At 36.7% G+C, this 109427-nt stretch overlaps 11 protein-coding genes and 3 pseudogenes across 14 annotated transcripts; 10 read left to right on the top strand and 4 right to left on the bottom strand.

Moving 5' to 3' along the window:
* Window positions 1-3301: 3301 nt before the first annotated feature.
* LOC141821628 (uncharacterized) lies at window positions 3302-6195 on the bottom strand. Its single transcript, XM_074708998.1, has 4 exons — window positions 6171-6195; window positions 5216-5529; window positions 3972-4400; window positions 3302-3877 (listed from the first exon to the last, which is right to left on the bottom strand). Exons 1-4 carry the CDS (start codon window positions 6193-6195, stop codon window positions 3302-3304), a joined length of 1344 nt encoding a protein of 447 aa, XP_074565099.1.
* Window positions 6196-11603: 5408 nt separating this feature from the next.
* On the top strand, window positions 11604-13332 carry LOC141821807 (7-deoxyloganetin glucosyltransferase-like). The gene is made up of 2 exons (XM_074709177.1): window positions 11604-12171; window positions 12252-13332. The coding sequence occupies exons 1-2, from the start codon at window positions 11622-11624 to the stop codon at window positions 13181-13183; spliced, it is 1482 nt and encodes a 493-aa protein (XP_074565278.1). The 5' UTR covers window positions 11604-11621; the 3' UTR covers window positions 13184-13332.
* A 9485-nt stretch (window positions 13333-22817) lies between these two features.
* Window positions 22818-24463, top strand: LOC141821883 (7-deoxyloganetin glucosyltransferase-like; annotated as a pseudogene).
* A 9223-nt stretch (window positions 24464-33686) lies between these two features.
* Window positions 33687-35441, top strand: LOC141821942 (7-deoxyloganetin glucosyltransferase-like; annotated as a pseudogene).
* A 9896-nt stretch (window positions 35442-45337) lies between these two features.
* Window positions 45338-47131, top strand: LOC141820548 (7-deoxyloganetin glucosyltransferase-like; annotated as a pseudogene).
* A 2705-nt stretch (window positions 47132-49836) lies between these two features.
* On the top strand, window positions 49837-51591 carry LOC141821898 (7-deoxyloganetin glucosyltransferase-like). Its single transcript, XM_074709277.1, has 2 exons — window positions 49837-50393; window positions 50474-51591. The coding sequence occupies exons 1-2, from the start codon at window positions 49871-49873 to the stop codon at window positions 51403-51405; spliced, it is 1455 nt and encodes a 484-aa protein (XP_074565378.1). The 5' UTR covers window positions 49837-49870; the 3' UTR covers window positions 51406-51591.
* A 358-nt stretch (window positions 51592-51949) lies between these two features.
* On the bottom strand, window positions 51950-55380 carry LOC141821743 (annexin Gh1-like). Its single transcript, XM_074709095.1, has 5 exons — window positions 55276-55380; window positions 55035-55180; window positions 54715-54933; window positions 53599-53811; window positions 51950-52444 (listed from the first exon to the last, which is right to left on the bottom strand). The coding sequence occupies exons 1-5, from the start codon at window positions 55349-55351 to the stop codon at window positions 52148-52150; spliced, it is 951 nt and encodes a 316-aa protein (XP_074565196.1). The 5' UTR covers window positions 55352-55380; the 3' UTR covers window positions 51950-52147.
* Window positions 55381-55808: 428 nt separating this feature from the next.
* Window positions 55809-58901, top strand: LOC141822094 (cytochrome b-c1 complex subunit 7-2, mitochondrial-like). Its single transcript, XM_074709519.1, has 4 exons — window positions 55809-56001; window positions 56078-56235; window positions 57483-57530; window positions 58604-58901. The coding sequence occupies exons 1-4, from the start codon at window positions 55905-55907 to the stop codon at window positions 58670-58672; spliced, it is 372 nt and encodes a 123-aa protein (XP_074565620.1). The 5' UTR covers window positions 55809-55904; the 3' UTR covers window positions 58673-58901.
* Window positions 58902-59567: 666 nt separating this feature from the next.
* On the top strand, window positions 59568-63269 carry LOC141821249 (uncharacterized). Its single transcript, XM_074708655.1, has 3 exons — window positions 59568-60349; window positions 62304-62943; window positions 63059-63269. The coding sequence occupies exons 1-2, from the start codon at window positions 59568-59570 to the stop codon at window positions 62911-62913; spliced, it is 1392 nt and encodes a 463-aa protein (XP_074564756.1). The 3' UTR covers window positions 62914-62943; window positions 63059-63269.
* On the bottom strand, window positions 63055-64071 carry LOC141821251 (putative esterase D14L). Its single transcript, XM_074708656.1, has 2 exons — window positions 63686-64071; window positions 63055-63613 (listed from the first exon to the last, which is right to left on the bottom strand). The coding sequence occupies exons 1-2, from the start codon at window positions 64054-64056 to the stop codon at window positions 63148-63150; spliced, it is 837 nt and encodes a 278-aa protein (XP_074564757.1). The 5' UTR covers window positions 64057-64071; the 3' UTR covers window positions 63055-63147.
* Window positions 64072-65617: 1546 nt separating this feature from the next.
* On the top strand, window positions 65618-88597 carry LOC141821242 (putative ABC1 protein At2g40090). Of its 2 annotated transcripts, none has more exons than XM_074708645.1 (12): window positions 65618-65800; window positions 69946-70100; window positions 72620-72745; window positions 72870-72965; window positions 73072-73172; window positions 77695-77731; window positions 79996-80214; window positions 80309-80420; window positions 85149-85240; window positions 85321-85500; window positions 87666-87779; window positions 88178-88597. In XM_074708645.1, exons 1-12 carry the CDS (start codon window positions 65632-65634, stop codon window positions 88382-88384), a joined length of 1608 nt encoding a protein of 535 aa, XP_074564746.1. In that variant the 5' UTR covers window positions 65618-65631; the 3' UTR covers window positions 88385-88597. The 2 variants fall into 2 exon arrangements, with proteins under 2 accessions (XP_074564746.1, XP_074564745.1); XM_074708644.1 differs by having other exon boundaries at window positions 85131-85240.
* Window positions 88598-90341: 1744 nt separating this feature from the next.
* Window positions 90342-93333, top strand: LOC141821627 (serine carboxypeptidase 1-like). The gene is made up of 14 exons (XM_074708997.1): window positions 90342-90475; window positions 90645-90793; window positions 90963-91042; window positions 91398-91520; window positions 91612-91762; window positions 91844-91881; window positions 91992-92093; window positions 92173-92253; window positions 92348-92491; window positions 92568-92636; window positions 92713-92834; window positions 92919-93032; window positions 93120-93165; window positions 93247-93333. Exons 1-14 carry the CDS (start codon window positions 90342-90344, stop codon window positions 93331-93333), a joined length of 1440 nt encoding a protein of 479 aa, XP_074565098.1.
* A 1671-nt stretch (window positions 93334-95004) lies between these two features.
* Window positions 95005-99335, top strand: LOC141821049 (ribosomal RNA-processing protein 8). Of its 2 annotated transcripts, none has more exons than XM_074708407.1 (8): window positions 95005-95316; window positions 95557-95670; window positions 96031-96145; window positions 96247-96341; window positions 97779-97885; window positions 97976-98090; window positions 98219-98263; window positions 98996-99335. In XM_074708407.1, the coding sequence occupies exons 1-8, from the start codon at window positions 95125-95127 to the stop codon at window positions 99062-99064; spliced, it is 852 nt and encodes a 283-aa protein (XP_074564508.1). In that variant the 5' UTR covers window positions 95005-95124; the 3' UTR covers window positions 99065-99335. The 2 variants fall into 2 exon arrangements, with proteins under 2 accessions (XP_074564508.1, XP_074564509.1); XM_074708408.1 differs by lacking the exon at window positions 98996-99335 and adding an exon at window positions 98358-98660.
* Window positions 98558-106850, bottom strand: LOC141821050 (exosome complex component RRP41 homolog). 2 transcript variants are annotated; one of them, XM_074708410.1, is made up of 12 exons: window positions 106717-106850; window positions 106580-106626; window positions 105109-105169; window positions 104915-104953; window positions 104755-104822; window positions 104348-104426; window positions 104238-104274; window positions 104017-104133; window positions 103840-103925; window positions 102364-102453; window positions 100109-100157; window positions 98558-98870 (listed from the first exon to the last, which is right to left on the bottom strand). In XM_074708410.1, the coding sequence occupies exons 1-11, from the start codon at window positions 106771-106773 to the stop codon at window positions 100110-100112; spliced, it is 729 nt and encodes a 242-aa protein (XP_074564511.1). In that variant the 5' UTR covers window positions 106774-106850; the 3' UTR covers window positions 98558-98870; window position 100109. The 2 variants fall into 2 exon arrangements, with proteins under 2 accessions (XP_074564511.1, XP_074564510.1); XM_074708409.1 differs by lacking the exon at window positions 98558-98870 and adding an exon at window positions 99253-99509.
* Window positions 106851-109427: the final 2577 nt, after the last annotated feature.

The following is a 109427-nucleotide window of genomic DNA, read 5'->3' as shown; positions in this document are numbered from 1 at the left end:
CAATAAATGATAGAGTTGGCCAAGAATAACACTTAAAATCTTGATAATAATAATTTGAGACTTAAAACAATGGGAAAGGGAGGAGTTAGTTTGCATGGGCTTTAGCTTGCAGGTTATTTTAATTATTTTTATACGTAATTATTCACTCAATCAGTCCTAAATCATTAAATAAAATTTCGCAATCAGTTCGGAGATTTTTTTTATATTCAATTCCTATCATCAATCAATCAATTCTAACTCTTTATATCAAATTCGATGATAACCAAACAAGAAGTTAACAGAACTTGTAGTATTTGAAAATAGATTAAATATAAATGATGAGATTAAAAGGAATTAGATAATAAAATTTATGTAATAAATAATAAGCTTTAGTGATGGTTGGTGCAATCGATTTTTAGTTTAGAGTTTTAATATTTAATTAATATGTTTGATTGTGTAAGTATTAGAGAGAGGTTGTAGGTACCATCGATCTATGGTTTAGATTGATCAAGAGTTGATCTAAACAGGTCAAAAGTGATAGGATATTCGACAATTAATGGAAGTTATAACAGGTTACAAGAAATCAGATGTTAGACAAAAGTAAAAAAATACTAGAAGAGTGAACTTTAAACAAATGTAAAGTCCAAACAAATCAAAGGGTAGAGGGGACTTGATGAATTAGAGGTGTCGACCGCCACAGTAGACCAAGACGAGAGACGACAACCCGATTGGGGTCACCCGAGCAACATCATATGTTCCCCCTCTAAGTCGAACTGAGAAGTGAAGTCGAATGAAATCTGATTGAATATGTACGGGGCTGCCAACAATGATAAGGTGGAAAGACCTCCCCGCCCGAGGATATCATTGAATGAATAAGCCGATTACATCATAAGGATTGAGAAGGCCAATCCCACCATGACCAAGGAGAGGAGTTTGATCCTACGATCATGAGAATAATTATAAGAATACTAAGAATGCTAAAAGATCAATTCCATCCTAACCAGGGAGAGGAGTTCGATTCTACGATTATGAAAATAATAACAAGCATACCAAGAATGATAGAAAATTAATCCTTCCTCGATTGAGGAAAGTAGCTCGATCTTGTGTCGTGAGGATAATAAGTTGGTTATCTCTCTGTCTCTATCGTCTGATTCCAAATTCTTCGTAAGATGCACAAGATAATATCCATGATGCATCTTTTATGCATAAAGTATGTCTGAATTTCAATCACTTATAATTGATAAAGATCTATTCCGTACCATATGATTTCAAAGTTTTGTTAGGAACCATTTCCAAGTAAAGCTGTTTTCAATTCCTATAATTGCAAATGCATTTGAAAGTAATTTATTTGCTTTATAAACACCAGTTGTCATCATTAAAATCCTTGAATATTTTCCTGTTAGGTGGCAAACATCTATTCCAATTATAACTGGACAAAGAAATCCAATAAATGCTTTATTTTGTAACAGTCGTATGAAGACAATGCCACCATTGTTATTTGCCCCATCAACAATGACCATCATATGAAGACATAACGTGAACCACTGTATAGTTATCTCCTATCTTCTCTAGTAAGTATGTCAACATCATTGTAAGAGTCAGCATAATTCCCATATACATTAACCATTGCTTGGGCTTTGGCTCATAATACTTTCTAGTATGAAATTGTCATTCTAAATATTTTTTAAATGTCTTTTATAGTCATCCTCGGTGTGTATTTTTTCTAGCAACTATTCTCCAAGAACAAGGTTGAACCTCACAACTAGACTTCATTTTATAACTTTTGATCTCCATGTGTCTAATCTTAAAGTCTTTATATATCGTATAATCCTCTAATACTTTTCAAAAGCTTTTACCATCCAAAAACACTTGACCAATTTTTGATGAATTGCCCTTATTATCCTCTTCTTCAACTAGCATGTGCAATGAGTCCTCAACTATATTAGATGGATCAGAAGCTACCTGCCAACTTCTACATAGTCGATCATGATCAAAATATTCTTCCACCAACATAAAATTTGACATGCAAGTTTAATTTCTACAAATATCTTATGTATCGAATATCAAAGATGCAACAAAATATTTAATTCTCGTGCAAGTACCAAAAAAGTTTATATGTTCTCAAACTAATTTCATGTCACTCATCGTATGATCCTTTTGAATGATGCATGCTATTCTTTGATGATGATCACCAATGAACCTCTTAGTCATCGAATCAAGCAAATTTCATTGTGCCAAGTCAACTAATACAACTCAATTTCATTGAGTTATATAAAATTCTAAAGTTTCATCACATTAGCTTTATCTTCCTTGTCTCAGTACCTTTAAATGCCTCGTATCATTCTTTGTTTAGTCATCCTAGCCAAATTAACTTAGCTCAACTAACAAGACACGACCTCATTAAATTACAAACTCTATAAGCATAAGGAAGATACGTGAACCTAATTTTGACCTTTTCCTAATGTACTAAAACATTTAGGGTGCGTTTGGTTGGGGGTCATCCGTGATTACCTTGGTTATGTGATTACCAAGTAATCACATAACCAAGGTTATAAGGAATAAAACATAACCTAATGTTGTTTGGTTTAATCCTAGGTAATGAGACAAAACCTTGTTTGTTTGAAGGTTTTAATACATTACTTACTTAAACATTTACTATATTACCCCCTAGTTCAATTATAATCATTTTTTTCAACTAAATTAATTTAATATTTATTTTTTAAAAAAATTAAATTATTAATTATAATATTAATAATATAATATATTATTATATATTAATATATATATATATAATATTAATATTTATAAATTAATTTGATCTTTTTGGCACAATTAATATTTATAAATTAATTTGTTCAATGCAAAAGTTAAAAAGGTTTCCAAACTGAAATTCACACCATTAAATTTGCACAAACACTACGTTTTGCAGCGAGTTGAATTTCAGTAAGAAAACACAAATTAAATGATCCAGAATTTCAACAAGGTGCATCCACTGGAATGCAGAATAAACCATCCGCACAAAGGAGCGTTGGAAATGTGTCAAAGCCCTCAGACAATAACACCAATGCAAATAGAATTCAGAGAACGTAATGCAGATTTAAAATTGATTCAGAGAACGTAATGCAAGAAACAACATTGACTAATTGGATTCATAGAACTAAAGCAGTGTATATTGTTCAAAATTGACATTCATGAATATCCATAGTAGTCAAATAGTTATCCCAAAATGACATTCATCCAAGAATGTATCCAGCACTGCAGTATCTAAAATATAAGTAGTAACAATGTATACCAAAATAACAATCTAATTCAAATAGTTATTTCATTTGGAATGAATCTCAGAGAGCAACTTCAGCACGTAACCTCTCCTTAATATCTTTGGCAATGCGAAGAAATTGTCAAGCTTGTGTCCATCCTTGAGAATATACTCCCCAACATCCATAATTTCTTGCTCAGAAAATTCAGAAAAGTCTATTAACTCTTCGTATAGCTTTTGTTTTTTTTTTTGACTATTCTCTGTTTGTTGTTTGAAGTAGTTGGAGATCTCCTCATCAGATTTAGAAATAGCAGTAATAAAATTGTCAATTTTTCCCACCAAGGCACCTAGAGCATCATCAGACTTCCCTTTTTCCTTTCTGGTTGACCTTTTGTTTGTTGGATAAGCAGATGAACTTGGAGTCTCAGGTATCTTCTGGTTGTCATTTTCAAATCCTTCAACATATTCTTCTTTTTCTAGATCAACCGTGTCAAACTCTTCATCACATAGATTTATCTCTTCGACTGCATCAGCTGGGGTTTCTGCATTAGCTCCTGTGGCATGATCTTTCCCCCACACAGACATCAAGTCATCAAGGTGGGGGAATTCTTTATTCCTTAAACCAATAGCAGCTGGATGACTCTAAATTAAAAAATTAGTAAACAAAATTATCAGACCAAAGTTGCATTTAAAGGAAAGTTAGTGATCTATTAAACACAAAAATAGAAATAGTTACCTTTACCCAATCGTCGAAGACATCCTTTGTTGTAATGATGCACTTATCAACATCGTTCCATCCAAATCCACTACTATGAGTCAGCATCTCATTGATAGCATGAAATTGCCTCTTCAACAGCTTGTACCTTGACTCAATATGAGGGGTAGCTTTCAGATTGCTGTCTGGTAATTTAACAGCCATGACTTTCTCCAAATGTAGCAAGTAACCAGTTCGAAAGCCATTTTCACTCTTCCAAGCAGAATTTTTACTTAACTCAACAAGGCAATCTACTAAAACTGCATCCTCTTGTTTTGTCCACACGTGTTTAGTGCTCGGTGTTTTTCTTTTCAACTTCGTTGGCATTGAACTTTCTACTTGTTCAATTGGTGCATCCTTGTTTGTTGCTACTCCTTTTATCCTCTTCTGGCTATGTCCTTCCATTGAAAACTGAAATTAAACCATCCAAATAACACATTATTCTTGCATAAAACATAATCAAATTATTTAATCAAATAATATACAAATCCAGATACAATCAAATTGTTCAAATGTAATAAATCTAAGATACAACCAAATTGTTTAAACTTGATCAAACCTAGATACAATCAAATTGTTCAAACTTAATCAAATCCAGATACAACCAAATTGTTTAAACTATTGAAATGGGTAGTAAACCCAAATACAATATTATCAAAGAGTTCAAATACATAGAAACCTAAATTTCAAGACAGAACATTATATTTAATTAACCGATGACTGCCAGCTCGTGAACATTTCATCTGCAAGCTTGTCTCTCCATTCAGTCCAAGCAGGGCTGTAACATCCGGATTATTTTCATTTGACTCCTCTATTTTTAGGATTTTTAATTAGATTTAAAATTTCAATAAAGGTCCTTTAGTTAAATGATAGAAGGGAGTTTGGTAAAATAAAATAGGTGAAAAGATTCGTCCTTGCAAGACGAATCCAACGAAATTTGTTTGGGTCAATTTGGAAGTCGTTTGATGGCCGAACCAAGTGAACCAAAATTTAATCTGGTTCGATTTGGGAAATTAGACCCGGTTTGATCGGGATTTCTTAAACCCGAAGTTAGGAGTACTGTGCACTCCTCTTTATAAAAGAATTTTTCTTTTCTCTCGGCCGCCTCTCCTCTCCGCGCGACTCGCGCCCAAGCGAGCCACGTCCGCCGCCCGCCGCCCGATTCCGCCGGCGGAAAACTCGGAACAGATCGAGGAGGAGCCTATAAGAGGAGGCCGCGACCCAACCCTAGCCACCAGCCGCCTCTTCCTTTCCCTCTGCTCGCGTCCAGACGCCTTCGCCGCCGCCGCGTGGGGAAGTAGAGCAGCCGTCGCACAGCGTCGCCGCGCCTGCCTGTTCGCGTGAAGACGCCTGATCGCTGCCGCGTGAGAAGAGGAGCAGCCGACGCCGACCCACTGTTCGGCGCCCTGCATAGCCGCCGCCGCTTCTGCTCCGTCGTCGACGCCGCCTCTGTCACCGTCGCTTTCCACTGCGCAGACGCCGCCGGTCTGCCTTTCCTCAGCCTCCGTCCGCCGAGCAGCCGACGCTGCCCTGTTCGGCCCTGTTCACGCGAAGAAGACGAAGACCAGTGATCTTAATTAACGGGATTAATTAGATAAGGTAAGGGATTAATTACAAGATTTTAATTAGGTTGATTAATCGAGTAGGATTAATTAATTAAGAGCATTAGGTAATGAATTAAGGTTCATTTGATTAAGCTGGTTAATTAGAATTATTAATCTGGGTTAATTAAGTTTAATGATGCATTGAATTAATCAGGTTATAAATTAGTATTCGATTAATGATTATAGTTTAATCAGTAATTAATTAGTTAATCCGTAAATGGGTTTTAATTAGTAATTAATTGATAGTTAATCGAAAGATTAGTTAAGTTAATTGGAGTAGTTCGATTATGATAGATTGGATTAATTAACTAGTTAACTAATTAAGGTTTCATTAATCCTAGTGAATTGGTTAGGTTAGGTTTATTAGTAGTGGATTAATGAAGTAATCAAATTAAATAGATTAATTGGAAATAGTAAGTTGATTTGGGGTACGATTAACTCTTGACCCAATTGAGTAATTAGATTAGGTTAATAATTTCGATTAAGTTATAGTTATGATTTTTGCTAGGTCGCGCGAAGAAGGTGCTAGAGCACATCGGAGAAGATCTCCGATTTCATAAACCTTAGCATTTAAAACCTAGTGAGCAGACAGGTAAGTGCATCTCTCACCTGCAGTATGAGTAGTTCCGTTGTTTTCTGTGTTTTTCCATAAACATGATTTTGTTAAAGCATATGCATGATTTTGTTAAAGCATATGGTAGAATTGCATGGTATAAGAAGTAAGATATTGTAAGTACATCTCTCACCTGCAGTATGAGTAGTTCCGTTGTTTTCCGTATTTTTCCATAAACATGATTTTGTTAAAGCATATGCATGATTTTGTTAAAGCATATGTAAATAGTAGAATTGCATGATATAAGAAGTAAGATATTGTAATATGAAAGAAAGTACTTTATTTTGATGTTGACAAGTACCGGACCGTGAGGTGTCCAAGGGATGGGCTCCATAAGTTGCCCCTAGGCCGCGAGGTGCCTAGTACGCTCTAATCGGCTTCGGTGGCTAGCTACCCCGGACCGGTTAGGGATGCGCGCATTGGTACTTTGTCAGGGCCCAAATGATGGATGTTTAATATGTTTAATTATTATGAAATAGTATGTTTTGAAAATCCCCTCACATGTTTAGATATGAACATTCATGTTGCATAAATCAGTTATTACGAAGTTTTCTATGGTTTTTGTGAGTTAGATGATGTACTTACTAAGCGTTGCTTATAGTTTGCATTCCTCATATTGCAGATAAATGAAAGGAAAAGTTATAGGAAAGAGGAGGCAGCTGGAGAAGTGTTTGATGTGTGGTGTCGGCGGAACCGCGGAATAAGATCAAGAATTATATAAATGTTTATTTTATGTCCAAGAATTTATATTTATTTCTTTTGCTTCCGCATGCTAAACAGAAAAAGAAAAGTTTATTTGAGTTATTTTATTTAATGAGTAAAAGTTAAGGAAAGTTTAAGTACGTAACGTCTCCCTATTAGTATAAGAAAGAGGGGGGATTGGATCATCTTGAGCATGTTGTAGATTTTCCACGCTTAGTCTTGCTACGATACAAATTCACCCAACGTCGTACAGAGACCGCCACTTTGAAAAGAATTTGGTCCTATGTACGTAATTCTATTACAATTTTAGTAAATTTCTTAATGTAATGAATTGTGAATTGAATTGTAATAGGCGATTTCAAATCTTAAATTATATAACAATCGATTATTGGACTCGACTGTCCATATTAGTTGATTGCTGAAAATAATAATCGATTGATAGACTTTAAAAAATTAAATAAAATATTTTGTAATTGATCGTTAGATTTGATTATCCATCATCAATTGATTACTGAAAAACAGTAATTGATTGCTAATTTAAAATACAAATAGAATGTTTCATAATCAAATGTTGGACTCAATTGTCCATTATCAATATATATAATCAATTGATAAAAAGTAGCAATTGATTGATAAAATTTAAAAACTGAATAAAATGTTTCGTAATTAATCATTGGACTTGACTGTTCATCATCAATTATTAGTTGATTGATAGAAAATAGCAATCAACTACTAGAACTTAAAAATCAAAATAGAATGTTTCATAATCGATCGTTGGACTCGACTATCCATTATCAATCGATTGCTAAAAAGTAACAATCGATTGATAAACTTAAAAAATCGAGTAGAATGTTCCGTAATCGATCATTAGACTCGACTTTCCTTCATTAATCAATTGTTGAAAATCATCAGTCAATTGAGAATGAAAAAATTAGTTATTTTAATTTTCGATCAAATTAACTGATGTTTTATCGATTTAGTTTGTGTTGGGTTGCAAGGGTGCAAACATAGTCCCACATCTAAAGTACATGGAAGAGATCATGGGGTTAAAAGAATGAAAAGTATCTCCATTGGTATGAGACCTTTTGGGTAGAGCCCAAGAACAAAGTCATGAGGATTTAGGCCCAAAGTGGACAATATCATACTAGTCTTAACCTGGAGGTCTAGAGTTCGAATCCTGGGGAAGACAAAAATCTACTGGGCAGGGGTGGAAAGACCTGGTGAGTAACGGCACGGCCGAGGGTCGTCGGTTGACGACATAAGGGGTCGCCAGTTGGGCCGCCCAAGGGACCGCCAAGGAGCTGCCAGTTGGGCCGCCCAAGGGACCGCCAAGGAACTGCCAGTTGGGCCGCAGTTGGGCTGCCCAAGGGGCCGAGGGGCCGGGGCCGGGTCATTACAATAAAAAGGCGCAAATCCTGGTGGGTCGAGGATTCAGACATCAAAAATGACGTTGGGGGAGCCTGTGGTTCTTTGTTTGAGGGGGGATTGTTGGGTTGCAAGGGTGCAAACATAGTCCCACATTTAAAGTATATGGAAGAGATCATGGGGTTAAAAGGATGGAAAGTATCTCCATGAGGGTTTCGACTCAAAGTGGACAATATTATACCATTGTGGAGATATTTTGATTCAATCGGTTATTATACTATTGTAGAGATATTTTGATTTCATGTTTTAACAGTTTGAGTCACTTTTTGTTGGAAAGTTCGATCGATTTGGGATAAATTCAATTTGTTCAATTTTTGTCGAGAAATTTATCCGGTTCTGTTAATTAAATTTTTTTATTTATTTGATTTCAATTGAAAATATTCAGTCGAATTCGATTATTAACCGATTGCTCACCTTAATAGTAATGAGTTAATTTATATTGAACTATATAATTAATATCACTAAAATATTATTAAATATTTTTAAAAATCTAAACAAAAAAAATTTAAATAAATATTAATAAATAGATGTAGCTAATCGTTTAAATATTCATCGATTTACTTGAGACGTCGACCCAACTGTAATGTAGATTCGACCAAGGCTTAGAATCATCGATTTGACGGTTTTTAGTGTTGGGTTGCAATGATGCAAACATAGTCTCACATCTAAAATACATTATGGGGTTAAAAGGATGGAAAATATCTCCATTGGTATGAGGTCTTTTGGGGAGAGTCCATGAACAAAGTCATTATAAGGGTTTAGGCCTAAAGTGGACAATATCATGTCATTGTGGAGATATTTTGATTCCATCGGTACTAATAAGTGGTATCAGAGCGAGACCACTCTTCACCGGACTAACCGCCGGATGAGTCAGGATCCAGATCTAACCATGTGGTTTGAACCTTAAACAAAGGAAGTGGGTGCTCCCGTGTCTGAATCAAGAAGACCAGACACCAGGTGAGAAGTCCTAGTAGGTCGGGTAGACCGAGGGGCAAAAAGTCCTAGTTGCGACTAGGTGGGAAGTTCTAGTAGGTCGGATGGACCGAGAGACAAAAAGTCCTAACTGCGGCTAGGTGGGAAGTCCTAGTAGGTCGGGTGGATTGAGAGGTAAAAAGTCCTGGTGGGTCGAGGATTCAGACATCAAAAACGATGTTGGGGGCCTGTGGTCCTTTGTTTGAGGGGGGATTGTTGGGTTGCAAGGGTGCAAACATAGTCTCACATCTAAAGTACATGGAAGAGATCATGGGGTTAAAAGGATGGAAAGTATCTCCATTGGTATGAGGCCTTTTGGGAAGAGCATAAGAACAAAGCCATGAGAGCTTAGGCCCAAAGTGAATAATATCATACTATTGTGGAGATATTTTGATTCCATCGATTTTAACAATTTGTTCAGTTTTTATTGAAAAGTTCCATCGATTTGGGATAAATTCAATATGTTCAATTTTTATTGAGAAGTTTATCCGGTTCTGTTAATTAAATTTTTTTATTTATTTGATTTCAATTGAAAATATTCAGTCGAATTCGATTATTAACCGATTGCTTACCTTAAGTAATGAGTTAATTTATATTGAACTATATAATTAATATCACTAAAATATTATTAAAATTTTTTAAAAATCTAAAACAAAAAAAATTTAAATAAATATTAATAAATAGACTTAGCTAATCGTTTAAATATTCATCGATTTACTTGAGACCCAACTCTAATGTAGATTCGACCCAGGCTTAGAATTGTCGATTTGACGGTTCTTAGTATTGTGTTGTAAGGGTGTAAACATAGTCCCACATCTAAAGTATATGGAAAAGATCATGGGCTCAAAAGGATGGAAAGTATCTCCATTGGTATGAGGCCTTTTGGGGAGAGCTCAAGAACAAAGTCATGAGGGTTTAGGCCTAAAGTGGACAATATCATGCCATTGTGGAGAAATTTTGATTCCATCGGTACTAACAAGTGCTATCAGAGCCATGATCCAGATCTAACCATATGGTTTGAATATTAAACAAAGGAAGTGGGTGGACCGAGGGACAAAAAGTTCTGGTAGGTCGAGGATTCAGACATCAAAAACGACATTGAGGGGGGCGCAAGGGTGCAAACATAGTCTCACATCTAAAGTACATGGAAAAGAGATTCAGACATAAAAAACGACATTGAGAGGGGCCTGTGATCCTTTGTTTGAGGGGGGATTAATGTTGGGTTGCAAGGGTGCAAACATAGTCCCACATCTAAAGTACATGAAAAAGATCATAGGGTTAAAAAGATGGAAAGTATCTCCATTTGTATAAGGCCTTTTGGGGAGAGTCTAAGAACAAAACCATGAGAGTTGAGGCCCAAAGTGGACAATATCATATCATTGTGTAGATATTTTGATTCTATCGGTTTTAACACTTAGAAAGTCAACTCAGATTATTATGATTCATGATTCAGAATTGCCAATTCATGGTATGATTCACGGTTCAAGATTATTATTATTATTTAAAAGTTATAAATTTATAAAAATATATATAAAGAAGGACTTTCCTATATATCCCCTAAAATTTTGAAGGAGTATTTCAAACCTTGGAATTATCATCATCAGTATTTTATGTCTGAGGTATCAAAACTTTTTCGAATTTATTATCAATAAATTTTATGTCTTTATTTAGATTGGATATTTTCGATAAACATTCTCCTTGTATTATAATTGAAGAATTGTAACCGAAAATGATTGAGATTTCAAAATTAATAATAATAAAATAGATATGAAAATGATGAAAATAGAATTTGAAGAATAAAGAATGCTAAATCGTTTCTATTAATTAAATAATAATTAAATAAACTCAATCGTTAAAAATAAAATAAAAATCACATAGAATAACTTTCACTCCTCCTCTTCCACTTTTAAATCACACTCATATAAACAAACTGGTACATAATACAAAGTTGAAAAAATTATTTACTTTCCTACTCTTTTTCTAACTATGAAAAATAATAATATGAAAAAAAGAAATATATTGATTAGTTATTAAATAATTAATATTATATAAGAATATTGATTTAGTTGGTTAGGATATTTAATTTTAATTTGGGGGGTTTTAGGTTCCAGTGTTGGCAATGATTTTTTTAAAACAATTTTATAAAATTTGCATCTATTAAAAAAAATACCCTCGTCGAACCAACGATTAACTATAACCTTGACCTGGTTTTCGTTAGGATCGAATACGAACTCAGCTCATGGGAGGTTTATTAATTCTTAGCTATATATAGTGGTGCGGCCAGAGCGGATGAGGAGAGAAGGAAGAAGCGTGGCCATGGGAGACGCTTCGAGAAGTGTGGCCATGCGAGACGCTTCGAGTCAGCCGGAGAAGAAGCCTCACGCGGTGTGTATCCCGTGCCCTGCTCAGGGACACGTCACGCCGATGATGAAGCTGGCGAAGATCCTCCGGATCTACGGCTTCCACATCACCTTCGTCAACACCCACTTCAATCACAAACGCCTACTCCGCTCCGGCGCCGTCGTCCCTTCGGGTGTTGCCGACCCGGGCTTCCGCTTCGAGTCCATCCCCGACGGCCTCCCGCCCTCCGACACAGACGCCACGCAGGATCCCCCCTCCCTCTTAGACTCCATCTCCAAGCACGCGCTCCTGCCGTTTCTCGACCTTCTGCGCCGCCTTAACTCCGGTGACGGCGACGCGCCGCCCGTTTCCTGCATCGTCTCCGACGGCGTCATGTGCTTCACCCTGGACGCCGCCAGGGAGCTCCGCATCCCTGAGGTCATCTTCTGGACTACCAGCGCCTGCGGCTTCATGGGCTACCTCCAGTACCAACGCCTCATCGACCGCGGCCTCACGCCCCTCAAACGTAATCGAATCTTGTTGTGTCTCTCTAAATTTCTCAACAATTAACTAGCAATCAACAATTTTTTGTGTGTGTGTTTATAGACGAAAGCGACATCACGAACGGATTCTTGGATACTCCGATCGATTGGGTGCCGGGAATGAAGAATATTAGGCTGAGGGACTTCCCGTCCTTCATCCGGACCACCGACCGGGACGACATCATGCTCAACTATACCAACCGCGAGGCACAGCGCGCCTCCATCGCCGCAGCGGTAATCTTGAATACTTTCGACGAGCTGGAGGGACCTGTCCTGGAGGCGATGGCGGAGATCCTCCCCCCGATCTACACCGTCGGTCCGCTCTCCTTGCTGCTCCAGCACCACCAGATTCCTGACGCCCTCGCCTCTATCCGCTCCAACCTTTGGAAGGAGGAGAGCGGGTGCTTGGAGTGGCTGGACTGTCGCGCGCCGCGCTCGGTGGTGTTCGCCAACTTCGGGAGCATAACGGTGATGAGCAACGAGCAGCTGGTGGAGTTCGCGTGGGGGCTGGCGAACTCAGAGCACGAGTTCCTGTGGGTGATCCGGCCGGATCTGGTGCGGGGGCACGCGGCGGTGCTGCCGGCGGAGTTCGTGGAGAAGACTCGGGAGCGTGGTATGCTGGCCAGCTGGTGCCCGCAGGAGGAGGTGCTGAGCCACGCCTCCGTGGGAGGGTTTCTGACACACAGCGGCTGGAACTCGACGCTGGAGAGCATCGTCGGCGGGGTGGCGATGCTGTCGTGGCCCTTCTTCGCGGAGCAGCAGACCAACTGCAGGTACGCGTGCACGGAGTGGGGGAACGGGATGGAGATCGACAACAACGTGAGGAGGGAGGAAGTGGAGGGGCTGATAAGGGAGCTGATGGGGAACGGGGAGAAGGGGAGGGAGATGAGGAGGAGGGCGGCTGGGTGGAAGGAGGCGGCGGAAAGGGCTGCGCGGCCAGGGGGCTCGTCGTTCCTCAACCTGGCGAGATTGGTCGACCTGCTGCGCAACTTCTGAGATTGGCGGGATTGGTCAACCTTTCATGGCAGAAAATCAAAATAAAATAGTTAATATAAATCAATTATATATCTTGCTCATTTACTTTGAATTTGAGTTATTTCGATAAACTCTCATTTAAATAACACATTTTAATTATTTTGAGAGTTGATGATAGTCCTCTGATCAATTATAATTTTATAATTTTTTTCTTTATAAATGATCATAAAATTTATTGTGTAGAATTAATGGATGATATATTTCACTTTTTATTATAAAAAATTAATGATGAAAATTATAACAATATTCTAATATGATAGTTCTGTTAGAGCAAGGGGGGCTCAAGCCTTTTTTGGAGGTTCTAGGTAAATTTTTTTTTAAAATGATTGTTATTATTTAAAAAAAAATTCTCTCAAATGAAATAAAGATGAAATATTCAGAACAAAGATAAAATATTCAGAATAAATATGAAATATAAAGATAAATCACAGGCGACATAACAAGTCTGAAATTTTTATTTTCATTTCTAATGTGAATTGTCAAGATTACAAGTTTACAATCAGAATCATTCATAAAAAAAAATAAGAAATTAACAGAAGCATAAAAAAAAATTTGATAGGAAAATGAGTAAGTCAATACCTTTAGGTCTTAAGATCATCGAAAAATTTATAACAAAAGATCTTAATTTTGATCGTTCCTCTCCTTGCACCCCTTGTGATGATCTCGAAAATGTCTTGAGAAGTAAAAATAAGTTATCAAACGAGTAAACTGTTTGAAGTTGGGCAATAGGTTATTAGGTTAACAAGGAAGGAAGAAGAGGAATATAAAGAAACTACTAAATTAGAATTTTGAGAATTATGAAATATTAAATATATTAGAATCAAGCCAAAATTTTTACAAAATCCAATGACCATGCTAAATTTCTATAAAATCCAATAAAAATATTTTAATAATTTTTTATTCTCTCAAAAAAAATATATATATATATAAATATAATAATTGATATATTAAAAAATTGAGCTCAAATAAAATTGGGACCCTAGGCATAGGTCTTAATGATCTATGCCTAAAGCTGACCCTGTGTTAGAGCATTATGGGAGATTCTTTTTTTAATTTTATTGTTGGAGAGAGTGGCTCTCTACTTCTGGAGCAATTCTTATTTATTAAAAATAAATAAATAAGATTATTGATAGTGAAGAAATATAAAATATATTATGTATATATATAATTATTTGTAGATTTTTTTGTATAGTAGAGAAATGAATAAGATTTTTTTAAATTTTTATGTGATATTATAGAAATTATAAAATAAAATCTCTATAACAACTCCTATTACCAAATAATCCAATATGCGAATGCCACGACTCGTAAATAGTGTTCGGCCTTTCTCCTGTGTAATTTAATGGCTGTCTTTTATCTAAAACTTTCTTATCTTTAATCCTTAATAGCCTTTAAATGTATGACAGAAAATCAAAATAAAAGAGTTAATATAAATCAATTCTCTTGCTCCTTTACTTTGAATTTGAGGTTCATTAAATTATTAGATAGAACAAAAATAAGTACTTGTTTGAGAGTTACGGTCACAATTGCAGCAAGATGTGAATGTTATAAATTTGCTTCCGAAACATAGTTGAGTTTGTTACGTCAAAGCAAAATTATAGAAAAGGACAAGAATTCGAATCTCGATTTCACAATACTCTCCTCCGTTGTGGTATATCTTTTGTTGCAAAAAAACAAAAAAAAGAATGCTATAGATTTGTTATTATTCTTCACGTTTGTCGTCCCCATGAGTGGATATTCCTCGAATGATTTTTGTATTTGGCTCCATCCACGTAGAGCCAAAATGTGAATGCTGACTACTCGTAGTACACGTCAATTTATATCATAAAATAACTTCTTGGGATATCCATCTACTTAGAGCCAAAATGTGAGTGCGACTACTCCCGTAGTAAGCGTCAATTATTATATCATAAAATAAGTTCTTGGAATATCTGAAAAATAAAAAAAGATGCTCAACGTTATAGCATTAGAACATAGAACAGCGAAATTGAATTTCATTAGATGAAGTTTAAATTAATTGATTAAATAGATTACATAGAAAAGGTGAGATTAAAAGTAAGAAGGTAATAAAATTTATGTAAGAAATAACAAACTTTAATGATCGTTGATGCAATTCAATTTTAATTTAAAATTTAATATATTTAATTAAGTACAAGAAGAAAATTATAAGTACAATCAACCTCTAATTAATATCAATCAAGAATTGATTTAAACAGTTTAAAAGAATCAACATGCTCAATAAGTGATGAAAGTCCTACCAGACAATCCAATGTTAGAACAAAAGTGAAAATAGTAGAGGAGTGAACTCTAGATAGGTGTGGATTAGATATTTGGTAAGGAGAAAGTTCTAAAAGAATAAACTTTAAATCAATATGAATATCAGTAAAGTTTAGGTAAAAGAGAAATTTTAGAACAGTGAATTCCAAATAAATAAGAAGTCTTGATTAATAAGTAGAATAAATATCAAATAAGCCTAGTATACACCATATACTAAGTATATTTCTATATTCTATGATGTATTCAGATTAATCCTTGTGTTGCAAAAAAAAATGATTTCAAACGATCGAAAAAAGTTTCTGTCGACCGAATTATTATTTCGAATGTATGAATTATCAAACAAATAATTTTGTAATCGAATAAAATAAATTTGTTACAGTAGAGTCTTTAGATCCTTAAGTTGAGTTTTTTGTTTACTATCGGAAGGGCGATTACGAATACGAACGAACAACTCTCGCTATTCATAAATCAAATCATTTCAAATTGATGTTCTTTGTTGATGTCAAGAAGCCCTCTCAAATTCTCCCTTTCTCACAATTGGATGCTATGATGCAGTGGAGCCTTTTATAGGCAAAAAAAGGAGAAAATTTGAGTGAGCTAGACTCCATGACATGACATATAATATTTAGGTCCAAGTGATGAGAAGAGGCTCCAGATGTCTAAAAAATTAAGTCATCAAGGATATTTGAGAAGTTATCTAACGAAAGCTGACATATGGGCTTCGGGAGGACCGAAAGTACCTCCAAAAGAATGGAGCCTAGATAAACAATATCGACTGAGCCGTTGGACCAGGTGACAAAATCATTCTCCTATTATATTTTTTTTCCTTCAGAATCCCCTATAATTCAATGATTAGATTTTAATGAAGGTATTTTGTGTTGGGGGTAATTCATCTCCATGTAGCTAAATTAAATTATGATATTTTAATATGTTTGACAAAGAGTTTCATCTGGGTGTGTACGCTTATGTATTAAATTTGTAAAATACTTGTTAAATTACTTATGAAGTTTGTGACTAGACTAAAGGTGGCCGGCGACCCCCCTCTCATGAGGTCGCCTAGCGTGGCCGACGACCCCCCTCTCATGAGGTCACCTGACGCGATCGGCAGCCCCGGGCTACCACGGCCAACGCGCATGAGGTCGCCCTGTGTGCGTGAGGTAGCCTTGTGTGGTTTTTTTTTTGCCCTCGAAACATAGCTGAGTTGGTTATAATGAAGTAGACTTACAGAAGAGGACAAAGATTCGAATCTCAACGAAGCCGAACAATACTATTCTCCGTCGTGGTCAACTGCAACTTTTCGATTTACCTCATCATAGATGGTCGTGAGACCGACTGTGTGGGACCGCTAGGGTGGCGGATTCCACCTTTTTGCAGAAAAGTGATTATATATTTTTTTCTTTCCTTGTTCCTTTCTTGTTTCCTTCTCGATTTTTTTTAGTTTCTAGTTTTTCCCTAACTCTTACAATGATAAATCTTGGAGGTGACTAATCAAATCCTACAGTAATTTTTCATCGATCATTAAAATAAAATCAGATACTTGCAATGACCCATCCAAGCGGCCATCATTCTTAGGCATGCCACTGGAGGAAAAATTCTTTATAATACGCTCGACTTGGACTCGAACCTTAGATACTTGATTAATCCCTAGAAGACTTGACCGCTACACCATAGCCCTGGAGGACCTGACCAGTGCACGGTAATCCTAGGGCAAATTTTTTTCCTTTCCGTTCCCTCTTTCAAAATAAATAGAGGGTAAAAGAATCTTAATAACCAAACAAGCCTCAGATTAGTAACAAACACAAAACTCAAATTAGTAATAACTTACGTGACTTTAAGGAGGCGTTTGGTTGATGATTATCATTGATAATCTTGATTATCTGTCTAAGGTTTTCCAAATAGTGCAACATCACCGTCACATCAGCAAATGAGTTATAATTAACCAAGGAATATGATTACCTTGGCAGCCTAAGATTTTCTACGATTCTGAATGTTAATAAATTTTTTTTTATGATTATCCTCTGATTTTAAAAATTATGTTAATGGAAATGTAGAAATCTAATTAAAATTGAGTTAATTAATTCAATAAATTTTAATTTAAATAATTATAAATTAAAAAAATACTTTATTTTATATTTTAAAATATAAAAGTAATAAATTATATTTATTAAATTAATAAATTATTTTATTAAAATAATTATTTGAATAAATTAATTTACTAAAATACATATAAATTTATTTTAAATTTAAAAAATTAATGAATTATATTTATTGATTTAATGAATCATTTTATTAAAATAATTATTTTAAGGAATTATTTTATTAAAATAAAATTAACTAATTATATTTATTAATATAATGAATTATTTTATTATAATAATTATTTTTATGAATTATTTTATTAAAATATATATTATTTCGACAAATACACCGTAGATGATAAGCCATCGGTTCACGAATTTCTGACATGCACGCTCTTGGAAGATAGCTGTTGAGAAAGTGAAGGAACTTGAAAAGCACTCAAAAAGAGAATTAGAATGGCACCGAGAGTGGGTCCCGACAAGCCACTTCGACGTTCAAGTTATGATTTTGTGTGAGGAAGAAGTTTAATGATTGGAAAAATAGAGTTGATGTATACATACCTGTGTTCATAGGTATATATATGCAACCTTTTATAGAGTTGATCTTTGAAACATTAGCATCTGTTTAGAAAGTATTCTGAAATACCCGTTTCAGATTTAGAAAGATTCTGATCATCAATTTTGTTTGGGGACATTTTTCTATCTTTTAGAAGAAATAGTCTTAGGATCCCCTGATTGCGCAGGCCGATCGACTTTTGAGATTAAGAAGACTCTAAGGTTGAGACTCGAGGTCGAGATGGAGTCGGCGCGTGATGCCAAGTGAGTACCGAGATTGGAACTCGAGGTCGAGATGGGGTCGATGTGTGATGCCGAGTGAGTGCCGAGATCAGAACTCAAGGTTAAGATGGGGTCAACGTGTGATACCGAGTGAGTGTTAAGATTGAAACTCAAGATCGAGACTCGAGGCCGAGATAAGGTCGGCGGGTGATGCTGATTGAGTGAGTGCCGAGATCGGAACTTGAGGTCGTAACTCACTTGGCATCCTGTGTCTAGCGATAGTCGTAACTCCGTAAGTTCAAAAAATGTGTAGAGATTAAAAAAATTGAAAGTAAGAACTTATTATGTTTAGATGTACCGATCAGATGCAACTTAACTTTCTTGATGTTGAATGCAACTCAAAAATTTGAAAGAGCTTTTACTAGGCTTGATAAGCAAGATACATGGTTTAAAATAGATCTTCAGATATAGATTGACATATTATTTTGATTGATAAAGGAGAGGTGATATTTGGATCAAATGATAAACCTAAAAGATAATTGAAGACTCTTGATGAAAAGTCAACAAGTGCAAATTGAAATAATGTAAGACTTTTGCTTCTCTATTGTAAGTTTTTTATAAGCTAATATTAAAAGTTTTAGGATCTTTGCATGTCAATTACAATACTTTTACACATAAGATTAATTTTATTTATATCATTTTGAAGGATTGGCAAGAAAGTGATGATCTTGATGTGTATTCGATGTGGATTAGAATGAAAAATAAATTTGAAAAGTATTGGGGAAATCCTGAGAAGATAAATAACTTGCTTTTCATTATGGCAGTGCTTGATCCAAGACATAAATTGAGTTTCATAAAATTTATGTTAATTGAATTATATGAAGATGAGAAAGGTATAAGAGTAGGAAAGATAATAAAGGATACTTTATTTATTTTGTACAAAAATTATAAGGAAAAAATGGAGCCTCAAGATAGTACCTAAAGAGTTCATCTATTTCAGAATTAGCTGACAATGATAATGACAATATTGAAAAAAATATAAGTCAAATGAATTTTAAAAGACAATCAATCCTTTGTAGTATAAGAAACAAAAGACATAAGTTTTTTCTACTTTTAATATTTAGGATAATGGAAGCAAAATTGTAATAGATTTTCTATACTTGCTCAAATTGCTCATGATATATTAGTCATTCTAATATCAATAGTTGTTTAGAATCCCTTTTCTTCAGCAAAAGGTAGAATCCGCCATCTTAGCGACTCCACATGATCGACTCCATAACCATTTGTAAAGAAGTAAATCGGGAAGCCGCAGTTGGCCACGACGGGGGAGAACATTGCCTCAACTTCGCCAAAATTCAATCCTTGTCCATTTCAACAAGTCTACTCCATCATAATCAATTCAACTATACCTCAGGGGCATTAGAATTCCCTTTCAATACTAGTAGTAGGATACTTATTATTTTAGAGTTTATTGACTCTTAAAGTGGTAGAAAGCCTTATTTGTACTCAGGATTGACTTCGATTAAGTTTGAAGTCAATTAACATTTAAGAAATTTTATAAGTTATGGAAATAAATTCTCTTTAAAAAAAATATAATTAGATTTCTATTTTTAATTATGAACTTAAAAGTATTTCTTTATTTGACTTATATTTTTTATTAGAATTCTCAAAATTATAATGAACTCCTCTTCTTTGACAATACCGATGTATGGATCAATAAATAATATAATAATCTATGATATATTTTAAATATTTTATTTTATTTAGAAGTGCATTTACTTAATGATTATCTTGTTCAGATGGTGAATAACAAATCTTTACTTCTTGGTCCCATTAGGGACAAGTACAACTGCACAAGGAGTCAAGGACAAAATAAAATCTCCACGTTGCCATGTCATGCATGATTTCAATCTAATTTTTATTCTTTAGTCGAAGTATAATTATATTATCATCTCTTAATTGGCATTTGACAAAATTTATAATTCTTAATTTTAAACTTATAGTAGTAGACTAGTGGTTGACTCATGACCGATTGTATAACTGATTGACGAACTAAAATATGATATGTATTTACTTCAGTTAACGTTGAGTTTAGATCGATCGTTGATGGTGAAATGTAAGAATATGATTAATTTTAGATAATTGATTTTGTGATAGGTAAGAATATAAATAATTTTGAGGTATTTTATTAGTTAATTTTGTAAATACATAGAGAAAATAATTTTATGAATACAAGGGAGATATTTTGATTTTTTTTGATAATTTATTGAACCATGTTATCTAATATTCTAACTATCTATTTATATACTCTTGGATAAAAAAAATTGATCAATCGACTACTCAACTTGATTGCTCAATTGAAAAGTCGAACAAAAAGATGAGTTGTCGATTGATCAACTCGAGTTACTCGACTGCTAGACTAAAAAATTTAAGAGAAAGTGTTTCACGTGACTAGTGCTCAACTTGACTGCTCGACTTAAAATTTTATAGAAAATATATCAATCGATTGCTATAAATCATTGACTGATACACTTAAAAAATTGAACAGAATATTTAACAATCGACCATTGGACTCGATTGTCCATTAGTTGATTGTTGAAAATAGTAATCGATTGATACTTAAAAAAATCAAATAAAATATTTCGTAATTGATTGTTAGATTTGACTGCCCATCATCAATTGATTGCTAATTTAAAATCTAAATAGAATGTTTCATAATCGATTGTTGGACTCGATTGTCCATTATCAATCGATTGATGAAAAATAGTAATTGTTTGATAGACTTAAAAAACTGAATAAAATATTTTATAATCAATCATTGAACTCGACTATTCATCATCAGTTGATTGCTAGAAAGAAGCAATCGACTACTAGACTTAAAATTCCAAATAGAATATTTCATAATCGATCATTGGACTTGACTGTTCATTATCAATCGATTGTTGAAAAGAACAATCGACTGATAGACTTAAAAATCGAGTACAATATTCCATAATCCATCGTTAGACTCAATTATCCATCAATCAATCGATTGTTGAAAAGCAACTGATGTTTTATCAGTTCAATTTGTTCGCTTTTTGTTGGAAAGTTCGATCGGTTCGAGATAAATTCGATTTGTTCAATTTTTTTTGAGAAGTCTTTTTGGTTCAATTAATTAAATTTTTTTTATTTATTTGATGTTGATTAAAAATATTCGATCGAATTAATGGTAATGAGTTAATTTATATTGAACTATATAATTAATACCACTAAAATATTATTAAAAATTTTTAAAAATCTAAAATAAAATAAAAAATATTTTTTAAATAAATATTAATAAATAGACCTAACTAACCATTTAAATATTTGTCTATTTACTTGAGGCTCAACTCTAATGTAGATTTGATTCAGTCAATTTGACAATTCTTGGAAGATTGACCTTTAACTTTAACCATCCAAGATGGTTATGGTTCATGATTCAGCATTGCTGATTCATGATTTGATTCACGATTCATTACGGTTCTAGATGATTATTATTATTTTAAAATTATAAATTTATATAAATATATATAAAGATGGACTTGTATTTTTTAAGTTTTCTACCTATCTCCTAAAATTTTAAAAGAGTATCTCAAATTTTAGAAGTAACGCCGTCATCAGTACCTTTTTATGTCTCAGGCGTCAAAATTTTTTTAGATTTATTATCGATAAATTGAATATTGGTTATTTCCTTGCCATCGAGATGATAAATATTCTCCTTTCATTATAATTAGAGAATTGAAGCATAAAATGAATAAGATTTTGAAATTAAGAGTAGAAAAGATGATATGAAAAATGATGAAATTAGTTCTTTATTTATAGAATTTAAAGAATAACGAATATTAAATCATAACTATTAATTAAAAAATAATTAAATAATCATATTTATTAAAAATAAAATAAAAATCCCTCTCTTCTCAACAATCAGAATGACTTTCATTCCTTCTCTCTAACTTTTAAATCACACTAACATAAATAATCTATTACATAATGAAAAAATTATATTTACTCTCTTTTTTCAACTATTAAAAATAATAATATGATAAAAAATTTGATTAATTATTAAATAATTAATTAATATATAAGAATATTAGTTTGGTTGGTTAAGATATTTAATTTTCATTTGGGAGTTGAAGGTTCGAGTCTTGGCAATAATTTTTTTTTTTTAACAATTTTATAAAATTTGCATCTATAAAACAAACCAACGATTAACTGTCGATTTGATCCGACCGTTAATATGTACATGGATAACCAGTCAACGGGTAACCAATCCGCGGACTCTGTTATGGGTTCGGTTAGGATCCTGCCTGTGGCAAGGCTACTCTACTCTAATGGGTCACGGCATGTTGACACGGTTTTGGTTAGGATCGATTACAAACTCAGCCCGTGGCAGGTCTATTAATTCTTGGCTGTGGTGCGGCTAGAGCGGATGAGGAGAGAAGGGAACAAGTGTGACCATGGGAGATGCCATGCGAGACGCTCCGAGTCAGCCGGAGAAGAAGCCTCACGCAGTGTGTATCCCGTGCCCCGGTCAGGGTCACGTCACGCCGATGATGAAGCTGGCGAAGCTCCTCCGGTTCTACGGATTCCACATCACCTTCGTCAACACCCACTTCAACCACAAACGCCTGCTCCGCTCCGGCGCCGTCGTCCCTTCGGGTGCTGCCGACCCGGGCTTCCGCTTCGAGTCCATCCCCGACGGCCTACCGCCCTCCGACACCGACGCCACGCAGGATATCCCCTCCCTCTGCGACTCCATTTCCAAGTACGCGCTCCTGCCGTTTCTCGACCTCCTGCGCCGCCTTAATGCCGACGGCGGCGACGCGCCGCCGGTCTCCTGCATCATCTCCGACGGCGGAATGAGCTTCACCTTGGACGCCGCCAGGGAGCTCCGCATCCCTGAGGTCGTCTTTTGGACTTGCAGCGCCTGCGGCTTCATGGGCTATCTCCACTACCAACACCTCATCGACCGCGGCCTCACGCCCTTCAAACGTAATCGAATCTTGTTGTGTCTCTCTAAATTTCTGAACAATTAACTAGCTTAATCAACAATTTGTGTGTGTGTATGTTTATAGACGAAAGCGACATCACGAACGGATTCTTGGATACTCCGATCGATTGGGTGCCGGGAATGAAGAACATGAGGCTGAGGGACATCCCGTCCTTCATCCGGACCACCGATCGGGACGACATCATGCTCAACTATGGCAACCGCGAGGCACAGCGCGCCGCCATCGCCGCAGCGGTAATCTTGAATACTTTCGATGAGCTGGAGGGATCGGTCCTGGAGGCGATGGCGGCGATCCTCCCCCCCCCCCCCCCCCTCCCCCCCGATCTACACCGTTGGCCCACTCTCCTTGCTGCTCCAGCACCACCAGATCCCTGATGCCCTCGCCTCGCTCCGCTCCAACCTTTGGAAGGAGGAGAGCGGGTGCTTGGAGTGGCTGGACGGCCGCGCGCCGGCTCGGTGGTGTTCGTCAACTTCGGGAGCATAACGGTGATGAGCAACGAGCAGCTGGTGGAGTTCGCGTGGGGGCTGGCGGACTGATCAGAGTACGAGTTCCTGTGGGTGATCCGTCCGGATCTGGTGCAGGGGACACGAGGCGGTGTTGCCGGCGGAGTTCGTGGAGAAGACTCGGGAGCGCGGGATGCTGGCCAGCTGGTGCCCTCAGGAGGAGGTGCTGGGCCACCCCTCCGTGGGAGGGTTTCTGACGCACAGCGGCTGGAACTCGACGCTGGAGAGCATCGTCGGCGGGGTGGCGATGCTGTCGTGGCCCTTCTTCGCGGAGCAGCAGACCAACTGCAGGTACGCATGCACGGAGTGGGGGAACGGGATGGAGATCGACAACAACGTGAGGAGGGAGGAAGTGGAGGGGCTGATAAGGGAGCTGATGGGGAACGGAGAGAAGGGGAGGGAGATGAGGAGGAGAGCGGCGGGGTGGAAGGAGGCGGCGGAGAGGGCGGCGCGGCCTGAGGGCTCGTCGTTCCTCAACCTGGCGAGGTTGGTCGACCTGTTACGCAACTTCTGAATGCAGCTCAAACTTTGTCGTTTCCCTCAACAATAAATAAGAGGTTTTTGCTTTATTTTATAGAGGGAAACCAATGAAGTGACCAAAGACTGAGACGACTGTTCAGCCTGTTCTCCTGTATAACAACTTTCTACTGTGTAATCATTAAAATAGTCCCCGGGGTAATGGTGCAACGGTAGGACATCCGGGTTGTAACCTAGGGACCCGTGGTTCGATCCCCAGTTACGGCGTATTTGCAGGAATTTTTCCTCCAAATGGGGAACGCAATCAAAGGATGCTGGGCATCTGGATTGACCGCCGTATGCGCTTCCCGATTTACCCTGGTGATCGGTGGGAAACTTTCGTGGGACCGGGCCGATCACCCCCAGAGATGTTGGCTACTGGGATTATCATTTTTGTTGAAGTGTCTTATCCCAAGTGGTAAGCATGGAGACACCTGTTGCTTGAGGTTTCAAGTTCGAATCCTCTTAGCAACATATATTTGTTGACTGAGGTGCTGTGCGATTCATGTGTTAGTTCGGCTAAAGTGCTGTTTCGGCAGTATGCTCTTATCAACCTAGTGGTACCGTGCCTCCAAAAAATCCCTTAGGGGGTTTTCTGATATGGGGCCGTTTCGGTGGTGGTTGTCTTTATAAAAAGTTTACCCACTACAGTTTTATCAATGCTCGCTTGCCCGAGGGTATAGAGCAGCGGTATCCGTAACTGAGGTGCCAAGTTCGAGCCCTCTTATTGCCTAAGTGGTACCAGACCCCCAAAAATCCCGAAAGGGGTTTCTGATGTGGGGCCGGTTCGCCGGTGGGGCTGGTTACGATAAAAAGTTTACCCATCACAGTTTTATTAATTTGTTGCCCCCACGGGCGGGAGCAGCTGGTCAGGGCATGGGAGCTTGCAGCATGAGATAGGCGGTTCGAAGGCTCATGGCGCACATGCGATAACATCAAAATGTGTCATGTTTCCAAATCCTTCAACCACTATGCCCTGGCCAGTCCCGCATTCACCGTGATTTACCTCCTCACAGATGGTCGGGGGGCCGATCGTGTAGGGCCGCTAGGTTGGCGGATTCCAACCTTTTGCAGCATTAAAATAGCCTTTAAATTTATGGCAGAAAATCAAAATAAAAGAGTTAATATAAATCAATTCTCTTGCTCATTTACTTTGAATGTGAGCTATTCTGTTAAACCATCTTTCATTAAATTATTAGATAGAACAAAATTCACTGATTGTTCGAGAGTTGACAGTTAGCAAGATGCTGACGTTATAGATTTGTATTATTTTCGTCGTTTGTGGTCCCCAATGAGTCGATAGATCCTGAAATGATTTATCTACTTTACTCGGAGCCACCAAAAAAAAAAGGAGAAAAAAAAATGACGAATTCCTTACAGAAGAGCCAAAATGGGAATGCGATGGCATGACACCCTCCACGTCCATCTGAAGCAAAAATGAGAATGTGATGGCTTCTAAGTCGATCAATATCTTATACCTTCTCGATATATCTTTTTATAAATGGTTATGGGACCGATTGTATAAGATCACTGAGATAACAAATTTCACTTTTTGCTGAAGGGAATGCGATGACTTGTAGTACTTGTCAATTTATATCATACAGCAAATTCTTAGAGCTATAAATAAATTATGACGATTCTCATTGTTCCGGCTAAATACCGGAGATGATTAAGCCACCAGTCAAAAATTATGCCACTCAGACCACGACAAACCTTGCTGATCAAGTGAACCTAAAAAAGAAAGACACTAAACCAAGAGGGTTAGCTGGCCGTCGGAGATTTCCGGGGTCACTCCGACGCTCAAGTCAGTACTGGGATCAAGAGGAAGAAGGAACAGTAAAGCTTGAAGATGCAGAAGATTCCAGAGAGTCTTCTCATACTTGTGTCGAAGTCTATATACTCACGGGGATAGATGGCGGTGAGGCGAGGCATCTGGGGAGACAGATTCTGTACATTCCTGACAAGTGCGCAGACATGCCAGCATCTAGGAGACAGAACCTGCAGGCCTAGTAATCGGCGGGTAACTTGAGTGTGCGAATCATCCTTGTCCTTTAGCGGAGAATAGCAACTTGAGCAGGTATAAGCCTGACAGCTTAGTAACTGCCCTCCTTTTATAGCGAGGCTTGCATGTGTGCGTGTCTTGTAGCAGGGCGTCATGTTGCTGCCCTCAGATAGGGAAAGTATAAGGACAATGGTGAGATGGGAGGAGTGGCACAGTGAGTTCGGATCTGTCGAGGCAGGGTCAAGCAAGGTAAGCCAATACAAAGTACCAGCCGAGCCCACCTTTGTGAGGCTAAAATAATCGAGTGCAGGGAGGCCGAAATGGCCAAGTAACATGGAGACCGATGTGGCCGAGCAGCAGGGAGTTGAAATGGTCAAGTAACATGGAGACCGATGTGGCCGAGCAGCAGGGAGCCTGAAATGGTCAAGTAACATGGAGACCGATGTGGCCGAGCAGCAGGGAGAAATGGCCAAGTAACATGGAGACCGATATGGCCGAGCAGCAGGGAGGCCGGGATGACCAAGCAGCAGGGAGACCGAGATGGTCAAATGGCATGGAGGCCGATGTGGCTCTCGGCCAAGCAGCAGGGAGGCCGAGATGGTCGAGCACCAGAGAGGTCGATGGCCAAGCGGCAGGGAGACCGAGATGGTCAAATGACATGGAGGCCGATGTGCCCGAGCAGTAGGGAGTTGAGCAGCAGGGAGGCCGAGATGACCAAGTAACATGGAGGCCAATGTGGCCGAGCAGCAGGGAAGTCGGGTTGTCCAAGCCACATGAAATCCGAGACAAGACCAGTCATATAGGGTCCAATCGTTGACCATTGACCGTTGACTATTGACCCTTGACTTGCCAAGTCGGATGGATTATTAAACATGAAGGTTGATGTGGCCGAGCAACAGGGAGGCCAGATTGACCAAGCAGCAGGGAGACCGAGATGGGCGGGCACCAGGGATGTCGGGTTGTCCAAGCCACATGAAATCCGAGACATGACCAGTCATATAGGATCCAACCGTTGACCATTGACTGCTGACTATTGATCCTTGACTTGCCAGATCGGATGGATTATTGACTTTCCTATTACCACATCAACCCTAAGAGACACGTCGTATCACTCATGGTAGAAAATTTTTATTAAATGGTAAATCAAATAAAAAATTAATATTAATGTAACTTTATCTAATGCGGTAAGAATCTACCAATGCACTACCGAGTGATAATATCGATTTTTTTTTTCTCATGACATAGTTGACTATGTGATGAATAATACATATGAAAGAGTTCGCCAAGAATAACATCGAAAATCTTGATAATAATAATTTGAGACTTAAAACAAAGGCAAAGGGAGGAATTAGTTTACATGGGCTTTAGCTCGGAGGTCATTTTAAATTTTTTATTTGAAAATGGATTAAATAGAAATGATGAGATTAAAAGGAATAAGATAATAAAATTTACATTAGAAATAATAAGCTTTAGTGATGGTTGGTGCAATCGATTTTTAGTTTAGAGTTTTAATATTTGATCAATATGTTTGATTGTATAAGTATGAGAGAGAGGTTGTAGATACCATCGATCTTTGATTAAGATTGATCAAGAGTTGATCTAAACAAGTCAAAGGTGATAGGATGTTTGATAATTAATAGAAGTTATAGCAGGTTACAAGAAATCAAATGTTAGACAAGAGTAAAAATACTAGAAGAGTGAAATTTAAGCAGATGTAAAGTCCAAGCAGATCAAAGGATTGAGGGGACAGGATGTTTGGTAAGCTGAAACTCCTAATGGAGTAAACTTTAGATTGATGTTAATATCCAAGAGAAGTAACTTCAAGGTAAAGCGGAAGTTGTGAAGGAATTGAACTCCATGCATACAATTAAGAAGCCTCAGTAAGTCATGTATATTAAATATTAGATAAGCCTAATATATTAGGTGGACTAGGTATTAGTATTCTATGATGTATTCAGACTAATCTTTGTATTGCAGGAAAAATAAGTTTTCTGATCACCAAAAAAGGTTTCTGGTCAACTGGATGTTTGACCACGGTTTAGCTCGAATTGGGTCCGATGATAGCTCTAAAATCAATAAAAATCAAATTAATGCCAAAATTCACCATTAATTCACAAAAATTATAACAATCCTTAAATAATGCAATATAGGACAATTAAAGTCAAATTTATTCAATAAATAATTATTTTCAATGTACCCAAAATTGAATCAATTTAATTCGTACAAACCCTAAGTCATCAATGTTCTAAGCGACTAGAAGGAAATCCGAGCGATCTAGACTCTAGGATAACTCTTCGATCAAGATAACTAATGATATGATAAATAATATTTAGGTCTAGGAGATCAAAGGAGTCTCCAGGCACTTAGAGGATTAAGTCATCAAGGATATTCAAAAAGTTATTTAGACGACGATTGACATGTAAACTTCAGGACAACTGTAAGTGCTTTAAGGCGACCAAAGCATAGATAAAAATGAGATGAAGACGTTGGATAATGGTGAGTTCCGAGCGACCAAAAAGCACTCTAGTCACTCAGAATATCAGTATGTAAATAACTTCAAGTAAATAGTGAACACAACACAACATTCAGTACAACTCTCAAATTTCTCAAAATTAGTATTGTTCTAGTGATCTAAGAGATTTTAGGATGAGTGTTGTATGCATTCAGGACTTTCAGAAGCAATCTTTTTGTGTAATTCTTATTCATTATTTTATTCTTAGTCTTATATGTTTTGTATTTATGTATTGTTAAAAAGATCAGGGCTTATAACAGATTTTTTCACTTTTGAAAAATTTCTGATCAGGAGAAAAATAATGACTTGCATTCAAGATATATATAAAAGCCGTGGAGAAGGAATCCTGAAGAGTTACTAGATCACTTAAATTTTAGTTTGCCTTTGTGATTTTATTGTTATTACTTTTATTTCATATTTTCGACTGCATTCTAATAATTCAAGATGATTAAGTTAAATAAGTAAAGTATTATTTATTTCCTCTAGTGCATTCTGAATCCTACACATAATAATTCACGGCAAGATTGAAAGAAAATCATAACAAAAATGCAAAGGAAATAGTTGCAAAATCTAAAATTAATTGCTCGTGAAAAAAAACTTGTGAATTAATAATAGTATATAGATATATAAAGCATTTTAATTAAAGGGTATTATAATCTTTCAAATTTATTCCTTCACTAAAATTCATAGTTTTTTTTTCCATGGGATGAAAGATGTATATTTAAGTTGAAAATTTCTTGCATGCAACATGTGAGATAAAAAAAATAGTCGTCATAATTATGTTTAATGATTTTATGATTTTCACTCAAAAACTTTCTACATTCACTCTTTGAACAAGGCAATGCATAATTTTTTTTAAAAGGAGTTAAATATTAAGAATGATACAATACCAATAATGCTAATTAATAAATATTTCAATTAGATAAAATAAAATTATGATAAATATGTATATCAAAAAAGAAAAATCAAATAAAAATAATTAATAATATTAAAATAAAATAAAAATATATTTAAGTATAAATATTAATATAATAAAAAGTAGAACCTAATAAGAGGAATTATATTTTCCTATTAGAGATTTCTTAAATCATGCCTCATGTATTTACGATTATTATTTTGACAAAATCATTCTCCTATTATTTATATATTTTCTTTCAAATTACCTACAATTTTTAACTTTTCCTTCCTAATACGAATCATAAGCTCATTTACATGGACAATGATTAAATTTTTATGAAGGTATATATTTTGTGTTAATTAGGACAATTGGCCTCCAAGTAGTTAGTTAAATTAAATTAAGATATTTTGATGGGTTTGACAAAGAATTTCATCTGGGTATTCTTATCTATTAAATTTGTAAAAGACTTGTTAGATTACTTACGAAGTTTGTGACTCGATTAAGAAAATTCTATTAAGGTGAATTTTAAAAGGAGGAACATAAAACAAGTTAATGGTTCGGCTTAGAATAAGGAGAGCTTTATAGGATCATATTCAACCTTTATATTTGTCTATGCTATTAATATATGCATTCAATTTACAATGTGGTCTCATCCATCTCGGCGGTCTTTAATATCGGTCCCCTAGTATTTAAAGAGAGAAAATCATGATGATCAAAGAAGATTTTATTTCCCGAATGATTGGTCCCCTCTATTCAATTTATAAGGACTTTGACAGGTTGTATAAAAGATATTGTTAACCTACCGTTGTTCACCTAGCTCGCCGGTCTTTAATATCGGTCTCTTAGTATTTGAAGAGAGTAAATCATGACGATTAAAGAATATTTTATTTCCCGAAAGATTGATCCCTTATTCAATTTAGAACGACTTTGACAGGTTGTGTTAAGGAATATTGTTAACCTACCGTTGATGTCCTTATGGTGCTGAAGAATTGACACGCGACCTCACCTTTGAGCATGCCAAAATTTAAATAGTGTGTCATGCTGTTTATTTGAGAGGACGAAAATAAAATTTTTTTCTATTTGCTTTTTTTTAATTATATATTTTTTACCTAATGGATAGATAGATTTATGTATCCGTGTGGATCATTTTTTGATATACAATTAAAAAGTAAAATTATAAAATTTATTGCATAATTCAATACATTATTTTTTTTACCACTAATACATCGATTCAAAAAATTAATTATATATGTCTAACAATTTTGATACAAATTGAAAGTTGCAAAAAAAAAAATTCTTAATTTTTATCCAATTATAACTCATAAAGGCGAGATAATTAATGTAGCCATTGAAAATTACTTAAGAGGTTAGGAAATTAATTGAATTTTCATTATTACAGTTGATAATACAAGTTCAAATGGCATTGTCATCAATAGTTTAAGAGAAAAAATGACTAATTGGATTCTACTATTTTGAAGGGAGAATATGTTCATATGAGATGTGACTTATATAATCAATTTGATTATTATTGATAACTTAAAAGATATAAATTAATGTGTGATGATGATTAGAAATGCGCAATTCTTCTTTAGATTAAGCAATTTCAAAAAATGTGTAAAGATTTAAAAAATTGAAACTAAGAACTCATTATGTTTAGATATACTAATCAGATGAAACTTAACTTTCTTAATGTTAAATGTAGTTCACAAATTTAAAAGAGCTTTTGATTGGTTTGATGAACAAGATTAATTCATGTTTTAAATTAAATTTTCAATATACATATTGACATATTATTTTGAACAATAAAAGATAGGTGATACTTGGATCAAATGGTAAACCTAAAAGAGAATTGAAAACTTTTGATGGAAAGCCAACAAAAGCATATTGGAATAATTAATGTTAGATTTTTTGCATCTCTATTATAAATTTTTTATGAACTAAAATTAAAAGTTTCAGGATCTTTGTATGTCTCTTCCAATACGTTTGCACACGAGATTAGTTCTATTCATACCATCTTGAAGGAGTAGCAAGAAAGTGATTGTTGGTGCAATTGACCTCTGGCCAAGGTTGATCAGGTTGACGAAGTTTAAGTTGACTTGAGTTGACTTTTTGATTTTTGATCAATATGTTACTTAGATGTTAAGTCGATCAAAGTTGACCAGATATTTGATAGTGAAGAAGAATTAAGTAGGTCAAGGTTGACTGAATACTTGACAACGAAGACGACCAAATGAGTCACCGTTGATTGGACACTTAGCATATAAGAGGAAGTCCATGTGGGTCATAGAGAACCGAACACCTGACCTGAGATGAAAAGTCCAAGTGAGTAATGAAAAACCAAATACTTAGCACAAAACGGAGAATCCAAGTGGATCATAGTTGACCGAACACTTGATGATCGAAAGTCTAATAAGATGTTGACACAAGTAAAGTTCAAGTGAATCATGAATGATTGAACACTTGACATATGGATGAAGTCTTGACAGGTCAAAGGTGACCAGATGTTAGACAATGATAAAATTTTAATAGGTTAAGATTAATCGAATGTTAAGTGATAAAAAATCTTATAAATTGATGAGGTCAACCAAATACTAGACAAGGATGAAATTCCAACAAGTGGAGGTTTGACAAACTATTTTAATGTGTTTGACGGTTCAAAATATTAAATACTTAGATTATAAAAAAAAAATACTTATATCAAATAGAGTCGGATGAGGCAGGATCTATGCATGTTTTATTATTATTTCTCTAGCTATTAATGTGATTGAGTTGTTTCACCTAAAACTCTATAATAGTATTTTTAATGATAAAATAATAAGAAAAAAAATGGAGAGTTTCCTTATTTTTTGAAGTCCATTTATACTAATTAATTATGATGTTATGCGGTCCATTCACGTCCCCACAAATGACATGATGGTAAAGCGAAAGATAACTTCTCAGACAGCGATCAGGGTATCGGATCAATTCCCATTTAATATATTTTATGTATATGGCTATTTTTTAAATTACTTTTAAGATTAATTAAATGGTAAATATTAATTTTTTGATCTGAATTATTTAAAAAATTTATTAAATTAATATTTATCATTTTTTAGTTCACATCAAATTTGTAAAAAATTTTAGAGGATAACTCTAAAGAATTTTAATAATCAAGATTAATTAAATAGTAAGGGTTGAATATTCTGAATTATTTAAAAAATTATTAAATTAATATTTGTCAATTTTTTAACTCACATCAAATTTGTAAAAAATTTTAGAGGATAACTCTGAAGAATTTTTTTATAATTTAAGATTTTCATAATTTCTAATTCTTCGAATTGAATTATTCCTTGATCCAACTCCATATAAATTTTACATTGATCACTGGATAAATTTGAAAAATTCTTATATTGAAACCACTAATAATCGATTTTTACAATTGATCCATCGTTATAGAGTGTTATGTTCTATTTGAGTATTCGAACTATTTTAATAAAAGATAGAATTCGTCACTACTAGCGGTCACACACGATCGGTCTCATTATCAATTATAAAGAAATAAATCAAAAAACTTACAGTTGACCATGATAAAAGAAAATATTATCTCAGCTTCATCAAAATTTGATTCTTATATATTTTAGGATATTCAAACCATCTTCTGTAAAAAAGACCAAAAAGTAAATCTATTCGAACCATAGACTATAATATAGTCGTTCTTATTAGGTGACCATCTGATTTATATAGATAATCATATTTCATATTATTTGTTATAATTTTTTTATTATATAGAAATATATACGTTCGAGTCGAATCTGCCATGAAAAATTCATATAGTGCTGGCTTGGTGTGATGCTGGTCAATTAAAGCTGCATCATTTGAAATTTTCGTTTTGGTCTTTCATTTTGTTTGCTAATGGCGAAAATGCCTCTTTCGTGGCTTTATATTGAGGTGCAGGCCAGAACAGAGGAGCAAGGACAGAAGGGAGAAGCGTGGCCATGGGTGACGCTCCGAGTCAGCCGGAGAAGAAGCCTCATGCGGTGTGCATCCCCTACCCTGCTCAGGGCCACGTCACGCCGATGATGAAGCTGGCGAAGCTCCTCCGGTTGTACGGCTTCCGCATCACCTTCGTCAACACCCACTTCAACCACATGCGCCTGCTCCGCTCCGGCGCCGTCGTCCCTTCGGATGCTGCCGACCCGGGCTTCCGCTTCGAGTCCATACCCGACGGCCTCCCACCCTCCGAAACCGACGCCACGCAGGATGTCCTCTCCCTCTGCGACTCAATCTCCAAGCACGCGCTCCTGCCATTTCTCGACCTCCTGCGCCGCCTGAACACCGACGGCGGCGACGCGCCGCCGGTCTCCTGCATCGTCTCCGACGGCGTCATGAGCTTCACCTTGGACGCCGCCAGGGAACTCCGCATCCCTGAGGTCGTCTTCTGGACTACCAGCGCCTGCGGCTTCATGGGCTACCTCCAGTACCAACGCCTCATCGACCGCGGCCTCACGCCCCTCAAACGTAATCGAATCTTGTCGTGTCTCTCTCTAAATTTCACAAAAATTAACTAGCAATCAACAATTTTGTTTGTGTGTATGTTTATAGACGAAAGCGACATCACGAACGGATTCTTGGATACTCCGATCGAATGGGTGCCGGGAATGAAGAACATGCGGCTGAGGGACTTCCCGTCCTTCATCCGGACCACCAACCGGGACGACATCTTGCTCAACTACGGCAACCGCGAGGCACAGCGCGCCGCCATCGCCGCAGCGGTAATCTTGAATACTTTCGACGAGCTGGAGGGATCGGTCCTGGAGGCGATGGCGGCGATCCTCCCCCCGATCTATACCGTCGGCCCGCTCTCCTTGCTGCTTCAGCACCACCAGATCCCTGACTCCCTGGCCTCGCTCCGCTCCAACCTTTGGAAGGAGGAGAGCGGTTGCTTGGAGTGGCTGGACGGCCGCGCGCCGGGCTCGGTGGTGTACGTCAGCTTCGGGAGCAGAACGGTGATGAGCCACGAGCAGCTGGTGGAGTTCGCGTGGGGGCTGGCGGACTCAGAGTACGAGTTCTTGTGGGTGATCCGACCGGACCTGGTGCGGGGGCACGAGGCGGTGCTGCCGGCGGAGTTCGTGGAGAAGACTCGGGAGCGCGGGATGCTGGCCAGCTGGTGCCCGCAGGAGGAGGTGCTGGGCCACGCCGCCGTGGGAGGGTTTCTGACGCACAGCGGCTGGAACTCGACGCTGGAAAGCATCGTCGGCGGGGTGGCGATGCTGTCGTGGCCCTTCTTCGCGGAGCAGCAGACCAACTGCAGGTACGCGTGCACGGAGTGGGGGAACGGGATGGAGATCGACAACAACGTGAGGAGGGAGGAAGTGGAGGGGCTGATAAGGGAGGTGATGGGGAACGGGGAGAAGGGGAGGGAGATGAGGAGGAGGGCGGCTGGGTGGAAGGAGGCGGCGGACAGGGCGGCGCGGCCGGGGGGCACGTCTTTCCTCAACCTGGCGAGATTGGTTGACCTGCTACGCAACTTCTGAATGAACTCAAACTTTGTCGTTTCCCTCAACAGAAAATAAAGGATTTATTTTATAAAAGGAAACCAACGAAGTGACTAAAATCCGAAATGTTTAGGCGACTGTTCGGCCTTTCCTCTGTGTAATTTGATGGCTGTCTTTACTAAAACTCTTTTCCTCTTTAATCATGTCTTTATCTAAAACTTTTTCCTCTTTAATCATTAATAACCTTGAAATTGTCACTCGTACGGTGCTCTACGGATCGAATCGATACAATACGAGATTATGCTCTTTTAATAAGAAAAATATGAAAAAAAATATAGATCGGTATCCAATGAAACATGATTAATTTCAGTATGAATAAATTATGAAGATTTGATCGTCGATATTTAACAGCGCGAATATTATTTGAATTCAAATCAATCATTCCAAAATTAATATTAATTTGAAGAATTAAAATTTTAAATTATAAAGAAATTTAATAGCCTTGACATTTTTGTCAGAAAATCATTAATAGACTTTCTTTTTATTGTAAGAGTTGTTAGCTAGTAGAGATCATGGGCTTTTAGGGAGAGCCCGCAAACATAGTCCCACATCCAATGTACATGGAAAAAATCATAGGGTTAAAAGGATGAAAAGTATCTCCATTGGTATGAGGCTTTTTAGGGAGAGTCCAAGAACAAAGTCATGAGGACTTAGGCTTAAAGTGGACAATATCATACCATTGTGGAGATATTTAATTCCATCGGTACTAACAGGTGGTATCAGAGCGAGATCGCTCTTCATCGGACTAACCGCCGGATGAGCCATGATCCAGATCTAATCATGTGGTTTGAACCTTAAATAAAGGAAGTGAGCGCTCCCGTGTTTGAATCAAGAGAACCAGACACCAGGTGAGAAATCCTAGTAGGTCGGGTGGACCAAAAAGAGGGGCAAAAAGTAGCTGCGGCTAGGTGGGAAGTCCTAGTAGGTCGGGTGGACCGAGGGGCAAAAAGTCCTGGTGGATCAAACATCAAAACGATGTTGGGGGGCCTGTGTTCCTTTGTTTGAGGGGGGGATTGTTGGGTTGCAAGGGTGCAAACATAGTCCCACATCTAAAGTACATGGAAAAGATTATGGGGTTAAAAGGATGGAAAATATCTTCATTAGTATGAGACCTTTTGGGGAGAGCCCAAGAACAAAGTCATGAGGGCTTAGGCCCAAAGTGGATAATATCATACCATTGTGGAGATATTTTGATTCCATCGGTACTAACACACATGAAATCCGAGACATGACCAGTCATACAGGATCCAACCGTTGACCATCGATTGCTAACTATTGACCCATGACTTGCCAGGTCAGATGGATTATTGACTCTCCTATTACCACGTCAAACCCTAAGAGACCCGCCGTATCACTCATGGTAGAAAATTTTTATTAAATGGTAAATCAAAAAATTAATATTAATGTAACTTTATCTAATGCGGTAAGAATCTACCAATGCACTACCGAGTGATAATATCGAAATTTTTTTTCTCATGACATAGTTGACTATGTGATGAATAATACATATGAAAGAGTTCGCCAAGAATAACATCGAAAATCTTGATAATAATAATTTGATGTTGAGTTGCAAGGGTGTAAACATAGTCCCACATCTAAAACACATGGAAAAGATCATGAGTTTAAAAGGATGAAAGATATCTTCATTGGTTTGAGGTCTTTTGGGGAGAGCCCAAAAACAAAGTCATGAGGGCTTAGGCCCAAAGTGGACAATATCATACTATTGTGGATATATTTTAATTCCATTGGTTCTTACATTTGAGACTTAAAATAAAGGCAAAGAGAGGAATTAGTTTACATGGGCTTTAGCTCGAAGGTCATTTTAATTTTTTTATTTGAAAATAGATTAAATAGAAATTAAGAGATTAAAAGGAATAAGATAATAAAATTTACGTAAGAAATAATAAGCTTTAGTGATAGTTGGTGCAATCAATTTTTAATTTAGAGTTTTAATATTTGATCAATAATATGTTTGATTGTATAAGTATGAGAGAGAGGTTGTAGGTACCATCGATCTTTGATTAAAATTGATCAAGCGTTGATCTAAACGGGTCAAAGGTGATAGGATGTTTGATAATTAGTAGAAGTTATAGCAGGTTACAAGAAATCAAATGTTAGACAAGAGTAAAAATACTAGAAGAGTGAACTTTAAGCAAATGTAAAGTCCAAACAGATCAAAGGATTGAGGGGACAGGATGTTTGGTAAGCTGAAACTCCTAATGGAGTAAACTTTAGATTGATATTAATATCCAAGAGAAGTAACTTCAAGGTAAAACGGAAGTTGTGAAGGATTGAACTCCATGCATACAATTAAGAAGCCTCGGTAAGTCATATATATTAAATATTATATGACCCTAGTACATTAGGTGGACTAGATATTAGTATTCTCTGATGTATTCAAACTAATCTTTGTATTGCAAGAAAAATAAGTTTTCTGATCACCAAAAAAGGTTTCTGATCAACTGGATGTTCTAAACGACTAGAAGGAAATCCGAGCGATCTAGACTCTAAGATAACTCTTCGATCAAGATAACTAATGATCTGATAAATAATATTTGGGTCCGGGAGATCAGAGGAGTCTCCAGGCACTTAGAGGATTAAGTCATCAAGGATATTCAAAAAGTTATTTAAACGACGATTGATATGTAAACTTCAGGATGCATGACTGTAAGTGCTTTAAGGCGACCAAAGCATAGATAAAAATGAGATGAAGACGTTGGATAATGGTGAGTTCCGAGCGACCAAAAAGCACTCTAGTCACTCAGAATATCAATATGTAAATAACTTCAAGTAAATAGTGAACATAACACAACATTCAGTACAACTCTCAAATTTCTCAAAATTAATATTGTTCTAGTGATCTAAGAGATTTTAGGATGAGTGTTGTATGCATTCGGGACTTTCAGAAGCAATTTTTTTGTGTAATTCTTATTCATTATTTTATACTTAGTCTTATATGTTTTGTATTTATGTATTGTTAAAAAGATCGGGCTTATAACAGATTTTTTCACTTTTGAAAAATTTCTGATCAGGAGAAAAATAATGACTTGCATTCAAGATATAAACCGTGGAGAAGGAATCCTGAAGAGTTACTAGATCACTTAAATTTTAGTTTGCCTTTGTGATTTTATTGTTATTACTTTCATTTCATATTTTCGACGACTGCATTCTAATAATTCAAGATGATTAAGTTAAATAAGTAAAGTATTATTTATTTACTCTAGTGCATTCTGAATCCTACACATAATAATTCACGGTAAGATTGAAAGAAAATCATAACAAAAACGCAAAAGAAATAGTTGCAAAATCTAAAATTAATTACTCGTGAAAAAAAACTTGTGAATTAATAATATCCCGAGCCAAAGGAAGCCTGGATCTACTTTCTAACTGCTATTTCTTCGAAACTTGCTTATCTAGGAAGGATTCTGGGCCCCTTATATTCAAAGACTTCAGGAAAAGGAGAACGTAAGATGAACAAGCAAGATTGGCAGATAGTGAAAACAATTAAAAATTTAGTTCAAGATCTTCCTGAGCTTGAAATACCACCGCCGCATGCAATAGTTGTTCTGGAAACGGACGGATGCATGGAGGGATGGGGTGGCATATGCAAATGGAAAGAAAGCAAAGGCTCTCCCAGGTCTGCAGAAAAGATTTGTGCCTACGCTAGCGGCAGGTTCAACCCTATAAAATATACAATCGACGCTGAGGTACAAGCTGTTATTCTATCCCTTGAAAAATTCAAAATTTATTACCTGGATAAGAAAGAACTGGTAATCAGAACAGATAGCAAGGCTATTGTTCAATTTTACGAAAAATGTTCAAGTCACAAGCCTTCCAGAGTGAGATGGTTAACACTCACGGATTACATCACTGGAACTGGTATATCAGTAAGTTTTGAGCATATAGAAGAACAGCAAGTGATAGTTGTTCAGGAGACACCATCAGATGAGGAAAGGGAAATGGAGCAACTAAGAATGGAGAATGATCTCCTAGGTATGCTCAATAAAGAACAGGAGGTAAAAATCTCAGACCTTGGTAGGCAAATCCAGTTAAAAATAATTAATAATATTAAAATAAAATAAAAATATATTTTAAGTATAAATATTAATATAATAAAAAGTAGAACCTAATAAGAGGAATTATATTTTCCTATTAGAGATTTCTTAAATCATGCCTCATGTAATTACGATTATTATTTTGACAAAATCATTCTCCTATTATTTATATATTTTCTTTCAAATTACCTACAATTTTTAACTTTTCCTTCCTAATACTAATCATAAGCTCATTTACATGGACAATGATTAAATTTTTATGAAGGCATATATTTTGTGTTAGGATAATTGGCCTCCAAGGAGTTAGTTAAATTAAATTAATTAAGATATTTTGATGTATGCTTGACAAAGAATTTCATCTGCATGGGTATTCTTATATCTATTAAATCTGTAAAAGACTTGTTAGATTACTTATGAAATTTGTGACTCGATTAAGAAAATTCTATTAATTAAGGTGAATTTTAAAAGGAGGAACATAAAAAAGTTAATGGTTCGGCTTAGAATAAGGAGAGCTTTATAGGATCATATTCAACCTTTATATTTGTCTATGCTATTAACATATATGCATTCAATTTACAATGTGGCAAAAAGTGACTCTCATCCATCTCGGCGGTCTTTAATATCGGTCCCCTAGTATTTAAAGAGAGAAAATCATGACGATCAAAGAAGATTTTATTTCCCAGATGATTGGTCCCCTTATTCAATTTATAAGGACTTTGACAGGTCGTATAAAGGACATTGTTAACCTACCGTTGTTCACCTAGCTCGATCGGCGGTCTTTAATATCGGTCTCTTAGTATTTGAAGAGAGTAAATCATGACGATCAAAGAAGATTTTATTTCCCAAAAGATTGATCCCTTATTCAATTTAAAACGACTTTGACATGTTGTGTTAAGGAATATTGTTAACCTACCATTGATGTCGTTATAGTGCTGAAGAATTGACACACGACCTCACCTTTGAGCATGTCAAAATTGAAATAATGTCTAAGTCCTGTTTATTTGAGAGGATGAAAATAATTTTTTTTCTATTTACTTTTTTTTAATTATATTTTTTTACCTAATGGATAGATGGATTTATGTATCCGTGGATCAATTTTTGATATACAATTAAAAAAGAAAAATTATAAAATTTATTGCATAATTCAACACATAACTTTTTTTACCACTAATATATCGATTTAAAAAATCAACTATATTTGTTTAACAGTTTTGATACAAATTGAAAGTTGAAAAAAAAATTCTTAATTTTTATCCATTTATAACTCATAAAGGCAAGATAATTAATGTAGTCATTGAAAAATACTTGAGGGGTTAAAGAATTAATTGAATTTTAACTATTACAGTTGATAATACAAGTTCAAATGATATTGCCATCAATAGTTTAAGAGAAAAAATGATTAATTGAGATTCTACTATTTTGAATATATTCATATGAGATGTGTGACTTATATAATTAATTTGATTATTATTGATAACTTAAAAGATATAAATTAATGTGTGATGAGGATTAGAAAGGTGCAATTCTTCTTTAGATTAAGCAATTTCAAAAAATGTGTAAAGATTTAAAAAATTGAAACTAAGAACTCATTATTGTAACGCCCGCCCTTCTGGCTCTCTAAGAGCGGGGTTACTTACTTACTTACTTTACTTACATTGCTACCCTATTTAGCAATAATTAAAAATTTCTCTAACTTGTGCGGAAACTTTTCTAACATACTCAATTATTACTTGTATCAAACATAGTTGCTTTTCTTTCTTTCAGACTTTTCTTTTAAACTCTTTTCTTTCCTTTTTATACTTCACCAGTCGACTATCCATATCCCCAGTCGACTAGGAATCAGTCGACTGCCCATAGCCTCAGTCGACTGCTCAGTCGACTGGCCTATAGTTTTCACTCGACTGATTTTTCTGTGAAGTTCGAAATCAAGCATCAGTCGACTGATATCTGTGCCAGTCGACTGATATCTGGATTTCAGAACTTCTACAGCTTCATACATGAATCTAACTCCATTTAAACATCCAACTAAAAATTATAAAATAATCTAAAGCATTTCTAACTCTATTGACATGCATAGGATCATAAAGGGACTTCTTAAATTCTCTAAAACTAATCTAGAAACACAAAGTATTAAATCCTATGTTTCATATGCCAAGAGTATCAAAAGGTAGCAATATCGAAAACAGATCATGCATTGGTTCATTTCATTGCTTTGTAGTTACATGCATATTTATTGAAAAGACATGGAATCACAAGGTGCTACTAATACTAATCAGAACTAATCTTATTGATTATTAACAATGGAAATACCAAAGAGAAATCTAATGAATGAAAACTAACAATTCATGAGATCTTCTTAACAATGCATAAAAGTAAAATCTCTAAGTTCTCTTATTAATTTAATATCTTAATTTGCTCTTAGCAAATTCCCAAGGCTTTCCATAGTCCAGGCATCACACACACTATCATGCATCCCCTTGTCGCCTTCCTTCATATAAGCTTTCCTTTTCCTTTATCTGCAGTAAGAGGAAATGCAACTATAAGCGGATAGCTTAGTAAGTACTATCTAGCTCACAAAAACTGAGATGTGCATATATATACGGGAAGTATGAAAACTACATGCTCATGATAAGAAACTTTTTCATGCTTTGAAACTCTTAAAACATAAAACATGTGATCTTTCATGCTCAAGCTACAATATCATGCAATTACTAAAGATTCTCATTACATAACAGGAAATTGCAAATGATACTCTTTCTTAACTAAACTTGCTGAAACTTGAAACTTTTATAAAAACTTTTTGCAAAACTTGCTTTACTTGTCTTGAATACTTAAAACTTATACTTGAAAATAATAATCAACTTTCTCTTGGGGCCCAGGCGTAGTACCAAAGCGCGCTCCCTAATAGAGATTGGGGTAGCGAGCCACCAATCCTAAGAGGGTAAGGACCTCGGTCCTACCAGGGCCAAGACCTCGGAATTGGTCACCTGGATTTGTTTTACGACAACCTCGGAAGTCGGGTACTAGCCTTTTCAAAGTAAAATACTTAATATCTTTTTCTTTTCTACAATACTTGGCATTTCTTCAAACACTTGGTATGCCTAAACCTCTAAATCCTCGGATTAGAGATTCTTGGAAGGCCTCGGCCTTGTAACTTTCTTATAATATGATCATATAACGATAAAAATATGCTTTTGATCATATAACAAAACTTCTATGCTTAAAAAAAACTGAGATTTCATGCTTAACTTGAAATAGAGATTTCTACTAAATCTTAACACAAGAAATATGCCAAATAAATTCTAAAAGCATGAAAACGACTTCGAAACTACTCTTACTGCAGGTGAGCAGTACTTACATCGATTCTTGCACTTACTACGTGTAGATCACGGGATTTTTAGGGAAAACCTACGATCTTTGGAGCGTTGTAAGCCTTTCCTCCGCGTGGTTGTGCGTGATTTCTCGTGGAAACTCCTTAGGAATCTCTTCTTGGACCACCTTGGGTGTTAGATGTGACCTAGGAGTCTTTGGGGACGCAAGAAAGGGGAGGGGAAGCAATGACGGCGAAAATACCTAGGGTTCCCGTCCACCCTCGCGCGAGTAATATTTATAAAAATCGCGCATCAGTCGACTGATCTTAACTCCAGTCGACTGATCCATGACTGATCCATGCTCACTCGACTGATTTTTCTGTTCGTTCGGGATTTTAACACCAGTCGACTGCTATAATACCAGTCGACTGATGTAGCTTATAATTAAGTTATCTTAGCCCACTTGGTAGTGCACAGTTTGGTTGTTGTGCAGGGTCACAGGTTTGAATCCCACCTACTCCCTTTTTCTTATTTCTTTTGGAAACTTGCTAAAACATCCTTAAAAATTCTTGAAAAATTCTATAAAATTCCTAAAATTATTCTAAGCATTTATAAATATTTAAAACCTATTTTTAAATATTTATAAATCCTAGAGATGAATTTACGGGCGTTACATTAGTTACAACGTTTGCACACAAGATTAGTTTTATTCATACTATCTTGAAGAAGTAGCAAGAAAGTGATTGTTGGTGTAATTGACCTCTGACTACGGTTGATCAGGTTGACGAAGTTCAAGTTGAATGGAGTTGACTTTTTGATTTTTGATCAATATGTTACTTAGATTTTAAGTCGGTCAAAGTTGATCAGATATTTGATAGTGAAAAAGAATTAAGTAGGTCAAGGTTGACTGAATATTTGACAGCGAAAACAACCAAATGAGTCACGGTTGACCGGACACTTAGCATATAAGAGGAAGTCAATGTGGGTCATAAAGGACTGAACACCTGACTTAAGATGAAAAGTCCAAGTGAGTCATGAAAGACCAAATACTTAGTACAAAACGGAGAATCCAAGTGGATCATAGTTAACCAAACACTTGATGATCGAAAGTCTAATAAGATGTTGACACAAGTGAAGTTCAAGTGAATCATGAATGATTGAACACTTGACATATGGATGAAGCCTTAACAGGTCAAAGGTGACCGTACCAGATGTTAGACAATGATGAAATTTTAATAGATTAAGGTTAATCGAATGTTAAGGGATAAAAAATCGTATAAATTAAGGTCAACCAAATACTAGACAAGGATGAAGTTTCAACAAGTCGAGGTTTGACAAACTATTTTAATGTGTTTGACGGTTAAAAATATTAAATACTTAGATTATAAAAAAAAAACTTATATCAAATAGAGTCGGATGAGGCAGGATCCATGCATTTTTATTATTATTTCTCTAGCTATTAATGTGATTGAGTTGTTTCACCTAAAACTCTGTAATAGTATTTTTAATGATAAAATAATAAGAAAAAAAAATGGAGAGTTTCCTTATTTTTAGAAGTCCATTCATACTAATTAATTATGATGTTATGAGGTCCACTACACGCCCCCAATAATAGTAATGGCATGACGGTAAAGCGAAAGATTAACTTCTCAGACAGTGAGGGATCAATTCCCATTTAATATATTTTATGTATGTGATTATTTTTTCCGATTACTTTCAAAATTAATTAAATAGTAAGTGTTGAATATATCCTAATTTTTTTTGTTACTTTCAAGATTAATTAAATGGTAAATATTGAATATCTGAATTATTAAAAAAATATTAAATTAATATTTATCATTTTTTAGTTCACATCAAATTTGTACAAAATTTTAGAGGATAACTCTGAAGAATTTTAATAATCAAGATTAATTAAATACTAAGTGTTGAATATTCTATTGTTTTTTGATTATTTTTAAGATTAATTAAATAGTAAATGTTGAATATCAGAATAATTTTAAAAATTATTAAATTAATATTTGTCATTTTAAAACTCACATCAAATTTGTAAAAAATTTTGGAGGATAACTCTGAAGAATTTTTTTTATAATTTAAGTTTTTAATTCTTCAAACTGGTTATTCCTTGATCCAACTCTATAGAAATTTTACATTAGTCACTAGATAAATCTAAAAAATTCTTATATTGAAACCACCGATAATTGACTTTTACGATTGATCCATCGTTGTAGCGTGTTATGTTCTATTTGGGTATTCGAACTATTTCAACAAAAGATAGAATCCGTCATCCTAATAGTCTCACACGATCGATCTCATCATCATCTATAAAGAGGTAAATCGAAAAACTAGAATTAACCATGACGAATGAGGATATTACTTCGACTTGGTTGAAATTCGATTTTTATCTATTTTAGAGTATTCGAAATATAGACTAGTCTGATTTATATATAGATAATCATATTTCATATTATTTGTTATAATTTTTTTATTATATAGAAATATATACGTTCGAGTCGAATCTGCCATGAAAAATTCATATAGTGCTGGCTTGGTGTGGTGCTGGTCAAATAAAGCTGCATCATTTGAAATTTTCGTTTTGGTCTTTCATTTTGTTTGCTAATTGCGAAAATGCCTCTTTCGTGGCTTTATATTGAGGTGCAGGCCAGAACAGAGGAGCAAGGACAGAAGGGAGAAGCGTGGCCATGGGTGAAGCTCCGAGTCAGCCGGAGAAGAGGCCTCATGCGGTGTGCATCCCCTACCCTGCTCAGGGCCACGTCACGCCGATGATGAAGCTGGCGAAGCTCCTCCGGTTGTACGGCTTCCGCATCACCTTCGTCAACACCCACTTCAACCACATGCGCCTGCTCCGCTCCGGCGCCATCGTCCCTTCGGATGCTGCCGACCCGGGCTTCCGCTTCGAGTCCATACCCGACGGCCTCCCACCCTCCGAAACCGACGCCACGCAGGATGTCCTCTCCCTCTGCGACTCAATCTCCAAGCACGCGCTCCTGCCATTTCTCGACCTCCTGCGCCGCCTGAACACCGACGGCGGCGACGCGCCGCCGGTCTCCTGCATCGTCTCTGACGGCGTCATGAGCTTCACCTTGGACGCCGCCAGGGAACTCCGCATCCCTGAGGTCGTCTTCTGGACTACCAGCGCCTGCGGCTTCATGGGCTACCTCCAGTACCAACGCCTCATCGACCGCGGCCTCACGCCCCTCAAACGTAATCGAATCTTGTCGTGTCTCTCTCTAAATTTCACAAAAATTAACTAGCAATCAACAATTTTGTTTGTGTGTATGTTTATAGACGAAAGCGACATCACGAACGGATTCTTGGATACTCCGATCGAATGGGTGCCGGGAATGAAGAACATGCGGCTGAGGGACTTCCCGTCCTTCATCCGGACCACCGACCGGGACGACATCTTGCTCAACTACGGCAACCGCGAGGCACAGCGCGCCGCCATCGCCGCAGCGGTAATCTTGAATACTTTCGACGAGCTGGAGGGATCGGTCCTGGAGGCGATGGCGGCGATCCTCCCCCCGATCTATACCGTCGGCCCGCTCTCCTTGCTGCTTCAGCACCACCAGATCCCTGACTCCCTGGCCTCGCTCCGCTCCAACCTTTGGAAGGAGGAGAGCGGATGCTTGGAGTGGCTGGACGGCCGCGCGCCGGGCTCGGTGGTGTACGTCAACTTCGGGAGCAGAACGGTGATGAGCAACGAGCAGCTGGTGGAGTTCGCGTGGGGGCTGGCGGACTCAGAGTACGAGTTCTTGTGGGTGATCCGGCCGGACCTGGTGCGGGGGAACGCGGCGGTGCTGCCGGCGGAGTTCGTGGAGAAGACTCGGGAGCGCGGGATGCTGGCCAGCTGGTGCCCGCAGGAGGAGGTGCTGGGCCACGCCGCCGTGGGAGGGTTTCTGACGCACAGCGGCTGGAACTCGACGCTGGAAAGCATCGTCGGCGGGGTGGCGATGCTGTCGTGGCCCTTCTTCGCGGAGCAGCATACCAACTGCAGGTACGCGTGCACGGAGTGGGGGAACGGGATGGAGATCGACAACAACGTGAGGAGGGAGGAAGTGGAGGGGCTGATAAGGGAGCTGATGGGGAACGGGGAGAAGGGGAGGGAGATGAGGAGGAGGGCGGCTGGGTGGAAAGAGGCGGCGGACAGGGCGGCGCGGCCGGGGGGCTCGTCTTTCCTCAACCTGGCGAGATTGGTCGACCTGCTACGCAACTTCTGAATGAACTCAAACTTCGTCGTTTCCCTCAACAGAAAATAAAGGATTCATGTTATAAAAGGAAACCAATGAAGTGACTAAAAACCAAAATATTTAGGCGACTGTTCGGCCTTTCCTCTGTGTAATTGATGGCTGTCTTTATCTAAAACCTTTTTCTCTTTAATCATTAATAACCTTGAAATTGTCACTCGTACGGTGCTCTGTTAATCATTAATATCAGAATATTACGGATCGCATCGATACGAGATTATGCACTTTTAATAAAAAAAATATGAAAAATTATAGATCTGTATCCAATGGAACATGATTAATTGAAGATCTGGTGATGGATATTTAACAACGCGAGTATTATTTGAATTTATTTTAGAGATCAGTGTAAAATTTTTATAGGATCAAATCATTTCAAAATTAATTAATCTAAAAAAATTAAAAATTTAAATTATAAAAACATATAATAGCCTTGAAATTTATGTCAGAAAATCATTAATAGACTTTCCTTTTATTGTAAGAGCATCGTAGAAGAGTTATAACACTTAAAAAAATATTTAAAAATCACGTGGGACCCACCTCTGCCACATTAACGCGTTTAGAACTTTGAACGCATTCCTGTTGTCACTCCTCCACGTCAGATGGGTTCATGTGATCACTCCTCCAGCTCAGATGGTGAGAGAATAAAAAGGTATTTATTAACGCGCTAATAACGCGCGTTGGAGATGCTCTAGGAGTTGTTAGCTAGTGTGACTTTGTTTTCAACTTAGTTTTTTTGCAAGTGGAAATTGTATTTCTAAATCATTGACTAATTCAAGAACTTGTCCGATCCGTGTGAAGAAGACATCCTTTAGAAATTCACTGTGAGCATTTGCCTAATTTACCTTTGTTGAGAGGTGACGGTGTTCTTCTCCCTTGGGCTCAAGCCACTTCTCTTCCTTTCTCCTTGGAGTTGTGGTTGCGTCCGTCTTTTAGCCGATTGTACCTCGTGGCCTACGAGTCAAAGCACGTTAGCGGGGGTTGGCGTTGCCAATGAAACCCCTCCGATGGTCAAGTTAGTATTGGTCTGAGAGAGGAAGTTCACATGTACGCAAGAGAGTGATTTGAGGGAGAAGAGTAACCTCCGTTTGAGACAAGAAAACTATACCTTCACTTACGTTTGTTGAGCCTTATATAGCCATGAAAATGGAATATCCACGTAGGCTACCACATGAATCCTAAGCGAGTCATGTTGGCAATTACACAAGCAAGGCACGACTAGCCCACTGGCTGCATGAACAAGAGTAGTGTGTTAAAGGAAACAACAGTTGGGTCGTACCTCTAACACTATCGAGTCGTTAGCAAGGTGTCGCTTTCTGTATAGACTACCTTGCTAGGGTCGCTCTCACGTCATTGAATGTTGGAGATTGAATCCAAAGAGAACCCGCTCAACAACGACCCTTCATAGCTTGGGAATCACTATGGTCGTGCGGGTAGAAGAAACCAGGGCCTAGTGGGACCCGATGAATTAGAGGGTGTCGACTGCCACAATGGACCAAGACAAGACGACAACCCGATTGGGGTTATCCAAGCAACATCACATGTTCCCCCTCTAAATCGAACTGAGGAGTGAAATTGAATGAAATCTGATTGAATAAGTATGAGACTGTCAACAGTGATAGGGTGGAAAGAACTCCGCACTCGGGGATATCATTGAATGAATAAGTCTATTACATCATAAGGATTGAAGACGGTCAATTCCACCATGACCAAGGAGAGGAGTTTGATCCCATGATCATGAGGATAATAACAAGAATATCAAGAATACCAAAAGATCAATTCCATCCTGATCAGGAAGAGGAACTCAATTCTATGATTATGAGGATAATAACAAGCATATCAAGACTGATAGAAGAATCCTGCCTCGATTGAAGAGAAGAGCTCGATCTTGTGTTGAGGATAAGTTGGTTGCCTCTCTGTCTCTATGGCCTGATACCAAAATCTTCATAAGATGCACAAGATAATATCCATAATACATCTTTTATGCATGAAGTATGTCTGAATTTCAATCAGATAAAGATCTATTCCATACCATATAATTTCGAAGTTAACTTATACAACTCAATTTCATTGAGTTATATAAAATTCTAGAGTTTCATCACATTAGCTTTATGTTCCTTGTCTCACTGCCTTTGAATGTTTCATATCATTCTTTCTTTAGTCATCCTAGCCAAATTAACTTAGCTCAATTAACAAGACCACAACCTCATTAAATTACAAACTCTATAAGCATCAAGAAGATACATGATCTTTTCCTAATGTACTAAAACACTTAGATTAAGAGAATTACAGTTTGAATCCTGCTCAGAAAGCATTTGCCTATCGTGCGATTATGGGCAGTGAACGTCTGACTCCTAATGCATGACTAATACTTTTTCAAATTTATTCTAGTAATTAATATTTGCCACTTTTTACCTCACCTCATATTTGTTAAAAATTTTAGAGGATAACTCTCAATTTTACTTTTTATAATTCAGATTTTTAATTTTTTATTCCATGATTGATCCAACCCAACAAAAATTTTACATTGACCACAGGATAAATTTACAAAAAATTTATATTGAAGCCATTGACAATTAACTTCCACGATGGATTCATTATTCTAAAGTGTTATGTTCTATTTGTCTGATTTACATAAATAATCATATTTCATATTATTTATTATAATTTTATTTTATTAAATACAAAATATATACGTTCGAGTCCAATCTGCTATAAAAAATTCATATAGTGCTGGCTAGGTGTGATGCCGGTCAATTCAAGCTGTATCAGTTGACATTTTAGTTTGGTCTTTTCATTTTGTTTGCTAATGGCGAAAATGCCTCTTTCTTGGCTTCATATTGAGGTGCAAGCCAGAAGCAGAGGAGCAAGGACAGAAGGGATAAGCGTGGCCATGGGTGACGCTCCGAGTCAGCCGGAGAAGAAGCCTCATGCGGTGTGCATCTCCTTCCCTGCTCAGGGCCACGTCACGCCGATGATGAAGCTGGCGAAGCTCCTCCGGCTCTACGGCTTCCGCATCACCTTCGTCAACACCCACTTCAACCACATGCGCCTGCTCCGCTCCGGCGCCGTCGTCCCTTCGGATGCTGCCGACCCGGGCTTCCGCTTCGAGTCCATCCCCGACGGCCTCCCACCCTCTGAAACCGACGCCACGCAGGATGTCCCCTCCCTCTGTGACTCAATCTCCAAGCACGCGCTCCTGCCGTTTCTCGACCTCCTGCACCGCCTTAACGCCGACGGCGGCGACGCGCCGCCGGTCTCCTGCATCGTCTCCGACGGCTCCATGAGCTTCACTTTGGACGCCGCCAGGGAGCTCCGCATCCCTGAGGTCGTCTTCTGGACTACCAGCGCCTGCGGCTTCATGGGCTACCTCCAGTACCAACGCCTCATCGACCGCGGCCTCACACCCCTCAAACGTAATCGAATCTTGTTATGTCTCTCTCTAAATTTCACAAGAATTACCAAGCAATCAACAATTTTGTGTGTGTGTTGATAGACGAAAGCGACATCACGAACGGATTCTTGGATACTCCGATCGATTGGGTGCCGGGAATGAAGAACATGCGGCTGAGGGACTTCCCGTCCTTCATCCGGACCACCGACCGGGACGACATCATGCTCAAATGCGGAAACCGCGACGCACAGCGCGCCGCCATCGCCGCAGCTGTAATCTTGAATACTTTCGACGAGCTGGAGGGATCGGTCCTGAAGGCGATGGCGGCGATCCTCCCCCCGATTTTCACCGTCGGCCCGCTCTCCTTGCTGCTTCAGCACCACCAGATCCCTGACGCCCTGGCCTCGCTCCGCTCCAACCTTTGGAAGGAGGAGAGCGGGTGCTTGGAGTGGCTGGACGGCCGCGCGCCGGGCTCGGTGGTGTACGTCAACTTCGGGAGCATAACGGTGATGAGCAGCGAGCAGCTGGTGGAGTTCGCGTGGGGACTGGCGGACTCAGAGTACGAGTTCCTGTGGGTGATCCGTCCGGATCTGGTGCAGGGGCACGAGGCGGTGTTGCCGGCGGAGTTCGTGGAGAAGACTCGGAAGCGCGGGATGCTGGCCAGCTGGTGCCCTCAGGAGGAGGTGCTGGGCCACCCCTCTGTGGGAGGGTTTCTGACGCACAGCGGCTGGAACTCGACGCTGGAGAGCATCGTCGGCGGGGTGGCGATGCTGTCGTGGCCCTTCTTCGCGGAGCAGCAGACCAACTGCAGGTACGCGTGCACGGAGTGGGGGAACGGGATGGAGATCGACAGCAACGTGAGGAGGGAGGAAGTGGAGGGGCTGATAAGGGAGCTGATGGGGAACGGGGAGAAGGGGAGGGAGATGAGGAGGAGGGCCGCGGGGTGGAAGGAGGCGGCGGCAAGGGCGGCGCGGCCTGACGGCTCGTCGTTTCTCAACCTGGCGAGATTGGTCGACCTGCTGCGCAACTTCTGAATGCGCTCAATCTTTGTCGTTTCCCAAAACAGAAATAAAGGCTTGTTTATAGAAAGGAAACCAATGCAGTGACAAAAAACTGAAATATTTAGGCGAGTGTTCGGTCATTGTCCTGTGTAATTTGATCGTTGTCTTTATCTAAAACTTTCTTCTCTTTAATCATTAAAATAGCCTTTAAATTTATGACAGAAAATCAAAATAAAAGAGTTAATATAAATCAATTCTCTTGCTCATTTACTTTGACTTTGAGCTCCTGCTAATCCATCTTTCATTAAATTATTAGATAGGACAAAATTCACTAATAGTTCGAGAGTTGACTGTTAGCAAGATGCTGACGTTATAGATTTGTTATTATTCTCGTCGTCGTTTGTGGCCCCCACTGAGTGGATAGATCCTCAAATGATTTTACTACTTGACTCCGTCCACGTGGAGCCAAAATGCACCCTGTGTTTAGGAGAAACATGCCAAGCTTCTTGGCGAATTCAGTACATGCACCCTGTGATCTATACAAAAGATAATTAAAATGCCTTTAACATAGAGGAACTCTTGTGAGGGGCATAATGCTTAGACAAAAGGTAAGGCAAACGACAACAGATCATAGAATACAAATTGCAAAGTTTGATCGAACAGGTACGAAAACAAAAAAGCTATAGCATCTTCGGATTCGCATAGATCACGCCGAACTCTTATTCATGCCTAGCACTAAGTTAGTGCTAGAATTGATAATATAGCGTCCAAAAACTCAGGCATCTCCGTTCCCAATCAATGCGAGCAGGAAATCCTTGTAATCTCGTCTAGTGTCCTTCTGTATCGCGCGATCAAGTGGCACGTTGTTGCGCTTGTAATACAACTCTTTTATTAACCTCATGTCAACTTCAGTTCGTGTAGTTATGATTCTAGTAAGGGCCTCCTCATCTGTACCAATTCTGTTCATTGCAAGACGCATGGCCTTCTCAAAATATCGTTCAGGGCATGTGATGCAGCGTACGATGGCCCTCAGCGCCGAAAGGAACTCATCTTTTGGATCAGACTTCAAGTCCTGAAAACAGTACCTCGCAAGTAATTAGGTTTTTTTATCACTAGAAGTGGAAATTGGCAAAATTTCATCATAATCATCTCAATCAACATTAGAAACTAAAATGCATGTGGCCGCTCTTTGGATCTTGTTATGATAATCACAAAATTTCAACATGCTCTGATTCAACCAGATTTGGTTTCTAGTACCAAAAGGAAATGAGATAGGTCAAAAAGAAGATACAGTCCTATCCACGTGACCTTTACTATAGCCCATGTCAGTTATAAATGAACAAGTTGACTTTGATTCCATTTATGCGCACCAAATTATCACCAGCTTGGACTAGCTCCTAGTTAAATCATGACTAGTTTAAACCAGAGACTTTTTTATTGTAAGAGTTGTTAGCTAGTGTAACCCTGTTTTCAACTTATTTGTTGCAAGTGGAAATTGTATTTCTAAATCATTGACCAATTCAAGAGTTTACTAAAAGTCTCAACTCAATTAAAAATTGCCAGTATGAATAATTATATGAATGAAATTATGACATATGTAAAAGATATTTGTTGTGATGTATCTCTTAAAAAAAGGAACAAGATTAACTTGTGGATGCATATTCTATAGAGATCCTCCTCGTAAAGATCTCTATGAAGGGTGGTTATACACTAATATTAGTATTCTTTATATTATATACAATAATTATCTAATTCAAAGTACAACTATTCCTTATATAACTATCTAAAACCATGATCAAGATCCGATCCATGTGAAGAAGATATCCTTTAGAAAATCTGTATAAGAATTTGCCTAATTTACCTCTTTGAGAGGTAGAAATAGAAATTCAAGTCCGATATCGGCCCCTACTCGTAGGGGCACCAATTCATGGTGGTGTGACTACCATAGTGAAAAAAACATAGAGTACTTCCCATTAAAGTGCATACGAACTAAACAAAACAATTTTGTAGTTCAATCTAAATTGTAACAAGCCCCAAAAGACAGTGATATGGTATTATAACAGTGACCGACTAGCAAAAGAATTAAAAGATTGGAAAAAACAAGAACTTCTACAGAACTATTGATGCTATGTAAACCTAGACAAGATTATTTGACAATGACTAATACAAATTATGTTGGATAGAGTGAGCTCACAACTGGAGTGCTGACTTGCAAGTAAAATGTACCTTGTTGATTGAATTACCGAACTCATTTTTGTAGTCAGTGAATGTTGCAGAAAGTTGTGCTTTGCTCCTCGTAGTAAGGATTCTAATTACTTCTTCATGATTGCAATCGTTATCCTTTATCTTCTGATGCAGTATATTCGCCTCTGACTTTGCCAAGGACATGTTAACTTCAGCTCCTTCATAGCGGTATGAGCTTACAAGTGGTACAAGGAGCTAAGAAACAAATATTCTTCAATTAAGTTACTTGCAAAAGGAAGACTAACATAAAATGACATGCAAGTTTAATTTCTACAAATATCTTATGAATCAAATACAAAAGATACAACAAAATATTTCTTTGGGGTATGTACTCAGGTTGATGACTTATCCAACTATACTTATAGCAAGTTGCAATTCAAGTGAGTCTTTGGTTTGGCCTATAGTGAAAATAGATGTCTAGCGCAAGCGATAATTTAATTTGCATGTAAGAGTCAGAGAAACTAAAACTAGGTGAATCCTTCTCATTTATATTGTATAGGGAAAATTCAAAATGATGTTTATTTCAACCCCGATTGAAATTACAATTATACAACTTCAGTAGTTGCACTTGATTGCTAGTATGCCTGAGGAAATTTAAAAATTACTGACGACCAAGCTCCTGGAAATAGAAGCATTCTATAACCAACATCTGCACTGTCCCAACTCAACTAAATTGTGGGAAAGAAACAACACTGCAGAAGATAATCACATTTTGTCAAGTTTGTTTCCAGTGCCCAATTTGTGTAAAATAAAGTCTTTGTTAAAAAATTATGAACTCCACTATGAGGAAGTTTAAGGCTTTGCTAATGACAGCAATGTATCTTTGACAGACTAAAGCTAACAGAGTATAAAGAATAAACATAGTCCCAATTTGTAAAGAAAATGAAGTCTCCGTTCAAAAATCATGAACTATGAAGAAGTTTAAGATTTTGCTCATTCCATAAATGTATGCAAGTTAGTGTTCTATCTCTTTCTTTGACAGTTAACACTACCAGAGTATAAGGAACAAAAAGAAAAGACAGAATAAATCTAGATCAACAAACAAGAATAGCTCGAATCGAGAAAGGATAAAGCCAGTAATCAGAACAAGGAATTCACTTTTCTGAAATCCCCATGAGTATGCGCAGAAACATCCTCCTCAAGGCTTCGCTTGAATTGAAATTGGTATGACCTCCTGGTTGCAAACAGCTCATCCGCTGTCCTCGCCACCGCTATCTCGATCAATACCCGATCGCTGGGGCTCCATTTCATCGCGGCTTCATTCGCCAGCATAGCGTCCCTCTCCGCTGGCTCCAGCACCCACAGGATCACCGCTTTCTGCGCTCGAACGGAATAAAATCCCACCACAGAAAACAAAGAAAGAGATGGGAAAAAAATAACGAAAAGGAGAATGAATCAGAATGCGTAAACGGGCCGACCTCGAAGTGCCGGGTGAGTTCCTTCTCGAGCGACTTTAGTAGGTCTTCACCGTAGATCTCAGCGTACGCGGTACGGATCTCGCGGCGGTGGCCGGAAGGGCGGTGGGCGAGGACGGAGATGATCAAGCCCTCGTCGGTGCCCCATCCTAGAGATGCACGCGGATCGGATCGATAAGGATCGGAAGCCAAAGTTAACTTTGTTTGGCTTGTGTAAGGCGAAACGAGGAATGAAGGGTCGAACCTTGGAAGGCTTTGTGAAGCTGCTCGCTGTCCTCGGCCGGGGACGGAAGCGAATGGGGAAACGTCAGCGTCGACATCTTCTCAAAGCTTAGCGAATCGCCGGAACTAGAGGGAGGAATTGAAGACGACGACGACGACGACGACGACGACGCGGCCTTTTTATGTCAAGTGGCAGCCGGGCAGGGAACACTCGAAGTTAATGATCTCTACCGTTGAAAAATCGGCACGTGTCAATCCGCTGGCGAGGGCCAGACCTAACGCCAACGGTTCGTGTACGCGGCGAATTGGTGAATGCGATCGTACGGCCGGGCAAGCCTCAACTGTCTAATCTTTATTAAAAAAAAAAGAAAAAACTAAATTAAAAATTTTGGGGAAAAAAAGAAGATTTAAAAGAAAAGTATCTTTAAAAAAATCTTTAAAATTATAATATTTTTAATTATTTTTTGAAAGCAAGTTGAACAGGCTTGGGCCGGATAAGGCCCGTGACAGCATGAAGCTCGGCCCAATTTGTGATCTTCCCCGTGGTTCAGTTCCACCCTAACCGAGAAGATATAGAGGCGGGGGTGGAGACGTGCGGCAACACAGAGGCGATCCAGGTGATCGATCGGTCAGGCATCGCCCGATTTGAGGATGGCGTCTTCGTTTCTGAAGTGGCTCACCGACCCCCGCCGGAACTGGTTTGCGGCTCAGCACTACAAAGCCATCTCCAATCGCCTCAAGAGATATGGTGATCTCATCGATTCTGCTATTGGATTACCGGATTATTTTTCTCGCCCTTCTGAATTAAGATTCTTCTGGTTTAGGGCTGAGATATGAGGATCTGTATGATCCGATGTACGATCTGGACATTAAGGAGGCCCTGAACAGGCTGCCGCGCGAAGTGGTGGACGCCAGGAACCAACGCCTTAAACGTGCGATGGATCTATCCATGAAGCACGAATACCTACCTGAGGATTTGCAGGTTTCGCTTGCTCTTTTTTCTTGTGTTTCGTAAATGATTCTGTGGTTTATGACATTATTGCCTAATTGATTGAGTTTTACGAGACCTCTGGATTTTGGAGGCTGAGTCCTGCAACGGCCGATTATTTATCTTTTTTTTGTGCAATTTTATATTTGCTTTCTTATTCGTCCAATAGAGTAATCGGTATGAGAAAGTGTTTATCTTTGATTACTTAGCTTTATATGATCGTACTTTTGACCTACTTCTCCGGTTTTGACATCTAAACCTTTCAATTTTAACAAATATATCCCATACGTTCTAGGTTAATAACAAATTCTGTCCTATGTTAATGTTCCTTTCCGCTTGCTAAAAGCATGATTTGGCACCTAAATAACATAAGGTAAATTCAATTAATTTGTTACTCCATCACTACTTGAGAAATAATTAAACACTGAAATTTAATAATAAACCCAAAATCTCACATGTTTTTCCTATATGTTGTCTTTTGAAATTGTGATGGTATGATATTTGATTTTGGTTTTATTCATATTGTTTAGGTTGCCATTTCCTTATTTAACTGTGGATGAAAAATTAACAAAAGATGGATTCAGCAGAAAATCAATATTTTGACAAGTTTTTATTTATGATGTCTAGCAGAATGAGATCGATTTGTTAGACTTCTCTTAGGCGTCCATATTTACTTTTGGCTTATGTCTTAATTGAAAAGGCCATTCTTTTATTTCCTTAGAGTTTCTTGTGAACTGGTGATTTAACTATTATTATTAATTGCAGCATCTCAATGTAATTATCAGTTGTGACTTAACATGAATGATTCTGAGATATTTGGGATAGATGTTCCTGATTTTGTCATGTGAGAGTATGCCTTTTTCTACTAGTATGCTGAATGTTATAATATTTATTGTTATAATTATCAGATATGACTCAACATGTATGATTCTAAGATATTTTGGATAATTGGTCGTGATCTTATGTCAAGTGAGAGAATACCCTTTTCTACTAGTATGCTTGTGTATTATAAAGTTCATTGTAATAATTTTAGTTATTGCCCTAAGCAAGTGAAATTTATATTTATTTATTTTTAAGGAGCTTTCCTCCTGGCTATAAAATAACTGCACATGTGTACTTCAACCCGTATTCCATAGAATTGGCAAATGTTCTTCAGACATTATTACTGTGAGATGGAGTAAAACATTTCATCTTTTCTCACTATAGTTTATCACCACGTTAACAATGTCTTTATCTTACAGGCATTGCAGACACCTTTTAGAAGCTATCTCAAAGATATGCTTGCCCTTGTGAGTATTTCTTTTAACCATACATTGGCTGCACTTTGTTCTAAATCCTGCAAATATAGATGTCTGTTTGAAAGTGAATTCTATTACTGAATTGTGATCTGAATTCAGTCATCTCAAAATCAAATGTTAAATTTAAAATCAATATCTTCTTTTGCTGAATCTGTTCTTTACTACTTTAATTTTCTTTTGTTGATACTTTATCTGTTCATTGAGTTGACACATTTTTCTGAATGTTTTGATTCAATTTAACAATAACTATCTATCATTTTCTCAAACTTATAGTAGAGATGGATTCATTAATGTTGATCAAAATATTCTAGGATGTTTTGGGAAAATGTTTCTTTTATTGATATGCATAAGGTTAATCTCTTCGGAATGTTTGCAGAACAGATTTTTTAAATCCCTTTTTAGTTAATCTCTAGACTTGCAAAACAATGATGTATTTCTTCTGTTTCAATATTTTTGGTTCATTAGATTGGTCATTATCATTAAATAATATGCTATCATTTAATATTTTTACTAAAGCAAATTACTTATTTTTACTGCAATCTTAAAACTTTCAGTTCTTGTGATATTCCATTCATAGTACAATCAATCAATGTAATAACTAAATCATGTACCCAGATCTCACTAGACAGTTAGCATGATTCTTGGCTGTTTTAATGAAACGCTTTATGCTAGTGGTTTGTTATTGTCCTGTGCTAGTTTGTGTTATGTTGTATTGAATGGCGCTAGTCTTCGGGTCATAATTGAGTTGGTTACTGCGAGGCAGATTTGTTATAGTGGACAAGGGTCAAATCTCCGAAGCTGAGTTAATGTCCTTTACCATAGATCAATTACAGTTTCTAGATTTACCTCCTTATAGATACTTGTGGATTTGATCATGTGAGACCGGTGGCGAATTTCACCTTTTACTGCATGTTGAATTCAACGGCGTTGATTTTTTCTTCTTTTTCTTTGTTCGTTCGAATCATTAGGTTTGGCAATCACATGCAATGCTAATCTAGGTCGCCCAGTTTATTAAATAATGTGGCTGTACTCTGACAAAAATTTTTTTTTTGGGATTTTGTTAGGTTAAAAAGGAGAGTGCAGAGCGCGAGGCGTTGGGAGCTCTCCCTCTGTATCAGCGCACAATTACTTAAGCCATCCTTCTCTTTCCGTAGCCACTGCTCGCAGAAGCGCAATGAAATAAAATTGCAGCGATTCTTTCCATCAAGTTTTGTTTGATTAACATTACTTTTCACCAGAATGATAATTGAACCTGCCCTTCAATGAATTTCCTATAATTTCCTCTAGTTAATAATATGAATCTTCTCGTGTAAAGAAATGTACCTTTGTTTCATTAGTTAATGAATTGGGCGGTCTTGTGCATCGAGGGTATATCACAAGGTTATCGTCCCGGTATGTTCGTCTCGCGCAGTTTTCAGACGCATTTATGATTTATCCATTGATATCCAACATGTTCTTTTTTTTGTCCAGATGAAATTTGTCACTTCAGCAGTTTCATACATCGATTTCACGATCTTCCTGATTATCTGTGAGGAGGGTATTATTTGACTTTGTTGAGATTTAAATCTTTGTTCTTTTTTGTAAATTTATTTCGTCATAATCATCTCAGTTATATCCGGAAGTCGTCTAACATATTCATTTCACATTGCAGTGTTTATTCATGTCCACCGTTTGTTATTTTTGGAATCCTCTCATTTTGATTTTCTAACAAAAAGAAGCCCAACTCTTATATATATTTATCTCATTATTCATCACTATATTATTTTTTAATTATTTTTTTCTCATTTAAATTTTGAACAATGTACTTGATGATTGTTTTTAAAATTTAAATAAGATAATAATAAAAATAATATCAGAGAATCTATTTTTAATGAAAATAAATAAATAAAATAGAGCGTCTTTTGATAATTTTTTTAAAAAAGGATTTTTGCCCCTTAAAGTGGAAGGGCTCCGTCGTGTCCATTGGACGACGAAGCCAGAACTCCTCCGCTGCTCTCTTCTTATCCGTCGTTTCTCTGTTCAATTTAAATGCTGAGATCCGCCCTCTTCGATCGCGCTCTCTCCTTCTCGTATCGTTCCATTCTCTGCGTCCGCCCTCGTACCCGCTGCAGGGCCTACCTTCTCCGCCGCCCACCAACTGTTTGTGACTATTCCTCATCGGCATCACCGCCGCCGACCTCCGCTTACGTGCATCTCCCCTTCTGCCGCAAGCGCTGTTACTACTGCGACTTCCCCATCGTCGCCCTCGGCTCCTCCGCCCTCCCCGATGCCGACCCCAGAGTCTCCAGCTACGGCCGCCTCCTTCTCCGTGACATTGCCGCCACAGAGCCCCCTGTTTCAGACTCCGACGAACACCCGCCCCTTCAGACCGTGTTCTTCGGCGGAGGCACGCCCTCGCTGGTACCGCCGACCCTCATCTCGTCGATTCTCGACGCGCTGAGTGTGAAATTTTCCTTCTGCGAAAGCCCGGAAGTGTCGATCGAAATGGACCCTGGAACGTTCGACAAGGAGCAGCTGGCGCAGCTGCTTGAGCTGGGAGTGAATCGGGTGTCTCTTGGAGTTCAGGCCTTCCAGGAGGAGCTTCTGAATGCTTGTGGGAGAGCCCATGGCTTGAAGGAGGTCTATGAAGCTATAGAAATGGTCACAAGCTGTCCTGGCCTTCAGAATTGGAGCATGGACCTCATCTCATCCCTGCCTCATCAGACTCGAGATATGTGGGAAGAGAGCTTGAGATGCGCCATTCGCGCTCGGCCTACGCATCTTTCAATCTATGACTTGCAAATCGAACAAGGAACAAAATTTGGGCAATTGTGAGCATTCCTCCTCCTTCATTATTTCATCTTGTTAGATCAATTCTGACTAAGTTGACAAGTTTCCTCAAGGATGAGGAAGACACAAACCATGGTTCACGGATATATGTTAAATCCTAGTATGGATCATCAAACTGATGCAAATAAAGAATTCAATTACTGATAGAAAACTAGGTTTTCATTCTTGTTATAGAAGCATAGAGTTTTATAGTTGACTAAATACTCAAATTTAGATGTCATGATGATATGATTTCCAAACTTCTGTCATTATGGGAAGGCATTTTATGCACAATGCAATCTAAGTATTGTTCACGGTATATTTTCTATACTATCTAAATGACTCAAGAATGTTCTTCAAGGCTACCTGTGAAAAATTTTCCATCCCTGAACCACTGGACTTTAGAGTCTGTAGAAAATTAGGTTTTTCATTCTTGTTATAGAATAGCATGCTTTATAGGTGACAACAAACTCAAATTCAAATGTCATCCTGACATGCTTTCTACTCCAGATTACACCTATATGCCCATATGATAGGATGTTTTATGGAAAAGCACAAAGCATTTTTTTCTGCTTTATCCACAATGCAATTTGAGTAATATGTCATGATATAAATGCTCTATACTAAACTCAAGAATGTTGTTCCTTCCATCTCTAAACCACAAAGTATATTGAGACAGTCACTCTCAGAAAGAGAATACGAGGTCAAGTGGATCCAAATGCATTAAAGTAAAGTTCCTTATAGTTAGACATCTCTTGATAAAAAGAGAGTATAGGTGATATGATTAGTGTTCCATTAACCAAAGACTGAAGTTCAAATGTTTTTTTTTTGAAATATGGTTTCCACATTGGCATCAGGAGTCATATAATGTAGTGTTGCTAGTGGAAGCTTATTTTAAAAGAGATTAGTGCAAAATTTGATCTATTTACCAAAATTGTGAAGATTATCTTTATATTTTTAATGTGTCTATGTTTAATTATCATTAGAAACCTTAAGATTACAGTAATTTCTCTTAAGCATGAATACGATGAAGACATTAGTGTCTGAAGATTTCTCATAATGTTTTAGAGAAATCATAAAGCTCAATGGTTATAAAACAGTTATAATGGTAGACCTCTGATTTGGTTTTATAGAGGTTTGGAAATTTCTCATAGAGTTTTAGAAAAATCATAAAATTGATTTTATGCTGTTTCAGAGAAGTCACTAAGAATGCTTTCTCATATGATTTTAGAGATATCTAGAGATTTTACATGAAGATTTAGAGAAATTATAAAGTAACCATCTCACACAGTATTAGAAAAAGTGATAAGGCTAGATCTCTCATATGAAGATTTCGAGATAACTTATAAAATGTTTATAGAATATAAAGGAATATCTCTCATATGAGTTTTTTTTTCCTTTTATGATTTCTGAGATATATAAATTTCTCTTGAAATTTTAAAGAAATAATGACATTTAGTTTTTCGAATAGTCAACAATAAACTATAAAGATAGGTCTATCAAAATCTCTCATATGGTTTAGAGGGACTTGAAAGTTATTTTTCTCATTAGAATTATGAGAAATGTGAATATATTATATAGTTAAGGAGAGAAACATACTGTGGATCAATAATAAAAATGTACATTGAAATGTTATTTTTCTTCTACATATTCACATTTTATCTATGTTAGTGAAAGGGCACTTATAATTTTGGATCATGCCTCATGGGATCTCTTGCCTGCCATTACGGCATAGGTTGGACCCATATATGGTTATCAGAGGAAAGAAGAGTAAGAGGAAGATCAAACCATGGAGAGAACTCAAGGATGGGGAAGATAAATAATGGAAAACAAACTTGAATAGATTGTCACCAAATAAAAATTTTTGATGTATGTACATTATCTATGTACAACATATCAATCACATACATTATCAGTTTGCTTGATGAAGTAACTTGTTTCAATCTGATAATCCAGGTATTCTCCAGGGGAGTTTCCTTTGCCCACAGAATCACAGTCTGCCCAATTTTACAAGATTGCTTCCCAGATGCTTTCAGAAGCAGGCTATAACCACTATGAGATCAGTAGCTACTGTTTGGATGGGTACGAGTGCAAGCACAATCTTACCTATTGGCTTAACAGATCTTTCTACGGATTCGGTCTAGGATCTGCAAGCTACATAAATGGCATGAGGTTCTCACGGCCAAGAAGATTGAGGGAGTATACAGAATGGGTGCAAAAGTTGGAAGAAGGAACAAAGCATCATGACTTTCAAGTTGACACAAAGGATATGGCGATGGATGTGGTGATGCTATCACTGAGAACTGCAAGAGGTCTCGACTTGAGGAGCTTTGCTAGATCCTTTGGGAGGAGACTAGCACATTCTCTGTGCGAAGCCTTGAGACAGTATGTGGAGAGTGGTCATGTGATTGCCATGGATGATGATAGAAACTTATTGACTTACCATGAATTTGAGTTGAAGACCAGGGAGGAGGATGGAGTTGCATTCATTCGTCTGAGTGATCCTGATGGTTTCCTCTTGTCCAACGAGTTGATATCTATTGCCTTCGGGATCATATCTCCATGACATCCTTCGTCAAACAGCAGCTGTGTAATGGTATATTTCGTGCATGTCATCCACTGAACTAGAATATTGTTTTGATCTAAATAGCATTATATAACTTACTGTTCACTGTTTTGATCTTTTGTTTAACTAAATATTGCTTAATTAGATGAAGCAGGAAGGACACAGAAGCAATCCATGGAAGTCTGCATCACCATCGACTTCAGTTGTTACATAATATTCATGCGAAGGAGCAAATCAAGAGCGACCGTTCCGGCTCTCGCAAGAAATGTCGTAGCGTATGTGCCTGAGCAGAACAGGAACGACAGTGTCAGGAGAGCTGAGCTGCGGGAGGTGGCCTTCGCACGGCATGACTTCCACCACGGACCTGGCCCCGAGGTGGGCGTGCAAGTACTCAGAGACTATGACCGGGACGGCCAGATCCTTGGTGCTCTGCAGTATGTGGCACGGGGTGGTGACGAGGCCCAACAGGCCTCGGACGTCGCTCTGGAAGATCGTCTGCAACACGCTCAGGGCGATGTCTGGGCGAATGTTGAACAGGGTCCTGCTGAATTCTTGCACCGCCACGGAGTCCATGTCCGCGCCCACGAGCAGCGGCGCCCACCCGGACGCCCACGACCTGTAGTTCGACCTCATGGCGTCGAAGAGCTGGTTCAGATCTTCCTGCTCGAAGCCGCCGAAGTAGTCCGCGCAGTTCAAGTACCTGCCCATTTCAGAAGAATATGGAGAAGTGATTTTGGAAGAATGGAAGGTTGAGTTAAAGGGGTGGGCGGACCTGGGGGAGGAGGAGATGAGGATGAGCTTGGAGAAGAAGTCGGGGCGGGAGATGGAGGCGATGGCGCCGATGACGGCGGAGACGGAGTGGCCGACGTAGATGCAGGGCCCCAAGCGGAGGTGGTCGAGGATGGCGAGGAGGTCGAGGGCGTAGCCGTGGAGGGTGGCGTAGCGGTCGAAGTCGAAGTAGTCAGGGTTGGTGGTGCCGGCGCCCATCAGGTCGAACAGCACCACCCGGTAGTCCGCCGCCAGGTGCGGCACCAGGTGCTTCCACACCGACTGGTCCGTCCCGAACCCGTGCGCCAGTACCACCGCCCGCCCTTCCCGCCGGCCCACCACCCTCACGTTGTGCGCCTCCTCCAAAATCCCCATGCCGTTTCTCCTCCCTCCCTCTCGCCTTCTTCTCCCTCAAGCTCTGACTCCGTCCACCATTACGTACCTATTTACATCAGCTGGCGAACTCGAACAAAGTTGTTTCATAAATTAATTGCAAGTTGCGGATTAGCTTTCCATCTTTTGCTTCCCAGGGAATTAAACAATGCCTGCTCTCTTGCCATCGGCAAGGCCGGAACATGATTCCTTCAATACTTAATTCTGCAACGTTGCTGTCAGAATGGAATGCAAAGGCAAACGCTGAGGAGGAGGAACCTCCTCTGTGTTAAAAGATATTGATGTGGAAATTGTCTTACTCGTTGACATCATTGATCGGTAAACTTCCAATTGATTTGTTCTTATTTTTATTTGCCACCAATTTGTCAGTGTCTTGAGAAGAGCCGTGGGGGTCGAGGCACAGAACTGAATTGGTTACAACATAGTAGAATTGTAAAAGTGGATAAGCCATGATATCTTGACAAGATAATGTCTCCACTGGTACTCAGATCAATCGTCACAATGGAGGAGGAGGAAAATATTGTTCCTGACTTCATCGAAATTTGAATTCTTATCCTTTTCTACAAGTCCATGATCATGTCGTAACCAACACAGCTATCCTTAGAGACAGCAAGATATAATCCTTCTTGCAAGCCATGATATTGGGTAGACTGTCTCCACTGGTATTCAATTATAGATTATCGATCATAGATGATAGATCATTAATGGGAGATCTGCAAAAGCTATATCCATGGTCATGTGAAAAGATGAAGAGAAAGTGTAGCAGTGAATCCTTCTTTTTTTAATTGTGAGAAATTTTAGTTAATTCTCAATTTTAATTATAATTATTAGTTGATATAGATATACATTAATTAAAATAAATTTTAAATATATTAATAAAGTAAGAAATTTTATTTATTATTTTACTTAAATTAATTTAAAATAAATTTAAATATGTATTTTTATAAAATTTATTTTATTTAACATATTTTTAAAACTGTTAGTGAATCTATAAATATTATTGATGAACAAGAAGAAAAAAAATTTCACCTCAAATCAAAAAAACCAAATGAATTTCTTTATATAATCTTTATTTTTAAAGTGTTAATAAATAACTGAATTAGAAATATAAAATGGGAATATATTAAAAGCGGGATTTAATAAATTAATCTTGAACGTTAAAAACAACTAAATTTTTTAAAATGTTAATAAATAACTGTTTAAAAAATATAAAATAGGAATATATGAAATGACAAATTTTTAAGGAGAATTCAATTTAAAAGTGTTGATAAATAACCGTTTTAAAAATATAAACAGGGAATATATTAAATTACGAATCCATAAAAGAGAATTTAATTTAGAAACCTAAATGCTTTTTAAAACAACATATAAAGAAATTTACATTTGAGAGTACTAGAGTCTAGAAGCATCCATTGCATACCATTTTTTCCAATAGGCCAGGCCTAAAATATGGGCTTTTATTCCTCGCGGATCAAAACCTTCTCGGTCTTGGAGGCGATCGACCTCCCTGATTTCGCGTCGGAGCTCTCGGATCGAGAGCGGCTTCCGGTTGGGTAAATGCGGCGGGCTGCCATTAAGCTCGCAGTTGGAACCGCCATTCTCGGTGGCGGGGTCACTGCCGCCGCCGTTGCCACCTCCGACGATCCCTCGACCACCCTCAAGATTTGTACCATTGTTCCCCTCCGCCTCCTCCGCGATTCCTTCACAGTAGCATCTATCGTCGCAGGTATTCTAGTTGTTTCTTGATTTTGTGCGTAGCATAGTCTCTTCTCTGACGGAAGTTGCGCTATATAATTCAAAATAACGATTGTTTGTCCTTTTCTTGTTTGATAGATTTGATTTCTAATAGCCTTTTTTAGGTTCTAAAATGAGTTAAAAGTGGGACAAGACACACAGAGTCAGTTCGATTGGTATAACTAATCAGTATGCATGGTTGTGTTATTTTTTTATTTCTATTATTATTATTATATTTTATAGATATTGCTTTCTCTTTGACCTATATGTTGATGTTTTTTCTACCTCTTGCTTCTCTGAGTTTCCCCTTTTGCTTTGGCATTCCTCTTATTGGACTAAGTTGTGCTGGAATCATATCAGTTATGAGAGCTGTCTTCATGATGTCTGTAACCAAATAGGAGGCTGAACGCACGCTTACATCCGGATGAATCAAATAGTAGGACAGGAGACCTTAAGGTTAAGATCTTTAAAGTAACGTTTAAAATTCAGTGCTGACTTCCATTTTACAATTCGTATAATACAGCACTCATATAGGTTGGTACATGTTGGCCCGGCCAGTCTGGTATTGGATATTTTATTGTCTCTTCTTCTTCTCAACTGGTATGCTTGACGTACAAAAATTATGGACTAATTATATGGGAAAATTTTATTTCACTTCGTGGAGTTGATCCTCTTCCTTAAAATGCCAATCCAGAGTTTTAAATCATTAAAATACCTCTAGTATGACCATGGTGACCAATCAATTTGAGTTCATGCCTAGATCGACAATAGAAGTTATACATCTTCTTAGGTAACTAATTGAAAAATATCGTGAGCAAAAGCAAGATCTATAAATATTATTCATTGACTTAGAAAAAACTTATGATAGAGTCCCAAGAGAAATTATATTGAGAATTCTAGAAAAGAGAGGTGTTAGGGTAGTATATATTGAACTAATTAAGGATATGTATGAGGATGTAACAATCAGAGTGAAGACTTCAGGCGGATTAATTGAAGTATTTCTAATAAAGATAGGGTTACATCCAGGATCAGCTTTAAGTCCTTACCTTTTTATATTAATCATGGACGAACTCACTAGACACATTTAAGACATAGTACCGTGGTGCAAGTTGTTTGCAGATGATATTATTTTGGTAGATGAGACATGTGAAGGAGTAAATGCTAAACTAAAATCTTAGTGAGAAACAGTAGAAGTGAAAGGTTTTAGGCTTAGTAGAGTAAAGATATAATATATTGAATTTAAGTTTAGTAATATTAAACGTAATGAGATAATTGTTAAGATAAGAGATGACGAGTTGTTTGAAATTGAGAGTTTTAAGTATTTAGGATCATTTATGCAAAACGATGGAGGGATTGAGGGATGTCTTACATAGAATACAAGCAAAATAATTGAAATAGAGAAGAGCGTCGAGTGTTTTATGTGATCATAAACTATCTCTAAAACTTAAAGAGGAGTTTTACAAAACAGCGATTAGACATGCTATGTTATATGACACTGAATGTTGTGCTACGACTCTAGCACAGAGCAGAAGATGAGAGTGTCAGAGATGAGGATGTTAAGGTGGATGTTTGGAGGCAAAGACAATCACCAAGTACTTTCCTTGTAGCTGTAGATTGGAAAAAATGTTTAGCATCAGATACTTACCTCTTTGATGCAAGTAAACTACGCTTTGTGATTCCTGTCATGGCAAATAAATTGTTTTATTTAAAGAAAAGACAACCATAACCTGGTTTTTTGTATTTTATTGTTGAAATTTTCCAAACAAAACATTTAGTTGTGTTTATTTTATAGTAGACTTCTATTTGCGTATTGAAGACATGTCAATGGCATGTAGTTTGATAGCATGGAATGATGAGACTCAGAACTTTAAGAGAATAGGGAAGGGAGAGAGAATTTAAGAGGTATAGTTTCAGATAATCAGCCAGCAAAGTAGATAGAGATAAAAAATTGAGGTAGATTATATGCATTTGTACCTGCCAAGAACAACTACAACAACAAGACTAAACACATAAATTTTACGTCAATGGGGACAAGACCAATTGCAAGGGAAGTTACCAAGATGTATAGCTATATAAATTCAGTGCAAAATTGGATGGTTTGGTGTCTAGTTAGACTGACAAAAGCAAACTGAGTAGATAATTTTTTCTTTTGAACCCATGCTTTGCCACATGAAATTGATGCATAATATTTAAAATGGGGAGCCAAGTTTTAGAAATGGGGCACCTATTGTTTCATGTTAAACTCAATCAAAATGAGACACTTTTATTGTGAACCATCAACCAATCAAGTGTTGAGTCGTGCCGATTGACACAAGCGAAATTTATCATTTTGCTTGCCGACCGATATACAAAATAGTTGGCACTAATAGGAGAGAAAGAAGTTGTTGGAGAGAGGGTATGGTTGTGGTGACACGAAAGATGATTGGCGTGCATAGTGAACGATTATGGGCAGCATGCAACTGTGGGACTATAGTTGCAAGGCGAACTAGTTTGGGAAGGGAAGACCAGATCGAGAGGGGAAGAAGTGAGAAAAGAGAATAACCTAATTAAATAACTTAATTAAACTAGAATATCCTATATATAAACTTGGTTTAGTTTTAAGTAAATCAAAATAAATTTAAATCTAGTTTGGTTTGAGCCCACTTGATCTTAATCACCATCTCTACGTGTTGAGCTTTATTTAACCCTAAACCAATTTGTGCTCAACTGCAAAACTAAAAATATTTTTATCTTAATTATCTATCTAAAAAGTTTTTTTAAACAATTTAAAATATAAAATTTTAAATTGGATAACCTTGGTATCTAACATTGGTGAATATTTTCATGATCTAACTTTTGTAATGTCAAAAGAGACTAAGAGAGATTACGTGAGCAAGCAGCAAAAAAACTATAGTTCAATGAGATAGTATCGACTTCTTCTCCTCCTTTTTTTTTTTTTTGTAGTTTTGACTCAAGCATTAACGACTAGCTATGGTTCACATGTTGCTTTAATTAAATTATAATTTATTTAATTAAATTTAAAATGATGTGTTTATTTATTTTCACTATTTTTAATTTGTTTCATTGGAATATCTTATATCTAAGATTTTTTTTTTTAAAACAGAGCTCTATTTTCAAATTTAACTTTGATTGTATCAAAAAAAATCTAAAATCTAAAATTTTCAAATTTAATTTAGTTGAGACTGAATCAAGTTTCATATGTCCATCAAACAATGAAGATTCTTGGGCCTTCAAATCTGTAATTGCTTTAGTTTTACAAAATTTAAAAATAAGGCATGCCTAAGTTTATGGAGGACTTGTTGCTTATTCTAGGCTTCTACGGTCGAATAAATTATAAGCGTAAATTATTATAAAACAAAAGATGTATATAGGTTAGATAATTAAAGATAAAAATTATAACTAAATAGTTAAAATATTTTTAATTCTAAAAATTAGGTGGAAAAAAATAAAGAAGAAACTAATTATGTATTAACAATCTAATTAATTATTAAGTAAATAATTAATTACTATAAAATGTTAATAAAAAATTACAACTTATATTAAGTAAAATAATTATGTTATTATTAATAATTCAATTAGCTAACTATCAAAACCATACTAGCACAAATGGTATTATTGTATGTGTCAGAGATCAAAACTCCGGTACAGCTCAGGATTAAACATGTATTAACAATCTAATTAATTATTAAGTAAATAATTAATTATCATAGAAAATTAATTAAAAATTACAGCTTATATCAAGGAAAATTTATCATGTTATTATTAATAATTCAATTAGCTGAGGATCGAAATCATACTAGCACAGCACAATCCAATATCAAAGTATCCAAACCATGTTGTTTAGTCAAAGATTAAAACTCAAACACGGCTCGAGATTTTAAAACTTACTTAGACCATTGTTATTGGTGGCTCTTGTTAGAACACTAAGGTAGAAGCAAAGACAATTTGTTCATACTATGTTTCATGAAAGATGTAAACTTTTTTTGCTACTGTTACTGTCTGATTATTCATGTATAAAAAAACTTCTTATATTGGAATTCTATTTTGAGACTGTGGTATCTTTTCTTTACATATAATTTGACTGGATTTTAATTGTTATGTTTCCACCATGTTCTTGCTATCTCCCACTTGTTTCAGACTATCAGTACTCATGTTGGGGTCTCAAGCAAGGAAGTACCGAGTGGTTGAAGGCAAAGCATGAAGCTCATGAGCGATCTGCTTATAAGTTGCAGGAATTGTGTTTTCGCAATGGAGGGATATATATTAAGCTTGGCCAACATATTAGTCAACTGGTATGTGTTAAATGAGTATAATATTTAGATAAATATTCTCCTTGAAAATAATTTCTCAAAATTTCAAATTGCTGTATATTGCACACATTTGTGTATTAAGGTCATGATAAAATGTTTGTGTTCTAGAAACATCAATTATTCAGATTTCATGTTCAGTAAATCAAAATGTAGTAGATGGAAATGTATTCTTAGTTCTCTTGCTACGTGTGTGGTTATACTTGGCATACACATATGAGCATGCAAATTGCTTTTTTTGTTAAGCTTTGTAGGTATGAGATTACCCATTATCTAATAGCATATACAACATAAAATGTCATGCATGGTTTGGAATCTTGTGTTGTGCTTGGGCAGGACATTCTAAACTTACCATTCTAGTAAATTAATAAACCTATACTTACGAACATAACTTATCTATTATGTGTTGACCATGCTCATGAGCATTATGGCAACACTTTGGCACACAATAAAGCATCTTGAAATAATTCAACTAATGAACTTATTGATTTCTCGAAAATTTTAATACAATTGATTATAATTTATTCTTATTTTTAAAATTAAACAAGTTAAGTGGAAGATAGAGACAACAATCGAGCCATGTCACTCCCGACCTTGGTTTTGGCCATGCCAGCATGACCTCATAAGGGTTGGGTCATGTCTGACCTACATAACTTGCTCCACAATGTGTTGGATGAGTTGGGCGGCGATGATTTAGCCCTCACGGGTTGTGTCAAACACAACACAAGTGAAGCATGACCCGCACATTTAAAAATAATAAAAATTTAAAATAAAATAAGAAAATATTTAAAATTAACAAAATTATATATATAAATGATTATATATATATTAATTTTTCCTGTTTGTATTCTGATTATATATATAAATGATTATATATATATATATATATTAAAATTATGTATTTTTAATATTAATTAATTTATTATTTTATTTAAAAGACCTAGTCAGGCCCAAGCATTAAACCTGGCCATCAGAGAATATACAAGATTTCTCCTATTAATTTTTGCTTTGAAACTTGTGTAGCTCGCTTGATGTGGTAGTTTTTTATTTGGAAATGTGGCAAAACCAGGCTTGAAGAAAGTGGGAAAAGGATTTGTGTTGGGCCCTGAGAAAAAAGAATTCATAGTTATTTACATCAAAATGTTAAACCTTGAATTGGATTCTCAAATCTTGTATGCTTACTGAAGACAATCTCAATTACATTGGATGGTTGTTGGGGGTCTTCTTATTACCATAAGATCGTCTCGGCAATTTGCCTCTCGCCTTTCCCTGTCATGTCTCTTGTTGCTTCTTTTGCTGCTATACGCTACTGGTCACTTGATCCTTATGCTTTAATATATGATGGTTAAATATTGTGTATTTATGGAGGTTTTTTTGCAGAAGTCATACTTTATTAGAAGCACGAGGTCTTTATTCATTGGAATGACTAAGAAATACATGTTTGAACTCAGAGTCTCAAACATATCCTTTAGGCATCCAATTTATTTTTCTGAATACAATTTGAATATATGCCCTCTATTGCAGATATTACTTCTCTCAACATGACTTCAAATATGTCTCACTATTATCACCTAGTTTCTTAACAATTCATGGTTGCGGGGATTGCTTGGATTAAAGCGGATTAACTTAAACTTTATTTTAATCTAAACCTCCAACTTTATAGAAACATCAGAATGTCACCCTTTGTAGACTCATCTCAGAAGAACAGTAAGAGGTTCCCGCCAATTCAAAGCCTAATTACATTAAGAGTTGTCTCCTTAATTAACAACTGATTGGTCCATACTCTAGTAGAACTGAAGTAATACTTGCTGAATAAATGAGAAGTCGTCCATCTGATTTCTGTTGCCCTGTGCTTATCTGGACGTTGAAATTCAGAATTTGTGTTAATTGCTACCTACCATTTTGGATATGGCACCATGGAAGTGACAATTTATATATCTATGATCCTACAAGCCATGATTGACTTCTTTTGGATTGTGAAACAAGAGAGCAGATAGAAGAACTAGCACAAGAGGACTGAAGCAAAACTGGCTGAATATAGTTGAGGAATTGCTTAATTTGATTTCAGTTGCTTTGGGCTAATGTGGACATTGAGATTCATGATTTGAGTGTCAACTGCCACCAACCGTCTTGGATATGGCAACATGTCTCCCTAAGAAAGTGACACAATTTATATATCTATGATTCCCCAACCATGACTGATCCCTTTTGGATCATAAAACAAGAGAGCAAATAGAAGAACTAGCACAAGAGAGAATAGTCAAAATAATAATAATAATAATAATAATAATAATAATAGGAAAATAAAATTGACTCGAGATATGACTAATACGGTAAAATTTAGGAGATAAAGCCATTTTACCCAAAAGATAAGCTATTAGGAATGCATGCCAATGAATAGTTATGTTCCCACAATGCATGATTTTGATATGGCATGCAACATTTCTCATAATTTAATCTACATTATTCTTTTCTGTTCATGTCTGTTTGTACATGGGATATAGGAATATGTAATTCCTCAAGAATATGTTCGGATAATGAAGGCCTCAATGCTGAAAAGATGTCCTGTTTCATCATATGATCAAATCCGAAATGTAGTCATTAAAGAACTTGGAGGACCTCCTGAGAAGGTTTGTGAAACCAGATGCTAGATTTCTTATTGTTAAACCTGCTGAACTCTCTCCATCTCCTTGTTACTGAAAGATCTTGTTGTAGCCTGTGCCCATATTATCCACTAAATAAATATGATTATAGGTTTTTCAAGAATTTGATCCAAAGCCATTAGCTAGTGCTTCTCTCGCACAAGTTCATGCTGCTAGAACCCATGATGGCCAGAAAGTTGCTATAAAGGTCAGAGCTATCAGACTTCTCTACATAGTCTGATCTACATTTTTTAACTTTTCATAAGATAATCATGTAACACCCTACTTCCAATGGTTGTAATATATCTACACAGGTTCAGCACACTCATTTGACAGATACTGCTGCTGCAGACATTGCTACTGTGAATTTGATAGTGAGTTTCTTGCACTGGTGCTTTCCAGCATTGGACTACAGGTACTTTGGGCGTTGTTCTCACCAATGCATTTTTTTGAGATATTATCAAGGCTGTTATCTCATCTGCCCTACATCATCTAACAAATACAAACATTTGATTTGTAGAAATAACGAAGAATTATAAATCCCAGTTTCATTTTTTGTCTCAGTCCTAGATTTGGTTGATAGAGTCGGTGCCAACTCATATCGATGTACAATATAGATTGACACTAGTTTGATGATGACTCATGTTTTGCCTTAATTAAAATTTATTGTCAAAAACACTCAAATTGAACTGTCAAATCACCTAGGAATGTCTCAGAGAAAATAAAACTTACCCAGAAGAAAAACTCTCACAAAAAAAAGACTCAAGAGAATCAAAAGAGGTTGAATTAATTTAAAAATTGTCTAATACATGAGATTCTTACGCATTTTATAGATTGAGAATAAGACTTATTTGCCACAAAATAAACATTTATTTTAATCCTAGGAAAGTTTTAATTGATTTTTTTTCTAAAAACTAAACGACTTTTTTTTTATAAAAATCTCGCTTTATTTTTAAGAAATATAACAAACTATCATAATTTGATGACTTAAACACTTTTGAACTTTTCAATAATATTTTAAATAGGATTTACCCAATTGTGTTATTCTCCTCAACTAAGAAGAACTCTATTCTAGACGAGTTGTTGACTCCTCTTCTTTATTGGTTGCTTCCAAGCATAGGGAAGAATTGTTTCACTATCTTTGTGTTGCAATGTTTCTTCATTATCCTTGATGTCCCTTCTAACGAGCAAGGAATCAATAAGCTTTTCTTTTGTATTTGTGCTTTGACTTTATTGTCCTTTTTTACCTGCCCTTTCCTATGAGTTAGAAACCATCTAATTTGTAAGGTAAAAATGTTGATCAGGTCTTCGTTGAAATCATGAGACACAAAGGCGGTAATGCAATGTAGAAATTCGCATATCTTGTATCAAAGTCAAACATACTGAGACAGAAGCTCAACTTTCTCTTAATAAATTAATATATCCTTCAATCTAAAAATTAAATTTGTGTTTAAATAAACACACATCGTAATCAATTTTCTTAATAAAGTAGATATAAATGCATCTAAAGTAGATGTTATGAAAAAATTTTGATTCATGAACGCAATATCATGATTATCACTAGGTACTTAATAATAATCATTACTCAGAATGATGGAGCTCTTACTTTGGTAGATCAAAGTAAATAAAGAAACTAATTTAGTGGGTTGATGAGCTTTAAAAAGTGATTTGTAGCTTTTTAAGTTGGCATCTTGCATTACTAGCTTGTAATTTTTATTTTGTTTAATTTCTTCTTTTGGCTTCTCTAGATAGCATAAACAACTTATATCTAGATCAAGATGATTACTTTCTAAAGCGCTCAAGTCAACACGGTGTTCTTCTAAAATTAAATCATTTAGAGGATCATCTAAAATGTCATTAGAAGATTTTTCTTAAATGTTCTAAGAGGTTCTTTAAAAAAAAAAAAAAAAGATGAATCCGCCACCTCAACAGCCCTTTAGAGCTGACCCCACAGGTATGGAGGGAGGTAAATTCAGATACACAGGCAGGAGGCGCATGATGGGGTGAATGACAGGTCGTGAGTTCTCGCAAGATTTGACCGTTAACTGTTACACTAGAAATGTCATGCGTCCACTATCTGCGCTATGCCCAGGGGGTATATAAGATTGCATCTTTAAGGGATTCATCTGCAATGTCATTAAGGAACGCTTTTAAAATGTCATTTGTGAACTTGCTTAAGGTTGAGATATCATGAGGTTGTGAACTAAGGTCTTGAGGTAACGCTATTGAGTTATCATGCATCTTTATGATTTTTAAAACTTAAATAAAATTTAAATTTCCTAATTCGGAACTTTTAATTTAAAGGGTAGCCCAGTGCACGAAGCTCTCATCAATGCAGGGTATCGGGGAAGGGTCGGACCACATTAAATCTATTATATGCAGTCTTACCTTGCATTGCAAGAGACTATTTCTGTGACACAAACCTGTGACCTTAAGCTCACATGACAACAACTTTAGTGTTGCACCAAGACACCCCTTCAATTTGGAACTTTTAATTTTTAAACTTGTTAATTTAAAACTTATTTTTAAACCATATCAACAAGTGATATATATAATTTATAATTAAAGAATCTCTTTCTAAATTGATTTTACTAACAATTATGTTATGCTTTTACCATATGATAGGAATCATTCTATTATCTTATGATGTGGAGGTAAAGTAACGGTCCACGTGGCAAGCCCTTAACTTAGTCAGCAGAAGGTTCAAGTGGCATGATTCGAACTCGGTCAACATAGATTCCCCATGGTGTGCCAACACCGATTGACCAAATTAAGTCAATTCGGCCATGCCAACCACCTTAGCTCAGCCACCCACCTCCCGAGGAGTCTTCCTAGCAAAGGCCCCAAGGAGTCTTCCCAATAAAGGTCAACCTCCCAAGAAGTCTTCCCAGTAAAGGCCTACATCTCCCGAGGAGTCTTCCCAACAAAGGCCTACCTCCTTGGAGGAGTCTTCTCAACAAAAGTCTACCTCCTGAGGAGTCTTCATAGCAAAGGCCTATCTCTATCGAGGAGTCTTCCCAACAAAGGCCTACCTCTCGAGGAGTCTTCCTAACAAATGCCTACCTCCCCCGAAGAGTCTTTCCAACAAAGGTCTACCTCTCGAGGAGTCTTCCTAGCAAAGGCATACCTCTATCGAGGAGTTTTCCCAACAAAGGTCTACCTCCTGAGGAGTTTTCCCAATAAAAACCTACCTCCCCTGAGAAGTCTTCCCAATAAAGGTCTACCTCTCCCAAAGAGTCTTTCCAACAAAAGTCTACCTCCCCCTAGGAGTTTTCCCAATAAAGATCGACCTCCTCAGCTCCTCAACTTTGCACGGCTCTGTCGATCTCCTCAACTCTGCTCGGCTCTACCGACCTCCTCAGCTCCTCAACTCTGATCGACACTATCGCCCTGCTTGAGCCCTTCAGCTCAGCCCTACCTAAGCCCTTTAGCTCAGTTATACTGACCTCTTCAGCTTAGCCATTGGATGTGGGAAAAGTAAGGTGATGAGACCCTACTCTATACCTGAATATGGGATAATAGGGTCACCTACAGAGCATGATGATGTGACATCTCTCATGGCAAACGTGAGACAACACAGTCAATAGAATGGGGTGACATGACCTACACTAATGCAACATCCCTCATGACAAACGTGAGATGATAGGGTCAACGAGACATGGGATGGCATGACCTTTGGAGTATGGTGATAGGTCGCCCCAAACCTGTACGGAATGTTCCATTTGTCAGGACATGGAGCACGTGGGCACCATCTCTCACCTAGGGGGAATCCATAAAAGCAAGCCCACTCTTGTGGGCGAAGGTATGTGCACATTTCGTCCCCCGATATTTTCCTTTCATCTACTGTTCTTGTTCTCTTCTAGAAATTTTACTTGAGTGTCGGAATGGCTAAGCTCAGGTCCACCTGGACCTCCATTCTAACCCTCTTCGAGTCTTGCAGGGATTAGATTAGTCCCTTTTCCTCCAAACCCTTAGAGACCAGTCAACTTGGAAGATAGCTCACCGGTGGCTCACCCTACCAAGTCTCAAGCAGGAACATCTTATATTATTGATTTTTGAACTGTTTATTATATTGGTATAATCACTACCATATATCTAGTTTTTATAAAGAAATCGCTAGTCTCAACCACCCTTAGCTCATGTAAGGTGAAAACCAAAAATGTTATATCATCCATGCTTCCAGAGTATGGGTTTCTATATGATATCCTGTCAGAGTGGTATGTCTCACCTGCATTGCTCAAGGCATATATCATGTAAAATAACCAATCTGATTAGGTGTTGTTGGACTGTTTCATGCTTGTGCACACATTTGTTAGCATTATTTTAATTATGTTGGGGTTGCTCTACATCCACGACCACAGCTTTGACCTATATATTTTAGTTAAACAATTTACTGGTGAAACTTCATCTTCCAATGAGAGTGTGTTTAAGCTCATCAACCACTCTCTTTATATTACACATTCTCATTCTATAGTGGACAAGCATCCTTTCAGTATATTGTAGAGGAATATCATGATTAGCTAATGTTACCTACGGCATAATTTTGTAAGATGTTTGGCATTTCTAGCTCGTTTCTTGGTATTGTTACAGCTGGAACTGAAAATTTTGCCCCCATGTATGACTTCATATTATTGGCCTTTTGTAGCTAGTTTACTACTATGCTTGCATAAGAATGAGCTACCTTGGATCATTTGGTTAGTGGCATTTTTAATGGACTTACTTTGATATCTGAATATCTATACTATGGTAGATAACCGGGTACCATTGCTAATGATAAGTTTGCTTTCATTTGCATCTTATTAAAGAAGTCGTAAAGAAAAAGACATTATATAAGTCATAGCCTGCAGGTTGTAGATAAACAGATTTTTGATATATGATTGTCCAACTTGACATGTCATTCATTGACCAACTCAATGACTTAGTTTTTTCCCCTCCAGATGGTTGGTTCATGAAGTAAGTGAGAGTGTACCCAAGGTAAGTGTCCTTTGCATGACTGCTATTTCTTAATTTGAGCATGTTTACATGAAATCTATGGCTTATGCTACTTGAATATGTATCTCTCAGCTTAGAATGCATAAGGATTCAAATCAATACTGATCTATGCCAAGTGTGTGTCCCAAACTAGTAATGGAAAATTACATTCTTCTTGTAATACAATACAATGAGATTAAGATGGAAAAATACACTGACTTAAATGAAGCCTTATTAAATTTCTAGTTTTACCATTACTTCCAAGAATGTGCTGCATTTCCAATTTCTGTTGACTTGATAAGTGTTAATTTGTTATTTGACCCTAATTCATGCATAAACTGAAGACAAGAAATGGATTGCTATGGTGATCCTAATTTGTGCATAAACTTTCATAAGAGTTTTCCTGTTATTTATTTGTTTGACTGGGCGATACTTGCTCTGGATTTGATGGACTGCTGTGGTTGAGATGAGACTTGTTAGGACCATTGGTTCAAGATCACATCTGTGTTGAACCCTTTCAAGCAGAGGAACTAAGGAGACTTTGTGGCCGAAGAAGACTGCTAAAAAGACCATTTTTTACCTATGTTGACAATGAAGAAAGTAGTAGAAGAGGAGAGGGATAAATCTTAATAACATTGTTTGATGAAATGTTTACACTATTTATAAAGCTTGTATATTAATACAATTATTGAGACCACAAATTGAAACTACAATTTTAACTTATTGAGTGCTTGTTTTCTCACTTATGTGTGCCTCTTTGAATTTGTTCCCTCTTTCGAGACGGGGGTAGGACATATAACAACATACAATTATATTTTTTGTTGTTTGGTCAACTAATAAAAAACCTTTGGTTGAAGAAAAACTAGCCATTTATAATCGTTTGAAGCTATCGTTCAAATCTTAGTCAACTGACAAAAATATTGATCTCCAGCCAACTTAGGTTGATCTAACTCAAATTCTGTTAAGTCCAGAACACCAGTTTTGGTTGACCAACATAAATTTAAGGTCGGTTAAATCTTGACACTACTACCAAACTTCCTAAAACTTGTATAGGTCATCTTAGACCGCAAAAATAAGTTCCTTAGGTACCACTGCCTACTTAGAAGCTAAAGCGTACAGCCACAAGGGTTCACTGAAAATAAACCCAAAAGAATGCAACACAAATGTTTGGGTTCATCTCCATGCTTGAGATATAGACACTCCACATGGCTTCACTCTCAACCTTCTAAGTAAAATGGGGTTGATAGGGTTGAACTGGAATTTGTGCTAATGAGCACTCCAAAGTAATCATAGATGTCTGAGGTGGGGAAAGTTAAAATATAATATTTTAACTTTGTAAAATCTTGTCTCTCTTTATTTTTGGTTCACTCTAATATAATTATAATTAGATGAAACAAATAAAACCAAATTAAAATGAGACCACGGGATTTTAAATTATTTCACTTCATCCAGTGTTTTATCAAACAAAATACATGAAATAAAATAATATGTAATAGCTCAAATTTTTTTATTAAATGCTCCCATATAAATTTAAATATAATTACATAAAGTAATAAAAATATACATTCATTTAAACAAAATTACATCCTTAACAATGAAAGTTTCTCGGTCTTTAAAACTAAAATTGCTCTAATGTTACAAAATTTGAAAGCAAAATTTGCCCCAATTTGTAGGTCTCATCCTTTCATTTCTCATTCTAGCGTTTTGCCTACAAAGAATGAGGACATTAAATTAATGATCAAATATAAATATAAGGACATGAATGCATTAGCAATCTAATTAATTATTAAGTAACCAATTAATTATTAAAAGCTGATTATTAATAATAATTCAATTAGTAAGTATCGAAACCGTACCAGCATGATACGGTACATATCATTCGGGTCAAAGACTAAAACTCCGACATAGCTTGCTCTTAGGTAACGTGGAACTTAGAAGTGATACAACTGATTATGCCACGTCAATCATATTTGGGGATGCACTCAACAGGATGCATGATGAGTCCTCACTTATCAGGATTGAATGAGAAGCTGTTGCTATGACATTCAGAGTGGATCTCTAAAATCATTGTAGAATTATGTAAAATGTGTCATTCAGACTAGAATGCTAAGCAAGAAACTTTTGTTCATTTTTCATTGAGGTTTATTGATCTATCAATGTTTTTTTAATCCTAACACATTGAAATAGTTGTCATATGTGTTTCTTATATTTTCCATGTATGCTGTTCCTTGTTCTACAATTTGAGCACTTGGTATCATGATTTTCAGGAATTAGATTTCTTGTTTGAGGCTAGAAATAGTTTGAAATGTATGGACAATTTTAGGAAGCTATCTCCTCATTTAGCACGTAGCATATATGCCCCTAAAGTCTTTTGGAACCTAAGTACATCTAGAATTCTGACTATGGAATTTATGGATGCGCCGGAAATAACTGATGTCAGAGCTATACGAAGGCTTGGACTTGAGCCAATTGATGTCTCAAAATTAGTAAGCCTTTTAAGAATGATTCATCTCTTTTTTTTTTTTGTTTCTGTAGTAGCATATATAATCTTACTATATATGTGGGTTTCAAATCATGCAGGTCAATCATGCTTTTGCAGAGATGATTTTCAAGCATGGGTTTGTGCATTGTGATCCACATGCTGCTAATATGATGGTTAGGCCTTTGCCACCAAGTAAATGGAATATTTTTGGTAAGTTGCTAAATCTGCACGTACTTTTTCCCATATGGATGGAGCTCATTCTGGTATTCAATAAATTAGAAATAATTTAGCAGTTTATTCAGAAGTACTTAAGGTTGCAGAAACTGCTTTTCTGTGAGCTAGGTTACAGAGATTTGAGTCACAGAAACAGCAATATAACACTATGGAATCTGAACTATGGTATAAAGTACTGAGTTGTGCTAGTCCGTGCCAATCAACACAGATGGAATTTGTCATTCCTCATGCCGACTGTCACGAAATTAGATTTGGCACAGCGAAATAGAGAAGAGATTGAGGGAGGGAAGGGAAGAAGGAGAGGATGATTACTAAAGAGAGGGTGAAAGGTGGGTGCCAACACACAGGCTGCAACAGGTGAGCGGCGGGTGGTTAACAAGTGGGCAATGTTTGGACGATGTCTGTTGTGGAAAAGAATTGGGAAAACTCATATCTATGGAGAGAAGGGAAGAGATGAGGATTACTAGAGGGAAGCATTGCGAGTGGGTGCCACTGGACAGGCAAGTGGGTGTCGGTGGATAGGCGAGCGTGACGTAGAAGAGGAATCGAGAGAGGAAAATTCATGTAGGTGGAGAGAAAAGAATATTTCCTAACCTTTTAAAAAGGTACCACTAATTTAATTAAATATGATTGAACTGGATTATTTCATATATAAATTTGGCTCAACTTTAAACTAGCCAAAATAAACTCAAATTGAGCCCAATTTGAATCCAATTGACTCTACTCACCATTTCTACTTGATGGGCTCCACCTAATCCCAATTTGACTTTCATACGACCATAAAATTCAAAATTTAGTTCAACTTAACTTGGTTAGTATCTAAAAAAAGTAATTTAAAATATATTTAACATCGACAAATTTTTTTCATGTTCTGAATCTTTTATGACATAAAGGTTGTGCAAACAAATGATTTAAAAACTAGGGCTTAGTGAGACCATGTCAAACTTTTTTTCCTCCTTTGCTTTAGGTTGAGCATTGAGAAACAATTAGAGTTTGACACGACACTTTAATTAAATAAAATTTATTTGATTAAAAAAATATATTTTTCTTCCGCTGTTTTTAATTTATTTTATTGAAATATCATTGAAAATACATAAATAATTACAATAGGTGTGCACTAAAATCAAATTATTTGTTAAGAAAAAACTTTATCTATTTCAATGTAAATGGTTAGAGACCAAAACTTCGACAGTCATATCAAAACAACCTTGTCAAGCTCGACCACTTGTGGTATGATTGCACCAACAAAATCAACCATTGAGGATTGTTATTAAGGTTCAAGAAGTTTTAGATGTGATTGTTGGAGAAGAACAGTTTAGGAATAGTATCATTTATCGAACTAAAATTAGATTTGGTTAGTCGGCACTAGTTCATATTTCGTTAGAAAGGAAAGAGATGACAAATCTTTAGTTCCTCTATCTGTTACTGATCTTCCATCTCCATAAAATGAAGATCTGCTCACAGGTACACGATGAGTCTTTAATAACTGATAATTAACCACTACAATGCCAATCTTTATTGGATTGCTGAGGATTATGAACCACATTAACTCAAACAGAATATTTTTAATTGGTGGATTTAGCCTATGTGTTTGCTACCTCTAGCTATGGCTAGATAACTACAAGAAACTAGTATTACCAGTTATGATACTGGCTATATGATCTTTATGGTAAGTTAACCAGGTGGTAGAGGTGTTACAATCATCCATATGTTTGAATCGCTAGTGTGCATTAACAACTCCACAATTATTGGTGGATTACTCTGCCTACTCTGCCTTATCATTTGTAGACAGGTTTGTAGGTTAAATTAATGCATTGGAGAATTTTCTGATGATATGATTGCAAAGTAGTTTAAGACACTCTTCATCAGTTACAATTCTGCCAAATATGGGCTCAATGCCTAATTGCCCTAATTACCAATTTCTTATTGATTTTCCTTTTATTTTTATGGCATTTCCTTGATTCACCAGATTGCAGCTTTTGCTGTAGGGACCAGATTTATTTTCAGCATCACAATAGATTAAGAATACTTTCCTTCCAAAATTCTTTCCCTGATATCTACCATAAATGCCAAATCGAAAACGCCACAACAAATTGTGTCTATATCATTGTTTAAAATCTCGAGCTGTACCGGAGTTTTGATTTTTGACCGAAACGATACAATTTCGATAGTGTATGGTTTAAAAAAAATGGTATTGAGGTGCTTCTATATGGTAAATGAATAAATAAAAATTTATTATATATTTTTCAAAAATAAAATAAATAATATATATATTAAATTAATGGAATAATTTTATTAGAGTTTGATTAAACCTGTTTAAATCATCTCTACTATAGTTAGGAGTTGATTGAAATTATTAATATAGGTTTAATTAAAGACTAAGTTTTAAATCACACACTCGCAAGTTGCGGGAGATCACGGTGGAGGACCGCGGCCTCTGCAACCCTGCGGGAGGCGGCGGCTGATCACAGCGGAGGACCGCGGCCTCCGCAACCCTACAGGGTCGGGGAGGCCACGGTGCCAGGTCGGTGCTGGACAGCGGACGAAACGGTAAATTTTGCCCATTTCACCCAACACAGTACGAAATTTGATACTATGGTCTATATCACCTTCACTTCTCTTTCCTGAACCTCCCTTGCTAACGTCTAACTATTCCATAGAATGGAGCCTTACATTTGATTGCAATATCTTACTTTTGTGACTGCCCAAAGTTAAATTATGTGGTTGGAGAGCGGTTCATGACAAAGATTGTGCATGAGTGGTCTGCTCATGTTTTTCCTACCATTCATCTCACCTCTTTTTATCCTGTGATTTTTCTCTAGTGAGGTGGATCACAAGCTTTTGACTGTAATGATCTTCCTACATCAATTGATGAATGTTCAAACTGCCCTTACGTTTGTGACCTTCACAAGGTAAGCAAACAGATCCATCATCCTTGGCTGGGCTTAGCAATATGGAACAAGCTTAATCACCACTTCCTCCCCTCACTTTCCAATATTCTAAATGGCTAATAAACAGACCATGCTTTTTTTGGGGTTCTCCTTAGATTAGCTTTTTTAACTTATTATCTTCTATTCTCCCTCTTGGGACTCTGTAAATCTTCTATACATACTTTTGCTATAATACAAGGGGTTTTCCCTGCCTCTCTATATAGTTGTTTCTAATTGATGTCTAGTACGCTGATGATACTTTCTAGTTCTACAATTATAAGTGATGAACATGTGCTTTTATCATGCTGGTGGTCTTTCTTTATATTTGACGTGAAAAACTGGTCACTAGTAATTGCTACTTGTGCATTTGGTCAACCTAACTATAGTTACTATAAAGGTTTAGAGTATCATGTCACTGGAGTTTTGTTCTCTGATTGGGACTATATGTTTCCGATACCATGGCATAGTGACATCAATATAGTAAGCATCTTGTATAATAACTATACTGTTACAAAAAATGAGTGTCGTGCATCAGATGCGAGCATTGATTCTTGAAGAATCTTAATGAAAACAACCCCTAATTTGCCAACTCATAAACCAAATAATGTTCATAAGACATTTGGTATTGAATTGATATCTCTCTATAAAAATATCTAAGATAACACCTGGTGTTAGTCTTGCACTGACTCAATTACGATACAAATGCATCTCAGTTTGTTTCTCAAACTCCTACGTCATTCCTCTTTGCTATTGGATAGGTGCTTCCTTTCTTAACTTGTCCTCTCATTTTATACTGTCTATCTACTCCCTATGATTAATTGACAGAATCAAAGAATGAGTTATGAGCAAAGAATCATCTTCCTACCTCAGTTGCTGAAAATGTGTCAGCATGGACTGCACAGTGACTTACGTATCTATGATGGCACAATATTAGTAGGTTTCTGTCATGCTGATCGTTGTTGATTGGATACCGATCGACGTTTCTGTATCTCACCCAGTTCATCTCCTGCTCCTCTACGATGCCGCTACACCATTCTTTCTTAGTTCTTATCAAGTTGCATGAGAGATCTTAACATTTTGGTTCCTCGTACTCTTTATTCACCAAAAGTTAGATTTTGTTCCTATGAGCTACTAACTTTTCTTACAGAAGCAAAACTTTTTCTACTTGTACCCTTGGAATTACTTTGTTCATTTTGTTTAATACTATATGCTCATCTTGAAGTATAAAGTTACAAATACCTCCTCTCAGGACCTTTTCTAAGCTAGTGCATTAAATTTTTAAATCTGTCATCATAACATTGTGACTATCTTACGTCTCTATGTTTCAACAAATGTTATAGAGATGATGATCAAGTCCAAAGACTAAACTATGCCAAATTTAAATCCATGTTCCCATATAATAGTTCAAACTACTACTTAACCGGCTCCCAAATGCAGTTGCTAATATTAAGTCGAAATACTGAAACCTGACCTCACTTTTTTCTTCATATAATCGTATTTAGCTGTTTATCCGCAAGTAGGACAAAAGAATCTCATGTTTTCTTCTATAACAATAACAATAATAAGCAAACTCAATTTTTTTAATATTATTACTATTATAAATTTTACTGTTTATTATTTGATGACCTTCTTATGTTGCTTTAAATGACTGATATCATTCTTTTTTATTATTGTAATAAAGAGCATTTTATTTGACACTGAAGAAAGTAAATTTAGGGGGGGTGGGTGAAAAACTCTAGACATGTTTCTCTAGCAGCTTCTCTTTTTGACACAGGGAAAAAGAAACCACAATTGATACTGCTTGATCATGGTCTTTACAGAGAGCTTAATTTTTCTACTAGAATAAACTATGCTGCACTTTGGAAGGTACATCTAATCTTTGTTTTCATAGTCTTTGCTATCTACACTCATGATTTATTTCCATTGAATTCATCTTTTGCATCCAGGGTCTAGTTTTTGCTGATGTTAATGCCATCAAGGACCACAGTATAAAACTTGGTGCTGGTGAAGATCTTTATGTTCTATTTGCCGGAGTACTCACTATGAGGCCTTGGCAAAAGGTTGTTGATCCATCAGCAGACCACTTAGTTATGGAAGGAAATCAGGATGACCGTGCAGAACTACAGGTATGGAGCCTATCTGTAGACAATACTGTCTCTGGAACTTTTTTTTTTAAAAAAAAATCATTTTGTGTGATCAGGAAAATAAGATTGAGTGGGTGGGTTTTACTTTTAGATTCTGTAAGCAATTAACACGCATTGAATTGATTGACCGAGTGAAAATTTCACTGAACTATCTAGAAAGTGATTGGATGAAATCAAGCTATAAATGCTTTCTATTGGTAGAACAGTTTAACCACAGCCCCTTGGATTGCATTCCCAAAATTGCTCTTGTATCGCTTTGCTCTCTTTGCTTGCTTTTGCATGACCTACCTAGACATGGCAAAAGCAAGCAAAGAGATAATAGATAAGTGATAATTGGAGTCTTTTTTTTGCAGTATTTTTGTTTCCACATGAGTGACTTTCCATGTGCAAGTAAATTGCTTCTTGGGTCCTACCTACCACTGTAATCCACAACAACAACAATCAAGCCTCATCCCACTAGGTGGGGTTGGCTACCTACCACTATAATCATGTTTCAAAAATCATTCCATGCCGGTTGGCATGAGAGAGCACAGAGATGCACTTGGCATCTTATTGTAATAGTTCTCTACTCAATACGTCTTCTTTGAGTCCGATTCTCCACCAGATTATGACAAAAGCTCCTTCTTTCTCTAGCTTGAAATGGCCATCACCATCCGTAAAAAGTGACATAAGTGTTTCTTCTCTAGCACTGATGGAACCTAGTCTTCTTGCAACCCGAGGAGTTGACCTTCTTTGATGAAATGGCACAAGGGTGGACTTCCTCCAGTGACGATGGACATGACACTTACAAGTTCCTCCATTGATGAAACAAGTCTTCTTTTCCTCTGATATTTCCTACTCTTCTGCTAGGACTTGGAACAAGACCTTTGGTCCATCCTTTTCTTTTTTACCTCCCTTGCTGTTCTTAGGTCTTCATAGGAATCAAAACTGGGATTGGCATGGCCAACATGGCATCAACGTGGCTAGTTCCAACTGGGTACTGACACCCCAGCTCAGAATTAGACTTTAGACCTTTGATTGTAATTCCTTCTAAAATTAGTAAAATGAGCATATAAGAGAGAAGGGAAAATGACAAAATCAAATAAAGGGAATGGAAATTAAAAATAAGAAAGTAACTAGAATTGGAGGAGCAATAAGACAGACACATTTAAGATTTAAAATATCGAGCCGTACTAAGGTTTCGATTCCGAACTGGAACGATACAGTTTTGGTACTATACCTGTATAGTTTTAATATTTTTAAAATATAAAATATATTAACTAAAAATAAAAAAAATTAATCTAAATATTTAAAAATAAAAAAATAAATTTTTTTTAAAAAATAATAGGATAATTGTCTGTGGCTTTAATTAAGCCAATTTAAGTTATCCCAATTATAGTTAAGAGTTGATTAAAATTATTAACTACATGATTATTAAAATCTAGGTTTAAAAAAACCGTATTCTACGCGACCACGACCGGGGCACGCATGACCCATGTGACACCTTTAGAGGTGTCGCTAGGCTCGGGCAACGCCTCCGGATAGTATCCCGGCCGGAACGCCGGTGCCAATGTTGGTCCGTTGGCGGAATCAAAAATTTCACCGAGCGAAACGGTTCGAGATTTCAATCCTTGGACACATTTATCTTTCTTTTCTACTCTGATGTGGTTTAACATGAGCTGGTGACCTGAGATGTCTAATATGAAGAAGTCTGTTTTTAAATTTATTTATGGAAGTTCTTGAACTTGTGAATAAATTCAATTGCACAGTATTATCAACTCTTTTTTTAAGTACTGCTAGCAACTTTTTTTGACAAGTGGTGTTGTAGTAGTGCCAACTTCCAGGGTGAAAATGAACCATGTAGTTTAGTGTTAGCAGCATGATAGGTGGTGGTGGGAGTTATTGATTAGTGGTGGTGTTCGAAATTAGTGTAGTGCTGTTTAAATCTGTGTTCCATATTCAGACACATTTTTTCTAATCATTGTTGTGTGCAGTCCGTTTCTCCTGTCTCGGAATGTTGCTATTCTGTCTAAGCTTTAGTATCTTGTGGAGTTAAGGTTGTGAGTGTTGGTTTTTTGGTTACTGTCAAACGATGGGATTTTTGTTGGTTACATGAAGCAAGAAGGTTTACAAAATTATGTGCCCTAACTTATTTTCTTCTTATCCAGATGTATGCTGCTCAGTATTTTCCTCAAATATCAGAGCTGCTTAGGAGACTACCACGTGTAATTTTACTAATGTTGAAGACTAATGACTGTTTAAGATCTGTCAATCATTCCCTGGTAGGTTATATATCTACCCCACTGTATATCTTGCATTTGTTTCAAGCTTAGTCACATTCAAAAAACTTTCGTATTAAGATTATATTCAGCAATCAGGCATGTCACTTGATGTTTTTTTTTTTGTATTCTTTAATTGTCACCTGTTAAATTTCTTTTTCTATTATCACTATGAATATCTCATAGTTGCTATCTTTCCTTGTTCTTACATTCGTCCCTGAAAATGTTGTAAGCATATCACTATCAGTGAGGATGGTCTGATGATAGCAGAGTGTTGTCAGTAGATTTCTCTTGGGCAACTTTCCTTGATAGTTTTCATCAATAGCTTCCATGCCTCTTTGTTCTCTGTTTCCCACATGATTCATTAACAATCCTTTTACATTGACATTTATTTTGGCCAGCTGCAAGGGTCCTCCCTAGAAACATATTTCATCATCGGCAAAGTTGCATCGGAAGCATTGGCAGATTCCAAGAGAATAACATGTGAAGGATCAGTTTTTGGGATGCTAAACTTTTGGCTGGAAATGATTTTGGTCGAAGTCCGATTTCTATGTCTGAAAATTGCAATGCATCTTCTACAGCTTAAGAAAGCTATTGATAGTTGCTGATCGCATTTTGGCCAGAGAGCAACTTAATTATCTGTTCCTGTCAAGCATTATTTTTTTCTTTCAAAATTTTTGTGTTGGTTTATCAATAAAATATTAGTCCAGAGAAAGAATGCAACGCTTCAATTGGAATTAAATATTAATTGATTAATTACATCAATGAATGTATAACTATTAACGTTGTTTTAAACAACAAAAAAAGTAGCTTTCCTGTAAAAACCTTACTCAATTGAAGAGGTACAGCTCTTCTCATTCTCAGTACATTTCTCCTCTTATTTTTGTTGTTTGGGGCTGAAAGAATTTCATCTTCTTCTCAGCGATCATGTTTGGGGAATGATGGATGTATCATTTGTATCTTGTAACAATATTACTCAATTGTCAGTAATTTGTATTAACATTTACTTGTTCTTCATTTCTTACTTGTAACTCAATTTTCTTATATTTGATTTTACCTCTGTCGTTAGATTGCTTGCAAATATATATATATGTATATAATCCTGTTTTGGAGAAATTTATTATCTTTTTTAATTTTTCACTTCTCCAAAATGAGATTCACTGAAGATTATCTAATACACTCTTGAGAGAAGATAACTTCTCAAATAACAATTCAACTGCTCAGAATTCTCTTTCTCTTGTTTATTTTATAGTCTTTTTATACTCTTGTTGAACCCCCAAGATTATCTAATACACTCTTGTGAATTATATATAGCATCAAAGAGAAAGGAGTGCTTTGCATGGGAAGGGGATATATGGTTAGTGGTGACAACAATGGAAGATGATATGGTTTGAATGGGAGTGTGAAGGTGGTAAGTAGGTTGGGTCTCGGCTAAGGAAAGGGATGAGCAAAGCCAATAGTGAGACAAGAGGACGGGATCTATAATTTGCTTGTTCAATTTAGCTCTCATCTATGTTGTAAGGTGGTAGATTCAATGGATTGGTGGAGGTTGGAGCCGACAAATAAAGGTGATGGATAGAGGCAACCGAGGAAGATGGATAGCGAGAGGCCAAACAATTCGAATGTTGCATGTTGCTAAGCTCAACAAAATCTTCAATAGCCAAGTAATCCAATTTGAATAATGGATAGCTACATGTAAATCATATGTAATTTTTTAACTCTAGCCATATGTCAAACAAAGAACACCTCAAACCATAACATTTATGAGAAAGAATTGAATATATCCTTCAAAATTTTCCAAACTTATTTTCAAAATTATAAGATCCATAACATAACATGATTCAACAATAAAATTTCTCTTTTTTTAAAAAAAATAATTTTCTCATTCTCTTATTCATTTAATTTAAAAGGTAAATTCTTATGTAAGGTCATTAAAGAAGAGAGACTACAAGGAATGAGAAATTTTTTTTAAAAAAAAAACAAAAAAAAGGAAAGCTAAATGGAGAGAGTCTCAAATTCAAAATTGATTGAGCTTTCATTTCTTTTAACCTTACTTAAGAAATTTTATAAAATATAGACCTATTTGGCAGCAACTATATCCGTTAGTAAATTTTCATCGCTTTTTATATTGTCTGAAAATATGACAAATTATAAATTGATAAAATACTAATTGCAACTTGCTTATTGCACCAATTGTGCCAAGACACTCTATAACTTACCTCTTTAAATTCTCCTAATTAAAAGATAGTTTAATTATTAAATCATCTTATTTTGGAAACATAGATTTTTTTTTATTATTTCTTTGTTACTCCAATACTGAAAAAGAAAGCTTGTTTCTCTTTTAGTTAATGTATAAAGGCAAGTATTAATTCATCCAACATATTTCCCTTTATTCCCACCCAAACTTGTTTTTTTTTTTTAAATCTGGTTTTGGTAGGTTTTAATAGATGTAAATGTTTTCCTTTTATTCTCACCTCTCACTATAGAACACTTGCACCTTTCATCAGTTGAGTTCTATTTTCATTTTAATGAAGAATTAGAGCATAGAAGAGATCAAAAGATATCATGGCATCAAATGTTCTCATGACTCTTATTTTGATGCTGTCATTTTTAATTTCTGTTGGAGGAGCACCAATTGATGCAGAGGTGAAGCAATTTCCTGGATTCGATGGCGAATTTCCTTCCAAACACTATGCCGGGTAAGACACAAAAATACAATCAGTTTCGCCTTATCATCTATCATTTCCCCTTAAAAAACACATTATCATCTCCACAATATATAATGCTATGTTCTTTTGTTGGATTCCATTATTCATTTGTTTCTATTCGATTCACATTCGTTTGTTTTTTATATGACATATTGAGTAGGTACATAGGTTTAGGGGATGAAGAACACAAGAGACATATGTATTATTACTTTGCAACTTCGGAAAGAAATCCTTCAGAAGATCCAATAACACTATGGATAACAGGTGGTCCTGGTTGTTCTGGACTTGATGCACTTGCACATCTTGTTGGTAAGACATCTTTAGTTTATTTGCATTCATTTTGTAGCTTCTATCTAGACAACCTTGGATACTTGTGATATCACTTTTTGATACTAATCATTTCATTCGCAATTATGAATTCTTGGATTACTCTCTAGATGTTGGTTTCTTCACTCACTTGAATGTTGGCTTGCTTCAGGTCCTTTTGAGGTGGTGCCTGATTCATTTCACTACACGAGGCAACCGAAAACTAGGCTAAGTCCCTACTCATGGACTAAGGTACCAATATGTTTTTTCTTGTGACTTGTGTAAAAAAAAAATCATGTTCTCAATCAGACATGGTCTATTTTTTTAGACTGTAAAATTGGTATAATAATCCTGAAGTTACTGTTTGATGTAGTTTTTAATTTTTTTTTGAACCCACTAACATCAATCATCCATAGCTTTGTTGCCACTAGAAATCATATAATCATCCATACCAATTGTTGTTATATTTCATTCAAGTTTCCATTGCAAAACACAATGAATTTGTTGGGGTTTCATGATTCTATCACTGAGTTGTTGGCTTACATTTAGAAGAATAGAAACCACAGGAATCACAGAATATCAACTAATGCTGCTACATGTTTTGCAGATTTCTAGCATTCTTTCTGTGGATTCTCCAATAGGAACTGGATACTCATATGCTGAAAACACCGACGACTATATTACAAACGATGACAAAACAGTATCTGATTTGTATGATTTTCTAATAAAGGTTTGGCAAAATATATATACATATATAATTATCATTTCATCCCAAATAGTTTCTATATAATTAATGGCACTAACACATTCTATATATGCAGTGGTATTCTAAGTACCCTGAGTTCCTTCCCAATCCTCTTTTTTTGGCAGCCTGCTCGTATACCGGTGTCGTTGTGCCACCATTAGCCCAAGAAATTGCAAATGGTATGTCTGATGATGAAGATCCAACCAAAGAGGACCTCTGCTCTTCCAGTGCTTTGAATGATTCATCATGTTGCCTGCTGTTTAATCTCATTTCATTGTCTTAACAAAGGTGTCTGTGTCTAATTTCAGGAATAGAATCCGGTAAAGAACCAAGGATAAACTTAAAGGTTATGTTACTAACATCACTTTTCATACTGTCACTCTTTGGTTCCTTACCTCTTTTGTATTCTTATGATACTAAAACATAAGCCACTTTTTTCTCTCACAAATCTCACAGGGCTACTCAATAGGCAATGGAGGATACGATGTCGATTTTGAAAGAAGTGCCGTGGTGCCATTTGCAAATAGAATAGGGCTAATCTCAGATGAACACTACCAGGTGCCTTTATAGTGTATGTTGCAATTTGTGGTACTTGTGCTAATGCAGTTCCAATCAACTCATTCCCAATTCTTCTCAGGACTTGGCTAGTTCTTGCCAAGGCAAATATATCGACAACGACGATCCTGATTGCTTGAGGAACTTAGAAATTTTTCAGTCGGTGAGTCAAGTTTCTTATACCCACTACAAGTTTAAAGTCTGTAAGGTCTGTTGCACTGTTACATGGAACAATATGCACTACTCTTTTGGTGCAGCACATTGAAGGCATCAACCCTTACCATGTACTTTGCTTGCGGTGCCATTTCGACATGGCAGTGAACATGGAGTCCTATGAACATGATTCTCTCAAGATGTACGAGACCATGCATGGTGCAAGTCCCTTTAATGAAGAGTGCCATGTGAGCAATTTACAGAGAACAACAAATGTTTGCAGTAGCTTTCCAGGAAAACTCACTGACAGATTGTTCTTGACAGGGTTATGAACTGGCCTCAGAAAGACTGTTTGAACCTGAAAATTCAAGACGAATTGTAAACGCTGCTCCTGTAAGTGCAGTGCAGTGTTCTTAGACTTTGTTACGATCATCTGGAAGAACAAAAAAGATTGACTCATGTTCTGCAGAGGGAAGTGGCTGGGCAATGGATTAGGTGCACAAAACGGATAAACTATGAGAGATCGGTGTGGAGTACCACAGAGTATCACTTGAACCTGACAAAGAGAGGATACAAAGTGTTCATCTACAAGTAATCACATCAACTTGAATCACTCGAGATGAATAATTTTGGTGACTTAAGAGGCTGTTCTTCTCTTTTCTTAATCCTTTTCAGTGGGGATCATGACCTGGTGCTTCCATATACTGGACAACTTCAATGGCTGAAATCATTCAACTACTCTGTCATCAACAAATGGCATCCCTGGAAGGTTGATGGCAGCATCGCTGGGTAAGCCAGTCAGTTTTCTTCAATAAGCTTGTTCATCACAGTAATCCAAATTTTCAAACTTTAACATCCATTTTGTTCTTGGAACAGGTATGCTGTAGAATTTGAAAACAACCTTTGCTTTGCCACATTCAAGGTGACAAATCTAGATCTCTTTGATTGTTTTTTTTCCATGAACATGCAAATTAAAATAAATAAGAAACCTTGTTATGAACAGGGTGGCGGCCACACTGTGACTGAGTACATGCCCCATGAGGCGCTGGTGGCTTTTGAGAGGTGGCTTGGTGGTGTTTCTTGCCTCTGATGTTTTGGCCTTGATCTTTACATTCAAATGAAGTTATTTCAAAGTATTTTGGTCATAGTTTGAGAGGAAATGACTTCATGGTTGTGTGAGATTGATAGGAATAATGGCCAACTTTATTAATTTATCTGAATTTCTTATCAAATCCAACCTAATAGTGTTGTTTCTGTTTAATAAGGGCTGCACGAAGCTATGCGGAGTGAAGATTTAATTTTTTTGGCAAGAGGCTGTTTCCAGGCTGTTTCTATTGAAGATTTAATATTTTTTTAAAATTTCATTCTAGTTTAGTATCATTAGCCCATCTCTCTAAAATCTAATAGTTAAGCTGTATCAATAAGGATAAAAATCACTTTGAAATAGGATAAAATTCACATGTAATTAATCTCTTGTCGCCAAATCTTCACATCTCTTGCTTAAAGAGTACTAGTCTATATGTCTTCAATCTCTTATCTAAGAGTTTTTATTTTCAGGTTTGCAACAACTCCATGCTCCTTGTCTTAAAGTAAGAGGTTAAAAATTTCTAGACCTTTGAATCTTTCCTAACATTATTCATCCATCACCTTTGATTCTGTCGAGTCATTTGAATCTATTAAGTTAACTATCATCTCAACTCCATCATATCGAATTATGAACTTTATGTGCATTTTCTACTAAAATCTTTACGCACTTGATATACATAGTAGGTGATAATATAGGACCCAATTAATTTTGGAAGTGGATGTCTCTCCTTTTGGTTTATCCATCTAGGCAAATTTGGAAATGCAAGTGGCTCCTCATCCAATAGCTAATGTCTTGATTCTTGATCTCACTAGAGGAAAATATTTTACAGATGTGCCATAAATCCAACTAATCTTGGAAGTGGGCAGCCCTCTCTTGGTTTGCCCACCAAACAAATCTAGAAGTGCAAGCGACTCCTCATCCAGTAGCTAATGTCTTAGATTTTTCATCCCACTAGAGGAAAATGTATTACATGTCCAAACTCCAACTAATTCTGGAGGTAGACGATTCTCCTCTTGGTTCGCTCACCAGGTAAATCCAAAAGCACAAGTAACTCCTTGTCCAACCGCCAAGATTTAAGATTTTTCATATTACTGGAGGAAAATATCTTACAGTACGTCATTGATCCAACTAATTTTGGAAGTAGACAACCCTCCCCTAGTTCACCCACCACAAATAAACCAAACGACTCCTTGTCCAGTAGTCAACGTTTCATATTTTTCATCCCATTAAAAAAAAATATCCTGCAATATACTAACTAAGATTCAAATTAAAAAATATTTGGATAATAGCTAAGATTTTACCACCGTACCAAAATAATTTACATATTATAGTTAAATATGGATCCACCTACAAGTATCATGCACAAATAACTTACATATTATTATTTTTATTTTCATTTAATTATATTTTGTGAGAATATAATTAAATATTAAAAATATCATATATGATTTTTTTAAATATTAAAAATAGATTGTCTAACTCCTTAAGTTCAAAGCTGATAGTGTAAAAATTAAAATAAATATCTTTTAATACCGGATAAAATTTATTTTGTATATTACATAATTTCCCCTTTTCTATTAGAGGACGCTGAGATTAGGGTATTTTTGTCCAAAGGGACTTTAAAAGAAAAATAAGGAATTTCTTCGCTAAATTGCACAAAGTTCATCCATTAGGGTTTATGGTTAGTTGCCGTCTAGATCGATGATCACTGGATAACAGCTCGTCTTCCTGATTCGTCTTTCGCCTATTTTCCATCGTCTTTATTGCTGGCCAAGAATTTGCACCTCGCAGACGATGGATGCCAGACGCGATGCATCCCGGAAGAAGAGGAAGGGGCGAAGGTCCCAAACCAGCAAGAACTCGGAGTTGCCGACCCTAAAGACGCAGCGTGGCAAGGCAGAGTCTTCCTCGCCGCCGCCCCATCCTAAGAGGAGAAAGGTCGAACCTTCATCCAACTCCAAGTCGCAACCTGGTTTCCTTGAGAAGGTAATTCGTCTCATCACTCTCTGGCACCGAGGAATTTTGTGAAGGGATGAACTCTTTCAAAAAATGGCACCTTTGTGCCTTGATCCCTTTTCTTCCTTTCGTGACCTGTGTTTTCTTTTCACAAGATTATTTTTTTGGTCATTTTTTTCTTAACCTTCGTACTCTTTGCCTTCTCGTTTCTATATTTCAAATCGTTACATATTTTTTCCTCACGGCCACAATGTTCTAACTGATCTGTAGATGAGAATGAGGTTATCTGGAGGTCATTTCAGAATGTTAAATGAGAAATTATACACTTGCAATGGTACCGAGGCATTCAACTTATTCAAGGATGATCCGCAACTATTTAATGTGGTAATTCTACTTTTTCATTTGCATGTCTTGTTTTATTTTTCTCCAAAGATAGTCTGATTGGACTTGCTGAGGCTGCTTATAAACTGCTGCATTTTAGATGCCTATTATCATAACCAGTAATGTTGAGGAAATTTGTCTGGATGTTTTGAAATAGAAAATTAACTAATGAGCAGAGGATGGAAGAAGCCTTAGTATAAACCTAGTTGATTTGAGAGCATGCTTTACATCTTTTATCTTTATTTTCCTTCCAAATCAAATTTACCCTTCTATATTACATAAGCAAGCAAAAAATTCTTTTCAGGACTAGATAATGACGTGAAGTATCACATATTCTGTTGTGACTTATGTTTCACTCATTAGTATCATGCAGGATACCAAGAGCAAATGTTGCATTGGCCACAACAACCAGTTAACTTGATCATTAAATGGCTAAAGAGTCATGGTTCTTCTTTGACAGTTGCTGATTTTGGTTGTGGTGAGGATAGTTTGAAACTCACTCTTTGGGTTGAATATTATTTCTATATTCAAGTGAGATCATTAGCCGTGTTTGCATTAATCCATTAAATCATACTCTAGGGAATGCAACACTAGCAAGAAATGTGAAGAATAAGGTCTTCTCCATTGACCTTGTTTCCAATGACCCATCAGTAATTGCCTGTGATATGGCTCATGTATGTACTACCTCTTATCTTTGTAATGATTTTATTATTGATTATTTCCTTAACATGATATTGCATTTTACTTATTTTTCTTTGTTTCTGTCTATGTTTATAAAGATCTAAACTTTGATTTCTTTCAAGCTATTATTCTTCTGATATGTCCTTTAAGCACCAGATCCATTGTTCTTGATACGTTCTAATTAACTATATTCATATATCACTGGCTTCTGTTACATAATGTTAAAATGACTTGTCTTGATGTTTAATTACTTCCTAGTACTCCAAATTCAAATGAAAGTAGCGAAAATCAGTATTTCAAAATCAAATCACTAGTTTCTTTTGTTTCTACCCAAAATGAGTCGCAGGTCAGATCTAGTTCAACCTTCATTTTAAAAAAACAAAAGAAAAGGAATTGTGGGGGAAAAACTCTACCAAGAACTGTTTAAACCCACCCACCTATACATGAGGATCAGTTGCCAGCTCCCACCCAGATTGCTATTTTCTAATTATTTTTGTTTATATTTTCATTTTGTATCAGTTAATCGAGTGAACCTCTTCCTTGGTGAAGTAAGCACTGACTAATAAGGGATTGAAAATGTTGGCTGATTTCAGACTAGAGATTCATGGTTCTGTTACGGCGATTTGAGATTTATGCTTCTATTATTGTGACTTAGGCTATGTTTACTTGGAGAGAGGGAGATTGAAGAGAAAGGAGAGGGTGAAAAGGAGGGAGAGGAGGAAAAATAAGGGATAAAACCTTGATTATTTGGATGAGGAAGAGGGAAGAGGTAATGAAAATTCAATCTATACTATTGTCTCCAACTTTCCATTTATGCCAAGCTCTTAAGATGGTGGCAGTCTGCAGTGGGGGTCAATGACTCAATATGTTCGTATGTTCATGGACAAATGTCACGAGGCTGATCTCATGTACCAGGAGATACCCTACGTGGTGACAATGCAGTAGAAAATATCCACAACCATAATAACAATGAATAACATGACATAAGTAGATATCACACAGTCAAAATATGCATTTTATGCCTTTTTCAAATAACAAAGCAAATTTACAAAGGATACACAAGATCATTTCTGTTGCTTTGTTTATTCTGCATTGATACTTGTACAGTCGATCGTTTAATTAATTCCTCTGAAGTTTACATGTAAAATGCTGACTGTAACTGCCACACCTCTTAATGTCAGATGAGTTGTAATGCATTCTACTATATTTTTTTCATTTAATGTATAAGACCATCATCAAACTTCTGCGAGTACTAGCTAGCTATACCAGTTGCACCCTTTGCTCCCCTCCCAATATCAGTGTTGACACCCGAACTTCTAGATGCTCTTGATCCCATGCTTCACTTTTTAACACAATTATGACCAAGTAGTAGATATTCATACCTGATATTAACATGGCTAACAAGTAACTATGGGCATTATTATGGGCAGACACCACTGGAGTCAACCTCTGTAGATGTTGCAGTTTTCTGTTTGTCTTTGATGGGAACCAACTACCCTAATTATTTGCTGGAAGCTAAACGAGTTCTAAAGCCCAGGTTAACCATGCAATTTAGTACTTAATTCAGCGTTCATGTTTTTTTCTAAATGTATTTTAATAATAGATTAGCTACAATGCTATGGTGCAGTGGCTGGCTTCTAATAGCTGAAGTGCGGAGTAGGTTTGATCCTAACAATGGCGGAGCTAATCCTGATAAGTTTTGTGAAGCCATTGAACAACTTGGTTTGTCTTTGCTTTCAAAGGTTAGTTCATTCAGCCATCTAAAGCTGTCTAGTTGCAGTGAGTACAATCTAAAGTGAATGGTTATCCTTGCCAATGGAGAATCCCTGCCTTCCGCTATGTAGCTAATGCTAAATGAATTGGTTTCCAGGATTTTTCTAATAAGATGTTTGTTATGTTCTACTTCAAGAAAACGGTAAGATTTCGTCGCACAGTTCATTTAGTCAGGTATCCAAGAATTTACATATTTCATGATAGGTTTGACTGGAGTTGCCAATATTGTTTTACAGGAAAGAAGTACCAAAGCCAAAAGCATTGAATGGCCGGAGTTGAAACCATGCATATACAAGAAGCGATGAATTTGGTGACTGCAAGGGCCACAAACATTGGATGGATACAAGCTCCAGGTCAAATGTAGACGTCTAGATAGCAAGAAACCAACATCAAGATGCTTATTCACTCTTCTGGACTATTAAAGATTTCAAGGAGATGAGAAAATGTAATACCAACTAAAAAGATGATAATTTGTGCATCGAGGAAGAATCTGTGCAGATTTTTCAACTGTTACTTTAAAGGTTTCAAGTATCGAAAAACATAGTTTTGTAGTTCTTCCCACCATTAAAATCATGTGGATAACTAATTCAAATGGGAGGCACTTGCTACAAATTCAATTTCTTGCTCAAAATTACAGTATTTGAGATGGAAAACTCTTCTACAATTGGAAGCACATTGTTTGTGCATCTGGTAGATCAAATTACAGCTTCACCATGAGTAGTAGAAGGGAGCGCGCCGCCAACGGTAATCTGGTAATAAAAATTGTCATCAAACAACTTCAGTACTTACACAGCTTAAAAGTTTGGAATGTTGAATGGAGGCTGTTGCATATTTCATGATAGGTTTGACTGGAGTTGCCAATATTGTTTTACAGGAAAGAAGTACCAAAGTCAAAAGCATTGAATGGCCGGAGTTGAAACCATGCATATATAAGAAGCGATGAAGTTGGTCACTACAAGGGCCACAAACATTGGATGGATACAAGCTCCAGGCCAAATGTAGACGTCTAGATAGCAAGAAACCAACATCAAGATGCTTATTCACTTTTCTGGACTATCAAAGATTGCAAGGAGATGAGAAAATGTAATACCAACTAAAACGATGATAATTTGTGCATCGAGGAAGAATCTGTGCAGATTTTTCAACTGTTACTTTAAAGGTTTCAAGTATCGAAAAACATAGTTTTGTAGTTCTTCCCACCATTAATATCATGTGGATTACTAATTCGCAATGGGAGGCACTTGCTACAAATTCAATTTCTTGATCAAAATTACAGTATTTGAGATGGAAAACTCTTCTACAATTGGAAGCACATTGTTTGTGCGTCTGGTAGATCAAATTACAGCTTCACCGTGAGTTGTAGAAGGGAGTGTGCCGCCAACGGTAATCTGGTAATAAAAATTATCATCAAACAAGTTTAGTACTTACACAGCGTCAAAGTTTGGAATGTTGAATGGAGGCTGTTGCAATGTACAACTAATCGAAAATGTAAAGTGAATGCATGCAAAGAGCTGGAAGAGATGTTTGAGGCAGGTTAAACGGTACCTAACACTTTGGTTCAGTTAGATTAATAGGCTGTGGAATAGGGCATCTATTCCATTCTCTTTTGCAATAACAAGGGAATTGGCATGGACAATGCTGAAGAAACTCAGATTTGGACCAAATGAACACAAAGGTAAATTGAGATTTTGATTTGAAAATTGCATCAGCTCATTAAATTAAATTAAATTTAGATTTGAATTCCCCATACTTTCAAGAACACAAATGTGGTCTCGATTTCTCATTTGGAGTTCATTTTGTCCATCAAAAAATTAAATCATTTAGGGGAGAAAAGAAAGGATATAAGAAAAGAAGTGCCCTTTGGTCAGAAACAAAGTGTCGGTACCCTATGAGAATAATTGAAAGAGGTGCCTCGTGGGGAATCCCCATAATTTATCGTAGCTGAGAAAGAAAAAATGGGGGAAATGAATCTTTTGACTGGTGGTACCTCATACGCCTTTGCGACTCTCCAATAGCTTTGTATTCTCTAATAAAACCTGCAACCAAGCAACCCACAAAAAAAAGGTGCACACATAAACATAAAATGAATAAAACATAAGGAATGATTGACATACAACATTAACTAGAATTGAAGGGGTGGAGGAAAACAAATTAGAGAGAAATTTAGCACCAATTAATATTCATCAATTTTTACACCATATCTGAGCTAATTTTAATTTCACTTGGAACTGAGCTAATAGCTTTGGTCCAATAGTTGATAAGCTTTTGACTCATACAATTTCAAACACACATTTATTTGTGGAACAATTTAAAGAATTATTATAAACACATTCAGCATTTGGCAAGATAGAATTCAAAATGTTTTGATTTTTTACCCATTAGACATGCAGAATAAGGTTGCATACAATAATTCAATATGATCCGCCCCTTCCCTAAGACCCCGCATTGCAAGAGCTTCATGCATCGGACTGTCCTTTTTAGACATCTAATTAGATTTCCTACGCTACAGTTAGTAACCTTAGCCTGACCATGCAATCTAACTTCCCTAAGAAACAACTTAGATATGAGTGAAAACTTAAGTTGGATCCTAGACAATTTTCATAATGTATTCCATAACTTACAACTTAACATCTTTGGATGATACTATTGATAATGGCAATCCATGCAATCTAACCTCCCTGAGAAACAACTTAGCTATATGTGATATATTGTTTGGTTTATTGCATGAAATGTGATGTGCCGTTTTAGAGAATTGATTAACTAACACTAAAATAGAGTCATGACTTTGAGGGCTATCGTTTTGTTATTCCCAAATGTCCTATTAGTTGTCCAACATGCAATTCTCAAACTAAGATGCAATCATAAGATCTACCAAATCATGATACTTTCAATTTTAAATATTTAAGAGTACCTCGAAATCAGGACATGGGTACTCTTCGTTCACATTCAAACCCAATTACTGTTGGACTAATCCTACATAAAGTAGCCATTATTTGACTTGGTATGGCAGTTGTTGAGAGGTTGCTGCTGGTAGAGATGGTAGCTACTCCCATTGGCAATAGAGGTGCAGGTTAAGACATAGGGTTTATCGAGGATGGATTCAACGCAATGGGAGCACAATGAATGAGGGATGCATATTGGTCAGCTGAGAAGGTATGTGGAGAAGAGAAAATGCAAGGTGGACAGTAGAATCATTGCTAGTTTGCATCGAGTGGTGAACAACAAAGGATGGAAACGCAACAAGAGTTGGGAAAGGAGGTATAGAATCAAACCATCAGCCTGCAAAGGCTGCAATTTTGATACAAATTGATGCAGCACTAGGCTATAGAAAGAGTGAACACAAAGCACTAAGATTTTATATAGAGAAATTTATCAAAAGAGAATAAATTCAAAGATAAATTACAAAGAGGAAGTTAGCATCATTTTAAAGGCTCCAACTCAACTAAAATTGAAAAATACAATTAAAAACCAGCAAGAAATACTCAATTATTAAAAAAACAACTTTGGGAACTAAATTAACAACGATTTGAAAATATAAAATTCTAGAAAATACATTTGGTGAGACTACTAAATAACCCTAAATTGATAGACAAGATTTCGCCTCAAAATTCGCATCACAAGTATGGTAGTCTTTGGCTAAGCCAATCCTTTGGCGGTCCAACCCAATGGACACCTCTATAAATAACTAAAGCTATTCCAGTTTTATCTGATTATAATATATAGGATTACATTGAAAAATCAAGTATCTAAAATTATTAATATTTTTTTAAAACATACATAGTATAAAAAAAACTGTACTAACTTCACAGCAGGATGATAATCACTTACACAAATAACTAATGTATTAAAAAAATGGTGATATATAAAGTTGTAGAGGGTAAAATAATAAAAATCCAAATGTCTAAAACGCCCAACTCATCAGATTCTCAAACCTCTCCACTTTGGTATATTTTAGTTCCCACTTAACCACTAGGGATTAAAATCTAAGGACACTACAATAAAGAGAGGTACACCAAACATAAATTTTACTACATAGCCATCAATTCTCATGCTATGGGAATTTAAAACTCACCAATCTACATATATCACCTAAAGCATTAATAATACCCAGATGAAAAAACTCTCCAAGGAAGCTTCTAAAACATAAAAAAAAAACAACATAAAATTGCATGAACATAGTAGTTAACTAGAAGCAAAATCTTGAATGCATGAAATCATCTAATTGATTGAATCATTTCTTACTTCACGTATGTACTGAGCTATCGCTTTGCATCCTTCTATTGCAAGTTGCATAACATTTTCAAAAATATCCATAGGTAGTTTTGAATCCATCTGAAATTTTCCCAATATGAGAATTAGCAAATATAAAAACTGAAAAAAAAAAATTGTATAGAACAAGTGTAAAGCATTGCTCTTCATTTTGGATAGGCATACCAATGAAACAACTGGGCATGATTAAGCAAAAAAAACTAAATACAATCATAGGCAAATTCTCATTAAGGTTCCACCCTTTTAGGAACCTCATCAAAAGAAAATTGCAAACATTATTCATAATTAACTTGAAACACTGCTTCATAAATAGTTGGAACTTTGAACATAGCTCCCTTGTAAATAATGCATATGCTTGTTTCAGCTTTGATAGATTAAAAAGAAAATTATGCTTCTCCAATATACACTTTAAAAATTTTATGAGCATTATAGTACAAGCAAATACTAAGCAAACTCATAACCAGTTCTTAAATCCTTTTCCCCCTAAAATCATTGGTATTTGTTCAGTAAACTTGTACAAGGACCTAATTTTATTGGGCTATAGTTAAGATTAGCAAGAGTTTATGTTCAGTAACAAGACTGGTCACAAGTTCTGTCTCACAACACTCACCACCAAACTGGTTTACCATTTACCTCACTTCCCCAGCCCGGCCACTTTCCTCTGTAGGTGTAAATATCGCTCCAGACCTTCTCAGCGTACAAGCCTCCATCTCCTGACCAACATACAAACCCTCCCCACATAGTTGTCAATATCCATCCACCACAAACCTGCTCGGCGTGCAAGCCCTCCATCTACTGCCCAGCATACCAGCCCTTCCCCATCTCACTGCTTACTATCAAGAGCAACTACACATGCTCTAATAAATGATAAATGGACAGAAGATATAGGCACATTCAAAGATGATAATAGATGCTATAGTCACACAAATTAAAGCATCTAGAGTTAAAGGATGTGGGGGTTCAAGGGGTTCAAGGGATTCAAAGAGATGAAAAATAAAACTCAAGTTATCATATAAACAAAAGTAACTTAAATGATCTAAACATTACTAGTGATAATAATTGCATAAGTCAAATGCTGGGATAAAATAGTATTCGGAGACTAGCATGGCTTGTTGCTGTTGATGTTATTATGTTAGAGCTCAGTTGTAGCGCTGGACAAAAGCTTGAACTCTTCAAGTTCTTTGACAAGTCCAATCAACCATGTTGAGTGAGGCCTAAACATTTCTTACAGAATCTGATTTTTATTCCTATTGTTCACAAATCTAATGTTCATATGGGACCTTATATGTGTTACCTATGGTTTTATTTACTTTTCAACATGAAATGCAAATACAAATTGTTCATTAGATGAAATAAATATTTCCCAAGATTAATATAATTGAGAAACAACAGAGATAATATGGCATGTTCAACAACTCGTATCTAGAAATGCTCTGTTTGCTATGATACCTGAAGAAGAGTTACTTTATCCATCTTTGCTAGAATCCCTACAGTGACATCTGGACCTCCTGCACTATCCTCTACATAGTTTAAATCTGCCAACAATAATAAATTGATAGTGTAACTAGGATATAAAACTTCAAAGAGGAAAAGAAAACTGTTCAGCAGCAAAGAAAACTGTGGCACCAAGCAAGGGTGTGGAACAAAGATATCCAGCACTGCAGGAGGTGACAATATCACGCATAGGAATGCCAGCATCAGCAAGTGCTAAAGTTGCAGCATTGATACAAGCTGATCGAGTTCCTAAAGTATCATTTAACATTGGAAATAATAGGAAGGTTAAAGATGAAAAGGTGAATACACATTAGAAAAAGTACACTTTAAAATACTCAGAAATGAGATGTTACCTCCATCTGCTTGAAGAACTTGTACAAAAATGTCAATCTGCAATAAGAAAATTGAAGGAAACAATAATTAAAGAAACCAAGAATATGCAAATGGAACTCCAAATGTTAACCTGGGAGCGAGGCATCAAATGTACTAGAATACATGCTTCCATTGTCTGGCGAATTACCAAAGATATTTCTGTAGAGCGTCTGTCATTAAAGATTTGAAATGTTTTTGTTTATGTTAGCACAAAGCTAAAAAAATTGTGGTAGTTCCAACAAGCTTCAACATGAGTACTAAAAATATTACTGGCATCTCATCCAATTTAATAAGGGAAAAGAGAGAGAAGTTCATAATTGGGTTTGCTGAAACTCAAATTAAAATTCTTAAACAGCCAAGAGTTTGAACATGAACACTGTCCAAGGTCATTATTCCATAGCCTTAGAAGGCACAAAATACCTTTCTTGTAACCATGCAGATAAAAGCAATTTTTCAATGTAAAAGGCAAGGAACACTTGAATGAGTTGGCAAAATTACCTGTCGCCCTTTGGTCTTCTTGTGCGATCCCCAGTGCTGAAATTAGCCATGCTATACTCACAACGCACCTAAAAATATCCCCAGGAAACATAAGATGTAAGAAAATATACTAGTAAAACATTGCTGCAACAACAGAAACAGAAAGAGACAATCAACTCACTAATGCCTGGTTATTAATCTGTTGGCCTTTATTTTGGACCTAAATCACAGAATACAAAATTAAGTCTTGACATCGGAAATAATATCAGCAAAGAAGCTTAAATGTCACTGGAGCCCAAAAAACTGTTTTAACAAAGAGAATATAGTGATAGCCTGAATATAGTGATAGCCCAAAAAACGTATAAAATATCTAACCTCTCTTGGCCCATAAATAGCAGCAACAACTTTGGTGTTTCCCATCTCAAAAAGGGCAGATCTGAGACAAATCAAATAAAAAGTAGTAGAAACTTATTCAAGCATTATGCCATTAGTTTTCACAAAGTATATTTGTGGTATGCAAGTGCATAACAGTTCATAATTAAAATCAGAGCTACATTTCTTCCTTAAACATTAGGCACAATATGTAGTGGTTAACTGATTAATATCACCCATAAGCATAAGCATCATTGGGTTCCTCATAATCACCATTCTCTTCACTCTAGCTTCATAAGCAACAACTTTTTCACTAATGTTTATTGTAAGGCACAAGGAATAAATGAATCTCTAGCTTCATGGTCGGCATGGTTGAGCAGCACATAAAATTTTGCAGGTAAATACCATACTAAGCAAAACGCAAGAGTTATCTATTTTGTTACAAAACATCAAAATAAGATATCGTTTTCTGGATCTTTTTAGTCAAGAAATTCCAAGGTTGTCAAAATGAGCTTTGTATCATGAATTATTTTGGCAAATTTGCAAATCACGAAGTGTATCAACTTAAAGTTCAGATAGAAAACTAAAAATATGTTTTACAAAATAATATCTGTTTGGAATAGTGACATCCAAAAATATGTAAAATAATGGAATATTCCCTTAAATAGCATAATAATACAAGCAGAAGCTGAATATGATCATAACAAAATATGCAGGTTCTTATCTTAAATTCATGATACTGTGCAAATTGTTATTTATTTCATTGCATGGAAATGAAATGTCAATAAAAAATTGTTGTCAAATGCTTTTGAAAGAAAAATCATCTACAAATGGAAGATGACTTTGCTATTACAATATTTATAAGTCACCGTCGCTTCCCTCCTCATTGATATTTTGTGTAAAACTTGTTCTCCTCATTCATTGTTAAAGTAAATTAAAAATTTTATTTATTCCATCATCGGATTTGATATTTCACTCTTCCTCCTTTCTGTCTCTATTGCATAATATAAAATTCTTCTTTTTTTTTTTACAATGATTTAGATTTAATTTCTAATATACTAGCTTTAATCAATTTCTTAATGGGTTATATTTACTTTTAGTTGGATATATTTGACTTTAATTTATTTTATTTCTAATTTTTAGGATTATATAAAATAAGATTTATATGGTATTGAATAAAATTGATTTTTCATTTCTGATTCATATGTAAGAATCATATCATTTTACAAGCGAATTGTAACTATGATTTCTTCCCTTTCATTTAGTTGATTATTTATACTCGCATTAAAGTAGACATGACCTAGATAAGTAATCTACTTCACTGCTAACCTATTCCTAAAGATATTAAGTGGAACAAATAAGCTAGTGAGCATATTGAAGAAGGAAATGATTAAAAGTTCCTTGTTTCTTTGTTTAGAGAACTCGCGACAAAGAAAATAAGAGGAAAAAAATAGATCGCGAACTGGAGATATACCCGTCAGCTTTTGCGACAACCCCAATCTCTCCACGTATTTGCCTCATCTGCGAAGGGATAAACCCCGTTGTTGAATGGAAGTTTTAAGAAAAAAGATAAATAAATTGAAAGAGTGGAATAAGTGAAGAAAGATGCACATCATTCGGACGACGACCGTCTAAGCGGAATCCGGTGAGCGAATCCACGTACTCCATTTGCGGCGACGAGGAGAAGGAATTTCGGGGCGGCGAAGAACTTCGGAGGAGCTGAGGAGCGGCGCGAGAAGGAACTTCGGAGGGAGCGAGCAGAAGTGTCGAATCCAAGCCAGGTTAAAAAATTTGGGCCGGGTTAATTATGGGAGCCGAATCCAAGCCGGGTTAAAAACTTCGGACCGGGTTAATTATGTATGAGATCTAGGCAAAAAAAAACTTTAATATTATTTTTAAAAAATAAATATTCATTCTTACTTTTTTTTATCCAGAACATCGGCATCATGGATTTATACTTTTTTAAAAATTTTAATATATATATATATATATATATATATATTATTAAAAAAGTGTAATTTTTATATTAAAAAATGTAAATTTTATAAGATAAAAAAATCAAGTACAAAAAAAATGTTGTTCGAGCATGTAAAAGAAGTTTTTTTTTTTTGCAGCCGTTGATTTATCTCGACCACGAAATGTTAGAAATTTAGTAATAAATTTATGTATATTATTGAGATAAAAATAAACCCTAGCTTATATAGAAAGATTTTCAATGGCTAACTAAGGATTAGTATTTTGAATACTCTTTTGAATACTCTTCTGCATACTCATTTCATATCGATAGGATGTGCGTACACCCCTCTCGAGCTAGTCCAATCATCTCATTGAGTCATCATTATATGAGTCACATTTGGTCAAGTGTCGAATGAGTCAAATTGCTGAGTGCCTAAGTTGTCAAGTTGCTAAGCTAGCCCGAGTTATCAAATTGTCTAAGTGCATGAACATTGGAACTTGAGAAAACTCGAAAACTCAAGCGTAAGTGCTTGAGAAGACTTGAGAACGGTCGAGTACCTGATAGCCAAGCACTTTATGAACTCGAGCTCAAGTATATGAGGGTCTTTGTATAAAAGACTTGGACTTAGCTTGTGGGATCACGAATATGAGTTCACTGCACAAAGGCAAGGGGGAAAACAACACCTTGACGACGGTGTGAGATAATTGACAACTATTAAAGAAAGGCACTTATAGCATAACAATTGTTTCTATTATGGCGCAGCGGTTATAATCATCGTGAAATAGTGGCGTTAATTATAAAGGAGTGGATGTTATGGTCCCTTTTAGATTATATAAAGGAATGATATCAATCTTCAAAGAGAGATATGGTGTGAGATTTTCTACTATTTCCTCTATTTTGCTACTTCTTTTTGTTTCTATGTGGTCTAATTTGAGCATCGGAGGAATTTCGTTGAAATCTGTCTCAATCTCTTTCTAACCTTCTTTTTTTTAGCACAGTATATAAACAATCAATGTGTTATCCTAGTCTTAATTGACAATCAATGTCCCCAGGGCAATGGTGTCATGGTAGTGTAGGGATCTATATGCGCGAAAAATCGATTAAACCGCATATAACGCAGCGGAAAACAAGATTCCTCCAGAGATCCATGTGAAAAATCATACTCATTTTTATCAATTATCTACATGATCGAGTTTACCTTCGATGCGAGCCCTTCGCAATACTGACAGCAACTCTTGCCTGCGACGGTTGATGGATCAAGCGCGATCAATACGTTTGTGCCTCCACGGTATCCACACAAACACGGTAATAGGAGAAATCGAAATTGTGGTACTAGCCACAAGGTGGGTTTCGGCCAAGAAGAGGTGGAGAGGAAGAAGAAGATAATCAAGTGTTCATCTAGCATCTCAAAAGTCTCTTCATCCCTTTTTATATTCATCCATGGAATATAAAAGGTCATGACTCTTGCTATTCCATGGGTCAAACTCGAGTCCAACTCGAGTCTTGACCCATGAGTCCAACTCGAGTCTAACTCGAGTCCAACTCGAGTCTTGACTCATAAGTCCAACTCGACTCTAACTCGAGTCCAACTCGAGTCCTGATCATCTTGACTTGAGTCCAACTCGAGTCTAATCCAATCATCTCATGATTGGCACTAAGGGCTGACACTAACAGGTAAGACATCCAGATTGTCACCTAAGCACCTACGGTTCAATCCCCAGTTACGGCATATTTGTAGAAATTTTCCTCTAAATGGGGAGCGCAATCAAAGGATGTTGGGCGTCTGGGCTGGCCACTACGTGTACTTTCCGATTTACCCTGATGACCGATGAAAAATGAGATCGGGCCGGTCACCTCCAGAGATAGTCAATGAGGCTAATTGAGATTTATCATTTTTTTAATCGACAATCAATATCCACCTCATTCCGTCCCTGGGGCAATGGTGTAACGGTAGGACATCCGGGTTGTGACCTAGGGACTCGCGGTTCGATCCCTAATTATGGCGTATTTGTAGGAATTTTCCTCCAAATGGGGAACGCAATCAAAGGATGCTCGGCATCTGGATTGGTCGCCGTATGCGCTTCCCGATTTACCCTGATGGTCGGTGGGAAACTTCCGTGGGACTGAGCCGGCCACCCCAGGGATTGAGTCCACGAGACTGACTGGGATTCATCATTTTTTATATTGCACAAATTCCGCCCCAGAGTATAGTTAAGTTGGTTATTGCGGGGTAGATTTGTTGTAATGGATAAGAGTCGAATCTCGATGAAATTGAAATAATGCTCTACTTGTAATGATCAACTGTAGTTTTTTTATTTATCTCTTCATAGTTGGACGCAGGACCGATCATGTGAGCCCACTAAAG

This window comes from Curcuma longa, chromosome 2 (genome assembly GCF_044706935.1).
Source record: "Curcuma longa cultivar G26 ecotype Majalengka, Jawa Barat chromosome 2, ITB_CL_G26_1.1, whole genome shotgun sequence".
Classification (NCBI taxonomy): Eukaryota; Viridiplantae; Streptophyta; class Magnoliopsida; order Zingiberales; family Zingiberaceae; genus Curcuma; species Curcuma longa.
This window is presented reverse-complemented; position numbering and strand designations above follow the sequence as displayed.

What these genes read in the sequence shown, in the direction of transcription:
- LOC141822094 (XM_074709519.1), top strand. Translation starts at nt 55,905, where the DNA reads ATGGCGTCTTCGTTTCTGAAGTGGCTCACCGACCCCCGCCGGAACTGG. An exon ending in CAATCGCCTCAAGAGATATG is followed by an intron (nt 56,002 to 56,077) that starts GTGATCTCATCG and finishes CTTCTGGTTTAG; the next exon opens with GGCTGAGATATGAGGATCTG. An exon ending in ACCTACCTGAGGATTTGCAG is followed by an intron (nt 56,236 to 57,482) that starts GTTTCGCTTGCT and finishes TTTATCTTACAG; the next exon opens with GCATTGCAGACACCTTTTAG.
- LOC141821251 (XM_074708656.1), bottom strand. Translation starts at nt 64,056, where the DNA reads ATGGGGATTTTGGAGGAGGCGCACAACGTGAGGGTGGTGGGCCGGCGG. An exon ending in CTCATCTCCTCCTCCCCCAG is followed by an intron (nt 63,614 to 63,685) that starts GTCCGCCCACCC and finishes TGAAATGGGCAG; the next exon opens with GTACTTGAACTGCGCGGACT.
- LOC141821898 (XM_074709277.1), top strand. Translation starts at nt 49,871, where the DNA reads ATGGGTGACGCTCCGAGTCAGCCGGAGAAGAAGCCTCATGCGGTGTGC. An exon ending in CGGCCTCACACCCCTCAAAC is followed by an intron (nt 50,394 to 50,473) that starts GTAATCGAATCT and finishes GTGTGTTGATAG; the next exon opens with ACGAAAGCGACATCACGAAC.
- LOC141821049 (XM_074708407.1), top strand. Translation starts at nt 95,125, where the DNA reads ATGGATGCCAGACGCGATGCATCCCGGAAGAAGAGGAAGGGGCGAAGG. An exon ending in AGTTGCTGATTTTGGTTGTG is followed by an intron (nt 96,146 to 96,246) that starts GTGAGGATAGTT and finishes ATCATACTCTAG; the next exon opens with GGAATGCAACACTAGCAAGA. An exon ending in TTGCCTGTGATATGGCTCAT is followed by an intron (nt 96,342 to 97,778) that starts GTATGTACTACC and finishes TATTATGGGCAG; the next exon opens with ACACCACTGGAGTCAACCTC.
- LOC141821050 (XM_074708410.1), bottom strand. Translation starts at nt 106,773, where the DNA reads ATGGAGTACGTGGATTCGCTCACCGGATTCCGCTTAGACGGTCGTCGT. An exon ending in ACGGTCGTCGTCCGAATGAT is followed by an intron (nt 106,627 to 106,716) that starts GTGCATCTTTCT and finishes ATCCCTTCGCAG; the next exon opens with ATGAGGCAAATACGTGGAGA. An exon ending in AGATTAATAACCAGGCATTA is followed by an intron (nt 104,823 to 104,914) that starts GTGAGTTGATTG and finishes GGATATTTTTAG; the next exon opens with GTGCGTTGTGAGTATAGCAT.
- LOC141821743 (XM_074709095.1), bottom strand. Translation starts at nt 55,351, where the DNA reads ATGTCGACGCTGACGTTTCCCCATTCGCTTCCGTCCCCGGCCGAGGAC. An exon ending in CTCATGGGGATTTCAGAAAA is followed by an intron (nt 53,812 to 54,714) that starts GTGAATTCCTTG and finishes TTTGTTTCTTAG; the next exon opens with CTCCTTGTACCACTTGTAAG. An exon ending in TCGGTAATTCAATCAACAAG is followed by an intron (nt 52,445 to 53,598) that starts GTACATTTTACT and finishes TACTGTTTTCAG; the next exon opens with GACTTGAAGTCTGATCCAAA.
- LOC141821249 (XM_074708655.1), top strand. Translation starts at nt 59,568, where the DNA reads ATGCTGAGATCCGCCCTCTTCGATCGCGCTCTCTCCTTCTCGTATCGT. An exon ending in GGAACAAAATTTGGGCAATT is followed by an intron (nt 60,350 to 62,303) that starts GTGAGCATTCCT and finishes CTGATAATCCAG; the next exon opens with GTATTCTCCAGGGGAGTTTC.
- LOC141821628 (XM_074708998.1), bottom strand. Translation starts at nt 6,195, where the DNA reads ATGCACTTACCTGTCTGCTCACTAG. An exon ending in AGAGGCGGCTGGTGGCTAGG is followed by an intron (nt 4,401 to 5,215) that starts GTTGGGTCGCGG and finishes GTTTAATTTCAG; the next exon opens with TTTTCAATGGAAGGACATAG. An exon ending in TCTTCGACGATTGGGTAAAG is followed by an intron (nt 3,878 to 3,971) that starts GTAACTATTTCT and finishes TTTTTAATTTAG; the next exon opens with AGTCATCCAGCTGCTATTGG.
- LOC141821627 (XM_074708997.1), top strand. Translation starts at nt 90,342, where the DNA reads ATGGCATCAAATGTTCTCATGACTCTTATTTTGATGCTGTCATTTTTA. An exon ending in CCTTTAATGAAGAGTGCCAT is followed by an intron (nt 92,492 to 92,567) that starts GTGAGCAATTTA and finishes TGTTCTTGACAG; the next exon opens with GGTTATGAACTGGCCTCAGA. An exon ending in TACAAAGTGTTCATCTACAA is followed by an intron (nt 92,835 to 92,918) that starts GTAATCACATCA and finishes AATCCTTTTCAG; the next exon opens with TGGGGATCATGACCTGGTGC.
- LOC141821807 (XM_074709177.1), top strand. Translation starts at nt 11,622, where the DNA reads ATGGGAGACGCTTCGAGAAGTGTGGCCATGCGAGACGCTTCGAGTCAG. An exon ending in CGGCCTCACGCCCCTCAAAC is followed by an intron (nt 12,172 to 12,251) that starts GTAATCGAATCT and finishes GTGTGTTTATAG; the next exon opens with ACGAAAGCGACATCACGAAC.
- LOC141821242 (XM_074708644.1), top strand. Translation starts at nt 65,632, where the DNA reads ATGCGGCGGGCTGCCATTAAGCTCGCAGTTGGAACCGCCATTCTCGGT. An exon ending in TTTCCAGCATTGGACTACAG is followed by an intron (nt 73,173 to 77,694) that starts GTACTTTGGGCG and finishes TTTCCCCTCCAG; the next exon opens with ATGGTTGGTTCATGAAGTAA. An exon ending in ATGACCGTGCAGAACTACAG is followed by an intron (nt 85,501 to 87,665) that starts GTATGGAGCCTA and finishes CTTCTTATCCAG; the next exon opens with ATGTATGCTGCTCAGTATTT.